At 37.3% G+C, this 136391-nt stretch overlaps 3 protein-coding genes across 4 annotated transcripts; 2 read left to right on the forward strand and 1 right to left on the reverse strand.

The window, feature by feature from the left end:
* Positions 1-715: 715 nt before the first annotated feature.
* Positions 716-46481, reverse strand: LOC121379181 (DNA-directed RNA polymerase III subunit RPC1-like). The gene is given in 38 exon segments (XM_041507680.1): positions 716-874; positions 2077-2146; positions 5292-5355; positions 7526-7594; positions 8895-9067; positions 9393-9501; positions 10634-10750; positions 11190-11255; positions 12408-12494; positions 13270-13421; positions 16916-17011; positions 17648-17740; positions 18625-18707; positions 19231-19358; positions 21320-21475; positions 23788-23945; positions 24395-24508; positions 24976-25087; positions 25385-25472; positions 27519-27603; positions 28125-28289; positions 28828-28908; positions 28911-28962; positions 29539-29666; positions 30552-30621; positions 31560-31700; positions 32530-32671; positions 33338-33489; positions 34078-34215; positions 34789-34866; positions 35430-35529; positions 36455-36576; positions 37442-37495; positions 38439-38593; positions 41735-41894; positions 42699-42848; positions 44168-44303; positions 46328-46481. Coding segments are annotated over 38 exon segments (4176 nt in total). The 5' UTR covers positions 46372-46481; the 3' UTR covers positions 716-786.
* A 594-nt stretch (positions 46482-47075) lies between these two features.
* Positions 47076-69392, forward strand: LOC121378426 (splicing factor 1-like). Of its 2 annotated transcripts, XM_041506600.1 has the most exons (13): positions 47183-47213; positions 51659-51793; positions 53492-53567; positions 59881-60033; positions 60807-60927; positions 61692-61844; positions 62359-62477; positions 62811-62915; positions 63409-63475; positions 63766-63879; positions 65184-65445; positions 66638-66742; positions 68618-69392. In XM_041506600.1, the coding sequence occupies exons 1-13, from the start codon at positions 47198-47200 to the stop codon at positions 68914-68916; spliced, it is 1725 nt and encodes a 574-aa protein (XP_041362534.1). In that variant the 5' UTR covers positions 47183-47197; the 3' UTR covers positions 68917-69392. The 2 variants fall into 2 exon arrangements, with proteins under 2 accessions (XP_041362536.1, XP_041362534.1); XM_041506602.1 differs by lacking the exon at positions 53492-53567 and having other exon boundaries at positions 47076-47213.
* An 11220-nt stretch (positions 69393-80612) lies between these two features.
* LOC121379778 lies at positions 80613-113209 on the forward strand. Its single transcript, XM_041508429.1, has 8 exons — positions 80613-80652; positions 83899-84010; positions 97214-98048; positions 100784-100878; positions 103898-104177; positions 107132-107313; positions 108457-108562; positions 109883-113209. Exons 1-8 carry the CDS (start codon positions 80639-80641, stop codon positions 110065-110067), a joined length of 1809 nt encoding a protein of 602 aa, XP_041364363.1. The 5' UTR covers positions 80613-80638; the 3' UTR covers positions 110068-113209.
* The last annotated feature ends 23182 nt before the right edge of the window (positions 113210-136391 follow it).

Raw genomic sequence — 136391 nt, forward strand, 5'->3', positions numbered from 1 at the left:
AATGGATTTGTCCATGACCTCTTAAATTTAGTCTACATCCTTCTTTTAAAGCCTAAAAATTTGTTTTGTGGAGTAGAGTGGGAAGCCATCTATGGATTTTTAAATTTTAATTTGGAAGCAAATGCTAGAAATTGATATACAGTTCTTAGATTATGATTATGATTTGCATGTATATTATTGCTCTTAAAAACGACAAATCCTGAATCCATTTGAAATATAGTACCGTCATATAATTTTGATCGACATATGTTTTGGATACTTTGTTTGTAACTGCATGTATCGCGAGATATTACATCACTATCAACCTGAATATAAACAACGAAGTGTCTTTTTTCTCTCAATATTGAAAATGCTTCAAGTCAAGCTTCCAACTTTATGTTTTAATTAAACTACCATAAAAATTGTGCATGTTTTTTTACAATAAACTAATGTGACTTGAGAAAGGTAAAGTATTATTGTATGTACGAAGTATTATTTTTATTATATTTTAAGTTTTTGCTTATCGTATAGAAAACATATAACGCCAGGTTAAGTGTCAAAAACAAGATGGAGACCAAAGCCTGCATGTGAAACTGATTATCAGAAAGCAAACTCAAAGTGTGTATTCTGAGCAATATTTGCTGCCCTCTCCATCAGTTACAATCGTTGACTCTTCTTCCTGGCAAATGATCAACGCTGGACCAGAAAATTACAAAATGAAAAACAAAAAAAGATAAGAAAAAAAAGATTTTATTGCCACGGATTGATGTCCGAGATAATAAATAAGCTGTCCATGTATCCTGTCTGCTAGGAGAGTCCTGTCTCGGGCAGATGGTGGTTCTCTGCGCTGTCAAACAGCAGTGGTCGTCTGTCCAACTCCGGTCTCTTCTCAGCTGTAATACTGTCAAGGACTGTAACAATTTCTATCTCTCATAATAATAATTTATCAGAGTTGCAATATATCCCGACAAACCACTGTAATAAAAGTTATTAAATGTTTAATTGTTTATGAATGAATGTTTGTTTAATGACACCCCAATTGTTTAATGACAAAACTAGAGTACATTAATTTATTCATTATCGACTATTGGCCGAGCCGTTTTGAGGATCCGTGGGGCCTGTACCACAAATAATGGTGGGTCCCCACCTTCCCAGGATATATATTTTGCAACTCCCTCAGGAAGAGGGGAAAATCTACCCGAGGAAAATAAATGTACACATCACCGCGGGTCCCCTGAAGCGCAGGGCCCATAGCATGTGCTACCTGTACTACTAGAATAAACCGGCTTTCGCTGTTGGATGTGATTATGACACATGGTCAGGGAATACCAACTACATTTTTCCATTAGAAGCAAAGAATGTTTTGTGTACACTTCTGCACAGACAGGACAGCACATATCACAGTCTGTGATATATACCGGTCGTTGAACACTGGTTGTAATGGGAAATAAGAGATTGGATCCACCGAGGACTCAAACGTATGGTCAAGTAAGCATGTCTGCTCATTGTAGAGAAAAATTAAGGTAATAGTAGGTAATTGTAACGATAGTATTGCTATTATCAAACTTATGGTCAAGTAAGCATGTCTGCTGATTGTAGAGAAAAATTAAGGTAATAGTAGGTAATTGTAATGATAGTATTGCTATTACCAAACTTATGGTCAAGTAAGCATGTCTTGCTATTACCAAACTTATGGTCAAGTAAGCATGTCTGCTGATTGTAGAGAAAAATTAAGGTAATAGTAGGTAATTGTAACGATAGTAATGCTATTACCAAACTTATGGTCAAGTAAGCATGTCTGCTGATTGTAGAGAAAAATTAAGGTAATAGTAGGTAATTGTAACGATAGTATTGCTATTATCAAACTTATGGTCAAGTAAGCATGTCTGCTGATTGTAGAGAAAAATTAAGGTAATAGTAGGTAATTGTAATGATAGTATTGCTATTACCAAATTATGAAAAAGGGCCCATGTCTTGTTGCATATATAGGTGAAGGTCTAATTTAATACCGCTACAATATCACAGAATATTTTATTTTTTAAAAATTAATGAACTAGGAAAACAACACAAGAAAGTCTTTCAGAAATAAAAGGATATTTGTAGAGTAGCTTAAACAATCCAGTTCCGATACTCATTGGGATTCCCATGATAATACACTCACTGACACCTGAAAATAAAGATTTATATTATTTTAGAATCCAGTCCTGTATTTACATTTACTCATTTACTGGACTCAAATTACAGATGTTTATACAGAAAAACATGCTAGGTAACCATGTCATGAATTGATTTTGTTAATGTGATTTTCTAATTGATTACAAAATATGTATCACATAGTAAAACAACTAAATTTATTGCCAACTAAACGTATCTATAGCACTGGAAGCAAATAGTTTTTACAACTTAAAAATTATGTTTAAAAATTTGCTATGGAACTTGTATTTTTGGAAGAAATACATAAAATGACTAAGGACCAAAACACACCAAAGGTGGGTCTGGCAAGTGTGACAAAGTCACCATGTTTGGTGTATGTTGACATCTGGGTTTGTAAGCTAAATGTTATGTGTTTTCAATATATACTGAACAAAAAAAGAAACTTCCAATTTGTACATATAGTATTTGTTGTGTTAAAGAATTCATTGTGTAATGAAATTATATAGGTAGTATTAGCCTTGAGCTGTATTATCAGGATTCATGAATTTTATCGATTATTTTTGCACTGTTAATCGTCGACAACGTGAAATTCAATTTGCACATGCATGCGTGGTTCGACATATCCCGTGTAGTATTCGGTCAATTTGTTTTACTTGTCTTACTGACATTGTTGTCAAGTGAATGAAAACGCTTAAAAATTTGTAAAAAAAAAAAATCGTTTTTAGTATGCCAAGAATACCCAATAATTTACGCGAACGGGCGATTGGCATGCTTGATGCTGGCATGTCGACAGAAGACTTTGCAAGGCATGTTGGGAGTTCTAGTCGAGCGATACGAAATCTTGGCATAAGATTTCGAACGACAGGAAGCACCAACGACTTGCCACGTCGTGGACGACTGTTATATCATGAACACGCATTTGCGCAATAGATTCTAAACTGCCACTGCTACTGCTGCTAACACACCTGGGCTTCATAATAACTGAATCAGTGGGCAAACTGTTCGTAATCATCTGCGGGAGAACGGTTTACATGCATGACGTCCTTACGTCGGATGCGTTTTTAACGCAACATCATCGTCTTAATTGGGCACGTGTACACACTCGTTGGATACGGCAACGGTGGAATACCGTTCTTTTTTCGGATGAATCCAGATTTTCTTTACAACATGGTGATGGCAGGGTGTGCGTTTACCATAGGAGAAATGAACGCTATGCTGACTGTTGTGTTTTTGAACGAGATCGTTTCGTGGGTGGGGATTGTGTCATGGTCTGGGCAGCCATTGCCCATGGTTATCGTTCACCACTAGTCGTCATTGATGGCAATTTAAATGCTCAACGTTACTGCAATGACATTCTCGCTCATCACGTCATTCCTTTGTTCCATAACAACGCCAACATCTCGATTTTTCAGCATGATAATGCCACCTCTCATACAGCTAGAGACACTGTAAATTTTCTTAGGACAAATAACATTGATTTCATTGATGATTGGCCCACTAAAAGTCCTGATCTCAACCCCATGGGATAGTCTGGACAGACGATTGAGGCGTCGTCCCAACCCACCTGCTAACGTCAACGAACTTCGTCAAGCGCTCATTCAGGAATGGAACAATATTCCACAGGCAGAAATCAACACTTTAGTCAATTCTATGCGCCTGCGATGCACTGCAGTGGTCAATTCAAGAGGAGGTCATACCCGTTATTAAGTGGGTTTTTTTTTTTTAACCCCTACCGCACTTGGTCAAAATTTCTCCCAGTTTCTGTTAACCTATGGCCATGATTTTTGTACCAAACGATGCATCATGGAACACTCTTTAAACACATATATAACAATTATTCCCCCGGTTTGTTTTCATCAAGTTATGTTCAAGCAAAGTTAGCGGAAGTTTCTTATTTTGTTCAGTATACATGTATATTAACTGCGTTCATATCTTTAGAAATATTTTGTTCTATAAACACCAACAATAATTATGGGAATCCTACTTTAATTCATATATATCTTTCCTGTTGTTCATCAAGACAAAAAATTAAAATCCGGCTTGCACAAGCTGCAGCTGCTAGTCTGGCAGTGTGAAAATATAGCGTATGTTGACAGATCTGTAGTTCATGCCAGCACAGATGCGGTGTGTTTTGTCAACCCTTTCCTACTTCTATTGTTTTAGTATACCGATAGTGTATGTATGAATATGTGTATGTGTATCTATGTGTGTTTGTGTATGCATGTGTATGTAAGTGTGTGGTTTTTACAGAACTTTGAAAAGCATAAAGTGTATAAGAGAAACAATTGTGCAGTTTATATATGTACTGGGTGACTAGTATCTGTAATTGTCTGTTGTGTATTACATCAGAAAGTAAATTCTAATAATCTGATTAATTTTTTTTTACTAAAATGCAACGCTGGAGTGTGGCAATCTTCCTATTTAAGAAATGCAAAACAGTATTTAAATTCATTGATGTATGCCGTTATAAATATGTGATAAGCAGAAATACAAGTTTAAAAATTTGGAGAAAACTGAGTGTTATTTCTTTTATAGATACATTACCTGTCCTCAACAAGATTTATTCCCGTCTGAGCCTCCCCACTTCTAGTTATCCGTGCGATGCGCTCAGGGAAGAAGAAGGAAGTTATAGTCACATGACCAGAATTACAGGGAGCATACAGTGGAATAATTTTAGGCCATCCCATTGGCTATTGGGATGTTCGGACCAGACCACTTGCGTGTGTGTGTGGGGGGGGGGGGGGGGGGGGGAGCGAGAGGTGTACTTGTTGAGGACAGGTAATGTTGAAAAGAAAATTTTCCTCTGCTTTTTAATTCATGCATTAATGATACATTTTATTTGTAAAAAATCAGATTAAAAGAACAGTATTTTCCATGGAAAAGGGGGGGGGGGGGGGGGGGGGGGGGGGAATGTGTCAACCGTATAAAATGTTATAGTTGCCCAACGAAAAATGTGGTCCCAATGTAGAAGTCTGTGTGTCACATTTGATTCATTGCGTTTTATTTTTCGATTGGTACCATACTCGCCAGACCCAGACTCCGACCAGTGTGTTTTAGGCTTAACAGAGAAAGCCACAGACTGATGAACAGATCTATGGACAAAAGACCTCAGATAGAAAAATATCCAATTTATAGTTCTATTTACTGTGCATACTAACCATTGATGGAGTCTCTTTGCCCATAGTATGCGGCATCAAACAGATGGTCAGCTGTCTTCTCAAACTGAAAGACATTAGTATGAAATAAATAATTTCCATCTACAAATCAAGAATATGGAATACCATATTTTGTAACAAATTAATTAAAAAGCTAACTCACTGACTGACCCCAAGTGAAAAGGCTATGTTTCATGTATCTTTCTTTTGTTTTGATAAGCCAAAATTAAAATGAGCTAATTTTCAGACATTTTTAAAAATCTTATTTTTAACAATAATATAATGGTTTTATTTTTATATTAATAAATAAGCTACGGTACTTTGTTCCATCCTGTTTCCTGTAGCAATCAGAAATAAACAGAAAGTTATGCATCAGATGAAACAAATTCAAGATAGCAATCTTATAGAAAAAAAATAATAATATACTCTTCAAAAGAAGAAACGCAAAACCACATTGTCGTAACATTTGGAGAATTGATTTAATTATTGAATGGTGAGTCCGATAATTACCAAATGTTGCAGGATTGTTCACAATTCACTCTAGTCCATTGTGAGTAAGTGATAGGACACACCACCAAGGTCACGGTCATCTGGAGTCAATACCGGGTGTGGCCTCCGCGTGTGTTGACAACTGCCTGGCACCGCCTGCCCATTGAAGCAACCAGAGTACGGATGACGTCCCGGGGGATGGTGGCCCACTCGGCCTGCAAGGCTGCTGCCAGCTCGGGCAGGGTCTGGGGCTGTGGTTGTCGCTGTCGGAGGCGTCGGTCCAACTCGTCCCATAGATGCTCAATTGGGTTCAAATCCGGTGATATCGATGGCCAAGGAAGGACATTAATGTTGTTGTTCTGTAGGAAAGCCGTTGTGAGACGTGCTGTGTGAGGCCTGGCGTTGTCATGTTGGAACACTGCGTTGGCGTTGGCCATAACTGGAACGATGTGTGGCCGGAGGATCTGGTCAATGTAGCCCTGTGCATTCAGGTTGCCCTGCACGTGGACCAGGTCAGTTCTGCCAGTGTGTGAGATGGCTGCCCACACCATGACACTACCCCCGCCGAATCTGTCCACTTCCTGCACGCAGTTTGCCGCATAACGTTCACCACGACGCCTATACACGCGACATCTTCCATCATGACGTCGGAGCAGAAATCGGGACTCGTCACTGAACCACACCTGTCTCCATCGCAGTTGAGGCCATTGTCGATGAATCTGGCACCACTGCAGTCGGAGTCGACGGTGTTGTGGTGTTAAGATGACACCTCGAACTGGACGTCTGGCACGAATTCCTACCTCACGTAGGCGGTTCCGTACGGTCTGGTCGGATATCCTGCGCAAACCTGGTATTGCTGCGGCTGTGGAGGTGGCAGTAGTCAATCGTTCCCGAAGGTGGCGTACCCGGATGTAGCTGTCCTGCCCGGGGGTAGTGACCCGTGGTCGACCGGATCTAGGGAGGTCACGTGTTCATCCATGTTGCTGGTAACGGTCCCACAGTCTGGAGATGGTGCTTGGGGACACATGGAATGCCCTGGCAACGGCCGTTCTGGATTCGCCTGCGTCTAGTCGGCCAATGGCATTGTTTCTCTGCGGTTCACTGAGACGTGGCATGTCCTGGATTGTCAACTGTCGGCCAGATACAGAGGCCAGGCAAGCGAACACCCTGCACTTTTATACTGTCGGTGTTCATGTTGCACGTGCAGACAACGCACGTGCAGTGGTGACATGGTTTGCACGTGGCTGCGTTTTTGCGAATATTCACATTTTGGAACTTTATTGTACAGCAGCTGCGTTTTATCGAATGTAACCGTGGGAATGTGTTTGGGACATGCAATGACCTTATATTCACAAAGCATGAACCGGTAGGAAACATAAAATCGGAGTTATAACCCATTTGTACCCTTTTGCGTTTCTTTTTTTGAAGAGTATACATGTGTATAATTTTAACTCTAGTCCATACATGTACAATGGAAATTAGCTAACACCACTATCAGTACAATAAACATTTTCATGGCCCATTCCTTCATGTGGTTAGGTAGCTTGCATGTCTCAATCACTTGCAGGACTTTTAACAGTTGGAGCTTCGGGGGGGAGGGGGCCACCAAGGCTGGATTGATCAAAGTGTAGAGTTTAGACTAACATGGATCACTGCTGACGACAGATAAGCTGGGTCAAATAACCTCAGCTCAATGTACATTCACTCATGAGTATTCGGAGAAGAAGTACAATGAACATTATACATACCGAGGCTAACATCAGTACACTGTCCTTCATCTTTGCCAAACCAAACCGAGTGATTCCCAGAACCTCACCCTGTTAAAAAACAAAAAAACGTGTAGCTCAGGTGAAAGAAAGAAATGTTTTATTTAACGACACACTCAACACATTTTATTTACGGTTATAAGGTGTCAGACATATCGTTAAGGATCACACAGATATTGAGAGAAGAAACCCATTGTCGCCACTTCATGGGCTACTCTTGTCAATTAGCAGCAAGGGATCTTTTATATGCACCATCCTACAGACAGGGTAGTACATACCACAGCCTTTGATAAACCAGTCATGGTGCACTGGCTGGAACGAGAAATAGCTCAACAGGCCCACCGACAGGGATCAATCCCAGACTGACCACGCATTGAGCTAGTGCTTTGCCACTGGGTTACATCCCACCCTAGCTCAGGTGAAGTATAAGTTATTTACCTACAAACATAAGATAAAGACCGTAAGCAGCATATGAAAACAGTAAAATTAAATTATCTTATGATGAAGTTATGTTTTGAGTGTTAGAAGCTATGTGGAGAATTCAGCTGAACTCTGAATATCAAAACCAACTGAAAGGAATGTCAAACAAAAACAACTGGTCTTCAATTTGGCTTCAGTGGCACAGTGGTTAAGCCATTGGACTACAGGCTGGTAGGTACAGGGTTCGCAGCCTGGTACCGGCTCCAACCCAGAGCAAGTTCTTAAGAGCTCAGAGGTGTAAGGCCACTACACCCTCTTCTCTCTCACTAACCACTAACCAACTAACAACTAACCCACTGTCCTGAACAGACAGCTCAGATAGCTGAGGTGTGTGCCCAGGACAGCATGCTTGAACCTTAATTGGACATAAGCATGAAAATAAGTTAAAATGAAAAATGGTCTTCAATTTTGTCTTCAACTTTCTGAAGCCTTTCACAGCAAGTTTGTCAGTGGGATTATTATTACATCATGCCAAACCTTGCATATACACTACCTTCTAAACAGAGACTACCTACTAAGCATGTAACTACCAACTTATGATATAGATGTAATTTAACATCTTTCTTTTTTAAATGAATGAATTATTTTTAATTTAACCGTGTATGTCATGAGATTGGCCAACAGCATGACGTGTCGTATGTCGATACTACTTACCAAATACATAGCTTATAATAACATCACACTATAGTTTGTACGTCATGAGATCGGCCAACAGCATGACGTGTCTTATATCAATACTACTTATCAAATACATAGCTTATAATAACATCACACTATACTTTGTACATCATGAGATCGGCCAAAAGCATGACGTGTCTTATATCGATACTACTTACCAATATACATAGCTTATAATAACATCACACTATACCTTGTACGTCATGAGATCGGCCAACAGCATGACGTGTCGTATGTCGATGCTCATCCCGTGGTTGACCATGGTGTAGATGATTTCATTCATGATGGTCACGCGGGCTGCCTCAATACCCAGCGTCTTCATCATCTCACACGTGTTGTTCGACGTCGTGTGCGAACCCTTCACTCCTGAAAATAGATTGGGTTTTTTTGTCACACACTGAACGACTGAACACACAGTTAAATCTTAAGATTGACTGGCTGATTGATTGTTTAATGACATCCAAGCACAAAGAATACATCGGCTATTTGGTGTTAAACAAAGTTAAATACATGAAAGAAATAATGATTAAATCTTAGGATTGTTAGAAATGTAGAACATGAATCTATGCTTTGTAAATTTTTAACTGAACATCAGATTAATGACAATTAAGCTCATTTCAGCATTTCAAGCCTCATTTTGTGTCAAATGCTTTAAAAATCCATTTGGATTCCTATAGTTTAGATTATTTACCTTGTGTGGCTATAACAGCCTGCAGATTGTCACCCTCCACCAACAACTTGTACGTGTTTCCTTTCTTCTCATCTATGTGCATCACTGCACGGGTCACTGACAGAATTCCCTGGAATTTAATGGAATTTAAAAAATCAAATGAGGGTGAAATGTGAAGAAAAAAAAAAATATCTGGATTCCATTTACAACCTCTGAAAAATTGTCAATAAAAGTTAATTTTTGTTTCGTTTAATGACAGCACAATGATTAATCAATCTTCGACTATTGGATGTCAATCATTTGGTAATTGTGACAGTCTTCAGCAACAAGGGATCTTTTATATCCAAATTTGCCAATTATTTTTAAAATTCGCTAATAGTGAATTTAATGAGTGGCATTAAATTAAGGACATCATTTGAGTGGATATTTTGTTCATGCATTAAATTCAAATGGATATTTTGTTCATGCATTAAATTAATGACATCATTTGAGTGGATATGTTGTTCATGCATTAAATTAAGGACATCATTTGAATGGATATTTTGTTCACGCATTAAATTAAGGACATCATTTGAATGGATATTTTGTTCACGCATTAAATTAAGGACATCATTTGAGTGGATATTTTGTTCAAGCATTAAATTAAGGACATCATTTGAGTGGATATTTTGTTCACACATTAAATTAAGGACATCATTTGAGTGGATATTTTGTTCATGCATTAAATTAAGGACATCATTTGAGTGGATATAACGGATTACGCTAAAAGGAAATGGGTTGGCTGAATTTATTTTTGCGTAATGAATAAATGGGTAATACAAATTTTCAATTCTCAGAGGACTGATCCATCCATATATACAAACACATGCATTAAAAACATACACAAACACACAGATACAGAAAAAAAATATCGCTAATATGAAAGAAAAAAGAAAGAAATGTTTTATTTAACAATGCACTCAACACATTGTATTTACGGTTATATGGCATCAGACATATGGTTAAGGACCACACATATATTGAAAGAGGAAACCCACTTTCGCCACTTCATGGGCTATTCTTTTCGATTAGCAGCAAGGGATCTTTTATATGCACCATCCCATAGACAGGGTAGTACATACCATGTCCTTTGATATATCAGTTGTGGTGCACTGGCTAGAACGAAAAATAGCCCAATAGGCCAAATGACGGGGACTGATTGCAGACAGACCATGTGCTTTACCACTGGGCTACATCCCGTCCCAGCTAATATGAAGACCTACCTTGATCATGACGTTAGCCAGGTGACCTTTCAGATGTTGTAGAACATAGTACATCGAACTCTTTGATGTTTCATGTGGTGCAACCGAGAGGACATCATCACTATGTATGTCGACATCCTAGTGAAAAACCAAACCATGTAACAGTATATTAAAGCCATCAATGTAGTAAATATGTGCGTTATGTCTATCTCATATTATAGAAATCAGTAAAACTATCAAAGTAAAAATGTTTGTGTTATGCCATATATACTACTAATCACCCACTACACATGTGACTTATTCTGACAGACTAAGAACAAGCATTTTGAAAGTACTGCTAAAGCAATACATGTCCTGTATCTGGCCCAACAATTTTTCATATCTCCTACATTCAAGGGCCATAATTTTGGCTAAAATGGGCAAATGAAAGCAAAACTTGGCAAAAAGTAGGCAAAATGTCAGCTCAATATCTTGAGGCATTATGAAAAAGAAAAGGTCAAAAAAATTGATATACAGACAAAGCCTATAGCCCCTTTCGGTTGGATTAGGAGGAGACTAATAAGATAAAAATACTCACTGAAAACCTGACTCTCAGTTTGGACTGACAGATGGAATTCCGGATGCTGTCGACAGAAACTTCCAACTGAAATTGTCAACAGTGATCAACTAAGAGCTACAAACTAATATAAGCTAATTCAAATAGGAAATTAAAACACACACTTAAACAGTGTTTGAGTTTAAAAAACTCACAATAGAAAACAAGAGACAAAAGAAGTTTGTTTTATTAACAATACCACTAGAGCACATTGATTTATTAATTATCAGCTATTGGATGTCAAACGTATGATCATTTTGACAGTCATAGAAGAAACCCGCTACATTTGTCCATTAGTAACAAGAGATCTTTTACATGCACCATCCTACAGACAGGATAGCACATATCATGGCTTTTGATATACCAGTCATGGTGCACTGGCTATGACGAGAAACAGCCCAATGATCCCACCTACGGGGATAGATCCCAGACTGACCACACATCAAGCGAGCACTTTACCACTGGGCTACATTCCGCCCCAAAACACAAAAGAAGCCAATTCGATCAGTCAAATGTAGTAGAAGACACCCCTTACATTGTAATAAGAGTGTTTGTTACCATAATTTACACCTACAAAATACATGTAAACTATTCCAATTATTAATAAGGTTTTGTAAATCCTCCTACAGGCACTAGAGGGCACTGTTGACTGTTCATAATGTGTTATAGTATCTATATGTCAAGATTCATGAGTTATTTTTAGTGTGCATGTTACCAAAGATTGCTTAATGGCATCAAAACACAAATCCTCCCAAATTATTGCTCACCCTTGTATACCTTCAACCACACCGAATCTGTGCCTGCATCTTTGCTTTGAAAAATTACATTTACAGTTGAAATAGTATTAACAATGGGTGAGGACTATGCATTTTAATGCAAATAATTGTAAGCCATTAAGAATTTCCTACATGAAAATAGAGGTTTTAATTTTTATATCCTCCCTGGCCACCAGGGGGTGCTGCTAACTTGGGTCCATATCTAAAAATATTTGTAATTTGAGAAAGGTATCATGCTTTTTAACCAAAAGAGCACAATTTTTGGGTTAGCCACCATACATATACAGAATACCAGCGAGATCTTCTGTTTGCACTTTCTAACAGACAGGGTGGCACATATCATGCTAGCAATAGCTGGCTTGAAGAAAATCCAATCTCGTTACATCCCACTCCTATTAAATCTTTTTTACAAACAGTTGGGTACCTTGAGAAGTTTGATTCGGTCCATATCCAGCTTGATGAGGACAAAACAAGCATCTGGTAAAAACACCTCTTCAATGTACTCAGCCACCTGCACAAGTCAAACAGAAAACGTTAAAGGGTAATAACTACAGCAGAAATAATAAAGTCTGAGGAAAAAATGAAAAAAGAGAGCATTTCTCCACATGGCTTTTTTGACATTCACCATCCAGTCAAACACTATCACAATGATTGTTACAATTTAGACCTTTCCCTCAGGCCTTTTCCATTATGTGATGTAAACATAGCTCTTATTTGACAAAATATACACTATAAATAAAATCATTGACCTCTCCCTCAGGACTTTTCCATAATGTGATGTAAACATAGCTCTTATTTGACAAAATATACACTATAAATGAACTCATTGACCTCCTCCTCAGGCCTTTTCCATTATGTGATGTAAACATAGCTCTTATTTGACAAAATATACACTATAAATGAACTCACTGACCTCTCCCTCAGGACTTTTCCATCATGTGATGTAAACAAAGCTCTTATTTGACAAGGTATACACTATAAATGAAATCATGCACCTCTCTTAGTGTAGTTTTCTCAATAAGTCCCTTGACAATGCAGACAAACTCATAGCTCTTATTTGACAAAGTATACAATATAAATGAAATCACCCACCTCTCCTAGGGTAGTTTTCTCTATACATCCCTTGATAACACGGGCGAACTCATAGCTCTTATTTGACAAAGTATACTATATAAATTAAATCACTCACCTCTCCTAGGGTAGTTTTCTCTATACATCCCTTGACAACATGGGTGAACTCATAGCTGTTATTTGACAAAGTATACACTATAACTGAAATCACCCACCTCTCCCAGGGTAGTTTTCTCTATGCGTCCCTTGACAACCCTGGCGAACTCTGGGTCATTATCCACCTCAAGCTGTGCGGTGATGATCGGTGTGCTGATCGACTTGGATGCGTTAATGATCTCTTTGATTCGCGGAACTCCAAGTGTAATGTCTGGTATATGGTTAAGGATTAAAAAACCTATCACACTACTGAAAACAAAATATAGAAAAAATTGGGATCATTTGTTTTTCTTGTCATGTTTTACTGAAAATAACATATAAAAAACTGGGATTGTAGGTTTTTTGTCATGTTTTACTGAAAACAAAATATAAAAAAATGGGTTCGGTTTTTTCCTGTCATGCTTTACTGAAAATAAAATGTAAAAAACTTGGATCATTTTCTTTTTTAATAAATACTTAACCTGACCTCTAACCAAATGCATTTCCGTCTATTTCAATAGACTGATCTGAACATCCCAACAACCAATGAAATGGCTAAAATCCATGGCTCACTGGAATATTTTAGCCATTTCAGTCCATTCCAGTGAAATAAATCGGGAAAATGTCAATGGTTAGAGGTCAAGTTAAGGATGAAAAGAAGTATTTGTTTAATGACACCTGAGCACATTATGAAGTATGGCTAGTATTTGTTTAACCGCACCTGAGCACATTATGAACTATGGCTAGTATTTGTTTAACCGCACCTGAGCACATTATGAACTATGGCTTGTATTTGTTTAACCGCACCTGAGCACATTATGAACTATGGCTAGTATTTGTTTAACCGCACGTGAGCACATTATTAACTATGGCTAGTATTTGTTTAACCGCACCTGAGCACATTATTAACTATGGCTAGTATTTGTTTAACCGCACCTGAGCACATTATTAACTATGGCTAGTATTTGTTTAACCGCACGTGAGCACATTATTAACTATGGCTAGTATTTGTTTAACCGCACCTGAGCACATTATGAAGTATGGCTAGTATTTGTTTAACCGCACCTGAGCACATTATTAACTATGGCTAGTATTTGTTTAACCGCACCTGAGCACATTATTAAATCCGCACGTGAACATTATGAAGTATGGCTAGTATTTGTTTAACCGCACGTGAGCACATTATTAACTATGGCTAGTATTTGTTTAACCGCACCTGAGCACATTATTAACTATGGCTAGTATTTGTTTAACCGCACCTGAGCACATTATGAAGTATGGCTAGTATTTGTTTAACCGCACCTGAGCACATTATTAACTATGGCTAGTATTTGTTTAACCGCACCTGAGCACATTATTAACTATGGCTAGTATTTGTTTAACCGCACCTGAGCACATTATTAACTATGGCTAGTATTTGTTTAACTGCACCTGAGCACATTATTAACTATGGCTAGTATTTGTTTAACCGCACCTTTATTAACTATGGCTAGTATTTGTTTAACCGCACCTGAGCACATTATTAACTATGGCTAGTATTTGTTTAACCACCTGAGCACATTATTAACTATGGCTAGTATTTGTTTAACCGCACCTGAGCACATTATTAAGTATTTGTTTAACCGCACCTCTATGGCTATATTTGTTTAACCGCACCTGAGCACATTATTAACTATGGCTAGTATTTGTTTAACCGCACCTGAGCTAGTATTTGTTTAACCGCACCTGAGCACATTATGAAGTATGGCTAGTATTTGTTTAACCCTGAGCACATTATGAAGTATGGCTAGTATTTGTTTAACCGCACCTGAGCACATTATTAACTACCTGGCACATTATGAAGTATGGCTAGTATTTGTTTAACCGCACCTGAGCACATTATGAAGTATGGCTAGTATTTGTTTAACCGCACCTGAGCACATTATGAACTATGGCTAGTATTTGTTTAACCGCACCTGAGCACATTATGAACTATGGCTTGTATTTGTTTAACACATGAGCACATTATGAACTATGGCACGTAGTATTTATGTTTTTGTTTAACCGCACCTGAGCACATTATTAACTATGGCTAGTATTTTGAGCACATTATTAACTATGGCCGCACAGTATGCACCTGAGCACATTATGAAGTATGGCTAGTATTTGTTTAACCGCACCTGAGCACATTATTAACTATGGCTAGTATTTGTTTAACCGCACCTGAGCACATTATTAACTATGGCTAGTATTTGTTTAATTTGCACCACATGAGCACATTATGAACTAGTATGGCTAGTATTTGTTTTTGTTTAACCGCACCTGAGCACATTATGGCTAATTTGTTTAACCGCACCTGAGCACATATGGCTAGTATTTGTTTAACCGCACCTGAGCACATTGTTTAACCGCACCTGAGCACATTATTAACTATGGCTAGTATTTGTTTAACCGCACCTGAGCACATTATGAACTATGGCTAGTATTTGTTTAACCGCACCTGAGCACATTATTAACTATGGCTAATTTGTTTAACCGCACCTATGGCTAGTATTTGTTTAACCGCACCTGAGCACATTATGAAGTATGGCTAGTATTTGTTTAACCGCACCTGAGCACATTATGAAGTATGGCTAGTATTTGTTTAACCGCACCTGAGCACATTATGAAGTATGGCTAGTATTTGTTTAACCGCACCTGAGCACATTATGAAGTATGGCTAGTATTTGTTTAACCGCACCTGAGCACATTATGAAGTATGGCTAGTATTTGTTTAACCGCACCTGAGCACATTATGAAGTATGGCTAGTATTTGTTTAACCGCACCTGAGCACATTATGAAGTATGGCTAGTATTTGTTTAACCGCACCTGAGCACATTATGAAGTATGGCTAGTATTTGTTTAACCGCACCTGAGCACATTATGAACTATGGCTAGTATTTGTTTAACCGCACCGCACCTGAGCACATTATGAAGTATGGCTATGGCTAGTATTTGTTTAACCGCACCTGAGCACATTATGAACTATGGCTAGTATTTGTTTAACCGCACCTGAGCACATTATGAAGTATGGCTAGTATTTGTTAACCGCACCTGAGCACATTATGAAGTATGGCTAGTATTTGTTTAACCGCACCTGAGCACATTATGAACTATGGCTAGTATTTGTTAACCGCACCTGAGCACATTATGAACTATGGCTAGTATTTGTTTAACCGCACCTGAGCACATTATGAAGTATGGCTAGTATTTGTTTAACCGCACCTGAGCACATTATTAACTATGGCTATTTGGCGTCTATCCTGAGACCATCAAGGGTGATCAATCCTGCGACACCTTGCTCTAGTGGTGTTGTTGTACAAGCCGCTGAAATACATCCCAACAACACCACTAGAGCACATTAATTAATTAATTGGATGTCAAACGTTAGGCAATTCTGACACGTAGTCAAGAGGAAACTACATCTTTTCCTAATGTACCAAGGGATCTTTTATATGCACTTTCCCACAGACAGAAAAGCACATACCACAGCCTTTGACCAGTTGTGGTGTACTGGTTGGAATGAGAAAAAACCCAATCAGTTGAATGGATCCACTGAGATGGTTCAATCCTGCAATGCAAGCACTTCAACCTAGCACTCAACTGACTGAGCTAAATCCTGCCCGTGTATTTAACAGAGTAAAAGAAAGCCACCTAATGCTCTTTAATCAAGTCCCAAAACATATAACTGTAGTACATAAGGATACTCATGGATGCGACACCAGCAAAGTGGAAAGTTTTTAGGGTCATCTGGGTTCCGGGCTCGCCGATAGACTGGGCACAGACAGCTCCTACTGCTGTACCTGAAACATACAAAATAAATAATGTAAAACATTTAAAATGCAAATGCACTTTGGCAGCTAAATATCTTGAGGCATTGTGACAGACAGATGGATCGATTGACGAAGACAAAACCTACAGTCCCCTCCAGCTGGACCGATAGGGGAACAAAAATGATTCTTTTGTGAAGTAAAAAAATATGAGCTGTGAGACAGATATAAAAAATAATTAAGAATCAGTAATGGAATCTAAGCTGACAAAAGTCAATAAAAAAAGCTGTATCTCATGTCTACATACGTTAATACTTTGATGGCTATGATTAGGATTTATAGGACACTAAACGATCTTTCATTTCGCATCATGTTTATGTCCCGAGTGAAATAATTTTCATTTGTCAATCTAGCAAGTGACAATGAAAATTATTTCATAAGACATGATACAAAATAGTAGCGAGTTTAATATCCTGTTTATTACCCATAATTTTAATTTAATTTCAATTTAGTCACTAAACTCGTTTGGCTGATGTTCCGGTAAGGTCACAGTGCATCAAATGTATAACATCAAAGTGTTATGACCCACTTTACATTCTAGTGAGACATAACACTTTTATATGAACCCAGATATTGTTACCCATACGGGTAATAATGAAGAGTACCCACCTGGTTCAATAAGAGCTCTCATGTACTTGTCGAGACAGCAGTCTAGAAACAGTTCCACCTGTGGCTTGGTGATCCGCTCCACCTGACTTACAACTGAAACAGACATCTCACAATAACATGACAAACACTATTATATTATACTAAAACAAATATACTAAAATAACATGTATCAACACTACATAAGACAAAGCATAATAAATGATTTTTTACATGATGTCAAGGGTTATAAAGTGTAGAAGGATTGATGAGTGTAAAACAAGACTTTACATAAGACAAAGCATAATAAATGATTTTTTACATGATGTCAAGGGTTATAAAGTGTAGAAGGATTGATGAGTGTAAAACAAGACTTTTTCATAATTGAAAGAAAAAAGAAATGTTTTATTTAACGACGCACTCAACACATTTTATTTATGGTTATATGGTGTCAGACATATGGTGAAAGGACCACACTGATATTGAGAGAGGAAATCCGCTGTCGCCACTTCATGGGCTACTCTTTTTCGATTAGCAGCAAGGGATCTTTTATATGTACCATCCCAGACAGGGTAGCATATACCACGGCCTTTGATATATGATGGGGATCGATCCCAGACCGACCGCGCATCAAACTTTACCACTGGGCTACGTCCCGCCCCCATCAATTTTATGATGCAATTTAGTTCAAATAAAGTTAAAGTTTGTTTTGTTTAACAACACCACTAGAGCACATTGATTTATTTGGTAATTTTGACACATAGTCTTAGAGAAAATCCGCTACCTTTTTTTATTAGTAGCAAGAGATCTTTCATATGCACCATCCCACAGACAGCATAGTATATACCACAGCCTTTGATATACCAGTCGTGGTGCCCTGGCTGGGATGAGAAATAGCCCAATGGGCCCACCGACATTAGTTCAAATAATAACAATGTAAATGATAAAAATGATATTGCCAAACAATTTTGCCGTTAAGACTGCTAAATAAAACAACATACCTTCTGGTAGAGGGACATTCAAATCTGTCTGGAACCTTCTCCTTTCCTTTGTGATTTTAGCACCATATGAAGCTACAAAGCCTCTACAAAACACAATCATGACTTTTAAATGGTTAACAAAGTAGTTTCAGTGCTTTAAGTAAGAAAATAACACCTACCCTTTCACCTAATTAATTTGTGTATGCATAAACTTTTTAATTGAAAATGTGAGCAAAAGCTTTGAAACCTTTACCACCTTGTCCAAAATAAATCCAGTAATCAAAAGGTTAAAAATATAAATCATTTTGAATCATTCACTGTAGAAATAAATCAACACTTACTTCCTATTGTGGTAGAAACATCATTCCTTTTTTAAACAAACTGCTCCATATTTCATAAAAAAGTTATTTCTCTGGTGAAATAAATATATTTTGTATGCACAGGCATTTGAATTGATAAAAATGTTTTAATAAAACACATGGCACCATGATTATAAAAAATGTCAAGTCTAAACCCAAGTCTTGTTCATACAAATAGAACGAAGTTAGACTTGTTAAAGTCTTGAGTTTAAACTTTTAAATTTTATAAGCACAATCTCCGAATTACCAGAATCTCTGCTATATTTACCTCATTTCATTTCTGAAGTCATTGCTTGCATTCTGCCACTTTTCTTCGTCCAGTATAAGGTCAACCAGTTCTACAAGCTGAGTTTCTGACAATGACTTCTCCCTCCGACACCTCACACAGGACATGGCCTTATGAAAGAACAATCAGTCTAATACAATACTGTTTTATTTATATTATTAATTTAATCAATGTATGATTGCACCCTAAGATGAAAACAACCAGCTTTGTTATTCATAATAATCTAAAGTGTAAAGAAACGGAACATGTGTTTAACAACACCCCAGCACATTTTTAACACCAGCTATTTGTATTAATAACTTGGTTATTTTTATACTTCGTATTAGAAGGGAAACTCACTGCTGCCACATATCATTGTTTTGGAGTCAAAACCTATTAACTGTGTGTAATTACTATTGCAGTTATAAGATTTTCACTCCCAAATGACGATATGCTTCTCCTACTGAAAAGTAAAAAGAAAGAAATAAATGTTTTATTTAATGACGCACTCAACACATTTTATTTACGGTTATATGGCATCAGACATATGATTAAGGACCACACAGATATTGAGAGAGGAAACCTGCTGTCGCCACTTCATGGGCTACTCTTTTCGATTAGCAGCAAGGGATCTTTTATATGCACCATCCCACAGACAGGGTAGCACATACCACAGCCGTTGATATGCCAGTCGTGGTGCACTGGCTGGAACTAGAAATAGCCCAATGGGCCCACTGATGGGGATCGATCCCAGACCGACCGCACGCTTTACCACTGAGCTACATCCCGCCCCTACAGAAAAGCAGACGGTGATCATTTATAAGCATTTTCTCCGAAAAGACAGTACATATCATGACTTTTGTCAAGAGGCACTGGTTGGGATATGGAAAAACCCGAGTCCATCAAGGGTGATTGATCCCATGACCCATCACACCCCAGGTGAACAATCACATACTGATAAAGATCCCGACTCAATCGCTACCACCACACATACAAGTGAACAATCACATACTGATAAAGATCCTGACTCCATCGCCACCACCACACATACAAGTGAACAATCACATACTGATAAAGATCCTGACTCCATCGCCACCACCACACATACAAGTGAACAATCATATACTGATAAAGATCCTGACTCCATCGCCACCACCACACATACAAGTGAACAATCACATACTGATAAAGATCCTGACTCATCGCTGCCACCACACATACAAGTGAACAATCACATACTGATAAAGATCCTGAATCTATCGCTACCACCACACATACAAGTGAACAATCACATACTGATAAAGATCCTGACTCCATCGCCACCACCACACATACAAGTGAACAGGAGCATTATATCTCAATTAGGGGTGACTACTGCGGTCAGTTTTACTATTGCAATTGTATTGTGATAGTTAAAATACTATTGTGATAGTATTGCAATAGTGATAGTACTATTGCAATAGTATTGTGAATTCTTAAATTGCTTGATTACAGTAATATGAATAGCTATTTCGCAAAACTATTTACCTGTGAGTGTGTATGTATGTATGTATGTATGTATGTATGTATGTATGTATGTATGTTTTGATGCATGTATGTTTTTCTGTGTGACTGCATGCGAATGTACGTATATTTGTGTTTGTATGTGTATCTGTATTTGAACGTAGTTATTTGTAATAATGTCACAAGGTAGTGAAATCATTTAATAAATTTATAAGATAAAGACCACACATTGTTGTTATGCTTTTACTATGCATACTATCGAAACTATCGATAGTTTAGCAAACAATTGCAATAGTTATCGATAGGTGAATTAACTTACAATGCATTGCTATCGAGGCACTGACTATCGCAACATATTGATAGTTTGGTGTACTGTTACACCACTAATCACAAAAGTCCCATGCTTTTTACAAGTTGGAGAATAATACAGTACTGTGTACAACTTTTAACAATGTTACTATCTCTTTAATAATAAAAATACTGTGTACAACGTTTAACAATGTCACTATCTCTTTAATAATAAAAAATACTGTGTACAACTTTTAACAATGTTACTATCTCTTTCATAACAAAAATACTGCATGTTTACCCGAGTGTGATCCAAGACTCGCTTGAATTCCATTGGTTTCTCATTTCCCTCCATAGCAGCGGGGTCGAGGCTGTCACCACCATAGATAAACTGAACAACTTCCCCCGTGGATGACCTCACCGACAGGTCATACTGCAGACACAAGTCTTCCAATGACTGAATGAACAAAAGTATTACGTTAGTAATAAACAACAGGTATTAATATAATTCTTATGTTGAATTTTTATATTGATGTTGATCATCACTTTAGATTTGCCTTTACCATAGTTTGACACCCAATAGCCAATGTATTTTTCGTGCTGGGGTGTCGTTAAACATTCATTCATTCATTAATATCAATCTTATTACCAAAATGTATTATGACCACAATATGGCAAAAATGTTTTTCACTGAAATGTGTTTATGGAATATAATAAACCATTAAAGACAAAATCATTTCTTAAATTAAAATATAGTTTACAAATTATGCCCGAAATGTTATTCATTCAATTGGCGTAGTTTCTATTTGAAATATATTTGTTACTACAAAACATTTAAAGTAAAGGATCATTTAACAGGCAATGCTGATCTCTGCTCGAGTACCTTTACAAATATTTCTACAGAAAAATCTACAAACTCAATGAAATGCAATAAATTTAAGTATTTTCTTACAAATAGTATCAAGAGAGATAAAAAGCATAAAAACTACACTGAAACTCTACTGAAAATGCAACAGTCAGATTTGTAGTGGTGAAAAGGATACGAGAAAAAACTATAATATAATTAATAGATACATGTAACTGATTTTGTACCCAGTAGGCAATAGGTATCACACCTGGACGTGCCAAACAAAAATCTGCTAGCCAAGTGGCCTACCGGGTTTAGACATCTAGTAAACCAAACAAGAAATCACTAGCCAAGTGGCCTACCGGGTTTAGACATCTAGTAAACCAAACAAGAAATCACCAGCCAAGTGGCCTACCGGGTTTAGACATCTAGTAAACCAAACAAGAAATCACTAGCTGAGTGGCCTACCGGGTTTAGACATCTAGTAAACCAAACAAGAAATCAGTAGCCAAGTGGCCTACCGGGTTTAGACATCTAGTAAACCAAACAAGAAATCAGTAGCCAAGTGGCCTACCGGGTTTAGACATCTAGTAAACTAAACAAGAAATCAGTAGCCAAGTGGCCTACCGGGTTTAGACATCTAGTAAACCAAACAAGAAATCTGCTAGCCAAGTGGCCTACCGGGTTTAGACATCTAGTAAACCAAACAAGAAATCAGTAGCCAAGTGGCCTACCGGGTTTAGACATCTAGTAAACCAAACAAGAAGTCACCAGCCAAGTGGCCTACCGGGTTTAGACATCTAGTAAACCAAACAAGAAGTCACCAGCCAAGTGGCCTACCGGGTTTAGACATCTAGTAAACCAAACAAGAAATCTGCTAGCCAAGTGGCCTACCGGGTTTAGACATCTAGTAAACCAAACAAGAAATCTGCTAGCCAAGTGGCCTACCGGGTTTAGACATCTAGTAAACCAAACAAGAAATCTGCTAGCCAAGTGGCCTACCGGGTTTAGACATCTAGTAAACCAAACAAGAAGTCACTAGCCAAATGGCCTACCGGGTTTAGACATCTAGTAAACCAAACAAGAAGTCACTAGCCAAGTGGCCTACCGGGTTTAGACATCTAGTAAACCAAACAAGAAGTCACTAGCCAAGTGGCCTACCGGGTTTAGACATCTAGTAAACCAAACAAGAAATCAGTAGCCAAGTGGCCTACCGGGTTTAGACATCTAGTAAACCAAACAAGAAATCACTAGCCAAGTGGCCTACCGGGTTTAGACATCTAGTAAACCAAACAAGAAATCAGTAGCCAAGTGGCCTACCGGGTTTAGACATCTAGTAAACCAAACAAGAAATCTGCTAGCCAAGTGGCCTACCGGGTTTAGACATCTAGTAAACCAAACAAGAAATCTGCTAGCCAAGTGGCCTACCGGGTTTAGACATCTAGTAAACCAAACAAGAAGTCACTAGCCAAGTGGCCTACCGGGTTTAGACATCTATTAAACCAAACAAGAAGTCACTAGCCAAGTGGCCTACCGGGTTTAGACATCTAGTAAACCAAACAAGAAGTCACTAGCCAAGTGGCCTACCGGGTTTAGACATCTAGTAAACCAAACAAGAAGTCACTAGCCAAGTGGCCTACCGGGTTTAGACATCTAGTAAACCAAACAAGAAATCAGTAGCCAAGTGGCCTACCGGGTTTAGATATCTAGTAAACCAAACAAGAAATCACTAGCCAAGTGGCCTACCGGGTTTAGACATCTAGTAAACCAAACAAGAAATCAGTAGCCAAAACACTCCTGGCTACCACTAAGGTTACACCCTGGGTATGTGCCATAAGTGTGTGGTATAGTTTTTTTTTAACTGTATATAAATATTTAAAAAACGCAATCCAAAACCCCAACAACATGGCATCAGAAATTACCTTGACCAGTCTTCTCTGCATGTATCCTGTTTCTGCCGTTTTGACAGCGGTGTCAACGAGACCCTCTCTCCCCGCCATCGTGTGGAAGAAGAACTCGGTCGGCGTGAGGCCGCTGTAGAAACTGTTGGAGACAAACCCTCGAGCAGCTGGGTTTTTGGCTGAAACATCAATCAACATGATAGCTCAGCTTGATTGCAAGATTGATTACAAAAAACTTGGACCATAAAAGAATGAATGAATGAATGATGTTTAACAACACCCTAGTGTTTTATATGCACCATCCCACAGACAGGATAGCACATACCATGGCTTTTAATATACTAGTCGTGGTGCACTGGCTAGAATGACAGGGATCAAATCTTGACCAACACGCATCAAGTGAGCGCTTTAGAACTGGGCTACTTCCCGCCCATTTTTTAAACAAAGACAACACATACCATATCTTTCAAAGTGGGGCAAGACAACACGTACCATGTCTTTCAAAGTGGGACAAGACAACACGTACCATGTCTTTCAAAGTGAGGCAAGACAACACGTACCATGTCTTTCAAAGTGGGGCAAGACAACACTTACCATGTCTTTCAAAGTGAGGCAAGACAACACGTACCATGTCTTTCAAAGTGGGGCAAGGCTCGATCCTCAAAGCCGTTGGGGACTCTGTGTCCACTGATCGCCTGCTGCCCAACACATGCTATCATCTGAGAAATGTTGATGAAAGAGCCTGCAAATACATTAATTTTATAACCTCTTACATTAATGTAAAAAAACCAACACTGAACAAAATGTACAAATTTTAGTTTGACTGTATCATCTAATCTGTAATTACTGTGAATGTTGGCATAAATGTTTGAACGAGTTAATTTAGTACTATTCCACATTACAGTATGTTGACAGATGTAGTGTAATACTTAACAAGAATTTTATATTTTCTGTTAAAAACTAACTACAAAATCAGCCTAAAAATAAATGTGATAATTACCAACTTACCAATTACATCATTCAAGAGGTTACTTCAACTTCTATTATTTTAGTCTGCAGAGTTCTAGTCAGAGAATTGAAATTCTAATCCATAAATTTTATGTCCAGTAAATATTTAATGCTTATGATCCACTGCACTGTCACACTACAGTTAATGAATTGTGGCATCTGTTTTTCTAACATTAGATAATATGGTACTAAGCCCTCTACCTTTGGACCCACAAATGGCCATATTAAGTGGACTGTTTGTTTTGTGTAGCTCCTGAAGACAAGCCTTGCCAGCATGGTCCCGGATAACAGACAACTCCTTCAAAATCATGGCCTGAAAAAGAAAAAAAAAAAAATATATATATATATATATTTAATTTAAAATAAACTTTTTTGTGGATCATTTTAAGAGGATGAAAACTTTACAACACCAAATAATCCTATTCACACATGGTTACACAGGGAACATTTTGTTTTCAAAATATTGATTAGCAATATTTCTAGTCAATTAAAAATTTATTGGCAACTAGATTTTGTTAAATTGTGTAGCAATCTCTGAAACTTGCGTAGCAAATCGTGATGCGATACTGAACAAAATGTTCCATGTGGTAACCATGGTAAATGGTCTTACCTCCAGCGTTTCCTCCTCTGTACATCCAGGCTGAGCCTGCAGTTTGCCCTCTTCCAGATTCTTGATGTAATTATCACAGTTCGAGTAACTGTTCAGCAAACAAAAAAATTAATGCCATCATTTAAAAATATTATCACTTATAAACCAAAATATTCAGAACACAATTTTTGTCAAATGTAAAATAACGTACAGTAAAAACCATAACAATGCCAGAAGTAACTACTGAACACTTCCTGAAAGTGGTCAGACTAAGCCCACAGCCAAAAGCTGATGGGGAATGATAGGTGTGTGGCACAGATAGCCACAAGAGACAAGCACCTGTCGCGGTTGGAGAGACAAGGACTGGGATGCAGAGGTGGACAGCGAAAGAAGTTGAAAGATATGAGGAGTTGCCAGATCGGGAAGAAATCAGATGGAATTCAAAGGAGAGAAAGGAAAGGGGACAGTGGGATTAAAAAAAAACTATAAAAAAAAACCCCATAAAAATCCATGAACCTAGATTTTCACTCCCTTTACTTGGGATGAAGCCAATATTGTGAGCTTGAGTCTGAACCATTTTAAACATGCCCCTGTACTACTAAGGTTTCAGGCATGTCCATCCCAGGTCCAGTCTCTGGCATGGCCCAAGAGTTTGAATTTCTATAATTTTTTATTTATTAAATTGCTTATATCCCATTTAGGATCAAGTCCTGTGTCCAGGTTATACACTTGTTCTGGTGGGAGGTGGGAGCCAGTACTAGGATTCAAGCTCAGTACCCGTCAGTCTTAGATTTAGGGATGTGGTGGGATCTAGCTCAGTTGGTAGTTGGTAGAGTGGTCGCCTGAGGTGCCAGGTTAAAGATCGAGCACCCTTGGTAGACCCTTTCTCTGACTGTTTTTTTCCCCATTCTAACCAGAGCCCCCATAACTGGTATATCAAAGGCTGAGGTATGTTTCAGAGATGCTAACCCTAGCTGGAGTGTTATAGGAATCCAGGCCTTCAAAAATAGGGATCCCACCCCACAAAATAGGAATGTTATCAGTGATGGCTCAGGGGCGCGTTTTCGACATTTTGGTAAAGTCAAGTTGAAGGCCGTACCCAATCGGCAAACATAGAGGCTGTTCGGAAGACCGATTGCTAGATTGATTTATTCTATATCACCACACTTGCTATGCTCGCTATTTGGAATCCATAAGTTTAAAGAACAAGGCAGGAAACCAATCTAGGATTGTTGATGGTGAAGAGGGATAAAGTTTCATTTCTCCGGTGTTAACAACATTTGTGCCTTCCAAAATACGATCCGACACCAAAAATACGCAAAATTACCATTTTTTCTTCTTCTAAAAATCGTAATTTCGAACAAGACAATCATAATAGCATAATCTATGCTTTAAATTCTTAATGATTCCGCCAAATTCATAATGGTTGGCATCTCTGTATGTGTTATCCTATCTATGGGATGGTCCATACGAAAGATTTCTTGCTATTAATGGAAAAATGTAGCAGGTTTCCTCTCTAAGACTATTAGTCAAAATTACCAAATGTTTGACTGATTGCGGCTGATTAATCAATGTGCTCAAATGATGGCGTTAAATAAGACATACCATTTCTCGAGTTAATGGCTTGCCAGTAATAATAATTCAGTATCCATAAAAATTTAGTTAGAAGATCACTGCAACATCACAAAAGACAATACTACAAAACATATCAAAGTCTACAAAGAAATTTGAGAAAACTTGAGGTGTTTTCTCTTTTAATAATACTTCATCTGGCCTCAAAACAAATGCATATTCGTCTAAGAATAGTAGTCTGGTTCAAACATCGCAACAGCCAAGACAGATTAAGATACAGTAAAAAGGAAAGACAATCGAAACCACAACAGCAAAGGTAAAAGAAGGAAGTTATAGCCACGTGACCAGAACAGGAAGGAGGACTTATTGGAAGAATTTTCGGCCATCCCATTGACTGTTAGGATGTTCAGACCTGGCGCCTAATTCACAAAGGTTTCTTAGGCTCTGCCAGACAACAAAGCATACTCTTTGCAAGTCTTTTAGCATTTGCGAGAGTTCAGTGAATTAGGCCCCTGACTGCTATCCTTAGGGGAATATGCATTTGTTTTGAGGTCAGGTGAAGTAGAAAAGAAATAAAACATACCCATCACTCAACAGCTTGTTCTTGGCTCTGATGAGTCCTTCTCCAGGAGTTACATCACCAATGCCAATAGAAAATCCACGGTGAGCTACAACATTGTGATTACAAAAACAGGGTAAAAAAACCAACACAAGATTCTAATTAAACACCATTAATAATTATTTCTTTACATTATCAGAAAGATTCTATTTAAACACTGTTATTTCTTTATTTAAAGTGTTATAATTAAATCTTTGTATACGAAAATTCTTTAGAAACATGTCCAAAGGACACAGAATCTTTCATTTCATTTTTTACACTGATAATCTGTATCTAAACATGTATGAAACATAAAATATGTATTTATTGTAGGAATGAATGTTTCACTAACCGCTAACAACTAACCAGTGTCCTGATCCCCATTCTACGAAGTGATCACGTTAGGTACATAACTACCTTATGCACTCAAGGTGATCTTAGCACTAAGACTGCTTCGTGGGAAGGTACCTTGGACTGACAGTGACCAGACAAATGAGATGTGTACCCAAGCCAGTGTGTTTGAACAGTAATTGTATATTTTAAGTTTAAAAATTGAGTATACAGAGAAGAAATAGATATGTTTTCACTCACAGAGATATGCTGGACATAGTTTGGCCAATCGTGCGAGAGCTGAAGCTGCAAATTCCTTGCCGAAATCCCTCAGGAGGATGTAGAAGATGTTGTTCTTTGACCCTGACCCCAGCGTGGCTTTGTCCATGGCACCACACAACAGGTCACTGTTTCGAATCACAACGACTGGAAATAAAAAGTTTTTAAAACAAATATTTTTTTTAAAGCAGGATATCCAGACAGGATAGCACATACAACTGCCTTTGAAGTACCAGTTGTGGTGCACTGGCAGGAGCGAGAAATGGAATTAAAGAAGTCATTCTCTTTTTCAGTGCCATATGCTAACTCATACCTCTTGTTCTCTGATCAGATACATACGATATTCCACAATGAATCACATGGGGGTGGGGGGGTGGGGGGGGGGGGGGGGGGGTACAGGAGGCTATTGCCATTATAAAATGAAATTCTATTTAAACCAAGTACCTAAGAGGAAATACAGCAGACCCACCAAGCATAAAAATAATAATTATGAAGGAAGGAAATGTTGTATTTAACAACACACTCAACACATTTTATTTACGGTTATATGGGCTACTCTTTTTCAATTAGCAGCAAGCGATCTTTTATATGCACCATCTAATAATTATCACTCCATCACCCCCACCCACACCATATGAGATAAGCTCTAATGAACAAACCACAGATCTGAGATCTGTCTATGTACATGAGTCATTGACACACAAGTCCTCGCCACTGGTGTAGTTCTTGCCCTTGGTTCGCAGGTTGGCTTGCACGGGACTGGATTATTGGGACGGAGAATCAAACTGAAGATCTGCTTGCCGGTCCACAGTTTACATGGCTGGAATGAATGAATGAATGAATGAATGAATGAATGAATGAATGAATGAAATAAGGAAATGAATCAACACTCCAATACTAATATATCGTGCAAGTTTATGACTCTAAATATTAAAAGCAATTGGCTTTTTCTCTCATTCCATATAGGAAATATTTTATTTAACGACGCACTCAACACATTTTATTTATGGTTATATGGTATCAGACATATAGTTTAGGACCTCACAGATATTGAGAGAGGAAACCTGCTGTCGCCACTTCATGGGATACTCTTTTCAATTAGCAGCAAGGGATCTTTTATATGCACCATCCCACAGACAGGATGGTACATACCACGGCCTTTGATATACCAGTTGTGATGCACTGGCTGGAATGAGAAATAACCCAAAGAGCCCACCGATGGGGATCGATCCCAGACCACGCACTGAGCAGGCACTTTACCACTGGGCTATGTCCTGCCCCCATTCCCTATAGGATCACCAATGTGTTTTTCATCAATCACAAGAGATAACTATGTGCTATAATCAAGTAAAGATTTCTAAATCCAAGGTTTCTAATACTGCTTTGACTAACTCACCTTCCAGATGACAGGGGGAGGCAGATCAATACGTATGTTTGCATCCCTGTCTGTCAAAATGGCAGCAGCCAACTGACACGCTCTACTGCGGTCAAAGAAAACATCTTTCTGGGTAATCAAGTAGGCACCTAAAATGCAAGCCAATGATTATTAAGCATTTTTCATCATGTGGCTGAATTAATGTTTTAATAAAGGACTGTTCTGAGTTTGCAGTCACTGTAAGATGTTTCTGACTAAAAGAATGTTTTGGCATCTAAAATTACATATTAAATACATTATTGTTTAAATACAGTGTCTGTATATTCAATGTATTTGCGGTCATGTGCTAATGTTTGTACTAGTCATTCTTCATTTTATTTCGTAATGTGTATTTTTCGTACAGGTCTGCAAAATTATTGGAAAGTATAAATCTTGTTTGGGCTACTACTACAAGCATCTAAAATTACATATTAAATACATTATTGTTAAAATACAGTGTCTGTATATTCAATGTATTTGCGGTCATGTGTTAATGTTTGTACTAGTCATTCATTTTATTTCATAATGCATTTTTTTTCGGACCTGCAAAATTATTGGAAAGTAAAATCTTGTTTGGGCTATTACTACAAATATTAGAGGGACAACAAACACCTTGTTTAGGCCCTATACAGACACTGATATTCTAAACAAGACAAATTCTTCAATATGTAATATTAGTAATAAAAAAGGCTCCATATGTCGTAAAAATATAAGCAAACTCAGGATATTCCCTTTAAATAAACAATAATTATGGCAAAAATGGTCATAGTATTTTGAGTCCATCTCGAAATATATTGTTCTGCGAGTTATATCCCAAAATTTAAGGCTCTCCAGAATAGTTATATAGTCTACTACTAACCCTAACTATCCTGTTTGAATTGAAGAAATAATCAAGACCCAGCATTTTGGCTGTAATGAAATTACACTAGCTGAAATATTTTATGCCTGGAACATAACATATTGACTATACAATACATTAAGAAACGCCAGCTGACCTGTAATAAAATCTTGGATGGCTGCAATTAGTGGTTCCCCATTCCTTGGTGTGACAATGTTTGACGTCGACTGCAAATAGCAAAAATGTATTATAATTAATTCAGAAAAAATATTCAGCTGATGTTTTATGGTCTTGTGATGTTATCTTAATCTAAGGAACAGGCTGGTAGGTACTGGGTTCGGATCCCAGTCGAGGCATGGGATTTTTAATCCAGTTACCGAGTGAGTGCTCTGCAAGGCTCAATGGGTAGGTGTAAACCACTTGCACCGACCAGTGATCCATAACTGTTCAACAAAGGCCATGGTTTGCGCTATCCTGCCTGTGGGAAGCGCAAATAAAAGATCCCTTGCTGCCTGTCGTAAAAGAGTAGCCTATGTGGCGATAGAGAGTTTCCTCTAAAAAAAACTGTGTCAGAATGACCATATGTTTGACGTCCAATAGCCGATGATAAGATAAAAAATCAATGTGCTCTAGTGGCGTCGTAAAATAAAACAAACTTTACTGAATCTAAGGAAGAACAAAAAATTTAATGAGTATACTTAAAGCAACTTAAAGCAAACATATAGCTTGAACAGTTGGACTCGATGAGGGTTCATTCCATGATTGGGCATAACAAACAGTCTAAAGTTATGTCCAGCAATCTTGCTGTCAATCACCACTTAATAAATCAATTAATTAATAATCATGTTAAATATTTGGTAATTCTGACATGGTAGTCTTCAGAGCGATTGTTTGTATGCACTTTCCCACACAGGACAGCACATACCATGGACTTTAATATACCAGTAGTAGGGCACTGGCCAATTAAAGAATGGGTCTATCAAGCAGGGTCAATTCAATTACCCAAGCACCTTAGACAAGCTCTCTATCGACTGAGCTAGATCTCGCCATCTAACAGAATAAAATAAAAATCACAAATTTCACACTTCGGCATGTTCATAAATGTCTAGACAAAAACTATGCTAATTGTGTTAATTAAAAAAATTATGAAACTGATAATACTAACTCCCATCAGCACCATGGCTTCCGCTTTGGCTTCCTCTGTTTGTGGAAGATGTAGATTCATCTCGTCGCCATCAAAATCAGCATTGAACGGACCACAACAGCACTCGTTGAATCTAAATGTTCGGTTCGGCATAACTTTTGCCTGCAACATAAAAAACAAACAATACAAGAACTCAGTGAAGTAAAAAAATTTTTTTTAAAAAGCCTATGGACCACGAGAGTGATCAATCATCTGACCAATTGCAATCTAAGCATTCGACCACTGAGCAATGTCTTCCCTTCCTATACAGAATGTAAACAAGCATTCTGAGAATACTGCTAAAGCAATACATATTCCCTACCATGCCCCACAAATCTTATAAGTTCAAGGGCCATAACTCTGTCAAACATGTATAAATTCTTCTCTTTTTTTTACAGTTATGATGCTAGTTTAAATTCCCATTAAAATCAAACTTGATCTTGACATAACTCTGTCAAAAATGAGTAAATCCCCATGAAAGTCAAACTTGATCTTGACATAACTGTCAAAAATGAGTAAATCCCCATGAAAGCCAAACTTGATCTTGACATAAATCTGTCAAAAATGAGTAAATCCCCATGAAAGTCAAACTTGATCTTGACATAACTCTGTCAAAAATGAGTAAATCCCCATGAAAGTCAACCTTGATCTGTAACTCTACATGATAAACCTATACACAATAAAGTATATGTGGGACAGACAGACAGACAGACAGACAGATGGAGATGAATCCTATATAGTCCCCTTACATTTGAACCAGTAGGGGACTAATAAGGTGGTTTTACTTCAACAAAACATTGCATGAATAATACAAATTAGAAAAAATATTGGACTGCTATTTTAGTGTCTATTTATAATAGTTAATAAACAAACATAGTGATTTCATTCCCGACAAAAAACATTAATCACTAGTATACAGAAATCAGTAGATTAAATTTAATTTAATACCCACATGGAAAGCCTGAATACTGAGTTTGTGTAAAGATGGTTGTCTGTTGAACAGAATGACATCACCATCCATTAGATGACGCTCCACAATATCACCAAACTTGAGAGAACTGGCCGTCTTCTGACGATTGCCATACTTCAGAAACCTGAAACAATAATTACATTACTAGTGACATACACAGTTATTATCAGATAAAACAGGCACTCATCCTAAGATGGAATAATGTTTGTTTTCTTTAACGAAGGAAGGAAATGTTTTATTCAACGACGCACTCAACACATTTTATTTACGGTTATATGGCATCAGACATATGGTTAAGGACCACACAGATGATAGAGGAAACCTGCTGTTGCCACTTCATAGGCTACTCTTTTCGATTAGCAACAAGGGATCTTTTATATGCACCATCCCACAGGTGGCCTTTGTTATACCAGTTGTGGAGCACTGGCTGGAACGAAAAATAGCCCAATGGGTCCACCGATGGGGATCGATCCTAGACCAACTGCGCATCAAGCGAACGCTTTACGACTGGGCTACGTTCTGCCCCGTTTTCTTTAACAATTTCATTAGAGCACATTGAGATGTCTACATTGATTTTTCTAAAAGTTCACCCACTACCACAACAAGTGTCTTGTATATTTATGCACTATTCAACAACAAAAAAACACATTCTGTAGCTTTTTATGCTCCAATCATGGAACATAGATGGAACTGAAAATAACACCACAGGTCCTCTAAGAGGGGCAAATTTTCAACGTAATCAATCACTAAGGCACAACTTTTTAAAAAAGCTGGAATAATAATTCAGAACCTTTTTATGTTGTTATTGCGCTGCTGAATGAAGTTGGCTCCAGGGTGCACATCACATCCGTTGAGAATCAGCTGTTTCATCAGCCTGATGTTCGACTTATTCACACGTTCAGGATAGGTCAATATTTTAGCCACATGCAAAGGGACGGCAACCTGTGAAATAAAACCCCACATTAATTAAAACTGGGGCATACCAGGGGCCTAGCTTCCATATACGCAGCTGCGTACCACCTGAGATTACAAACATGTTTTTTAAAAATTAAAATATATGCTGTAAATGCGTGTATGCTCTATGCCAATAGCGTTTTATTCCATCGCCGAAAAAGTCTGCGTACCACCTGAAAATGCCAGTCTAGGCCCCGGTATACTAAAGGAATGAATGAATGCTTTATTAACGACGCACTGAACACATTTTAATCATGGTTATATGGTTTCAGACCACACATATAATGATAGAATACCCACTGCCACCACACAATGGGCTACTCGTTTCTGATTAGCAGCAACATCCCACAGACATGACAGTACACACCACTACTGTTGTGGAACACTGGCTCGAAATAGAAATAGCCCAGTAGGCCCACCGACGGGGATCGATCCTAGACCGGCGCCATGCAACAGGCAAGCACTTTACTAGGCCATATTAAGGCATTCTTAAAACCAGTTTTTCATCTCATCAAAATTCTATGGTGCTTGCAAAAAAAAGAAAAAGATTTAATAATCCGTAGGTGTTTTTCTTACCTGGTCAATCCTCATGTTGGGATCAGGTGAAATCACAGTCCGACTAGAGTAGTCTACCCTTTTGCCTGACAGATTACCACGGAAACGTCCCTGTTTGCCTTTCAGTCTTTGAACAAACCCTCGCATTGCTTTTTTGGGCTAAAAACAACACATAATAAATTTCAATTATAAAGTACACATTAAGATAAAAAATTATGTTAAGAATTAATCTACCTTTAGTAATTTGAAATTAATGATTGAGAAAACTGGTTGTTCGGGCTTCCAGATTACACTATTATTATGTAAGAATCCACCATTACCATCATTACTGAAAAACTGTTGCCGATAGATTCCAATGACATGCAACTGAAAAAGTGTGACCAATAAACTTTGAAATCCCCAGGCCTGTGGTTCCTATGGACTTATGCTTGCAATTATTAACACACATTACACGAATGAAAATCAATTTGAAAAGCAATGTAGATTTTGTCCGATCCATTTTAATTTGTTATGCTGTTGAACCTAAAAACACTAGCTAATCCTTTTGCAGTTTTATAAATTTCCTGGTAAAACATTTTCTACCAACCACAACTTCAAGATGAGCTCATACTGAAATATCACAAACTGATGCCACCAGAAAGTGCAGTATATATATATATATATAGACGTGTGTGCTATATAATACCAAGATGTACAAAAACTATTTAAATCTTTACTTAATTTAATGTCTACCTGCATATGGAGAGGAATGCCAGATGTTTCACTGTTGTATAACAGCGCAACCTGTAACTGGAGAAAATCCCAGTCTTCCTGAAAAACAAATACTAAGAAAATCACTAAGAAAGAAATATTTGTCTAAGGACACTGCATCATATTTTTCAACTTTCGAACACTGTAACATTGACAGTCATCAAAATAAGCAGCATAGTATTTAGTAACACCAGGGCCCACATTTCAAAGCAATCTCAGCACTACAAAATCATAAAACCATTGTAGACTTATGACGTCACTAATGATGTGATGGCCTACAATGGTTTTAAGATTTCACAGCGCTAAGATCGCTTAAAAAATATGGGCCCAGGTTTTTATTTCAAAAATTTGTCTTGACGCCCACAAGAATTTTAGCCTCATTTTACAAAAATATATAAATTTTCTGTTTTATTTCAAAAAAACCTTATTAAGCTAAGTTAGAATTTAAAACAGTAATACCATACATACATACACTTGTATTTATTCAAATTAATAGATCTATTTTGCATTTTGAAATGTTATGGTTGAAGGAAGGGGTGTTTGTCAAGTGTTACATATCGTCTTCATAATGGCCACCATAAATCCCTGTCTGAAATAGTTAACATTGTGAATATGAGACTGACCATGATCATCTGCATCTTGGCACCGGTGGCTCTGTGTTTCTGAATGACGTCATTGAGAAAGATAATCTCTGTCAGCTTCATTGTTATGTCATCTTCATTACTGAAAAATAATAACAGAATTACACATTTTCACTAATATTGTAGAAGTAAATTAACATTGGGTCAACCGTAACTAGTTTGAAAACAATTGTTTAGTTTTTTTGTTTAACAACACCACTAGAGCACATTCATTTATTAATCATCGGCTATTGGATGTCAAATATTTGGTCATTTTTACATATAGTCTTAGAAAGTAAAAAGAAAGAAAGAAATGTTTTATTTAACGACGTACTCAGCACATTTTATTTATGGTCATATAGCGTAGGACATATGGTTAAGGACCACACAGATATTGAGGGAGGAAACCTGCTATCGCCACTTCATGGGCTACTCTCTTCGATTAGCAGAAAGAGATCTTTTATATGCACCAGCCCATAGACAGGATAGCACATACCACAGCCTTTGATGTACCAGTCGTGGTGCACTGGCTGGAGCGTGAAATTGCCCAATGGGCCCACCGACAGGGATCGATCCCAAACGGACCGCACATCAAGCGAGCGCTTTACCACTGGGCTACATATTGCCCCTCTTAGAAAGGAAACCGCTACATTTTTTCATTAGTAACAATGATTTTTCCACAAACAGGATAACACATATACCAGTCGTTGTGTATAGCCTAATGTGCACAGCAACAGAGATTGATCCCAAACTGACCATGCATCAAGTGGGTACTTTAACACTGGGCTACGTCCCGTCCGAGTTTGACAACAAATATTTTGAAAAAATTAAAGTCTAGACACCCTCATCGTCTACTAATTGTGATTTTATTCAATTAACCTTTAAATTAAATTTCACAAAATCTTATTTGTATTATATACTGTTTTTATTATACATAGCTATATCCAGGGTGATAGATAAGATACAGTTTTAGAACCTGTTTTAAATATGTATCACAAACAAACATAAAAAGCAATTATTTTACTTACGTTCCTGATTTGAGATCGGACACGACAGAGGGCCGAATACAGATTGGAGGAACCATGATTCTTGTTAAGAGCAGATCTTCAGGACGACCCACATCCGGAGTCATCAACAGCAGAGGAATGTCCTGTAAAACAAGATATTAAGAAATGTTGGTTCAATGACACTTCTGTGTTTGTTTAATAAGATTTCTTTCTTTATTTCATTTCAACTTATTTTCGTGCTTATATCCAATTAAGGTTCAAGCACATTGTCCTGGACACACACCTCAGCTATCTGGGCGTCTGTCCAGGACAGTGGGTTAGTTGTTAGTTGGTTAGTGAGAAAAAAGAGGGTGTAGTGGCCTTATACCTACCTACTGAGCCCTTAAGAACTCACTCTGGGCTGGAACTGGTTTTATCGGGCTGTGAACCTTGTACCTACCAGCCTGTAGGTCGATGGCTTAACCACTGTGCCACCAAGGCCGATACATTCTTTAGCATTTGGTCCAGACTGTCAACACACTGCCACCAAAGTTTCTCATACCAATTAGCAGCAATGAATCTTTTTTTATGCACGTTCCCACAGACTGGTTAGCTTAGGTCTTTAATACCAGCTCAGGCACGTGTGCAGGAATTTTAGCAGAGAGGGGTCTAACCTGTGGCAAGCAAAATTTATAAGGGGGAGTCTAAACATGCTCCTGAGGAAAATATATTCAGAAAAAAGAAATTGTGCTTTAGCAGAGAGGGGTTTTGACCCCTGAACCCCACCCCCTGCAGCTATACAGGGCAGCATAAATCATCATCATTGATATCCCAGTCATGAATTAGAAAGAATCCAACAGTTACATCCAGTGAGTGGGTTTGATGTCAAGATCCACTGCATGTCAGGCAAAAGCATTAAAACAACTAAGCTACATTGTGCTCCTTTAACTGCCGAGAATACCCATTGTCCAAGTTTTAACAATATTACACTGAACCTACTATCCTTAGTTCTTTAAAAATATAGCATACCTCATCACTGATTCTCTCGAACAGATTTTTTACTGTTAGTGGATTCAAGATTTCCTGAAAAACAATAATTGTTGTTTATATTATTTTGAACAACTTGGATATACATATACTAAATTTTATTAGTTTTTTTCCCCACCATCAAAGGTTTCAATTTTTTTTTAACAACAATAAATATTGCTTAAATAAAAAAAGATACTTGGAGATATAAATATAGAAAATGACACTCATTTTCGCTAGATACCATTTTTACAAAGCGATGTCAGATATGGGACGTTCACAAGTTTCGTAAAAATGTTATCCAGCAAAAAACAGTGTGCTATTTTACTTATTACACCCCATTAAATAATGTAAAATCTAACAATAAGCAAGGAAATGTTTTATTTAACGACGCACTCAACACATTTTATTGACAGTTATATGGCGTCGGACATGTGGTTAACTACCACATAGATATTGAGAGAGGAAACCCGCTGTCGCCACTACATGGGCTACTCTTCCGATTAGCAGCAAGGGATCTTTTATTTGCACTTCCCAGACAGGATAGTACATACCACAGCCTTTGTTACACCAGTTGTGGAGCACTGGCTGGAACGAGAAATCTAACTATAATTACTTCCAACCTTACTCAATGAAATATATTTAGACCAGAAAAGATAACATCACCTATTACCGAAATGAAGTCATTTATCAACTAATACACATCACTAGGTGCGTAAGAAATTTATATAACACACTCACACGTTCATCATGTTGTTAATAATAACCAAAACAAAACATAATCTGCTGATATCAGGGACTAGAACATATTTTGACAATAATGACTGAATCAGTAATAAAAATGATATTGTATACAAATTCTGAAAAACTTTGCAATCTAGGAAACTAGAGAGCTACGAGCTTTTTAGAAAAGAACAGGGATATAAACAGATTTTAGGTTGCGCTCAAGATCTGGAATTAACGGGGAAAAAACAAAAAACATTTCATCTGTGCAGAATACCTGTGTTTTTGTAAGCAAACCGTCGAGTTCTTTATTGTGCTCAGTGGCATTGCCAAATGTGGAAACAAAATCCTGATACACTGATTCTCCACCCCGACGGTTCTGTTTGTATTTGTCGTGAATAATCTTCAACATACCGCACTTCTTGACCATTCCTGAAAAACAGTTTAAAATTATCTTTAGCAAACCGCACTTCTCGACCATTCCTGAAAAACAGTTTAAAATTATCTTTAGCATACCGCACTTCTCGACCATTCCTGAAAAACAGTTTAAAATTATCTTTAGCATACAGCACTTCTTGACCATTCCTGAAAAACAGTTTAAAATTATCTTTAGCAAACCACACTTCTTAATAATTCCTAAAAAACAGTTTTATTATAAGTAATCTTTACCACACATCAACCATTTCTAACAAAAAGTTTAAAATTATCTTTAGCAAACAACACTTCTTAATCATTCCTAAAAACAGTTTTGCTATAAGTAATCTTTACCACACATTAATCATTCCTTAAAAAAAAAAAAAATCTGCATATGATACCAAATATTTGCAACACGTAATAAAACTAATTTGTAAATGTATGTCAGATAGCAAATACAAGTATTTTAAAATGAACTGAGGTGTCATTATAAACATTAACCTCCTTACTTGCTAACTTATATCTCAGATAATTTGCATAGTAAACTCATGATAATAGATGATTTAAGTTATGGGATTCTGTTAAAGATACTATAGACAACGCTATATAGATATAGAGGATTTTTGTTTTTTTAATATGGAAAATATTAACCAAGTCTATGTTATTTGTTAAGGCTCTGCTGAGACAAATGCTGATTAACTAGATGAGGTTGATATTTTACATATTATAAAACATGAGTAGCGAATTCTATTTATCCTATACCACTTCTAAAATAACATTTTCATTCAATATTTAGTAAATTACAGTACTAAAGTCGCCTCCATCGGTAATATGATTCCATCAGATTAGCGCATATTACTTGACGTCACAAACTTTAACTAAATCTTATGAACATGTTACGCTAAGGTATACAGGTCTTGATGGCTTGTAAACGATCCATTCACAGCAACACACTATTACCGAGAAACTTTAAAAGTTTGCATATACCTTTAAATTTACATACCATTATTAACTGAGTTAATATAGTAAATTATCCAATGGGTTTTATGACAGGGATATCATGGGTAAGTTATAGGATAAATGGTGATATTAATGTTACATTTATGTTTTGGATTAGAGCAAATCAGCACTTTTTCTGAAAGAATATCCAAGCTATATCATATATACAGTGAAAGCCCTCAACACCGGACCCTAAGTAAAGTAGAATTTTCTCAAACGGGTTTCACAGTCCCTTTTTAAATATCAGTAAATAATCTCTCTAAACTGGGTACCCCTTAAAATTGTAATTTTTACTTGGTATCCAGTATAGGTAGTACTTAACCAAAAATAACTTCCGGCCGAGTCAAAGTTCGAGGTGCACCAAACTTTTGATAGAGCAGTTAATACCACAAGTCCTGTGATTGGTGATAATTGTACATTGGTTGTAAAAACAAATTAATTTCATCTTGGCAAAAAATTTATGAAATTTTATTTGTGTCAAGTAGCCTTGTACAAACATTTTGTATGGAACTAGGGTAGTGGTAGACGCTACCCATTATCATTGAAAGGAGCAGCTTGACCCTCCCACAATTTTTTTCCGATTCACTTTAAGGGTGAGGGGTGGTAGTATTTATATCTGTGGTGTTTATTGGATAGCCACATGTTACTGTTGTTGTCTATGAGATTTGAATTGATAGTATACACAATTTAGAAAAAGGAAGGAAATGTTTTATTTAACAATGCACTCAACACATTTTATTTATGGTTATATGGCATCTGACCAGGGGTGGGGAAAAAATAAAATTGTCAATCAGTCCCACTTGATGTCATCACTACCGGGGGGGGGGGGGGGGGGGATTTAAAAAAAAAAAACATTTCAAAAACGATATTTGCCAAATAGTTTTTTTTTAAATCATAGTGATATTTGTATAGTTTTATCTTAAATCATGAACGTGAAACGATAAACATGAAAACAAATTAAAAAATTAATCACATATGAGCAGTGAAAAACCCCACAAATTGTATATATTTTACATAATAGAATAAATAATATAAAAAAGGAATAAGTTATGAATTTTAATTCCCATATATGTATAAAAAGTACGAGTATTCAGTACTGTATCCTGAAAATTAATAAAAGATGGCACCGTTGAAGCATTTGACAGCCTGAGCTAGCACATGTTTAGACTAAGAGAGTAATAACGTCATCACTGATTGGATGAAATTTGACCTCTACTAGCTCTTGAGATAACAGTACATGTAGCTGTTCTGCTTACTCTCACTTGTTAAAAAAAAGGTGGAAACCTTTTGTTAATTTTAAAATCCTTTATAATTATTGGATACACTACATTGAACAGTCAACATTAAATACATTTATAGATTATTTCATTATATTTTATGCTATTTTAAGCAGTTTGTATTGCACAAAAGCCTCTTGCTTCAGACTAGGACATTCGACCCGACATAGCTCCGTACATAGGTGTTGACAGGTGTTGATTGTAACCAGTTGCAAATTCTGGGTCCTTTGTTTTAATTTGGGTGTAATACCTTGATGGCTCTCTAAACCAAGAATGGTGCTATCGTTAATGTTTGTGTAATCTCTTGACCGTCTCAGCGACTTTGACAAATGTCTAGCCTAGTGGCAGTCGATTGACACTACTGTAGGTCCGACTTCAGTGACTGGCGATATACTTGGGCAGACTTTAAAATCACAAATGTCTGAAACACCAGCCATATTGACCACTATTTATTTATTATTTTAAATCATGCACGAGATACCGATGTCTGGGGCTGGCCGGTCCACTTGACCGATAGGAATTTGTTTCAAAAATAGAAATGGACAGGTGCTTCGGACCGACAAGAATGACAAAAGTGGGACCGGCAAACACACGTTTTAAAAAAATAATTTCGGTCTCAGAGATCGAAAATCGGTCCCAGACCGGGAAAAAAAGGGTTTTTTCCCCACCCCTGCATCTGACATATCGTTAAGTACCACACAGATATTGAGGAAGGAAACCTGATGTCATCACTTCATGGGCTACTCTATTTGATTAGCACCAAGGGATCTTTTATATGCACCATCCCATAGACAGGATAGCACATACCATGACCTTTGATGTACCAGTTGTACACCCTTTAGAGGTGTTTCACTGTATATTAAATAGGTTTCAGCACAGTCACCATTGTAAGCTCCACAAGCTGGGCACATGGGGACCTTCCTGGCTTTCTCGTAGATCTTCTTGCGTAGTGCTTTCCTCTGCAGGTATGTTATTCCAGGACGACGCAGGATCTCGGTGAAAACTCGTCTGTCAGTGTCGTGGAGCAGCAAGTGACTACACATCTGAAATGATGTCCAAATACCACATTTAAAATATTTAAAACTGTCGTGACACATATATTTTATTGTTCAGAAAAGAGATTAGTAAAGAAAAAAGATATTTTAAAATTTAAAATAGAAATACAATGAAACCCTTCTACACAAGATTCAGGCAATACTGAATTAAAAAATATGAAGATTAATTCATTTATGAGACCAGATTTACACAAATATCCTGTCAACAAATCTGATTTAAGACAAAGCAGTTGAGACATAACGAAAATAGCTACTGTACAAAATTAATATTAGATACACAAAAAAATATATATATTAAAGTATACATATAAACAAACAGTAACATAAGTGTCGGATGTGGGAGGGTACTGGGGGAGGGGAGATGTAAACTTCTTCCCAACTCTGAAGGTCAAATAGTTATATTATATGCTGAACCCCACAGCTGAAAAGTGAAAACTAATAAATGTCTCACCCACCTTATTTTGCTGGCATCTTCTGATATCAGGGTTTCTGCCAGAGGGTAAAACGGGTATGGCGCCACACACAAATGTTTTTGCTGATTTTTTTTAACCTTCTGACAAAATTAATTATTCTTATCATTACAGTATGATTTAACCCTAACCCTAATTGTAACCCATTTTCTTTTTGGGAGGACCACCAGATCCCTATTGACTGTGGTTGCATTCAGTTCCATAGATCCATACTCAAACATTTCTTTCCTGCAGAAACACAGGATATATATGATAAAACACCACTTCTCTAAACTATGACAAGGAATAATACAAATAGTTACAGTAACCAATGAACATATACCTTACAAATCATCTGCAGAACAGTGATGGTTGTTCTGAAGTGACCAATATGGAAGACCGGTACCTCCAAGTCGATGAAGCCAAAGTGGCCAGTGCAGTCGGCCAGATTTTTACCACACGTCTCACAGTTGTTATCCTTCTCACTCGTACCCTGGAAACACAGGGGACAATATTTCAAAATCTTAGGTAACCGGAAGTCAGTTCACATGAGTTTTACTTAGGTAACCGATTGTTCAGTTAAGTGAATATAGTTCTCATGACCGATGAGTTAGGCCTACCTAATCCTAAAACACTTGAATTACGGTTATGTGTTACATTGGTGGTTCAAATGTATTTAAAAACAAACTGATTTTCACTTTCATTACTGATATATGGTATTTTTTATTTTATAATGTAATTGTTCACCATGTAACTGATTGGTGGTTCTTGTGATTTTAAAGTTGTGTAACTGAGACACTAACAGAACAATGTTTCTTGTTAAAGATTGTGCCCCGAAACACAACAGATTTACTAACACAAGACGAAAATGGTTTAGCTAGTCCATGAAATATACCACAGGATGTTCAAAATCTGATGTCATCAATAATGTATAACAAGTTAAAATTGACATTAAAGTTGTTTCTAATCATCCTAATGTCTATGGTAACTCAAACTTCATTTCTTTTTGTATAATATATATATATATTATTTTTTATTAGTAAGTATGGATTTTTATCCTATAACTTACCCATAATATCCATATGCAAATTTAAAGGTATATGCAAATCTGCAAAGTCTTTCAGGTATAATGTGTTGCTGTCAATGGAACATTTGTTTACAAGCCAACAAGACCTGTATACCTGAGCATAATGTTTTCACAAGATCTAGTTTAAATGAGTGGTGTGAAGCTAATTTCACTACTCATGTTTTTAAAATGTAAAATGTCAACATCGTCTAGTTAATCGGTATTTGTCTTGGCAGAGCTTCGACAAATACCAATTAACGTATAGACTCGGTTGATATTTTCCATATTAGAAAACACTCATGACGAATCCTCTGTGTAGTTTTCATTGTTAAAATGGTTTTATTACTATTACAATGACAGCAAACTTGGGTCAGTCTCTTTAATAAAGTGTTTTTTGTCAAATATATTCAATATACTCATACATCAGACCTTGCTGTCTAAGGAGAGCTATCAATGGCTTCCCTTTTAGATCTCCTTTACCTGTTTATTTTTGAAAAATACAATTCTCAATATCTTAAATGGTTCCCCATTATCTAAATTAGGGGAACAGTTATTCACTCACCTCAATTTTTTTATGTCAACCGTCAAGATAAGTACATAATGGGCTGAATTTACAAAGCCTGTTTATGTCTTACATCATACATACATGTAACTACATACATTTAGAATGTGCCTAAACACCTGCATTTAAGAAAAACAGGCGCGATAAATGCGACCCAATATTTTTATACACAGAATTAGCATACCATCCGGTGGTCAAGAACACCATGGATAATGGGTTTCCTGGAACCATCTTGACTGTACAGATTCTTGCTTATCACCTGGAGATGGGCGGCCTTCTGCATCTGCTGCGCGCTCATCATGCCAAAAGTGACATGACTTCTGCAAATAAAGTTCAGAAACAAATTAGTGATTACCAGTATTAACAAACAACTGAAATACTTGTATCAAAGAAAGAAATGTTTTACTTAACGACACTCAACACATTTTATTTATGGAAGGAAGGAAGGAAATATTTTATTTAACGACGCTCTCAACACATTTTATTTACGGTTATAACTTATATGGCGTCAGACATGGTTATGGACCACACAGATATTGAGAGAGAAAACCCGCTGTCGCCACTTCATGAGCTACTCTTTTCGATTAGCAGCAACGATTCTTTTACATGCACCATCCCACAGACAGGGTAGTACATACCACCGCCTTTGATATACCAGTTGTGGTGCACTGGCTGGAATGAGAAATAGCCCAATGGGTACACTGACAGGGATCGATCTCAGACCGACAATGCATTGAGCGAGTGCTTTACCACGGGGCTACATCCCGCCCCTACTTATATCAAAGCTGCAGTTAGTTCATGAAAAATAAACCTTGACTGTGCATTCACCATGTTAAACAGTCTTTATGGTTTGATGCGTACATGTGCAAAACTATATGGAACCACATGGACTAAAACCTGATTGCCTCGTTACATGCCAATATCACTCATATATTTACTCACAATCAGAGTTTCTGCCAGAGGTTAAAACGGGCATCATACTCTATATACTATGGCGCCAAACCCAGATTTTTTTTAGATTTTTTTTTTTTTTTAAGTTAACTTCTTGACAAAATTAATTACTCTTATCATTACTAACCCTAAACTTAACCCATTTTTTTTCTGGGGGAGGCCCCCCCATGCCCCGTTGACTGTGGTTGCATTCAATTCCTTAGTGCCATACCCAAAATTTTCTTTCTGGCAGAAAAACTGACAATCACTGTAAATATGTACACTGAGAGCAGTTCTGCTCTCCCACATAATGATAGGAGTGAACTGATTTTCAAACCATGAAGTTAAATGTTTATTTTGTTTAACAACACAACCAGAGCACATTGATTTATCAATCATCTGCTATTTTATGTCAAACATTTGGTAATTTTGACATGCTGTCTTAGAGATGAAACCTGTACATTTTTCCATCAGTAGTGCTCAAGGGATCTTCTATGCACCACGCTACAGATCCTAGACCAACGACTCATCAAGTAAGCACTTTACCACTTGTGACTTGGCTACATCACAAAGCCAGAATCCAGAGCTCTCAAGTTGGAACTTTCGCAAGGAGTGAGATTTTGTCAGGTCGGAGTCCGACATCGTGAATCCGAATAAACCGGCATGGGAAATAATTGTTCACGGTTCGAGATTCTGACCAATAAACAACGTGAACACCTATTATATGATTTTAATGCCTTACGATGCTTAACCGGGCCGACCAGCAGTCACAGGCTTGTTTGTCAGTCATCAAGATCGAATGAACAACAAAAAATATATATACCGGTATATAATTATTTTTTTTGCTATAATGTGTGAGAAAATCATGTACCGGCGTGAAAGCATGACACATCGTTCAAATGCGTGTCTCACACCGAATGCGTGAGACTTGACAGTACTGAGAGTCACCTGAAATGGTTGGTTAACATTTTATGTGGTTAATGTTTGCGCATTTTAATGGAATAAACAGAACATATTTTAAAAGTCCTGAATAAACCCACCTGTACAGTGGCATAGGAAGGTGCCAAAAAGTGGGGGGGGGGGGGGGGGGGCACCTTTTACACTATTATAACGCAAATATAAAACAAAATATCTGTAAAGTGTGTGTGTGTGTGTGTGTGGGGGGGGGGGGGCCATGCGATGTCCTCCTATGACAGTGCTGTAGTTTGGTACTAGATATATTCTGGTGTACTTAGGATACTAAAGTTAAAAACAATGCCAAGATTTTTTTTATTATTATTCTAATCAAACTCTGAAGGGGTGGGGGGATGGGGGGGATTGCTGGGCTTGGGAAGAAATGGCATTTTGAAATGCTGTGTTGTTTTTTAACAGAAAATATTAAAATATCAAATGACAAATCCCAATCTGCACTTACATCTTTTTGGCAACATCAGATTCCCTAAACTGTTCTTTAACCATATTTATTGTAAGTGTCTCTTTGTCCACCGCCTGTTTAATCAGTTTAAAAAACTGGAGTAAAATGTATTTGCTTTGCACATGCTTTCATCAGGAAACAACCTGGGGTAAGTTCAGTCAACCGCTTGTCGTTAACGTCCGCTAGACTGGTTTATGCGCTTCATGTTAAACCAAATGGCCACGTCGGGAACCAATCAAATAGTTCGCGGACGTTAGCGAAACATTTGTTGGCTGAACTGAGGGCTGAACAATTTATTGTTTGTAAATTCTACTTCTTGTCAAGGAGCACCATTCTAGTAAAAACATTTCAAATTTAACCCAGCTAGTTCTCCAAGATGACAGCTGAGTTATTTTTCATTTGGTCATGTTTAATAAGTGCCATATTATGAAATCATTAAGTTTATTAAATTAATTTTACTTGGTATAAAGAATTCATTTTAATATGACACAAAACCGTACAGTTAACAGCTAGTACTAGTTTCTTGTTCTTTATTTTTTTTAATTTTTTTTTACTCTCCGCACATCAAGACTAGCATATTTTTATTATAAAAATAAAAATATGTTGCATATAGCGGTAATATTTAAAAACTATATTTACAAATAAAAAAATCTGAAAAATAATTTAGCTGTCCTTAAAACAGTCGTAATTTTCAAACATTTCATATTGGACATTTGTAATGACCTATTTTTCGAGATCGAGGCTGTACTCCATTTCCGTGCGGACATTTTTGTTCAACAAAGAATATTTACATGACTGGTTTTAATCTGAAATTTAATTTATCTCTAGAGGATTTTCATTATGTTGTCTCAGAATTCAAATAAGAGAATCATGGACTTCGGAGAGTGTAAGATTTAACTTCAATATCTGATGAGCACAGTGCGAAATGACGCGAGTTACTTGCGTATTTTGATATTTTCGACGTAATCACGCAAATCCCCGAGGCATGTTAAGGAAGGCGAGCGGTCGTTTACAAAGATTGGTTTTTGAGTCTTAGTGTTAAAATTAAAATGAAAGTGATGTTATAGAACACGATGGTATAAATCCAACCGATCATGAGTTCTCGGTCTCCTGAGCGATTCCGGGTCATTTCGCCCTTATTCCTATTCGACCCCGAGTCGTTTCGACCTCCATTAGTAGTCATTTCCCCCTATGTATTGGGGTGGTTTTAGTATGCAAAATTTGGTATATAAAAATAATTTTACCCATAATTTTGTCATAATAGTCACCTAACAGGCAACAAGGTTGTAGACTTAAACGTAAAGTCCGAAACAAAATGTGGATAACTACAATAAATTGCTCCTACCTTTAATGGCTTTGTTTTTCGTTAGATTTTACCCACATTTTGTCCAGACATAAATCTTCAAAAAACAATTACAATGGCATAGATTCCACGAAGTAGGGCGAGATCGCCATAAATTCCATATACTGCTGGGCGAAATCGCCGTACTATATATATATCTAACTAAAGAGGAATTTTATTATTTAAAATGTTTATATTACTATCATTTACTGCATGAAATGATACGAACAATGTTCAAATCAAATGTGATGTGTCCTTTTTTTCTGTCTTTGCCTGTTAAAGTGTTAGCTAGTGTTTGTATTCTGCCGATCGAAGCTGGGCGAAATCGCTGTATATCGCCGTACGGCCCCTGCTGGTTGAAGCTGGGCGAAATCGCCGTAGTCTTGTCCGGACTTAGGCTTCTCTGGGGTGTATGTACATAGTGTATGTAAATTGAAGGGACTGTCGCTATTTCTGCTTAATAAATGTTCTAAACAATTAAGCTTGGTGGTTCAACAAGTGAGTCTTCTATGACATCTGCAGGACGGGGTGGTCGTAGAAATACGTCAACCGGATCTTTCACTACGTATGTCGCCTGTAACACATGGGAATACGTTAATTATATAATTAGTTTTAACAATGAACACTCATAATTAACGAGATGGGATTAATCAATTAACTAACACAATAATCTGTGATTATTTATCAGTATTAGTACAATGAATATATCAAATAAGGTGTATTTATTGTAAAGATTGTAGATTGATATCAAAGTTGGTGGAAGTGTGTTAATCATTAAAAACGTAAATAATAAAGCATGCATATATATACATGCGAATATAAAAGCATAACGAATAATATAAACTTATGCAAGCAAATATAATTTCCCTGGAAACTTGTATAGCCTAATTATACAGAAATTTTCAGTAGCCTAAAGTGTTAAAGGTGTTCGTTTTGTAATTAACTAGTATATAGAAAATTGTATGACTAATCAGAGGCGCGTTTTCGGGGTAATTTAGTATTGTATTGTATTGTATTGTATGTGGATGATTAATTTAATTTAATAATCTGTTTAAATCTACAATGCTGTATTAATTGGAACAACAAACGATGTCAGTGTTTCTTGTGAGTATAGTTTTCTCGCAGTGACCACTGTGCATACCGTTTTAAAGACGATTAACACTAATAATAGTGAACTCTAATCAACATATAGACATAAACTGTTATATTGAATTATAATCATCTGTAATACAGTATTAACTATTAAAATACAGAAACAATTTCCCTGTAATGAAACTGAAATCGTGAAATGCTAATAAGCAATATATCTTTATATCTGTCCTTGTATCTTATCTCGTTAGTTTTCTGTTACTGGTAATTTAATGTGATCAGTTCTATAAAACCGTAGATGTAAAGAACATATCGAAAAAAGAAAACATACTCAAGCTTTTAGTTTGACATTTTATTAATTTGTAACATTAACGTGTTCTCAAATATATAAGTGTACTATAAAATGGAACACACAAACATGTCGGCGACCACGCCCAACTTTTTGAGAAACCAATATCAAAGCCAAAACATGCACTGAATAATAATAAGCTTAAAGTAGTCAGTCGGGCCAACTTTGTTGTAAACAGTATGGAAGACAGAAAACAGACAGATGGAGTTTCAGTTTGAATTTTATTAATTTGTTACATTAATATGTTCTCAAACAATAAGTAAGTGTACAATGAAATGGTACACAAAACGTCGTCGATCTCACCCAACCTTGCTGATATGGAGTAAACTGAACAAAAGTAATGACAGAAAAAACAAAAGCTTGGGAATAAAGAACAGTATCAAACCCAAAACATTAATTAAATATCATTATAATAACCAATTTATTATAATAAACAATGACATTAACGTCTGCTTATATGTATATAGAGTACGGCAATTTCGCCCAGCAGTATATGGAATTTACGGCTATCTCGCCCGTGACGAGATCACTCGGGCGGGATCGACCGGTGGCGAAATCGCCGGACTCCGATTCCACATACTAGATGATAACCATGTCACCTGTATCGACTTCGCTGAGATCGCATAGGGCAAAAAGCATTTAATTTTGTGCCGGCTGCCATTTTGACTTTTTATGGAATATTCTACAAGAGGGGTGAAAGGATATGACTTAATATAACAACCGTTGAATGTAATAACATGTTATGATATAAATGCAAATGTGATGACGTCATATTATTTTATTATTATTAATATTATTTGATTGTTTAAAGATACCACTAGAGATCATTGATTTTATATTAATATTTTAGTCTTTCACCCCTGTTGAAGAGTATTCCATAAAAAAACAAAATGGCAGAACCAGAAAACTGCATGTATTTAAATGTAAACTGAAGCAAATGGACCTTTTAATATTTCATCATAAATCTTCTTCAGCATAGATGTAAACATGACACGTCAATGGATAATACAGAGGCCAATTTCGCAAATTTGCAAAAAAGCGAAAAATATTGCACATAATATAACATACATATAAATGGTGTTTATGGTTGCTGAAGGGTTACACATTGATAACCTATATCTGATTTGCAACACGTAAACAAATTTATTCATCATTCATAAACATGAGGGCGAAACGACCCTGTATAGAGGGCGAAACGACACGGGGCGATCGGGAATAAGGGCGAAACGACCTGATGCCCTCCTGAGCACGTAACATCGTAATTAAATCCTGTCTGACTATGGATTTGGCATGATATGAAAAACCGTGAATGGGGCCACCCCATATAATTATTGCCATATAGACATAGTGGTCTATTTACGTTTGACTTGTTTTAAGAAATCTGCATATGATTAAAGAAAGGACTTTCCTTTGGCACCTGACGCCATACAACCGTAATTAAAATGTGTGGAGTGTGTCGTTAAATAAATCATTTCCTTCCTTTGGCACTGTCACTAACCCTAACTATTTATGACAAGTATTTATAATGTTCTTTATACGTGACAATGCCAAAGGAAACTGCTACCTGATTAAACCCTGACATCAAAATATATTAGATGAATTAAGAAAACCTTCCCAAAAATAAGTACACAAATGACGAAAAGACCACTAGACATTCAAAATAGTTTTATACACAGGGAAATGTATACACTACTGCCATTTTGTGACTGTGCACTATATTAAATGGCGTGTAATGTTAAACAACCCTAAATAAACAAAAGTTTTACACTGCTGTCATTGTTAGATGCGTCTGCTTTGCAGATTCATTGTATAAACGTTTAGGTGTAACTCTTGAAAACAATGGGCTGGTTACAGGAGTAGCTGAAGAAGGTCAACATTAGACTATGACATGCATTTAATCTCTTCACAACAGAAAATGGCATGGATATTAACAATTGTTGGTTGATTTTGACAATAAAGTGAACACGGTAAAACATTTCATCAAATTGATCGTGCATTACAATGCGAGTGTGCAGAAACCATTTCCCATTAATAGGCCGGTTTACAGTTACTCGAAGATACCATCGATATCTCAAACTGCATTTCAACTAACAACAAAAACATCAATACAATATTTACAGAAATACTATTCTACATTTTTCAGTTACGATATGTGAAACAAAATAGATTGCAATCAGTTAACGTAATAACAAATCAACAATGTGGACGTAAAACAAATCCTATTCTAGTAAACAAAAATGAACAACCCTTTAGTAAGCAGGAAAAGTTCAACATTTCTAACTGCATTCAGGCACATTCGTTTGCAAAAAGTATCATACTGTGCATTTGCAGTTCGTCCTGTCCATTGCCAAAGTAGACATTTGCTCATTTTTATACAAAGTGGCTACAAATAGAATAAAAAAGGAATTTGTGAAATAGTGTAATGGCTAAAAAAGGATTTTGTAAAATATTAGAATGAAAAAGGCGAAAATCTGAAATGGAAAATCAATGCCTCTGTATACCGAAGGTGATCTTGACTTATGTCGACTTGCACAATACTTTTTGTTTTTAGCCTGGGGTAGCGCAGAAAAAAAGAAGAAGAAAAAAAGCCGCTGGAATACTGAAGTTGATGATAAAACCATGATACCAGGAATGCCGACAGTTTTACCATGCAATTTGGATGCAAACCAGGAGAAACAATATATTGGTAGGTCTTCTGTTTACAACATGTTAATGTATTATATCTATCATAGATCTGAGCTTTGATAATCAGAAACCAAATTATTGAGAAAGAACCCCAGTTTTCAATTTTTAGTCATACATGCCTGTGTATATGCTATCATAATTTACATGTATATCGATGTGGTGATATTTTCTCTCACAAACTTGCTATATTTAATGAAGAGTTTTGTGTTTCAGTCAAATCTAATTACATTTTGTTTCTATAATAACTTTTTATTGTAGGATTTGCCAATGGCTGCAATTAATTTAATGTTTGTAATTAACATATATTCTTTGTTGTATTCTTACTATCAATCATGTGTTTTGTTGTCAGAGTATGTCTTTGACTATATATATCTTGGTGTACATACAATTTTCCAGCATAATTATGTCATAAAATAAGACATTAATTTGAGGTTAAATAAAAAATATTTAGATACTGGGATCCACAAAATTGTCGATAGCTGTTTATTCACTTTATCAGTATGACCTCTTACTGATCTGGTTCCCATTCCACAAAGCGATCTTAGCGCTAAGATCACCTTAAGTGCATATCTCAGCTGTGCAGTTAAGGTGACTTTAGGGTTAAGATCCAGTGTTCTCGCTGGGTGAAAATTAAAGGAGGGCGGCCGCTTGCCACCACACCCTTCAAAAAACCAACAACCAATAAACGAAAAGCAAAAAAAAAAAAAGGGGGGGGAGGGGGGGGAGTAGTTTGGTTACCATATTGTTGTGTGTTGGTAGACTTTGTGAAAAGACATACTCCTTATTTTGCCTACAAAAAAGTGCAAAAAGGTTTATAAATACAAAATACAAGCAAACTCGTCTTTTAATTGAACCAAAGATGATATCGATCTGACATTCACGGGCAGTTTCGGTTTTGCTGGTTTTAATATTATTATTTTTAATAAAGATTTCAAAATATATGAAAAACAATAAAGATATTTGTAAAGTGATCTTCTAATGTCGGATACATTTTTGTTATTTCCATCTTCCATCGAATAAATCGATCGCTGTGATAAAATATTATCGCCTGCTGATAGTAGTTTCGTTTTTGTAAAGGCGGTGTATATATTATTTGGCACTCAAGATAAATGATTTTAATGATATACACTACCACTTCCATTGTTTTTATAAGCGTTCATATCCCCCCGCTTAAATGGAGCAGCGAGAACACTGATATCGTTTCATGGAACGTGGCCCTGGATATTAGTGTTCACTGAATATTTTAATCTTTGCATATTCCACCATGTTTGCCCCCAAAGTCATGAAATATTACAGCATATTTATTTTAAAATATTAATCTTGCTGAAATTATACTCTAATGACATTTCCAACAAATAATATTGAATTGCATAATTCTTTATCAGTATTTCTATATTATATTTGCTGACACATGATATTATAACTTTTTCGTTATTGGATTATTGGGATTTGCACTTTTGAATTTAGAAATGTAAAATTTTATATTTACCTTGATTTATGAAGTGAATAATTTTCTTATTTCTATTTAATTAAATACATGCTTTGTTATCATATAGTATGATGTATATTTATAGAAATGTTTTAATTTGTGAGATTACTGCCCCCTCCTCCCCCCCCCCCCCCCCCCCCAATTTGCTGGTTTGTATTGCTTTAGTTTTTTGTCCTGAACATGCTGTTACTCTAACCACTTGTGTTACAGCTCATCTGCAAATTGAAGAGATTAGTCGAAAGCTGAGAACGGGTGACCTAGGAATTCCACTCAATCCAGAAGACAGGTTTGACACGGACGAAGCAGTTTAACCATAACTATCTACTTTTACCAGCAGCTTCAAGCAAATGAACCAGTTTGATTTGATGTTTCTGTATAATTTTAATCTTTTTCATTATATCAATCATTATAATTCATCTTGATTCACAGGTTAATGCAATAATTTTATGTATTTCAGGTGATATTTTTTTAGACCTAGAATTTGATTATCATTGTTGTGACAAATGTTTAATTAAAATTTAATAAGCTAATTCTTATTTTTCTAATAATTTAAAATTTTTTTTTTAATTTTGTGTTATTATTTAGGTTCAAAATGTTTTATTTGGTTTTTAAAATCTAATCCGGCAGATGAATTAGTATCTAGCATTGATTTGGTATACTTCTAGTTGACAGATTGATTCCTCCCAGATCAGTTCTCTCTAGACCCTGTATATCTTATTGATAGTAACTATCAACTTTGATTTCCTAGTCCTTGTGTTAAAGACATTTTGCAACTGGCTCACCACTGCACAAATTAGTAGGGGTGCAACGATACGGTCAAAACCGTATTGCGATATATTGCGATATAAAAAACCGTATTGCAATATGTATTGCAATATAGTTGATATTATTTAAATTTAATATTTATGGGTTGGGTCTTTTTTTTAATGAAAACAGAAGGCATAACTTTTTAATGATTTTTATTAGTTTCAGCTGTCAGGCTAAATGTTTTAGGCCATATTTTTATTTTATAACACAATACTTGTCTACTAGAACACCGGTGTAACGGTGTCAAACTATTTATAAATTGTCACATTCGGAAATCCTTACTATCGGGCTTTTCCGTTGCTGCTCGCTTAACACGGAAATGTACGTATTGAGTCGCTATGTTTCGGCAGATCGACCAAACCAGAGCCGAGGTTATTAGCCGAGGTATTTTGAACATCGGCTGAAGTATTCCGAGTTCAGTGAAAAACAGCGAAGTGTGATTCTCACTTGTTGGTTTATTTCTTTGAAGATGATAGCCGTAGCCGTATTCCAACGTAAATGAACAATGAATGATAATGTGTAAGTAACAAAACATTTATTTGTAATTATCGTTAACTGGTTATTTTCAATGGACATTAAACACGTTTTGTTTAGAAGTCAGAACCAAATATAACCGACCTATCTCTTCGTATGCCAACAAGTAAGCCGACTACGCTTAACGTGATAGTTACACTTCCTGTCACCACCAATTAATAAAATGATGTGGTTTTTGTTTGTTTATTTGCCTATTTCAAGTCAAATAAAATACAAGGAAAAAAAATAGCGTATAAAAATCGCGATACGCAAAACTGTACCGCGGTTCGTATCGAGCTGATCAATTATCGCGGTATACCGGTTTATCGTTGCAGCACTACAAATTAGTTCTGACCAAAGGTGTTTGATACATTACTTGATATGCAAGGTTTCAGGAAAACGTTCAAATCATTCAACCTTTTTGTGATGGAACTTGGTGGGAAAACGTTTACTGTCCTCATTATATATTAATTAATACCCATCAATTGGTTTTCCTGACTACTGTAATCGTTTTTATCATTTTAAACTTAGCATAGCAGTTGCCAGAATTAGTAACCTATATTAATATTTTGTCTCCAATCAAGTTGTAGAAATAATACTGATTATTAATTTATAAGCATTTACTTTGAAGTGCTGTGGTTTTAGTTGTTTTCCTTGATTTTTAATATTATTTGAGAGCTGGGGAGTGGAAGGTTTTGTTGTGAATGTTTTTTGGGGATTTTTTTTGGATGTTATTGCTGCTGTACCAAATAGTTTTTTTGTTCGTGAAGCTAGGTATGACTCCATTCCATATAAGACTTCTTTATGCTAGCAGTGTGCCAGAGTGTGTTTTAAGATTGTTTTTTTCTTTCGTCAGTTTATATCTGCTGACTTAAATATTGGAGATATTTTAATTTTTTAAGACCTTTTTTTTTTTTAAACTTTCAGAAAAGACCTTGTATTCTGGGAATTTGTCCATACTGTTTAGCAATTTTTTTTTTTATCAACGTACCTGTTTTTAACACCTGTTTATTTTATAAATGTTTTGCACTTAATTCATTTTGCTTTGACATGTTGCCATTGTTGATTTTTAACACTCAATCATTAATTTGACACCCATTGGGCATTTTTGTGTTCGGTCTTTCTAAATAGTTTTTCATTTTCCTGCTACCCAATTTTTCTGTCTTCGCTTATCCATTGTTAGGGCTTTAGATTCCACTCATATGGGCGCAACAGGTTTTTTATCTGTTCCGAGCACGCCAAGGTCTATTTAGTGCAGAAATGTTAATTAATAATTGTAAACTGACTCCGAGTATGTTCTGTATTGTGATTGGTTAATTACATTCTTTTTCCGGGATCAAATAGACAATAACACCCGGAAAGCTAATGGCATCATTAGAAAATGACGTCATTAGCAATTGGAAGAGGCGAAGTTGACGATTCAAGGGTCTACAGTTAGACTGTAGCCAGGTATTTTTTCAAGAGATACCAAATATACAGTTAGTTCCGTAGGAAAACAATTCAGTTTACACTGGGCATAACCATATGGATTTTTTAGATTTGCGGGTTTTATTGTCTATTTGATGCCCGCCAAATGTTTAATTTTTGACCTCGGGCTAACGCCTTCGGTCAAAAATGACATTTACGGGATCAAATAGACCATAACACCCGCAAATCTAAAAACTCCATATGGTTATCTCCTAATAGTTGTACATATGCATTTCAAGTTATTTTAATCTAATTACATTTTAACATTCCATTGATTTTGAGGTTAGCATGTTTGTGCTTAATGTGGGCTTGTTTATTTTGGGAATACTTATTTTGGTTATCACCTCAAGCTTAGGTGCAATTTAAAGCCCTGCTTATTGTCTCAAGATTTTAACATAAAATTGGGGAAGAGGAAAACTAACCCCCGTTACAATATTAATATATTTATCTGGAATGACTATGCATGTTTTTCAACTTGAATCATGATCTGAACCCACTGGAGGTTACCAAGCAGCACAATAACATTGAGATTACATTTTTTATTTTTATTTTTATTTTTTTAATTGCTTATTAACTTTATATTCCACTTGTGTGCGTCTTTGGTCAGCTAGTAATGTTTGTAATGATTGATTGAGCCTAATGCTGCCCTCTTTTGCATGTCATTTGACTTAAATATATGTATACAATATTTTGTTTTACATCTTATGATGATTAGCACCCACAACCATGTCTCCAATTGTACTTTATATCCTATGAATGCTAGATCTATACACCTTCCTGGCATTTTGTTTCCGTGTCTCTCTCTCTGTGAATTATGATTCACCCGCTGTCTCTTGAATTAAACATTTAAAATCTGGCACTAATCTTAACTGTTCAAAATGACGCTTCTGTTTAGCCAACAGTGACCAAGTTAACAGTAGTCAGAAATTAAAATCGCCGTAATATTTTGGACCTAATCTGACTGTTTTGAAAACCAAATTATGCTAACAACACCAGTTTGTTTAGTGTTAGTAGCTCCCTGGTTTTGCTTTGGTGCAAGACTACATCTGTGCTTACCACACCATTTTCAGCTGACCAGTCAGTTGTGCAGTTGTCAGCTGGATTACATTACAGTAATGCCAAAAAGTACCAATTATTACTTTTATTTTAAAATAACGGTTAATAATACTGTTATATTTTTAATTCAGTTGTCTTGCTGAAATTTTATTACTGAAAGTAATAATAATAATAATAATAATAGTATTTAATAACAAAATATGACGGTTTCGAACCAAGTGTAAAATTTGGGATGTTTTCGAATGAACGTGGAAGGGAGTAGTCATTTCTCCTACTAAAATCCTAGATTAGTGCCTGAAAACCTGTAGTAATCTTGTACAATTGTTTCACTCCCAAACACAACTGTTAAAAATTAAGGGAAGGTCCATATTTTGATTATGTTTTCTTTTTGATATTCCCAACATTATTTTTCAAGTGTCCTTTGGAAAAGGGTTTATCTGCCACTAGTCATAACGTGGATGGGGTCTAATAGACAGATATTGATTTTATAGGCAAAAATATCATGCAAATAACATCATAGCAAAACTTTTCTAATACTGATTTGTCCAGTGTCCATCCACTGGTCAACATTTCCTTTGAAGTCTGTTTCCCCCCTAGATTTTTGATTGGATCATTCTGAAACGTAGTATATGGAATCTCTCAGGCAGTGTCTACAAACTAATAATACTTTAAATTCTTATTAATTAAAAAAAAAAAGTAAAATTGCAGTACATGTTGTAGAGTTTAAATTAATTAGTTAGAAACAATATATGAGGCAACTTCTACAAACTACCGGTAATAGAGATTTATAAATTTGTAAGTTTTCATTAAATTTAAATTATTAAATTGAAGTTTAACATTCATTGTTTATCCCTGCCTAACATTTTACTGGGACAGTTGTGAAACTTTGATGCAAGAACTCTGGGGGTAGTATTCACACATACAGATATGTCAAACTTTTTATTTTTTATTTAACTTTTTTTAAAATGCACAAGCTCAGCACAATAGTGTTGATGACTGAATATATATTCCCTAACAAAAAGCAGGAAATTTTAGCTTTCTTGTGGTGTGGAACAGGGGTTGATTTTCATCTGTTTTTAGTGCAGTATCTTTAAGATTATATTTTTGGAATTAATATACATTTTCCCCCAATAAATAGAAATCCATTCTGTGCAATTGCCCTCCACCCTCAACCCATCCCCTCCAAAGTAATGCATTAATCCGTTCCTATGACATTGCACTAAACTGGTCTAACTTGATTATTTTTTAAGAATCTACAGCTGTGAATGATGTAATCTGCACTTTTTGTGTGTTCATTTCGGGGCTTGGAACCCACAACTACCTGAACTCAGAAATCATAAAGAGATGCAGTGTTTTAGCACATTTGTTTTAGCCCAAAAGTCTACACCTCTGTATTAGCCCATACGGCCACATATCTGTATAGCCCAAGAAGCCACACATCTGTATTAACCCACGAGGCCAGTCATCTGTATAGCCCATGAGGCCACACATCTGTATTGTCAAATGAGCATATAATTTAAGTCTTATAAACCTGATACTAGTAATAGTAATGTATTCAGGCAAAATACAACAAAGATTGTGGAATACTAAATCAGAAATACTAGATTAAACATTCAGCACATGTAATATGCTTAATGCCAGCCATCTGCTGCTGAGAAATTACTGACTAAATCGTCGCGGAAAATGTCCAAAAAATCCTGCCAATTTGGGTTATTAGTTTTGTAAATATTCCTTGGAATTTTAACCAGTTTTTTAAAATTAAAAATATATAATAATTTGACAATCACATTTAAAATGAAAAATATATTAAATTGAAGAATGCACTTCAAAGTGTAGATTCCTGCTAAAATAATTAACTTGCCTTGTGTGGCTCATGAATAATTTATCACATATCCATACTTACTATAAAATACTTTTATTTTCGCAGTGGAATTTATTTACGATTTTGAATATAATTTGTAAAAATAAATCACATAAGAAAATAAAAGGTGACAGAAATTGGACATTAAAACAAACTGAATATGCTCCTCATTCCATTAAACCTGAGACTGTGTTAGTTTCCACTGTACAGGGCTAGTAGTAACAATGCAACACTTAAAACTTTATATCAAGAAAACAATTTATAAGTACAGAAAATATATTACATGATAATACTAACACAAAAAGGTTTTGGTGTGGTTTTCTTTCATAAGTGCTGTCGGTGAAAGCAACACGGTTAAATGACAAAAGTAAACATCACAGTATGTTAAAATTTGGAAATGCAAAACAGTCTGGCGTGAGCTTTTTGGCTAATCACAAACTGTACTGAATGAGTATTTTGATGGGAATAAATAGTTTTAAATGAAACTTGAGCTGGCATTGCACCTTCAATTTTTTAATTTTTTTCCTGGTTTGGTTTTTATAACAAGTTTGAGGATTATGAAAAAGCGCATGGGGTAGGAACCTTTTGTAAACAATAAACATCAAAATTATTGATAACAGTATACCGGTGCTTCATTTTTTTTATTAAAGAGGAGGGATAGAGTTTTCGAAAATAAATGCTTGTGAACTGACTCATTTTCATTAAGTCACGAACATTTTATCTCGCAAAAATAAAGTATTTTACATTGTCCACTGCATAATGGTAAAAATGGCCTGCTGTGTGTGTTCCTGCAATGGCTTAACTACTCTTAACCAGCTGGTACCGTGTTTCACCAATGCATTCTCTATACAATTTAATTGTTTCGTCTTGGTATTAATTGTGTGTGTGTGATTAGGTCGCCATCTCCTGAGCCGATCTACAACAACGAGGGGAAGCGACTGAACACGCGTGAATACCGCACCCGGAAGAAGCTGGAGGAGGAACGTCACCGTCTAGTCCAGGAAGCCATGTCACTGAATGCAGAGTACAAACCTCCTCCAGACTACAAGTGAGTCCTTGCCAATATGTCATCTTACATATAGGCTGTAGTCTACCATATGTAGATCCATACGTTTTTTTTAGTTTAACGACACCACTAGAGCACATTGATTTGTTAATCGTCGTCTGTTGGATGTCAAACATATGGTAATTTTGACAGTCTTTGAGAGAAAACGCAGTACATTTTTTCCATTAGGAAGGTATCTTTTTTATGCACCATCCCAAAGACAGGATAGCACATACCAAGGCCTCTGATATATCAGTTGTGGTGCACTGGCAGGAACGAGATATAGCCCAGTGAGTTCTCTGATGGGGATCGATCCTATACCGACCGTGTATCAGACTAGCGCTTTACCAATGGGCTTCGTCATGTGCCCATGTAAATCTGTAAATCTATAACAGCAGTAATTTTACTTGTGATAATAATTATTGTCATCATTATTTTTCACCTTCTTTATCTTTTGCCTAAGAAACTAATTAAAAATTAAAATACCACATGGGTTTCTCGTTAGCTGTATTGTGTCAATTAAAGTAACTATTCTATTGTTATTTTATTTATAACAAAAGTTGTTCATGTGATATACATATATTCAATTCCAAACTATTGCTAAAATAACTAAGTTTTAAAAAGCCCAATTTTATGTGTTATTAGGAATTGTTTAATGTAAAATAGTAATTCACACATCTTAAAGGTGATGCTGTTTTGTTAAATATTTACATAAATGTGTTGTTTTTCCAATAATTAACATACTTATTTTAAATATAATATTTTAATTGTTACAGACCACCAGTGATACGTGTGAATGACAAAGTCATGATTCCCCAAGAAGAACATCCTGACATCAACTTCGTTGGGCTTCTTATTGGACCAAGAGGAAACACATTGAAAAATTTAGAGAAAGAGGTATGTGTAACCTGGACTTCATTCTGACTCCAAACCCCGAGTGAGTGCTCCGCAAGGCTCAATGGGTAGGTGTAAACCACTTGCACCAACCAGTGATCCATAACTGGTTCAACAAAGGCCATGGTTTGTGCTATCCTGCTTGTGGGAAGCGCAAATAAAAGATCCCTTGCTGCTAATCGGAAGAGTAGCCCATGTAGTGGCGATAGCGGGTTTCCTCTCAAAATTTGTGTGGTCCTTAGCCATATGTCTGACGCCATATAACCGTAAATAAAATGTGTTGAGTGCGTCGTTAAATAAAACATTTATTTCTTTCATTCTGTTCGTTAAAGTGTACTTGTAAGCTTAAGATATGACTTAGACTCAATCCACAATTTATTAATAGAATAGCCAAGTGAACATATTTTTAAAGGAAAATTTAATACAGATTTTAAAAAATAAATCATATTTGGTTCACATTATTTTATTCATATTTTGTTTCAGGGCTTTGCTTGGTATGTACATTGTTTTTCTGTGAGCACCTGCAAACTACTAGTATTAGACTGGTTCCATTCCTTTGACATTCCTTTAACATTTCTTTAACATTAAATGCCAAAAAAAGCTAATGAGCATTTAGTAATACTACAGAAAACTCGCATAAGTTCAACACTCTGCATGTGAACCTTACTGGACATTTCAGGCTGGTTTATCTTAAAGCAACATAGTTAAAATGTCATTAATCACAAAGTTAATTCTTGGTTTTTGGGGTGGGTTTTTTTCAAATTCAGACTGGAGCGAAGATAATTATTCGTGGTAAAGGGTCTGTGAAAGAAGGCAAGATTGGTCGGAAGGACGGCCAGCCACTTCCTGGCGAGGACGAGCCGCTACATGCGTATGTGACGGCAAACAATCCGGAGAATGTCAACAAGGCAGTAGAGAAGGTGAATTTATAGACTCTTTTTTTTATTGTTTAGAAAGTAAAGCATTTAACTGTTTTAGAAAATAATTTAAAAGTTGATTAACACATGAACATGAATAAAATATTGTTAAGAGAAAATGTGAGAGAAAAAAAAATCATTACATTTTGCGAGCATGACCCAGATGGAAGAATATTTATTAGTCCATTCAGATGGGACTATAGGTGTTTTCTCCATCTGTTTCTGCAGCTGTGAATCTATTTGATGTCCAACATATAGTTTTTCAGATTTTTTTTGATTTTTTTTTGCAATGGATCAAGATATTGAGCTGAAATTGTGTGTGTAGCTTTATTGTGTACAGTTATAGATCAAGTTTGTCTTTCAAGGTAATTTACCCATATTTTACATAGTTATAGCACTTGAGCTTAGGAGATGAGAAAAATGTGTTGTCTTCTGTTGGGGACACCTATTGCTTTAGCAGTACTCTTAAAATGCTGGTCACTTTATTTTATTATAATTTTTATTTTATGCTTTCTAGATAAAAGAGATAATCCGTCAAGGTATTGAGGTTCCAGAAGGTCAGAATGATCTGAGACGTCAGCAACTACGAGAACTGGCTCTACTTAATGGAACATTACGGGAAAATGATGGATTGGCGTAAGAACTTATTTTGCCTTGCTAATTAAAATATTTTTTAACTTGTAGTAATAGATTGCTTTGTTTGCACTCAGGTATACTACATAATACTTATTCTAAGAGTTCTATAATTTAATAACAAATATGGTTTTAAAAGTTAAGTTGAATTTTTTTTTATCAAAATGTTTAGGTTTCTTTAAAAAATATAACAAATTAGCATTATTTTTCAGGGTTTTTTAATCTTTAAAAGCTCCACCTAATTCTGTTTTTTTTACAGTTGGAACATTTTAATGTTTAGTTTCTTTAAGATACCAAATTAGCAGTCACTAACATTTAAACATTTTTATTTTTCAGGAAGCTGAAACAGCTACAACAAGCTCAAACCATCGTGACCAACACAATCATCTGCTCTGTGTGTGGTGGTGCTGGTCATATAGCACAGGACTGCAAGGAGAAAAAGTGAGAATTTGTTACACACCTCTAGAATATAATTATCTGTAGAATATATTGGTGAAAATTGCAATACAATAGTGTGAATTTAATTGTCTGTAGCATATAGTTATGAGAATTGCAATACAGTAATAATATAAAGAGAATTTAATTATCTGTAGAATATAGTAGTGAGAATTGTAATATAGTATTGATAATTTAATTATCTGTGGAATATAGTTATGAGAATTACGATACAGTAAGGAGAATTTAATTAGCTGTAGAATATATTTGTGAAAATTGCAATACAGTAGCAGGAATTTAATTATCTGTAGAATATAATGTTGAGAATTGCAATATAGTAGTGAGAATAATATATAATGTAATGTAATGTAATCCTTCGTAAAACAACCAAATTTTTTGATAATGGTCGCCTACTTTCTTTTATTTTACTTTATTGTTGCATTTCTTGCTAACATTAAAACAAGCACGTATTCACAGTTCTGATTATTGATATTTTTAGACCTGGAGATACATTTAGATTTCAACAGGCCCAAACACCAGTTGATAAAGCTAAAATGGACAGTGAGGTAAGATTCCATCACATTTGTTAATAAAGAAAACTTAATCATCTATTTCTTTCACCTTTAAAATTTATTTTCTGCTGGCGCCAACGGCTTCATCTTTTGCATTAAATTTTAACATTAAAGTTTTGTGTTTAGTTCAGTTTCTCACAAACTATAAGTCCTAGATCATTGAAACTTGCTTTATAGTTCCACTTACATATTCAACACAGGGCACCAAAACATTTATGGTAGGTGATGCATTAATTTCCGAGGAATGCTTGTTTAAACACTTGTGTTTGTTTTTGTTTTGCCAGTACATGTCTCTGATGGCTGAGCTGGGTGAGGGACCGCCTCCACAGAAAAACGACCGACCAATGAACTCATTTTCACGGCCACCCATGAGTTTTCATCATCCTCCAAACCCCATGGTAAGAAAAAAACCCTCCAAGATCATTTGTTTTCAGGAAGTCTCAGTTTGCTTAGTTATTTTGCAATCATCCTGTATGGGGCTGTTGTCATTTGTAAAGGAGCATCTTTGCTTTTCAGTGGACAAGATGTAGCTCAGTGGTACAACACTTGGCTTATATGCGATCGATCTAGGAATCGTCCTCGATTACATTCAGTGGGCCCATTGGGCTATTTCTTGTTTCAGCCAGTGTTCCACAACTGGTATAACAAAGACTGTGGTATGTACTATTCTTTCTGTGGGATGGTGCATATAAAAGAACCCTTGCTGCTAATCGAAAAGAGTAGCTCATGAAGTGGCGACAGCAGGTTTCCTCTCAATATCTGTGTGGTCCGTAACTATATATCCAATGCCATATACCCGTAAATAAAATGTGTTGAGTGCATCCTAAAATAAAACATTCCTTCCTTCTCTTTTCATGATTTGTTATGGTGAATGGGAAAGAAATGTTTTATTTAACGACGCACTCAAAACATTTTATTTACGGTTATATGGCGTTAGACATATGGTTAAGGACCACACAGATTCTAAGAGGAACCCGCTGTCACCACTACATGGGCTACTCTTCCGATTAGCAGCAAGGGATCTTTTATTTGCTCTTCCCACAGGCAGAATAGCACAAACCATGGCCTTTGTTGAACCAGTTATGGATCACTGGTCGGTGCAAGTGGTTTACACCTACCCATTGAGCCTTGCGGAGCACTCACTCAGGGTTTAGAGTCGGCATCTGGATTAAAAATCCCATGCCTCGACTGGGATCCGAACCCAGTACCTACCAGCCTGTAGAGCGATGGCCTGCCATGACGCCACCGAGGCCGGTATGGTGAATGGTGACACATACAAAACAAGAGGTTTAATAAACAAAATGTCAAACATTTAAAATCTTTTATTAGTCCACTTGTTTTTTTTACAGAGGTGGTAAAATCTCAAAACAGAGTGAATTCTTTTAACTTGTATGGTTTCTATTATGTCATGTGAACTTGTTTTATTTTAGCATCTGATTCTGTTGGCAAAAAAAAAAATTGTTTTGTATAAATGGATATTTGTTTTTCAATATACATTGTACTATTATACTTTTTCTTTCTTTTTTTTACCTATTCTTATGTAGCCATAAAATATAATATATAATACTAAATTATCAATCTGATTTGAATGCATTTTTTTTTCTTATTATTAATAAACATTGATTTTAATTGTCAAATAAACATCAGAGATGAACAAAGTATGTAAAATATCTTATTTTATATTTAATTTCTGTCTTTTCAGTCTATAAATCCTCCCTGGTCACAGCACAATGCTCCTAAGAGACTACAGATAGAGAGTCCACCTGTATTCCAAAACCCCCAGCTTGGAATGCCTCCGCAGGTGACTTCAAGTCACAACCCCGTAATGTCGGCCCACAGGCACCAAAACATAGGGCCCCCTGGCGTGGTGACCATTCCACCCACCAGCAACGTGGGTATGCCTCCCTGGCAGCAGATGACCAGCTCCAATCAAACTGGGGTCACCTCCACAACCACAGCAGTTGGTGAGTTATCTTCTCTTATTTACAGCTGAAGAGTGTTTTATGAAACAGGCCTCGGTGGCATCATGGTTAAGCCATCGGACTACAGGCTGGTAGGTACAGGGTTCGCAGCCCGGTACCGGCTCCAACCCTAAGGGCTTGATGGGTAGCTGTAAGGCCACTGCATCCTCTTCTTTCTTAATAACCACTAACCAACTAACAACTAACGCACTGTTCTGGACAGACAGCCCAGATAGCTGAGGTGTGTGCCCAGGTCAGTGTGCTTGAACCTTAATTAAGCAAGAAATTAAGTAGAAATGTAAGTTTTATGAAATGTAAGTCCACAATTGGGGAAAATTGGAGATAACTACATGAGTTGCTTGTTTGTTGTACTGTGCCAAGCTACATGCACTGTTGTTATCCAAAATGCAGGGCTCACCCTGTCCATTGCAAGATTAGCCAATTTGTAAATTTTTATACAAAGTCGCTACAACATATAGTATTTGGCTAAAAAAAATTAATTAATTAGCCACTTTTGAATAATTTTTAAACAAATAATATATAAATATTAGAAAATTGGCTAAAACTACATTCTCTTCAGTGTGAGCCCTGAAATGGATTATATCACCTTGTATGGTTGATAAAAACCAGTGGTATATATATATAACATTATAATTGTTTAAAACAAACCATAATATTTTCGTAAATTGATGTCTCGTGAACATAACCAGTTTTGTGATAAGTATGTAATTGATTTTCTGGTAATTGAAGTTTTAACATTTGTTTTTTTTAACATTTTGTTTAATAAACAGTCATTGCTACCAGCTCATCTACTATCAGGTGAAAATATTGGGCTCATAAATCTTACGCTATTAATGTGCAATTTTTCAAATCTTAACAGGGTACTAGCCAAATTCGTCGATTGCAAATTTTGAAAGCAGTTGGTGAATTTTATTTTAATTTGGCGAAAAAATTTCATGTAATAATGGACATTTTAAAGAAAATAATTGTTGATTTGTGCAATTTTTCAAGTTTAATAGACAATTTGGCGAACTATTTTGCTCACCTAGAGCAAGCCATGCTTAATTGAGTATTTATTTCAAATGATTTATGAAGCTGCAAATAATATTTAAAGGTTTATAAAATCACTTAAAAGAATCGTATATCAAATGTTAACTTGAGAACATTTAAAACAAATGTTGATTTTCTTTACTAGGTTTGCGACCTCCACTGCCGACTCTACTGACGGCACCACCTCCCCCACCCCCAGCATGTCAGCCTCTTAATGCTGGTGGGATGCCCTGGTTGCAGCACACACAAGGTAACTAGTCAATTATTAACTTGTCACATTAGATGGGGGGCACCACCTCCCCCACCCCCAGCATGTCAGCCTCTTAATGCTGGTGGGATGCCCTGGTTGCAGCACACACAGTAACTAGTCAATTATTAACTTGTCACATTAGATGGGGGGTACCACCTCCCCCACCCCCAGCATGTCAGCCTCTTAATGCTGGTGGGATGCCCTGGTTGCAGCACACACAAGGTAACTAGTCAATTATTAACTTGTCACATTAGATGGGGGGCACCACCTCCCCCACCCCCAGCATGTCAGCCTCTTAATGCTGGTGGGATGCCCTGGTTGCAGCACACACAAGGTAACTAGTCAATTATTAACTTGTCACATTAGATGGGGGTCACCACGTCCCCCACCCCCAGCATGTCAGCCTCTTAATGCTGGTGGGATGCCCTGGTTGCAGCACACACAAGGTAACTAGCCAATTATTAACTTGTCACATTAGATGGGGGGCACCAACTCCCCCACCCCCAGCATGTCAGCCTCTTAATGCTGGTGGGATGCCCTGGTTGCAGCACACACAAGGTAACTAGTCAATTATTAACTTGTCACATTAGATGGGGGGCACCACCTCCCCCACCCCCAGCATGTCAGCCTCTTAATGCTGGTGGGATGCCCTGGTTGCAGCACACACAAGGTAACTAGCCAATTATTAACTTGTCACATTAGATGGGGGGCACCAACTCCCCCACCCCCAGCATGTCAGCCTCTTAATGCTGGTGGGATGCCCTGGTTGCAGCACACACAAGGTAACTAGTCAATTTAACTTGTCACATTAGATGGGGGGCACCAACTCCCCCACCCCCAGCATGTCAGCCTCTTAATGCTGGTGGGATGCCCTGGTTGCAGCACACACAAGGTAACTAGTCAATTATTAACTTGTCACATTAGATGGGGGGCACCAACTCCCCCACCCCCAGCATGTCAGCCTCTTAATGCTGGTGGGATGCCCTGGTTGCAGCACACACAAGGTAACTAGCCAATTATTAACTTGTCACATTAGATGGGGGGCACCAACTCCCCCACCCCCAGCATGTCAGCCTCTTAATGCTGGTGGGATGCCCTGGTTGCAGCACACACACGGTAACTAGTCAATTATTAACTTGTCACATTAGATGGGGGGAAGGGGTGGGACATAGCCCAGTGATAAAGCGTTTGCTTGATGCATGATCGGTCTATGGTCGATCCCAGTCAGTGGGCCCATTTGGTTATTTCTCGTTCCAGGCAATGCACCACAACTGCATGACACAAAATAGGAAGTAAAATAACAGGGCAAAAGAAATATGGCTTGCTAAGAAAAAGCATGTCCTGCTACAAATAAGATAAGACAGCATGTGGTGAAGGAAGGGTTTGGGATAGTGTGTGGAGAAGTGGATCTCCGAAATGTATTTTAGATCAGTATGGAATAAAAATATAACAGAATTACAAGCTAAATAGCAGATGATATATTGAAAAAGTTACCTGTGATTTTTTGGTACTTTTAGCAGGTGAATATTTATTTCACCTGCTAGGTCTAAAAAATTTAACTGCTTTTCACAGGTCACTATTTTGAGCCCTGCAACTGGTACGTCATAGGTCGTGGTATGTGCTATCCTGTTTGTGGGATGGTGCATATAAAAGATCCATTGCTACAAATGGAAAAATGAAGTGGGTTTCCTCTCTAAGACTATATATCAAAATTACCAAATGTTTGTCAACCATTAGCTGATGATGAATAAATCAGTGGGCTCTAGTGGTGTTGGTAAACAAAACAAACTTTATTTTCAATACTCGGCAAATTTTCCAGATGTTTTGTCCACTTTTCTTTTAATATAAAACGTCTTTTTTTTTCTTTTTTTCCAGTTGCTCCTGTGCCTCCTCCACCTCCTGTTACTTCATCTCCATGGCAGCCAGCATCCATGTCGGCACCGCCACCACCTCCGTCAAACTTACCTCCGTGGCAGCAGCAGCAGCAGACACCACCACCCTCTGGTCAAGCAACGATGGCCAGCCCTGTCGCGCCTCCCCCTCCTTCTCAAGGAAATATCTATAATCCTGTTGGTGCTCCCCCTCCCCCACCCCCTGGTCGATTTGAAATGAATGCTGTTGGTAGGATAAACCCACATCTTGTACCTCCACCCCCACCTCCACCGCCCAGTTAACTTCCAGCGTATGTTAAAGGGACTATCCTGAGTTTTGTAGCCATTTTAAAAGGTTATCGGCAAATAAAATATTTTTATATTATTAAAATGACAAATTACTTATATTTTCTTTCTTTCAATATGTATAAAATACTTTCGTACATGTATACAATTTAAAAAAAAAAAATTAACAGCCAAATGAAATTTGAAATAATTCGGCCGAAGGTTATTCCAGATGTATTTATCCATATAATCCTTTTTATTTAAAACATATTGAGGTAAGGTAGTTTTCTTTTCTGAGGGCGGCAGGACCGTAGCTCAGTGGTACAGCACTCCCTGATGTGTGATCGATCTAAGATCAATTCCTGTCTGCGGGCCCATTGGGCTTCTTTTCGTTCTAGCCTTGCTCCACAACTGGTGTAACGAAGGCCGTCGTATGTACCATCCTGTCTGGGATGGTGCATATAACAGATCCCTTGCTGCTAATCGCCCATGAAGTGGCGACAGCAGGTTTCCTCTCTCAATATCTGTTTGGTCCTTAACCATATGTCCGACGCTATATAACTAAATACAATGTGTCGAGTGCGTCATTAAATATAACATTTCCTTCCTTCCTACTTAACCTGACCTCATACAATGGCATATTCCCCTATGTTAGTAGTCAGGTTAAGTATACTTAAAAGGGGGCGGGACAAGGTCCAGTGGTAAAGCGCACACCTGATGGATCGTTGGTCTAGGATCGATCTCAGTCGGAGGGCCCATGGGCTATTTCTCGTTTTAGACCGTGCACCACGACTGGTATATATTAACTAAAATATCAAGCCGATGATCTACAAATCAGTGTACTCTGGTGGTGTCATTAAACAAAAGAAACAAACTTTATACTTAAAAGAGAAAATTATCCAAGTTTTCTCCTGTTTTAACAGGAAAAAACGTGTTGGGGGGGGGGGGGGGGGGGGGGGGGGGATAAACGGAAGTCTTGCTGGAGCTAAACACTCGGGATAGTCCCTTTAAAGTATAACATTTCCCCATTTGATGTCCGTTATTCTTTTTTTCTTATTGAAATTTTTATTTGATGTTCTTTTATGTGCTATGGTGTATTTGATTTATTTTTGTTAAATGGATAGCATATCAGGTATGTTATAATAATCAAAGTGTCAAGTATGAGCTAGTTTTTAAGAATATTTACTTCCATTAAGTATCTTTATAGCAAAGTCATCAAATTGCTGTTTCTGAGCATGGTCATTTATTTTATTTTATTGTGATTCATCATGCTTATAAATATAATTGCATTATCTTGTTCTATGGTGGTGATATGCTAAAGTTGCTGGGTTTTTTGTTTACATAAACCAGATCATTGTGGGTGTAATCTTTGAATAAATTTGAGATTGGTTCATCTTTTTTGTTTAGAAATTAATAGTAAATTTCTTAGTTCATTCTCATCTTTCTGTTTTATATTTCTGTGTTATATATGTTGGATTAATCTGTCTGGAGGTCATTAATACTACTATTTCATCAGATAAGACTCTGTACTTGGAACGTTTTCTATTTGTTTCCGAGTTTACAGAGAACAAATTATGATTTTCCAAAAAATCAGGAGTTTGACACTCCCTGAAAACTGTTCCTGTCTTTGCTTTTTGATGACAAATGCACAGTAATTTGTTACTTTTCAAAATGTTTGAGTGTGTTCTAGATTCCTTTTGTCTATTGCTATTTATCAACCCCAAGTGCATAATTCATATTCTAAATGTGTGTATTACTGAGCTATGATTACAATTGCTGATTTGACTATTCTGGGTGGACACTAAAAAACACTTAGTATAGTCTGGGTTATCTGTAAGAATCGGATAAAAATAATTTCATACCTGACACAAAAGGTGCTGCTCGGGGTTTTTTTTTCTTTTCTTTTGTTTTTCTCTCTTTCTCTCTCTCTCTTTTTTTTTTTTGACAGTAAATTTAAAAGCATTGAGAGTGTGCTTCATGGTGATGGGTTAGTAACAGAGTTACAGACATTTACTAATTGTGGGCATTAATTAAATAAATTAGTTCAAATGTCTACATTTTATGAATAGTTTTGATTGCTCTCTCTTACATTAACTTCTTTTTGATCTTTTTGGTATTTTGTTTGTTAGTGTTTTTTATACTCTCAGCATTTATTACAATAAAGGTGCTTAATTGTTGACCAGTTTAGTTGAATTGGTTCCATCTGATCTACTGGATTGGTTCCATCTGATCTACTGGATTGGTTCCATCTGATCTACTGGATTGGGTGGGTGGAGAGGGGTATCTTGATTCTTTTAATTATCTACCCTTATTTCTACTTGTTTTCGGGCGGGACGTAGCCCACACCTGATGCACAGTCGGTCTAGGATCGATCCCCGTTGGTGGGCCCAATTGACTATTTCTCATTCCAGCTAGTGCACTACGACTGGTATATCAAAGCTTGTGGTATGTGTTATCCTGTCTGAAAAGATCCCTTACTACTGATGGAAAAAATGTAGCGGTTTCCTCTCTAAGACTATAAGTTAAAATTACCAAATGTTTCCTCTCTAAGACTATAAGTTAAAATTACCAGATGTTTCCTTTTATGACTATAAGTTAAAATTACCAGATGTTTCCTCTCTATGACTATAAGTTAAAATTACCAAATGTTTCCTCTCTATGACTATAAATTAAAATTACCAAATGTTTCCTCTCTATGACTGTGAAAATGACAATATGTTTGATATCCAATAGCTGACTATTAATAAATCAGTGTGCTCTAGTGGTGTTGTTAAACAAGACAACTTTTTTTGTACATTTTTTATTTGCATTACTGTTTTGTGATGAGCCCCCCTCTCCTCCCCCCCCCCCCCCCCCCCAATTCACTGATTATATAATCAGTCAGTGCAGTTATTACTTACATATAGGTAGGGATACAGTATTTTGGTAGTGAGGGTGGGTAACAGGGCAAGTTATAAATCAGAATATTGGTTTGACATCAGGAAAATAATTTAAGTGTAATTACATGTAGTACATTTTCAAACATATAATAACAACTTTACCAAAGTTAATGTATTGTTGATCAGGAACATCAAATTGGTATCTGCTCTTTTCAGAGAATTTCATTAGTAATATATATTAATGGAAGAAGTAATGGTTTGAATTACACCACTACACGTAATAGTATATTGTAGATCAAGTTTGTGATTTTACTTCCTGTTTCAATAGAACACTCGGAAGTGTAACCATATCTTTTTGTGTTGCAAAACATTATATTTGTCTGATTGATGTTTGATTATGATTCTGGGTAAATAACTAATGATATCTATTTGTTTCATGGCAAAGTGCCTCTATCCTGTGACAAGGAAAGATAATACAAATATTGATTTAGTTCCATGATAATCGTTATTACAATAATTTATTCATTTTTAGAGTCTAGTCTCCATATACGGTTTTTTTTTGGGGTGTGTGGGTTTTTTTTTAAATATTGGCAATTGGGTTTTTCACAATGCTGAAATTACCTTTCTCATAAATATCCAAATGAAATGAACGTATGTGTATAAAATAAGGTGAATGATACATTAAATTTTTTTAAAGTGGGGTTTTTTCTGGAAGGTAGAGGTGGAGGTTGCTTTACTAAGTGGCATTCTAAGTCTATATTTTTTTTGTATATTAGTAAAAAGTGTTTGCATTTAACATTGTATATACGTGACGTACATGAATGTATTTAGTGTGGAAGCGTGATAACATCGAAAATATTTCATTGATACACATTTGCATATAAAGTAGTAGATGTCCAGATTACTAGTATATACATACATACATCAGTATTCATATCAATAACTCTATGGATATTATTGTTTTGTTTGTTTTTTGGGGGGGGGGGGGTAGTTTTAATTAAATATAACACTGCAAAAGTGCTATTCTAGAAATAATGATATGGTTGATCGGTGAAAAGTTAAAACAAATTGATTTTCCATCCGCCGTTATGAATAATGAATAATGCCTGAATTATATTTCGTTACTGTTGATTTATTTTTGTGGGTATGAGTAAATATCTCATGTGATCTCCAGTTGATAATGAGGACCAATGATAACATTAAACACAATATGAATATTTCAGTCATCAATCAGATATATAAAATTACTATGTGATTAATGTTGTGTTAGAAACTGTGCCATACGATGATGAATCATTTTGCTGTAAAGAATTCTATTTCAGCTGTAGTAGATGGAAGTTAATACTGGCAAACTGAATTTTGCAATCAATTCCATGTTAATTGAAATAAAACAGTAAAATGTTTAAGATTTTGGATGTTTGTGATTTCTTTTTTTATTATTAAATATTCATGACTTGAAACTTTGTGATATCCATTGATTATATTAGTTTGCTTTATACCATTGTCTAATTCTTTGCCTAATAGTAATACCCAAGTCAGCCACACACACAGCTATCTCGGCTGTTTGTCCAGGACAATGAGTTAGTTGTTAGTGAGAATGAAAGAAGGAAATGTTTTATTTAACGACGCACTCAACACAGTTTATTTACTGTTATATGGTTAAGGACCACACATACTGAGAGAGGAAACCTGCTGTCGCCACTTCATGGACTACTCTTTTCGATCAGCAGGAAGGGATCTTTTATATGCACCATTCTACAGAGAGGATAGATAACACATGCTATGGTCTTTGATCTACCAGTTGTGGTGCACTGGCTGGAGCAAGAAATATAGTGAGAATGAAGAGGGTGTAGTAATCGTACATTAAAACTCGCTCTGGGTGGGAGCCGGTACCAGGCTGCAAACCCAGTACCTACCAGCCTTATGTCAGATGGCTTAACCATCGAAGCCAGTAATCTGATTAAAATCGGCTCCACTGGCCTATACTATTCTGGTAAGTTAAAGACCCAGTGGAGCAGATTTTAATCAGATTGCAAAAACTTATAAAGGAAACCACGAGTATGGAAGGACAAAATGCCCTCTCCACCCCACAAAAAAACGACAACCAGCGGGCATACACAACTTTGAAGCTGAAGTGGCTAAAAATGTGTGTACCCTTCAATGGGATGTATTCAGCATTGGTGGTAGTAGAGGGGGTGGGGGCAGGGACAACATGTTTTGTATGAGAGAGGTTTGGGGGGGGGGGGATCTTGAGACGGCCCACTTTCTCCGACATGCTACAACTTCATAGGCGTAGAAAGCAGGGGGGTATTTGTCCATGGTGTTTTTCTGACTTCTGAAGGCTGCACAGAGTAGCAATGATTTGCGACAATGTCAGGCCTTTTGTATGGCATTGGGGGGGTGGGGGGGTTGAGTGTCAACCCCAAAACCCATATCTTTGCACATGCACCTGCAAGTGTTTTGTCTAAATTACACATACGTTGCTTCATAAATCTGACAGTGCATATTGGAGTTAATTTATAACAGTAAATTTAGCTGTTGTACAACCGTTAATACAAGAAATCAAATTAATTTGTTCGAGATCAAAGGGGCGCATCCTCTCTGCAAACACCGCACCCAAATGCGAAATAATCCCTAACTCTGCATTCGTATACATGAACATCCAAATGAATATATATATTTATCCTATAACTTGAATACCCATGATATCCATGTCATAAACCCATGTGATAATTTACTTTATTAACCCGGTTAATAATGGTATGCAAATTTGCACGGTCTCTAGGTAATGTGTTGCTGTGAATGGGTCATTTGCTTACAAGCCAACAAGACCCGTGTACCTGAGCGTAACGTTTTCAAAGATTTGTTTATAATGCGTGACGTCAAACTAATCTGTGCTAATCGTGATGACGTCATATTAGCGATGGCGGCGACTTTAGTACTGTGATTTACAAACTTTTTAAATTAGAATGTTATTTTAGAAGTGTTATAGGATAAATATAATTCGCTACTCGTGTTTTTTAATATGTAATATATCAACCTCGTCTAGTTAATCGGTATTTCTCTCGGCAGAGCCTCGACATATACCAATTAACATAGACTCGGTTGATATTTTACATATTAAAAAATCCTCGTATATTGCCCTCAGTGACGGTCAATAATTGATAAATATGAAAATATATCTGTATTCTTATTGGTCAAAAACCAGTCACATGACATTCCGTAAATAGTGATATTGCCCTGAGGTCTCACTACACAGATGTCATCTGCCATTGAAACCCATGTTAAACTGCCCAACTTCAATTGAAGATTGCCCATAGAACGGGTTCTTGTTGGCACTAACAACATACACCATTGCGAACATACATTATATAAGCATTTATATTCATTCCAAAATTGTGAACATTTCCGTCTCTGTTTTTTTCTATATGACCGCATCCGGCTGTAGTACCGGTCCGAACAGGTGGTTCATAAACCGATTCACTCCGGCTGTCACTTGCACTATATACCCATGTCCCAAAAGGTCGATGCACAATATTACAAAATAACATGGGCAAAATACAGCCAGAAGGCTTACCATTAAACATACATATTGTTTTAATTCTTCACCATTTCCTAGAAGTGAATATGTGAACCATAACATGTGCCACAATTAGGAACTATAGTGGAACGTGATGAATGAACTCTCACCCGGAAGTCATCTGTGTAGTGAGACCTGAGACGGTCCCACCGGTCCATCAAAAGTGATATTTCCCTGACCAATGAAAATAAAGATGAGACAAAATTCTATCCAATTAATGAGTAGGTAACGTAATGCAGCGTCAACTGCTAAATCTAATGTAAACAAGCGCAAACTTCAATCTAATTAAAATTAGCTCCACAATTACATGATCTAACAGCAGCCCGTTGGAGCTCATGTCCAGTTGACCATTCATTCGACCAATCAAAACCTTACTTGCAAAATCATGCCAGTGCTTTGAAAAGAATGTGAAAACATTCGGGATTATGCCGAGGGTATACGAAATAATTCGGGTGAATTACGAAGTATGCCGGAAACTAATTGCATTCCCTGTCTGGAGCTCCACGCGGTAAGACGTGTTTGTTTCGCTTGTGCACACTGCACGTGCTTTCGTGTGCTCGACTTGGGGGTCCTTCATTTCGTTGTTTTTGTTAGCGAAATGAAGTTTACTACTGGGATGTATGCGGCCATTGGAACTGATTGAACGCTGGAACGCTTCTCGTTTCGACAGTTTGCACCACCTGGATGGATTCTTTTTTAGCGAGATTCCTTGCCTCCACGTCATTTTTCCGTCTGACTGTCGACTTGGGGTTTTTCGTGACTTGTATGACGGCCATTCTGCAGAACGCCACGGTTGTTCGCGTTTAGTCTCTACATGTCCGAGCCTGTCCTAGCAGCACTGGAAGATTGACCGCCCCACTCTAAGAAGAAATAGGAAGCGGTGTCGGCCCCTACTACTCTTTTTGTAGACTTTACCTTGCTTTATAGTGATACCATCTCGTATCCTCCGGAGTCGGGCCCGTCCGCACCACTATACCAACCCATGACGACTGGACTATACCCTAGTCTGATACTCTCTCGTTCAGACGGATCCGGCTTCTCAAGATCTATTCAGCACAGCACTAAACCTTCAACGTCTATCGACTGTCAATCTAGGGGTTTTTTTTCACGGTATGCAACCCATCTCGTCCCTTTAAGCTGTGCACCCAAACGGCCTTAACGAGGCCACTCGCGTGGACATATCGATCGGACTTTAAACTTTTAGATCTGCGTTCAAAATTTTATGTCGAAATTACTTTTTTTTTTTTAAATATTATTAAATAGTCCGATCCTCTCTTCTTTCTCTTATTTAGTTTTGGGCTGTCCTTCTAAAATGCTCCAAATTATGTAAATATTCGGCCGAGCAGTCAATTCTTTTTATTTTTGGCTTGTAACCTTTTTATTTTTTTTATTTATTCTATTAAATTTTTTACTAATTGCTATTTTCAAAATTCTGCCCATTCTCCCTCCCCCCCCCCCCCCCCCCCCCTCCATCCCGAGTCAGGCTATCGATCTTATCGGAGGTCGGACTCGGGATGGGCGTGTTCGAAACCCTAGTGGTATATGGGCACGTTAAACTAGTTGTCATCATCAGCAATATAAAATTCGTTTCAAGACGAAACAATAAACCGTGATGGTATAGCCATAAAATCTCTTTATACTAGTATACAATCCAAAGTTTATTACTGCACTTTTCCCCCTGTTTTTTTAATGTTGAAATAGACCCAACAAATTCGCCTATTTGCATAAATAGTCTCTCCCGATATTTTTAGAATTTGTATGCTCCTGAATAACGCTATAAAAGGCGAAGTGTAATTGGTCGATATTTAAAGGGACATACCCTAGTTTTAACTTGTGAAAATTAGTAGTTAATCTACAAACCTGCAACACATTTGGATAAAGTTACAATTGAGTGAAACATGAGTCTGTGACTTTGAAATGGTGAAATACCCTCTAAAAATAGACTAAAATTCTACTCCATAACTGTTACTTCTCATACACTGATAGAGGCACTGATTTTCCGTTTCAGATTTTTCCCTTTTCCGTTTCATAATTTAAAAATTCAGTTTTTTTCCGTTTCAATATTAAACAAATTCTGTTTTTGTTTCTCTCACACACACACACACACACACACACACACACACACCGCAATTATTTGCTGGTATAAAATAAATAAATATGCAATGAGGCAAAACATGTCAGTAGTTTGTATTTATTTTTGGTTTAAATTTAAACACTAATACGCCACGACACAGACTTAGAACATTTTCGGTTTTCTTTACATATGATCGGGAAAATAATTACAAACGATCACACTATAAACCACTTCCCTTGTATAATTTATTTTGAACAAAGCCTGGCGTACAATATGCAATTACTGCATTCCTTTGTGACATCGGAAATATGGCAATGCCGCAAATGTTAAAAATTAATAAGCAAACATAACATAATATATCTTTCACTTGAGTAAATATCGGAAATTTTTAGTTCACAATATTCGGTTTTTCCCGTTAAATCGCCGGGAATAAGCGAAGAAAACACGACTCGTAAAACGTCTAGATACTCTACATTAAACATTTGGCGTAACATACAAAGGTACTAGTGTCGTAGCGTAGCACAGGCAGATGTCGGTGTCCATAGTTTCTAGTTCGAAAAATAAATTTTAATTAATCAAATGGTTTATTTAAAGTTAAATAATGTTTTGGAAAAAAATCGGGAATTCCGTTTCAGATAGGTATTTCCGCGATTCCGCGATCGCGGAAAATCAGTGCCTCTAGACACACGTGCATTTTTTAAAATGTGACAAATGCATTTCATGATTTTGTGATATTAAAAACTCCAGGATGACCAAAAACACTTTGAATGTACGAAATTGATAATTTAAACAATAAAATCTATGTAAAGTATGATTTAAGTTATCAAAAACGGTTATAATGGTCAAAAATATGCTTTAGTGTTTAAAAACTAGGGTATGTTCCTTTAAATTGTTATTTATAGATGAAATGTCACTTGGACATGGGAGTACACGCAAGGCTGTTAGATCTACTGGCTAGACCCAGTAGAGCTAATTTTAATCAGATTGGCGCAAACAGCAAACAGATAACATCTTTAGTCATACTGAGTTTAATTCCGCAAATACGACAAAACAAGGTCAGTAATCGTCAAATTGTGTATGGAATATCTCGCAGATTTAGAAACGTACATGATACATAAAAATGCAGTTGGAATCGACACTCATGATTTTATGTTACAAATAAAAAACATTAATTTGGAGGTAATCGGTAACTGTTCAGTGTATATGTATGTTCAGATTTATCACATTTTGTGTGTTATTTTGCTATTAATATTTTTACAATCTTGCTGGTTATATTGTCTCGAATTTGATTTTTGTCTTGTTTCAACTGTTTATTTTCGCATTCCTCTGCGTGTCATACAACGTCATATGATTACGTGACGTCACTAAATCCCATCAGTTTTAACGCATAAGCGTTGGCGTATTTCGATTCTGATAAACAAAGCAGGAATGTATGAGTCTTATGGATGACATGTAAGAAAACAATTATTGACCACATTTTGGGCAATATCCTCATCCATTATCATTCTTTTCATTTGCGATAGTTGTAAACAATGTCAGTAATGTGGGTTGAATGTCAGCGGTAGACTCGTTAACTAGCAGAACGGCAGTGGCGTGACGTTACTAATGGTAGGTTTAGCGCTGAAACAAACACGGTGACGTAACAAAACATTGTCTTGTGATTAAAATTTGACCAATCAAGATTATAAGAAGCGATATCTCCGCAGGAGATATTACAAGTTATAGTGCCAGCGATATCTCCTACAAAAGCCTTTAATGGATGATAAATAGAGGTTATTACCAGTGTTTTTCGGTATCGTCAATATCATATATTAGGAATACAAATTGTATTATGTGAGCCTCTGGCGAGCATAATACATTATTTGACGATACTGAAATACACGAGGGTAATAATCTCTTTATCATATAAGCTCAAGCTTAATACAACGTGTTTTTGTAAACTGTACACGCAACTTTAATTCCAGTCCGCCATTACTATATTCAAATGACGTAAGAATATGTGGCGCGGTGCATTTTTGAATGGAAATGACGTCAAACTTGAATGACGTCATTTTGGATGTCCTTAAAAGTTATTCCTAACGTGTTTTGTTTTCTGAACGCTGGACAGCTTTCAGTGTCAAATTGCCATTGAAATGTTTTTATTTGATGACTGAATGCATACGTCAATCATGGAGTGTCACCCAAGTACGTTTGCTTAAATGTCAATAAACCTAGTGCCGAGACCTCGACTAATTTACATCTAATTTGCAAAGTTATCAAATTCTTAAAGTATGTGATCTGAAAAATATCACATACTTTGATTGCACTGAAAATGTAAGATATTATATGATAAATAGAGGATAATAAACGAGTTACCAGTTATTATCAAATTTATGTCCCGAGTGAAATAATTTTCAGTTGTCACGAGCTTTAGGCCTAGCGAGTGACAAATGAAAATTATTTCACGAGCGACATAAATTTGATAATAACTGGAACCGAGTTTGTTATTCTATTTATTACCTCAGCTATTTTTTCTCTATAAACCTTTATTTTCCACGCACATGCACGAAGGCCAACCTGTATAGAAACGATGTAAACCACTTTACGCACTGTTCTGAGAATTACTATAACGTTGTAATTTAATCACGTTCATAGATAATTTAAAACCCCCACAAGTTCTCTTTATTCTGCTTCAAAATCTATAATGAATTGCATTAAAATGACATTTTGTTATTAATTTAACACCAAAACCATAGACCCGTAAAGGCAAATCGTGATGACGTCATATTTAGTACCGACAGTCATTGGTTTGTAAGGTCAAATTGTCCAATAGTATTGTTCGTTAAACCAATGCAGAATATTTCTCACTGAGAAAATATTGAAAATATTTTGAAAATATTTTCCGTTATGAATGACTGCTGGGGAAATAAAACATGATACTGCCCTCAGTGACGGTCAATAATTGATAAATATATAGTCAATAATATAATATATCAACTCAAAGTTCGGCCAGCAATATATGTTTCGCCACCCCACCACCTCATACAATACAAACTGGTTACACAATAAAAATAATAATAGCAAGTTACTGACATAAGTAACCGAAAAAACTACAACATAATACTTGATAAATAAATTGTGTAGTTGCTGTCACGTGGTATATACGCGGTATGTGTATCACGTGAGAGAAGAAAGTAAAGTTGTTCGAAACATTAGGCCCGGTGAAAAATGGATTACGAACGGTTTGTTTTTATCAGGTGTTTCTTAATCAATAAAAGAAATTGAATTGACTGGACTGAAGTGACCAGTAGTATAGTCAGGAGGGACGTAGAAAGTCACAGTGTGGTTAATTCTAAAATATTGACTAAGTCACTAAGTTAATGTCACACCAGAAGCAGTGCAGTAGACCGTGAATAACCTGTTCTATTTCCGCCTTTATGTGCGTGTCGTGCATACAGGTTATGTTAGGGACGGTCCATAAATATCGATGTGCTTCACAATCCGAACAATGTTCGGAAGTGGGGGAGGGGGTAAAAGCCATGTTCGGATTGCTTTTCAGGTAAAACATCGGTCCATCGAAGGTCAATGTTTCTTACAATTCGAAACAAGGGGGAGGGAGTAAACGCCATGTTCTGATTGCTTTTCAGGGCATAACATCGGTATTTTGGGGGCTAGTTTTTGCGGCGGCGCTCTCTACAATTGTCATCGACTACATCAATAAAAGTCATCTTGTAGTACACATTATATCAATGTTTTTATGTTAGGATTAGGGGAGGGAAGGGGGGGGGGGGGGGAGGGTCAAACCCAATCCTAACATTGTTAGGATTATGAAAACCATTGACATTTATGGACTGTCCCTTAGATACCATTAACTAACTAAGGTTGTACCCACCTTTCAATGGTTAGTGGGAAAGACTTCCAAAAGTTCCAGCATGCTTGTTAATACTACATGTGTATCACTAAACCTAAACCTAACTAAAGCCTGAATGAACTGAATGCTGGAACGATAGGAAGTCTTTATAGCCTTTGATATAGAATGGTACGGGTTTAACTCTTTTCAATGTTCGTCTTGGGGTCAGGATTAAAAAAACCAATCATTGTGGCAAATTAGTGTGGACTGAGAAATTTGGGTCCGAAGACACGCGTTTTGGGGTGAAAACTAAGAAGACGTTTTGGCTCTCTGCTGCTCCACTAATAGCACCACTAATAGCACAAATGTCTATATATCAGGGCAAGCGCATACCAGGGGTGGGATTTAGCTCAGTCGGTTGAGTGCTAGTTTCAGGTGCTTGCATCACAGGATCGAATCACCTCAGTGGATCCATTCAACCGAGTTGGGTTTTTCCTCTCATTCCAACCAGTGCACCACAACATATCAAAGTCCATGGTATACATGTGCTATCCTGTCTGTGGGAAAGTGCATATAAAAGAACCCTTGCTGTTAATGGAAAAATGTAGCAGGTTTCCTCTGATGACTACAAGTCATAATTACCAAATGTTTGACATCCAATAACCGATGATTAAAGGGATATATACCCTAGTTTTTAAACACTAACACACATTTTTTACTATAATAACCGTGTTTGATAACTTAAATCATACTTTACTTGGATTTTATTGTTTAGATTATCAATTTCCGTACATTAGAAGTTTTCCTGGTGTTTTTAATATCACAAAATTTATTTCTCATATTTTTAAAAACGCACATGCGTCTAAGAAGTAACAGTTATGGAGTCGAATTTTAGTCTATTTTTGGAGGGTATTTTGTCATTTCAAATCACAGACTCATGTTTCACTCAATTGTAACTTTATGCAAATGTGTTACCTACAGGTTTGTAGATTAACTAAACTTGTACCACGCTTTGGTGTCGGTCCCTTTGAATTTACCCGTGGTGTATCCCATAGTTAGACCACGGGCGTGTCTGACCTAAATTTTAGCGATTGCTGAATGGCTGAAGAAAGTTACGCCTACAGGTCACATATAGTTCAGCAGGAAGTAAATTAGAACATTGTTTTAAAAAGTAACAATTTCACTAACATTAGTAATAAAGTTACAATATAAATCTGTAAATATAAAATAATTATTTTCTTTAAAAAACACCAACCCAAACAAACAAAAATTAAATATTAAATAGTTTCAATTTCTTTACCATTACATTACTTTATCAGTTGCAACATTTAAAAAGACACCTGTATTGAGGGAGCTAGCAGCGTTAAAACAACGCCTATAGCAGGGGGTCATGGCACACAACTTTTCTCAGAGAAGCATGCCCGGGCCCACAAATACATGTATTTTGATCCACAGACATTCACCCCACCCCACTCCCATTTTCAAATACACTCCGGGGGCCCTGTGTAAGTCATGAAAAGCACACACACACATGCACACTACCTGTTAAATATATATTCGTCTGTTATAATTATATACATGACTTAAAGACAGTGTGGATGCCCTCCCCAGGTATGGGCATCTCTCAATATAAAATCATGGCCATGCTCGTGCCAAAATTCACCAACATATATGTTATCTACATGGTAATTATCAAGCTAGCAATATATTACATTCTCCACTAAAAAACAAACAATAAATGCATTGCATTCACCTGCTAAACATTTAATTTTTATCCGGGGCACTTCAACTTTCGAGGAGGGGTTACACAGCATTCTCTACTTGTATGCCTATCCGCGCCTGTAATGTCAGATGAATTAGTATTCCCCATATAGGCTAATCGAAGCAAGTAGTACAAGGCAGACCCAATAAATTGCAAAAACTCACACATTTGCTACGTCCGATTCGGACTACGAAGCAAGGTGAAATGTACCCGCTAAAATTAAATTGTAAAACTTCTTTGCGACCATGGTGACGTCGTGAATGCGTGGTACAAGCTAGTTACCTCATCCATCACTCGTGATTCGTCTGGTTAGACCACGGTTATTACGGCCGTTGAGTGACTGGTGTAATAGATCTCGGGCTGGTTATTACGGCCGTTGAGTGACGGGTGTAATAGATCTCGGGCTGGTTATTACGGCCGTTGAGTGACGGGTGTAATAGATCTCGGGCTGGTTATTACGGCCGTTGAGTGACGGGTGTAATAGATCTCGGGCTACGCCCTCGATCATTATACCTGTCACTCAATGGCTGCAAAAACCGTGGTCTAACTAGACGAATCTATCCGAAAAGGATGATGTAACTATAACTTAGTGGTAATTTTCACGGGTTGAAACTAGGGTATGTCCCTCTAACTAATAATGATACATTGTTAAACTTTCTTGACACCACAGTCTTAAATTAATTGATACAATGTTCAGTTCTCTTGACACCACAGTCTTAAATTAATTGATATAATGTTCAGTTCTCTTGACAACACAGTTTTAACAGTTGTACTTAACTGATACAATGTTCCATCAGCTTTTCCCCCCACAACACTTGTACCACCTGTTGAACTCCTTCATGAATACAAGTATTGATGAGAGTTATTTTTTTCCAGGCCACGTTTAAGGTGGTATACACACCTTGCTGACTTTGCTAATACACTGAAGGCTTTCATAGGATCAAACTACCTGACAATTGCTTTTGCCTTCAAACAAAGTGGACTTGTGGTAAGTTTTTCTTTTCTTAGGAAATTAGAAGATCTTTGAATACTGTTAAACATACTGAAGGCATTCATAGGATCCAACTACCTGATATTTGCATTTGTATTCAAACAAAGTAGACTTGTATTAATTTTGGTTTTGTCTTTCTAGTAAAATTAGCACATGACATTGTATATCTTTGAATGTTGTTTTTACTGTAGTTTTATGCCATGACTGACATAGTTAAAGAAACTGTTCCGAGTTTGATGCTATTGTAACATCATAATTCAGGCCCATAGCCAGCATTTCGAGTGGGAGGGTTCGACTAGGTATTTGCTGGGGCCTTTTGGATATGAAGTTGCCTGAAGGTGTGAAGCCCCTAGTGTTGGATAAAACCATAAATTTGGGGAAACATGAAGATATTCGGGCAAAATGTGAGAACTTTTTACCATTTGTAACCATTCCACCTGCAAAATTAGTTGTCATCCATCATACACATGCACAGTGATTCCTTTGTAACCCTGTATAGCTGTTTGGTAGTAAAGGTAATATGAATAAAATTAACCAGATTCGGGCATTTTTGTTTAATTCGAGCAATAACCAGTCTGCCCCACCCCTACAAAAATGGCAGCCCGTACGCCTATGCCTCAGAACTACATGTATGATCAGTTCCTTTAACAATGAAGATGTTTATGAAAAACAAAACACATTACTTTCTTAAAAATTGTACCATCATGAATCACCGCCAACATATGCATCCCCTGTTAAGAGTACAGGTGTAGTAGTCCTTAAATGTTTTCAGCAAAAGGTACCAGTTGTACAAGGTAAATTGCATCCCATTTCATTTTTGTCACTGATGAGTCATATCATCACAATGGCATCTACATGTTGGCCATAAAACATTAATGATATATTATAAATAGTCTTATTCAACTTACTGTGCTAGCACAACAAATATGCTATTCAACCTGTCATACCTACACACTGCAGAATTCTCTCCCTTGCCGGATATGCGCAATGCTATCCTTGCACGGGCTACCTGTAACTTCATTTTCAATTCTGCAGTCCACCTGTTAACACCTGTTTAAGCTTTGGCAAAAAGTTTTCTTTACTTGTAATTTTGTGTTTGTTTTTCGGTTGAACTTGACATACAGTTGGTAGTTGGGAATTCTGTGTTGAATTTACCATGTCCGACGTGAGTTCGTTGACAGCTAGCGCACGTAAAGTTTGTGCGTGAGATGGTTGTGTCCGGACTGTCGGTCTTGTTCTCAAGATCATCAGTGTGAGATCTGCGCTATGTGGTCTCCTGACCAGTGGGTTCGGTTCGGTTCGCAGACTCAGGTTTCGGGTACCAGCAAAATCTTGTCGGCTGCTTCGGCAGTAGTTGGCAAGTCGGACGTAGTGGGTAGGTCCCATAAGACTGTGGACACTTCGGAAAGGGGGGAAACATAAGTTTGTTTCTTCATAAGTTCGTGTTACGAGTACAGTTACCGATACAGTTCGGGAGCACGCGCCCGCCCCCCCGGGCTCCGATTGTGACTGTGGTAAGTGAGCCGTCTTCGTTAGTGACGGCGCCTTCTTCTGTTTGTGTGGCTTTGTCTCGGGGGGAGGGGGGGGGGTCGCCATCATCGTTACGGTTACCTTTACAAACAGAAGGGGGTTACCGAGCACATGCACTCCGTTGTGCATAGGTCCACTGCTTCGTCCGCAGAGCAGGTGGCCCAGACTTTGCCTTCGATTGCTGACAGTCGCTTCGGCACCTCAGCATTCTCAAGGCCCGAGGAGAGTTCTGCCAATTTGCTTCGAACTGAGCCAGTTGTTCAATGCCGGGATCTGTCTCTGATAGCATCCCGACCGATGTTTACCGTTTGGTGGAGGACTCATCCCGTTTGGGTCCTCCGTTTGCATATCTTTACCCCAAGGGTTCGGTGATTTTGGTAGCAACGGACATCTCACAGTTTGCACCATCTTTGGTCCCTACCTCTTCGACTTTACTCGATAGAGGATGAGGTTCGCGCAGATACCCCTCGGCTGGAGGTACTCTGTGGCCGCAAACTCTGACCGTTCCGCACTTGGCACAGAAACGACCGTCGGAGTTTTGTGGAATTTTTTAACGCTTCGCCTCAGTTGGGATCATTGCTTTCGCAGACGGGACCGTCGGATGCAGCTCCCATTCCTCCCTCCCCCTGGTTTTCCGCCAAAACCATCAGAAACTGCGTCTCGACAGCAGTTTAACGATGCAGTTAGGGATTATCGTTCGGTTCCTATTGTTTCCGTCTCGGGAGACGCTGCCCCAGGGGCATCTCGATTAGGGGGAGGAGTCCATGTAGATCTTTGGGATCCAATGGACAGTGACCTGGCTTCAGAGGAAGCGTCGGTTGGACCGGATTCTGTCACTGACCCAGCTCTCTCTCACTTCGGTTCGGAGGTAGAGGAGGAGTGCGATTATCCGGCGGTTCTGGCTTTTGTCAGGGACCAGGTCCGACAGGTATGTGGGGATGCTATACCTCAGGTTGAGGCCCAGCCTACATTCAAGGGTGTCTCCTTCGGGAACCGTTCCTTGAATTTGGTCACTCCTCGTGAGGAGTCGGGTTTACCACTTGCACAGGAGGTGCACAGTTCACTTTGTGACATTGATGCGTTGATCACTGGCATTGATCGTATCCTGGGAGTGGATGTTGATAAGTACCCAACGGCACTGCCTAAGGGAAAATTTTTAACAGGAGCGTGCATTTTTCGTGCCGACTCCTATGAGACGTTGGGGGCGGATTTTCTCGAACACTAGTGTGCGAGCCGCTTGTTCCCCATCACCGCATGTGTCATTGCCAATCGCAGATCTGGAATCGTTTGAACGGCTGGCTAAGTCGATGTTCCAGGTTAATAACCATTTAGGTACGTTCCTATTTGGCTTGGATAAGGCTGTCGAGAGACTTCCCGCGATGGCGAAAGGCTGTTTGGAGGCTGCGTCAAAAGCCTCTAAGCATATCGCTCAGTTATCTGGCCGATTGTTTGCGAACAGTCTTTTGTTATGGCGTGACCATTACCTGGCGGGTTTGAGTGCATCAAACGTAAAGACGTTCTTTCGTACACGTTCGGTACGGAAAAATTTACTTTTCAGTCCCGATTTTAATATTGTCTTAGACAAGGATTTGTCGCGACCAGTCCCGAACACTCAACCCTCAACCTCTGGTAAATGTCGGTCCACGTTTTCGGGGTTCAAGCCGCCTCCTGTGAAAAAGGCTGCTGTTTTACAGTCGGCTCAGATCCCTAGGGTTCCTCACACTAGGAGGCAACCAGGTAACAACCCGTCTTCCGCTAAGCGAGGACGCAAACATCGTACTGCGTTCCGTTCTCAGTCCACCAAAGGCGTTGCGCCTACGGGTGGTAAGCGGTTGGGGTGAGGGTACGTGAACGATCAGCAGTTGCTTTCGGAGGTACCGTTAGCAACCATACGCATAGGGGGCAGGCTCCGCCATTTCCTTCGAAATTGGTGCAAGCTGCCGGGTCTCGACTCCTGGGTTCTGTCGGTCGTTCGACACGGTTACAAAATACCCTTTTCTTCGAGCCCCCATCTTCCACTCCGAGTATGCCACCGTTACCGTCCGCGTATCGGCGCGTTTAAGTGGATAGTATGATTGCCGAGTTTTTCAACAAAGGGGCCATCCAGAGAGTCAGTCTGGACACTCCGGGATTTTATTCTCATCTTTTCTTCGTCCAGAAGAAAAATGGAGAATGGAGACCAATCCTAAATTTGAAGCCACTGAACGTCTACGTCGACGTTCCTTCCATGAAAATGGAAACGGTTCATTCGGTCCGGAACCTGCTTCAAATTGGGGAGTGGGCTGCGTTGATCGATCTGAAAGACGCATACCTCCATGTCCCGGTGCACAAGGCGTTTTGGAAGTTTCTGCGCTTCCTTTTCGACGGGAAAGCGTACGAGTTTCGTGTGCTCCCGTTCGGGTTGGCGATGAGTCCCCATGCTTTTACATGTGTGATAAAAGCGGTGGTAGGTCATGTTCATTCGTTAGGGGTTCGAATGCATACCTATCTGGACGATTGGTTGATCCCAGCTTTGTCGCAACAGGAGTGTCGGACCAATGTTGGGTTGGTTTTGGACACGATCCTCCAATTGGGTTTTATTCCCAATTGGGTGAAATCGGAGTTAACGCCGGCTCAGATTTTCACATATCTCAGAGTGGTCTTCGATCTTGTGGTAGCGTCGGTTCGTCCCACCGATGCGTGTATCCACAATTTTCAAACGTCAGCGCGACGTTTATGGGGTAGCAAAGTACTACGGTACGATCTCTCCACATGGTGTTGGGCCACCTCGAATCTCTGGCCTCATTGATCGTGCAGTTCAGACGATTCAAACGACCACACCAGTGGCATTTGTCCCCATAGTGGGACGGTCACAATTGGGACACGATAGTGCCTCTGGGCCCATGGTTTTCTCATCCGATACAGGAGTGCCTGTCGGACAAGTGCATGTCCCTATCGGTTCCGTTGCACCCCCCTGCTCCGGATCTGATCCTTTTCACGGGAACGGGTACGGGGCACATCTGTTGGATCAACACATTTCAGGGGTATGGAATCTCTGCGAGAGGAAGCTTCATATCAACTGTTTGGAGATGGAGGCAGTGCATCGTGCCTGTCTTCATTTCCAGTGTGTTCTTCTACACCGTCAAATTCTGTTGAGATGCGACAATACGTTGGTAGTGGCATATCTCAATCGTTGGGGTGGAACCAAATTGGAGACTTTGGGTCGCAAAGCTCTTGCTATTTTGGAATTCTGCGACCAACTAGGGACGACTCTGTGGGCGAAACACATTCCTTCTTCCGATGCCGATGCCCTCAGTCGACATACCCCTGTTCAGACGGAGTGGATGTTGAACAAAGGGGTGGTCGCAGCGGTTCTCCGTGTTTGGGGCAGTCCACAGGTGGACATGTTTGCCACATGGTTGAACAATCAATTGCCGGTGTTCGTGTCCCCGGTACCGGACACATTGGCGTTGGAGTACGACGTGTTGAGTATGGATTGGACGGGACTGGATTTTTATGCCTTCCCTCCTCCTGTCTTACTCGGCAAGGTGTTGACCAAAGTGGTCCAGGAACCTTGTCATGTGACGTTGATAGCTCCTCTGTGGGTGGCGCAGCCCTGGTTTCCACAGCTCCTGTCACTGTTAGTGGCAGTCCCGTTCCGGATACCAGTGTTGTCCGATCTACTCAGCCAGCGACTGAGTCAGACGGTGTGGCATCCGAAGCCGGAGGTCTTCCTGCTTCGCCAGTGATGTGAGATTTCCGAGTTTTCGTGGAATTCCGCGTTTTCATGACCCAAATTCCGCATTTTTATATTTTTTTCCGCGAATAAATAAAAATATAAATTTAACGGTTTTGTCCGACTTTTAACCTTTTTACCGGTATTTCCGTCTTTTAATCAACATGGAAGTCATTCGACTTATCTCTCTTCCCGCACCGAACAGTAACAAGGTTTGCCGAGGTTTTCTGTTGTTGGGCGACATTTCATTGGTTCGTTTTCGCCAACCGTGTATAGCGTTAGACAATTAGCCCGCATTTTGTGAAGCGGCAATGGCAACACGGCGCAAAGATATCGTGAAGAAATCAGATAAATTAAAACTTGACGTAAACATAAAAAATCCCTGGCAATGGGGACGGCGTTGCCCCCCTGATATCTCTCTGATAGTCACAGAGCTGCGAGTTTCACTTTTCTTAAACAGTGTGGATGTCGTGACTTTTCTACGAACTTGGTGTTGCATGATTTACTTAAATCATTGCAATCCACGGTTGAACAACCTTCCATTATTCCGAAATGGAATGTCTTTCTTGTGTTACATGCTCTTAAGGGTGCGCCTTATGAGCCGTTGAGGTTTGCTAGTCTTCGTGCCTTGACGTGGAAGACTCTGTTTCTGGTTTCACTGGCGGCTTGTCGTCAGATCAGTGAGATACATGCTTTTTTGCATGACTTGGTTGATTACAATTTGGACGGGTCTGTCACTTTACGTACCGACCCTATCTTTGTTGCTAAAAACCAGTCTCTGGGGGAAGAGTTTCCACCTACTGTCATTCACAGTTTATCTCGTACACTGTCATCTGACAACTCGGATAGACTTCTTTGCCTGGTGAGAGCATTGAAGTATTATTTGGAGTGTACAAAAAACCGGCGGCAGGGTAAAAAGAGATTGTTTATTTCTTATACCATTAGGCCTGGTGATGTCACAAAAAATGCTTTGTCTCGATGGATAGCAGCTACCATCAAGCTAGCATATCAGATGGCGGGTGATCATGTGTTACGGAATTTCTCTGTTAAACCACATGAAATCCAAGCCATTTCTGCTTCCCTGAATTTGGGGTTTGGAAAGGACGGCACACTTTTGACCGTTTCTATTTTCGGGATATGGCGGTTGGTCCTGACGGTACGCGTAGGATCCAGACAGTCATTGCGGCTCAATACGTCGCAACGGAAAGGGGTCGACCTCTTTTCCATCCGACTGCCATCGATTCACGCTTTTCTGAGGGATGGGTTTTTTTGTAGTGTTGTCTACCGTTTCCTCTCCCTGGGGAGATATTTTTCCTCCCTTTCATGGGGATGAGTTTTTCTTTTGGGAAGCCCCTTTTTATTCCCAAACGTTTTTTGACTCCTTAAATTGTTACCGTATGTCGTGGTTCGTCCTGTCTACATGTCCTTCTTTTTGGGTGCGGGTAAGTCCTCTATTGTCTTACCTCCTCCCATTAATGTTGAATTCACGTGCTCTAATGGTGTCATTGCACGTCCGTTATAGCATATTTGTTGTGCTAGCACAGTAAGTTGAATAAGACTATTAGAAAATTTGTTTCTAATTTTCATTATTTTCATACTTACCTAGTGCTAGCACAACAAACTATACCTCCCACCCACCCCTATGAGGCTTTCCCTCGGTGGGTTTGGGTGGACTTTGAACCGAGAATGAAGTTACAGGTAGCCCATGCAAGGATAGCATTGCACATATCCGGCAAGGGAGAGAATTCTGCAGTGTGTAGGTATGACTCAGGTTGAATAGCATATTTGGTCTGCTAGCACTAGGTAAGTATGAATAATAATGAAAATTAGAAACAAATTTTCTAATAGTCTTATTTTCTAAATAACCGGCATTATAAAGCAAAATGTGCCAAAATGACTGACAAATATTGCATGATATATCTGGAAGTCAGTGTTGATTTGAATCTCTATATAAAGATCAAGGCCTGAACAGGATTCCTTTCTGTTGTTAACCTTTCATTTATAACTTTGGTTGATAAATCAATGGAAGATGAACTGCTGGTATTGTCATGCAATATTACCGAAGTCTATGAGGTCATCAATATAGCAGAAATCACAATGAAACAATTTTGCTTCATGCAAGTTCCTTTGTTTTGAGTTTGCCAGATTAGGCGTATCATAAAATATTGTTTATTTCCGGTTACCCGACCGACCCTAATTTGAACCTGCCGACCCTAAAACTTTTTTGGTATATCCAAAAATGTTTTTTTAATACAACAACGATTTCCACGAAAACATTCCAAAACTATCACAAGCACTAATTTGGTGTCATTTAGGGGATAACCCTACTGTGTTTTCCAATTTGCGGACGTATATCTGTGGTTTTACTGTCGCAAATTTAGTTTTATTGGCGACCCATTAGCCACGAAATGTTTTCTTCTAACAATTGATTGATGGAGTGAGTTGCTTCCCTTAAAATTGAAGTTCGGTAACTTTCGTGAGATATCGGGCGAACAGTCGGAAAATTGTTTTCACGAATATATGCGATCTTTTCCGATTTACTCTACATCTAGCGTAGCGAGGTGTTCCGATTAATAATAATAATAATAACTATATTTAATGATTTACTCCAGCGACAAACTGGCCTTGTAGAAATTTAGTGACCTTCTGATAAACTAGAGGAGGGAATGTTTACCGATACTGATGGAGTTTACTGCCAAATCAAATGATTAAATATGTCAGTAAGATCTCGATGTGTTTCGTTATTTTTTGTAAGTGGTCACTGGGAACTTCGCGGGTTTCCTCTAAAAACAGTGTCAGAATGACCATGTGTTTGACGTCCAATAGCCGATGATATTAAAGATAAAAATCAATGTGCTCTAGTAGCGTCGTTAAATGAAACAAACTTTACTTTTCAACATTCGTTTGAGCATCCTGAGCATTTGTACTGCATTTCTATTCATTGGACCAATTGATTGCTTCAAACCAAGTGTGTACTTTAATACTGGATGCATACAGAATAAAACTAACATTGCAAATTATAAAATTGGTAAGTCTACCATTTCTTAGATACACTAGGAAAGATAATATTCATAAAAAATTTTTTAAATGTTATTGTTGGACAGATAACTATAGAACCCTTCTTTTCAGTTTTCATTAAAAGAAATTGTTATAACTTATTTACTGGTTTCTATCCAATTAAGGTTCAACCAAGTCTGTCCTGGACCAGTACAGAAGTTACGTGTTAGTATGAGAGTAAACCTTCTGCCTATTGTTAAACAGCAAGGGGTCTTTTGTATGTACTCTCCCACAGATAGGTTAGCACCATGTTGCCCTCAAAATCAAAATGCCTTGCCTTTTATAAATGTTTAAGTTGCCCATGTAAAAAGACACACCTATGTGGATAGTACTACATATTTCCTTTTTTTAATTAAGTTATGAAATAGATATAGAAAATAAAATGGCCATACGGTTTTTGTCCTTTTGAAAATTGTATAATGTGAAAAAAATCCCTTATATTTAAAACTGCACATAAAATATGCCCCCAAAACGTCACTTTACCATGCCTTACTGCATTTCTAGGGAAAACACTGTGATGAATGGTATTGTTGGTTTGCATAATGCATTTCTATACATGCAGAGGTTATTTTGGATACCGGTAGTCAACACCTTTATTTAATATCCATAAATAAAATTATTTTCCAAAATAAACTGTTTTTCCTACCTACCTACCCTATATTTTTCCAGCATGTAATAGGAAACAAGTAATTTATTTTTTTCGGCCTTAATTAAAAATTCTGAATCATGTACACTACAGCTTTGTTAAGGGGGAATGCTAAATGACGAAGACAAGCAAATATTGTTTTATGGGAGAGTTGCAAAAGTTACAATCAAGTATTTAAAAAAAAAAAAAACCCCAAACAAAACAAGTATTAGGCAACACAAAAAAATAGGTGTGTTTCCGATTGCATCCCCCCAAAAATTAGGGTAAGGTAGGTAGGTTTTTTTTTTTGTTTTTTTTTTTAAATTGAATACTATCATAATAATAATAATTATTATTATTATTATTATTATTATTTATCATCATTATCATTATTGTTGTTGTCGTTGTCGTTGTTGTTGTAGTAGTAGTATTGGTATGCACTGTTTGTGTATTTCCTTAAATTAATGGGACATTTGTATTAATTTCGTTGTTCTTAATTTAAATACTTTATGCAAACATTTGAGATGCATTAATAATAAGACCTGTTGATTTAAGTGAAGACGAGAATTAAGCTGAATTGATACGATTATATTTAATCGAAATAACCTGTACCAAGGCTATATTCGTATATTCGGTTACTTCCGTGACCGACCAAGCTGTTCGGTGGTAGCTAATCAGGGGAAGGAACTCTATTACAAAAGCTTTTCCATAATTTCTCGTAATAGTACGTAAACAATGTGCAAGGAAGGAAATACTCGTTTGGTGATGTTGTCTTCTTTTTTTTTTTCTTTTTCTTTTTTCAGTTTAAGAGAGAGAAAAAATTAGGGTCGGGGGGTAAAACTAGGGACGGTCGGTCGACCGGAAACACCTTTTTTTTTTTTTTTTTGCCGTAGTGCAATATTTGCAGAACCCCCCCCCCCCCCCCCCCCTTTAAATACGGGCCTGTAATTAATAGACAGAACTTTTACTCGTAACACTGTAAACTAATGTCAAGGGGAATTAAAAAATGTCCACAGGTAAAAAAAACATGTCATTGGAAAAAAACCTTGCATATAGTTCAAGGCAAACAAGTGCCATGGAGAATTAAAAACTCCACAGTATTGCCGATTACCACGGGTAATTGCAGGGGTTGAATATGGGCTCTGATTATAAGTTAGTTCTAGCTAGTGCACCACGACTGGTATATCAAACGGTTTCTGCCAGAGGGTAAAATGGGTATGGTGCCAAATTAAAAAAAAAAAAAATTATGTTAAAATTTTGACAAAATTAATGACTCATCATTAGTGTACGATTTTCTTAACCGTAACCCTAAACGTAATCCATTTTCTTTCTGGGGGAGGCCCCCCATACCTCCTGTTGACTGTGGTTGCATTCAATTTCATATCGCCATACCCAAAAATTTCTTTCTGGCAGAAACACTGTCAAAGGCCATGGTATGTGCTATCCTGTCTGGGATGGTGCATATAAAAGGTCCCTTGCTATTATTGGAAAAATGTAGCGGGTTTCCTCTCTTAAGACTGTATGCCAAAATGACCAAATGTTTGAGATCCAATAGCCGATGGGGACGAGACGTAGCTCAGTGGTAAAGCACTCACTTGATGCGCAGTCTGTTTGGGATCGATCCCTGTCAGTGGGCCCATTGGGCTATTTTCTCGTTCCAGCCAGTGCACCGCGACTGGTACATCAAAGGCCGTGATATTTAGCTATTCTGTCTATGGCAGTGCTCTACAATGCGAGTAAAATACTCACCATGGCGACAAAAAACATTCCTTGGCGTCTAAAAAATAAAATCACATTCACCAGTTGGCGACTGTCCAATAATTTTACTTTAATCTGTAAACAAAACTGGACATCGGAAAACACAGTGGACCAGTAGCAATTTATCTTCCATAAAATGTGTTTTCTATCGGTAGTTTGTTGGAAAAATAAAAGTTAATCGGACTGAATAACGGTGACATTAAGGGAGGTAATACTTCGTTATGTTATCTCCCTTAACTTGAATTTCAAGCATTTGGAAATAATTCGGCCCCAGTTAAGTTTTGGACCAAGTCAGTCCTGTCCCATTTAGAGCCAGGTTTTATTTATGTATTAAAATGAGATTGTTGATTCACTGTGTCTTTACTTGTCTGTTTCAAACTCAAACGTTAATTATTTTAAATGTCGACTTGTATATGTGTTATGCTGCGCTCCAATTGTCTCATGCTTATCGTGATAACAGGTCCCTCCTCGATAACGACGTCTCCAGTCATGCATGTTGTTTTAATCACGTCAGAAGTCATGTTCACCAGTGGAGGATGAAAACATGTTTATATTTTTATGACTCGACTTTAGATGGCTTTAAAGACACAACTATTTACAAAACCGTATTTAAAGATTTACAAGGCAGTATGTGACGAAAATAAATATTATTTAAACCAAAACTAAGGTAGCCGATTGGTATCTACTAGTAACACATTGAAGCCTGGTAATTATTATCACAGTGCTTTTATTTAACTTTTAATGACTGCAATTTAAATGCATATGTTAGCACTGCCATTAAAATAGTAATTTGCTTAATTTCGTTTAATAAAATTATTGGGTACAGATTTTGATAATGATAGTTAATAGTCCTTCACTGTTTTGGTGGAACCGGACACAAACAGTAACTTGTAATTACTATTTAACAACTAGGAATTACCCCTTCACGAGCTCATTCGATTGCGGTCCTAATAACAATTACAGCATTATAGTAATGTGCCGTAAAATGGCAGATGAATCAATATAATGACAAGTATATATTAGCTGGCAACTAAATATAAGTGGCTGGTGACTAAAATATTATACTTTATTGGCCAGGGATGCTGCATATAAAAGATCCCATGCTGCTAATCGAAAAGAGTAGCCCATGAAGTGGCGACAGCGGGTTTTCTCCCTCAGTATCTGTGTGGTCCTTAAAGGTAGACTAAACTCCAAGAAGAGCTTTATGTGTTGGAAAGATGCATACTCGAACCAGCAACATGTACTGACACTTTAACAAATGAAAAACATGTAATTTTAGAATTAATAAAAAAAAATGGATTATTCCTGTTAACTGGGGGCAGCCATTTTGTTTAATTTTTGTGATATCTGGTGGTATAGCTTGGGGCGAAGTGACATCAGCTCAGGTCCAACTTCTCTGTTATGCACAGTGTAAACAAATGCTCTAATTTACGACAAGGCGCTTCGCTTTCATCAACCTGACTTGTAAAACAACATAAATGACTTGATAGTATAATAAACTATTTAACTAAATATATTTCAATTTGCATCAATATAACGAAATGGAGTTATAGTATTTTTTTTCTTTTAAAAAATCCAAAGAAAAAATGCATATTATTAGGCCTATTGGTAGGATACATTCGAGCAAAAACGACCACTCATGATACCCAAGTGATAAAAAAAAATTCTCTGGGACTACGTAATTGGTCAGTTTTGTGATTTTTGGATGGGAAAGTCTACTTAATCAAGGGTTTTACAGAATTATTTACAGTAATAAAGCTGGTAAAGTCCATTACGATTTGAGGTTATCACACAATACCCTGTGGTCTTAATAAAAGAGGCACGTCTTTTTAATGTGTCTAGGGACCATCTAAATATACACCTGCCAATCAAAAACCACAGGTACAGGACATGGAAAGAAAAGACCAATTAAGCAAGAAAACACTCCGACTATTATTTAAGTATGTGGGTTAATTTATATACAAAATATAATACAGTTATTTCAACACTTTGACAATGGTGGTTTATTTTGTATTGAAAAATAAACCACATATACACGCTGCTGTGTTACTGGGATAGATATTATTACAGAACATTGTGATGCATCTGCAAAAATCAGGTATGTTTTGTTTCTTCAGTTCGAAGACTAATTCCTGACTTGACACGTTAGGTATTACGTAACCACCAGCTCGCCAGAGGGCGTATTCACTGGGATGGTACAAAATAGCTGCGCCCGTTATATATAATAGTCGTCACATTTAACCATTTTATTAATTAATTATACGATTATACTTGTTGATATTAAGCAATAATGTGCATTATGTATCATTGAATATGCACACCAGTCCAAAAGCCTTGTTTTAGCATTCCTTTAACCATATATCCGACGCCATTACATATATCTGTAAATAAAATGTGTTGAGTGCGTCGTTAAATAAACCATTTCCTTCCATCCTTCCAATAGCCGATGATTAGTAGATCAATATGCTCTGGTGGTGTGGTTTAAACAAAACAAACTTACTGATTATTATTTCAGATGGGTGTGATTGGATTGCTGTTCATTGCGACACTGACCGATCACTGCTGCCATCTGCTGGTGAAATCCAAGTACTTTGCCATTAAGACAGCCATCTCCAGATCTGAGGCTCAGGACGAATCCTCCTCCTCTCCTTCTCAATCTGAAGATCAGTCTGATGACACGCCATTACTAATAGAAAACGAGACATTCCACAGTCTGACGTATGGAGACATAGCAAACATTGCCTTCGGCAAAATCGGACTATACGTCGTGAATGCCTGCATATTTTTTACTCAATATGGTTTTTGTGTTGCTTATTTCATCTTCATAGGCAATACGCTTTTTAATTTGTTTCCATATAAAACGTGTCATGTGACTTTTTCAAATGCAAGTGTATCACAAGAATGTATTCTCAATGATTTCTCTTTAAATGTGCATCCTGTGATGGCTGTGGTTAACCATTCATATGCATATAACAATTTGCCATATAATACGAAAGACAGTACACAGTTACCGTATAAATATGTTTCAAGTTCAGGATCATCCAACTCTGAACTGGTCTCAATCATCATGTCTGAATCATTGCTCAATAATTCAACTACCTTGCCCACAACAGCAACAACAGCGACAACAGCCCTGACATCCACAGTTGCAGCAGTTAACTGGACTCACTTCAACAACACAGTTTTGATGACCACAGCACCATCGAAGAAGTACCTTGTTTTGGTTCCTTTGCCGATCTTCATTTTATTTGCATATATACGACACATGCGTCATCTTGGCATTGTCAGTGCCACAGCCAACATATCAATTCTGATTGGATGTGTGTCTGTGCTCATCTATCTCTTTGTTGGTAAGTTTGATAATGATAATAATACATTTTTAATTTTCATAAATCTCAAGTTGGTTTTCATCCACAACATAAATCAGGCCCATAGCATGGTGGACATTATTGGGGGGGGGGGTGGCAATTGAATGAGCGCAAGTTATTTAGGGGGTTCGGGGACATCATTCAAAGGGTATTTGCCCATTACTGTAACTCTAGTCGTTAATCTCGATGCGTTAGTCTCGCTACAACTTTTACATTCAGTCAAGATGTAAAGGTTATAAAAAAAACAACCCAAAACAGCTGAAATTATTGGGGGGGCCCAGGCCCCCCTGGCCACCTCCCCTGCTACGGGCCTGTGAATTGCGGAGGATATTAAATTGGGTACTATCTGCCCATCCATCGGTGAATGCGTCCGTTTGTTTGATCGTGTTTACAAAACCCAGGGCTAGCTCTGAGAGAGCAGAACATTTTGTCAAAACATTTATTTAAACTGGGTTCGTAAGTGGCAAATTTGGCGAGTGCCAGAGCTAGCCCTTTTCATGCTGTGGTGTCGTAAAACATTCATTCATTCATTCATTCAGAGCTAGCCCTGGAACCAGTCAAATATAGCACGGTGGTAAAGAGCGAGATCGGTCTGGGATCGATCCCCATCAGAAATAGCCCAGGATTTATTACGATGACAAAATTCCGAGAACTCATCTGATACGCTGTTACTTAGCCTCATGTGTAGTGTTTTTGTTAGTACTTATGTTAATTCCACGTATTCCATTATATTTAAACGTCGATATAAATAATTTTCACAAAAATTACCAACTTCAAATGAAAATGATGTTATTGTTACTATTTTGTGCCATTGTAACTTTTAACACTTTGTATGCAGCAATGAACGTGCACCCACCCACCCCAAGTAAGGTCCGGTCACTGATCAATCGCAGCAGTCACCACCATGTGTCTTGTGGACTGCTCTTCTAGTTTGTGTTCTCAAAAGGGTACAAGCAGGTTCATCAGAAATAATTATATTACAATCTGAAGTACCTTATTTTTTGTTTAAAAAGACAAAATGAAAATTACTTGATATTTATTGCAATTTTAAAGAACATTAACTGCTTTAAAATATCGCACAATTTTGAAAAACTTATTAAAATAATACTTACACTTTAGTAAATGCATATTATTTTATTTATTTATAAAAACTTTAAGTGAAAATATGTTAGCAACAGTTATAAACTTGTAGACCTACCCCATCAACGTGGATTTTGTACAAAATTAAACCAGGCAAATTCCTTGAAATACTTCAATATGAGGTTGAAACACTGCTCACAAAAGTAAAGTCCAATCATATCCGTGTCTTGCAACAGAAATTAACAGTCAACGAAAATATTTGTTTCAGTGTATCCTGTATTACAATAAATCATGTTCAAAACACAGACTACAATACCAATAAATTTGCCTTTGGTTCACTCCTAAGTCAGTGACGTCATGTAAAGAGAACGGAAAAAAATATTACATCATACTTTTACTTACTACAAGCGTTTTCATTGAATATCGTAAGTAAGGAGAATAGATAATTAGATTTTTAAAAAGTGTGGGATTTCTTTAATAAAACCACAATAAAATTGCTTACAGATACTCCTAATAGGTGTAGTATTAGAATAGGGATAATATCACTGTGTTTCGTTGTTAACAATAAGGATTTATCACAAAATGTTTGGATTAAATCCAAATTTTGTGATAAATCCTTTAGTTACCAACGAAACACTACATATCCCCTAATTATTTTTTATCCATAAACAATAACACTCAATAAGACAATTTGCCCATTATTGGACCGGTAGCAATTTATCTTCTAAAAAATTTGTTTTCTATCGGTAATTTGTTTGAAAAATAAAAGTTTGAGACAAGTTATATCGGACTATGAATAACAATTTTCCAGTATTCAAGAGTAAACATGTTAAGGGAGGTAATGCTTCATTATGATGTTATCTCCCTTAACTTCAATTTCAAGCATTTGGAAATAATTTGGCCCCACTTCAGTTTTGGTCCAAGTCGGTCCTGTCCCATTTAGAGCCCGATTTTATTTATGTATTAAAATGAGATTGTTGAGTTACTGTGTGTCTTTACTTGTCTGTTTGAAACTCAAACGTTAATTATTTTAAATGTTCGACTTATGCTACGCTCCAATCGTCTCCAGTCGTGAATATTGTTTTAATCACGTCGGAAGTCATGTTCACCAGTGGAGGATGAAAACATGTTTCTATTTTCATGACTCTACTTTAGACGGCTTTAAAGACAATTATTTTCAAAACCATATTTAGGATTTACAAGGCAGTATATGACGAAAAATAAATATTTAAACCAAAAGTAAGGTAGCCGATTGGTAACTGCTAGTAACACATTGAAGCCTGGTAATTATTACCACAATGCTTTTATTTAACTTTTAATGAGTACTGCAATTTAAATGCATATCTTACCAGTGCCATTAAAATATCGATTCACTTAATTTCGTTTAATAAAATTATTGGGTACGGAATTTGCTAATGATAGTCAATAGTCGTTCACTGTTTTAGTGGAACTGGACACAAACAGTTGTAATTACTACAAATGTATTTAACAACTAGGAATTAACCCTTCACGAGTTCATTCGAATGCAGTCCTAATAACAATTACAGCATTAGTAATGTGCCGTAAAATGGCACTAAAAGCACGTGTTTTATATATTTTGAGCAGAAAATAATGAAGATTTTGTTTTTGTACTTCAGATTTTTCAGTGAGTAGCCATTATGAGCTGTTTGACTTGAGACATAGTCTCATTTTCTTCGGCCTGGTAAGCTCATCGTTTGAAGGAATCGGATGTGTAAGTAAACTTGTTGCATGGTTGTGTAGTTTTTTGTATTATTATCAATATGGTTCAACATAACCAAGTTAAGTTGTGATAATAAGTGTAATGACGTAATTTTGGGAAGCGACATCATAAAATGACGTTGCTTCTCCAGTCCTAATTGAAATATGAAGTCATTTCGTCGTCTCCTCCTAATTGTGGCTGAAACATTTTGAGTTGGGTCTTGTTATTCATAAAGAAAACAACAATAATAATATGGATAATAAAGAAATTATTACACTCGTGTTGGAGTCGTACTGATTTTAAAACTTGTATCAGGATTCATCTATTACCCTCGCTCTCGCTCTGACAATACAAAAATCCTGACACTTGTTTTGTAAAATCATTACGACACACAAGCTCATATAGTAATCTCTATTTACATGTATGTACCATGTGCAATGAAGCCCGATACCCTTGCAGGGGCTTAGGATTGCAATAACTTTCAGATTTCAGAAGTTATTTGATTACCAAGTAATCCATTTATGACCTTAAAGCAGGAAGTGTCAGCAATGATTAGAACATTGTTTGTTTTACAAACCTGAATGAAATTCAACACAATATTGTTTTACAAACCTGAATGAAATTCAACACAAGTGCAGTGAAGTTTGAAACACTGTATTACAAGCATTAATCAAAAGGGAAGATTCCTAAAACTAAAAAAAGTATAGCAAAGAGAAAAGAAAAGACCCCCCCCCCCCCAACTAAAACATTAAATCGTAACCACTCTTTAAAAAAAAAAAAAAAAAAATCACTTTAGGAAAAAATGACTGGTCAGTCCTGTCCAGTGTATACTGAATGTGCAGGGCCGTAGCTAGGATTTTTTGTTTTGGGGTGGGGGGGGGCAACTGAGTTGTTAATAGTCTAAAACTCCTTTTCTTTAAGTTTCTATAATGCTTTCCGAATTTTTTCTGGGGGGACAACTGCCCCCCTTCCCCCCCTGCTAGCTACGGCCCTGATGTGCAATTAGAGAAATACGCTTCATTAGTGAGGAGGGCGCGACGTAGCCCAGTGGTAAAGCGTTTGCTCAGTGTTTCTCTACCTCTGCAGGGGCGGCACAGTGTAAAAAATAGTGATGCGGCTCGTGGTCGCCTTTCAAACTACTTGTAAGGACATTTTCACAGATGTAACAAATATAACCACACACACAAAAGTGGTACGGCCATGCCGTACCGTCTGCACCGCCCCTGCTCTGGGTTTTCTTTCTTATACTTTCTGACACCTTTCTTTGATAGATGACTGGTACGTCCCATAATGGCTTGTTTGTCCTCTCCTGCCATGTACAGTTGCGTAGCACACGTTTTCTCCCAGGAATGATTGCAAAAGTTATCACTGAGGCCAGCACGTTCACACAACACTTTCAAGATACTTTGCAACTTGTTAACACCCAAGACCGGCTTTCCATATATTGAATAGGATGCCGGTAGAAGGAACACTTTCCATCCAGTAGTGATAAGTATTGGCCAAACAGTGATGGATCCAGAAAATCCATAAGGCGGCATGCCAATGGAACTTTGGGGGAGGTTTGGAGGGGATCGTAAAAAATATATAAAATTAAATTATAATAAAATTATAACTGTCACAAAATTTATGGGGCCCCCCTTTAGACCCGGCTCTGCCAAAGTAATCTGCAATGCAGCGGTCTCCTGTAAAATATGTATGATTTAATATGGGGCAATTTGTTAGGTTTTTTTTGCATTTAGGGAAATATTTTATTAATATCTCTGTTAACACACACACACACACACACACACACACACACACACACACACACACACACACACACACACACACACCCACACCCCAACCAACCAACCAACCAACCAACCAAAACGTGTTTTGAACCCTTGAAATACTTAAAATCCGCACTTTAACATTGTTATAATGGAACAAAATATAGTCCGTGTATATTATCAAAGAAATATGCATTACCTTTTAAATGAACTTTGTGCAAAGCTGCATTTTTGGTTTTATTTACTGCAATTGGAGGTTTGTGTGTAAATTTACAAATTATTTCATAAACACCTTCAAAATGGAGGGGACTTATTTAAAGACATAGGCCAATTTCCAGTCAAATATGGTATATTAAAATAATTAATTTGCAGGCATCAAAATAAGGGCTGGTGCTTTTAAATGGAATAAAGGCAACAGTTTTAGAGCTCGTATTGCTGAATATTTAACCACCGAGGATTTAATTGATGTATATAATATATTGATGTATATTGAATAGACCACAAACATCTGTGAGCACCGACCTGAATTGAATGTGATACATGTTTGACTATATCAACCTTTTTCTCACATTATCAACTCATACTTTGTATGTTAATTTCTTTTCAATATCACCTGTCCTCAACAAATGCTTATTCCCCTAAGGATAGTAGCCTGGTTCGAACATCCCAGCAGCCAATGGAATGGCCTATTGTGGTCAATGTGTTTGTTATAATGCTTCATTGAGTCATTTAATACCAGTACATCAACTGACTGTGACCCTATGCCTTTTAAAAGATATAATTGTAAATTTAAATTTTATATCCATAACATGGCTCAACTATTAATTTGTTGTAATACTTTTCTGAGTCATTTAATATTGGTACATCAACTGACTCTGAACCTATGCTTTTTAAAAGATATAATTGGAGATTTAAATTTTATATCCATAACATGCAAAGGCGTAACGCCCATTATGCACAGTACGCATGTGCGTAATGCAAAAAAAATCCGAGAACAGGTCGAGGCTGTTTGTAATTGTTCTATCGAATATCCTCTTAAAATTGACTCAAAAAACTATTTTAAAAAATGCCTCAGAAAAGGCTCAGAATGCATCTATAGGTGTCCCGAGTTTCAACATTTTCACCGGGGGGGGTGGTGGCACCCAAATTTCCCCGCTCAGGCATGCCTTTGGCATGCGTAATGCAAAAAAAATTCTGGCTACACCCCTATACATGTATCTAAATTATTAATATTCATGTCACTATTTCTCTTTCATCAACAGGTAATACCAATCGAATCCAGCATGAAGGGAAACCGCCATAACTTTCCTCTTTTTTTACACGGAGCTGTCATTTTTCTGTCATTTATGCTTTTGGTGTTTGGAATTCTGGGATACCTGCGCTTTGGTCAGCACGTTGCTCAGATGATCAACATAAACATTCCCCCGGGATCCTTGGTTTCTCTCGTGGTAAACATCTGTCTGTGTGTTGGTGTTGTCCTCACGTTCCCGCTACAGCTTTTCCCCGTTATTCAAATGGCCGAGCTTTATATATTCGGAGATGGTGAGTTTGTGCTGATTTTCATGGATTTTTTCTTCAGGTCAAATGGGTGTAGCTTGATCTGCACCTTGGGGGGGGGGCTTAACTTCCACATGCAGAGCAAGCTGTTGTAGCACACGCCTGCCATGGGTGCAGCTGTCGACTTACGTCGGTTCCTCCGTCCAGGACAAGAACATTTTTCTTCTTTATTTTTAACTTTATATTCAGGGGTCGAATTTTACACTATTCTGCAAATAGTAAATTTCGAAATGGAATAGTAAAACAATTCTTCCAATATTCTTCAGCTACATTTTTCTGCAGAACAAATCCTTGTGCTACTAAGACCTTTCTCATGCACTTACCAGTACAAAATAAACGTCTTTTTGGTCGAGACTAATGTTTGGAGTGAGTTCGTTTGTAATTCCAGCTAGTACGCAGTAATGCATAGACTGGTATATAAACAATTGTTCGTTACGCAATGTTATACAGGGTGACATAGCACAGTCAGGAAAACTAGTGGTACATTAATAATTGAAGGGATAGGACATTTTTAGACGGAATAGTGTTTTTTTGAAATTCACTATTCCTTTGGGATAGTTGTAAAAAAAAAAAAATCTCAACCCCTGATATTGGTTTGTCTGGATCAAAACCTAACCAGACCTTGCCCATTTCAGGGGAGCTCTTGCTCCTCATCACTCTTCCGAGACTAGTTCAGGGAGAGTAATTTTTAGCTCCCCTTAATGTGAATTAAAAACATATATAGCACTAAAAGAAGGAAATGTGTTATTTAATGATGCACTCAACACATTTTATTTACAGTTATATGGGTCAGACATATGGTTAAGGACCACACAGATATTGAGAGAGGAAACCCGCTGTCGCCACTTCATGGGCTACTCTTTTTGATTAGCAGCAAGAGTTCTTTTATATGCACCATCCCACAGACAGGGTAGTACATACCACAGCCTTTGATGTACCAGACGTGCACTGGCTGGAGCAAGAACTAGCCAAATGGGTCGATCCAAAACCGACTGTGCATCAAGCAAAAACTTTACCACTGGGCTGCGTCTTGCCCCTGGTTAAATATTAATGCTCAATACGGTAATATCGTAATGGAAAGAAAGAAGTGTTTTATTTAACGACACACTCAACACATTTTATTTACGGTTATATGGCGTCAGACATATGGTTAAGGACCACACAGATTTTTAGAGGAAACCCGCTGTCGCCACTACATGGGTTACTCTGCCGATTAGCAGCAAGGGATCTTTTATTTGCGCTTCCCACAGGCAGGATAGCACAAAACATGGCCTTTGTTGAACCAGTTATGGATCACTGGTTGGTGCAAGTGGTTTACACCTACCCATTGAGCCTTGCGGAGCACTCACTCAGGGTTTGGAGTAGGTATCTGGATTAAAAATCCCATGCCTCGACTGGGATCCGAACCCAGTACCTACCAGCCTGTAGACCGATGGCCTGCCACGACGCCACCGAGGCCGGTATATATCGTAATGGCTCTCCATTATCTAAGTTTGAGGAGCAATTAATCATTTGCCTCAAAAAAAGACTTTCACAGAGAGGTCAGCTGTCGGACCTTTTATATTGATTTTTAGTTTGATTAACAGTCAATAGAATAAAAATGGGTGGCTTGACTAAAATTCCTTGCACTGAAAAAGAGAGAGGGGAGAAACTTCACTTATTATCATGTATATTTCAGTTTTCTTTCCAAATGATAATTTAAAAAGAAAAAAGAAAAAAATTCAAATTTTTCTACATTTTATTCTAAAGTCTCCGTGATATGTACTGTTTTGTCTGTGGGGAACGTTCTTATATAGAAGATTGCTGACTACTTTACTGGTATGAGTAGCCTACGTGGTAGCAACATAGCAACAGGTTTCAGGGTTAGGGTTAGGAACGTTCTTATATAGAAGATTGCTGACTACTGGTATGAGTAGCCTACGTGGTAGCAACATAGCAACAGGTTTCAGGGTTAGGGTTAGGAACGTTCTTATATAGAAGATTGCTGACTACTTTACTGGTATGAGTAGCCTACGTGGTAGCAACATAGCAACAGGTTTCAGGGTTAGGGTTAGGAACGTTCTTATATAGAAGATTGCTGACTACTTTACTGGTATGAGTAGCCTACGTGGTAGCAACATAGCAACAGGTTTCAGGGTTAGGGTTAGGAACGTTCTTATATAGAAGATTGCTGACTACTTTACTGGTATGAGTAGCCTACGTGGTAGCAACAGGTTTCAGGGTTAGGGTTAGGAACGTTCTTATATAGAAGATTGCTGACTACTTTACTGGTATGAGTAGCCTACGTGGTAGCAACATAGCAACAGGTTTCCTCTTTCTCTCTCTGGGGACGGGACATAGCCCAGTGGTAAAGCACTCGCTTGGGATTAATCCCCGTCGGTGGGCCCATTGGGCTATTTCTCGTTCCAGCCAGTGCACCACGACTGGTATATCAAAGGCCGTGGTATGTACTACCCTGTCTGGGATGGTGCATATAAAAGATCCCTTGCTGCGAATCAGAAAGAGTAGCCCATGAAGTGGTGACAGCGGGTTTCCTTCCTCAATATCTGTGTGGTCCTTAACCATATGTCCAACGCCATATTACCGTAAATAAAATGTGTCGAGTGCATCATTAAATAAAACATTTCCTTCCTTCCTTCTTTCTCTCTCTTGACAAATTATCAAAATAACAAATTTTTTAGACAGCAGTTATATTTTAAAATATGCTGAGATATCGTTAAACAAATTTTATTCAATGATATTGCTTTCATGTAATCAGAACAGAAAGCCCATATCTCAATGGAAAATTATCATCATTTCATTGGCTGTTAAGATGTCTAATGGAATATTGGGGGGGAGGGGGGAAGAGATGCCATTAGTTAGAGGTCAGGTTAAGTATTCACACAAAAAAAGAGAGACAAATTATATAAAGTTTCTTTTTTCACTTTTGTTTTATGTAGGTCGACTCTGTGGTCCAAAGAAACGAATGCTGCAGCAAAGCAACAGACATTACGAAGCTACAGACAGTGACGCAGAACAAACTGACGGCCAGATAAACGGGACGGCGGAGGATTACCAGGTGTTAATACCAAACGGTTCCACGGACGCAGCAAACAGCACTCCTGGCACCATCTCGGACAAGGTTAGTGACACTTTCCATTCCATTGGCGGGGGGTGGGGGTTTGGGCAGGATATAGCCCAGTGGTAAAGCGGTCGGTCTGGGATCGATCCCATTGGGCTATTTCTCGTTCTAACCAGTGCACCACGACTGGCATATCAAAGGCTGTGGTATCTACTACCCTGTCTGTGGGATGGTGTATATAAAAATCCCTTGCTGCTAACTGAAAAGAGTAGCCCATGAAGTGGCGACAGTGGGTTTCATCTCTCAATATCTGTGTGATCCTTAACCACATGTTTGACGCCATATAACCATAAATAAAATGTTTTGAGTGCATCGTTAAATAAACCATTTCCTTCCTTCCTTCCATTGGCGGGATTTAGCTTGGTTGGTTGAGTGCACACCTGAGGTGCTTTCATCGCAGGATCAGATCACCTCAATGGATCCTTGAAGTGAATGAGTTTTTTCTCGTTCCAACCCGTGCATCACAACTGGTCAAAGGCCGTGGTATGTGTTTTCCTGTCTGTGGGAAAGTGCATATAAAAGATCCCTTGCTGCATGAGGATAAATGTTGCAGGTTTTCTCTGATGATGACTAATTACCAAATGTTTGATATCCAGTAGCCGATAATTAATTACTCAATGTGCTCCAGTGGTGTCGTTATACAAAACAAACTTAAACTTTCCATTCCATTTTTGTCTTGCCTTTATAAAGTGAAAAGTCAAGATAGAGGAATTACTTTTCTGACAGAAGTGGCAAAAACTTTTGCATTAAGGTTTCTCATTTAGATCATTTTCTGACAAAGTATATGTCCAGGGTTAATGAAACTTGGTTTATAGTTGCACCTCATCGCACTTCTACTAAAAGGTTTACGGTAGGCAAGACATTGAAAATGCTAAATCGTACATCACAAAGTTATTAAACTATATATTTTGTTAAATTATGCTGGTAACATTAATTATAAGAATTGACAGCAAGTATATTTTCCGATTTAAAAATATGAATTGAAAAGAACATTGTGCTCACTTTTTGCATGAACATCTATGCAAAGTTGTACTGTGTGACACAGTCAATCACCTGATCAGAGGTCATGACCTCTCAGAAAGCAAATTCCACAATGTGAAGAGATGATAAATATCACATGGCTATTTCTTCCGTCTTTTTCAGGTTGCAGCATGGAAAAGAAATATTTTACGCACATTTATTGTGCTGTCAGCGGCTGGGTTTGCTGTTTTGTTTAGAAACAGTTTTGCCTATCTTAATGGATTTGTTGGTGAGTATTCATTTGTAATATCCTTTTGCTACATAATATTAAACATTTATAAGCTAACATAGTTTATATGGGCCGTTGAAATCCTGGCCTATGACCTCTGGTTAATGACATAAGATATACATCACAGTGATAAAAATATGCAGAATGTTTTACTAGTCCACCGGACAAATACATCTAGAAATCTACGTGTCCGCCAATATTTTCACTTGTCAAAATAAATGGTTTATTTTATTTAAGTATCAGGATGAAGTTTGTGATTGCTAAAAATGAAACTACACTGAAAATGTTTACTTGTCCACTGGACAACCACAGAGTCACATTTTGCTTGTCCGAATAGATTTTCACTTGTTGGGACAAACTGACAAGTGCTCATTTCGAACACTGCATCACTCGTGACGTCACATTCATACCGTATTGTTTCTGTTTGTAGCGCCCCCTCTAATATAAGCGCCCCCTATGATCACGAGAAATGTATCATGAAACGGTACCCGTAAAATAGTAAAACTGGCTTACCTGACTTGCAATGATTATAATCGGTAAACAAATAAAATCCAAACAGGTGAAGCACTACGACACTAGTATGGGCGAACAGTATGTCACACATGTCGTTTATCAAATGTATGTCGCTGTTATCTCCACGCAGAATGAACGCACGACACTCCGTTAATGCTGTTCAAAACCGGAAGTACAAACATACCGGTAGGTATTTACACCGACACCGTAACACCGCTTAAAAAACGGGTAAATGATAACTTTAACTAAACTGCAAACTGGAGTCAAATGACAATAATTTGTGTACACAGTGACAATCGAAACGTGTCAGTTACAAACTACCGGCCAGAGCTATCAAATACACTCCGCAGGCCCTATATGCCTACGTGCACAGTACCATGTATTTCGATAAATCAGCTGACGATGTACGGTACGCTATGTCATTTCAACAAGAAAACATCACTGGTGGAGTGACTCGGCGGCAAAGCTTTTGATGTCTCAGCGAGCCAGACGCATTGACAGTTTGATACGAGGATTTTTCACACATATTACGAAACGTGTTCTAGTACTCTAATTAGCGCGCCCCCTTTGTGTTTTGCATCGCGCCCGGGCGCTACAAATAGGAACAATACGGTAGCTACATTACAAAATCGCTAATTTGACCTATGACCTCTAGTTACTGACGTAGGATTATCGGCTTTATCCTGTTCAGGCCTGGATGAAAAATTCCGCTCAGCAAGCCTCATGGAATTTCCCATTCTTACCTTCACAGAATAAAGCCGATATTCTACATTTCATTAACTAGTTATTCTGTATTTAATATTACAGGTTCTATAGGCAGTACGACACTGGCCTACATTATGCCGTCCCTGATTCACACCAAACTTGGAGGTACTGACTTGAAGAGACCCATCCGGCTGAAGAACTACATGATAGTAGTGGTAGGAGTTGTGTGTGGTGTGGCCAGCTTGTGTGCCACTATTATCGAGTTGGTTAACAATACGTCCGTATGAACACACACACACACATTTTAATGTTAGGGCATAATATTATACTACGAGTTGTGTGTGGCGTGGCCAGCTTGTGTGCCACAATTATTGAGTTGGTTAACAATATGTCCGTTTGAACACATACATTTTAATGTTAGGGCATAATATTATAATTATACTAGGAGTTGTGTGTGGCATGGCTAGCTTGTGTGCCACGATTATCGAGTTGGTTAACAATACGTCCATTTGAACACACACACATTTTAAGGTTGGGGCATAATATTTTAATGTTACGGCATAATATTTTATGTGAACCATCTTTTTGTTCATGTGCTGATCAGTTATACAACTTTAAATTGTTGCGAACTGCTAATAGGTGTTGTGGTGAACCATTAAATTCTAAAATTAAAAGTTGTAGGGCTGAATTTATGAAGCCTGTTTTTGTTAAATGCAGGTTTTAAATCACAAATGCAGGTGTTTTATCATTGTAAATATATGTAGTTACATGCATGGAAGTCAAAAACGGACTTTGTAACTTCAGCCCTTAGTATTCAGGGTTACCAACACTTAATGTATTCCAAAAATCCATATATTGGAGAGATAAAAAAAAAATTCTCAAGTGATTTTTAGACACAGTATGCAAAAAATAGTTTGTTATTAATTTGTCAAGCCAGTGTAGTAATTTACGTATTGCGAAGCCAGGTTAGGTAACTCACGATTTGTGTAAAAATAATTTGTATAATCAAACAATTGGATACCTAGGTAGAAATCATGTTACAGTTCCCAAAGATTCTGAAATATTGGTCCATGCATGACATCCAGGCCCATCGGAGCAGTTTTTTTAAGTGTGTGGAGGGGTGGGGTGGGGAGGAATGAACAGCACCCAAGATGAATTGAATGGCATTAAATGCCTTTTCTTGGCATCTGAATCGCAACATTAGCCATTTTGAAAAAAACTATTTAAAAACTATTTTAAGGATTATTTTGTATAGTAATATAACCAAAGAATAATTTTATTTAGATGGCCGTAAATGCACCAGATCTCAGACGGGGGGTGGGAGGAAGCATTAATCACGATCCAAGACATTGGGGGATATGTCCCTTCCCTGTGAAAATTTAAAAATTGAATGGCTTTAACTGTTGTCCATCCAGCTTTACAACTATAAAACATCATCACTGACCCAAGTGTCCAACATAAAATATGTACTTTTAAACCTACATTTTCCAAATTGTAAGAAAACAACTAATGTAAAACTATTCGTGTGCAATATTTTAGGAGAGATCTTAGTGAATCTAATTATACAAATAAAATTTACAGATTCTGAAGAACTTAATTAATATTTTAAAAATATTCTTTTAAAATCCTACGATCGTGATCCATGACATCATTGTTTGACGCTTTCACGAAATTTATGGAGTTATTACCGTTTTATTGGGACCCCCTGCAAGCAAGCAATTTTGCCTCTTACCTGTTTGTGTCAGTCCGTCCGTTTGTTTGCGGATATCTCTGATTGTGATATCAGGAGATTCCTGTTCTTCCATGCTCCCTGTGGTCGATTGTTGTGCACCATTTTAATTTTTCATCTCTTCTATTGATGACCACAGTAACTTGTATTGCCCTAGAGGCAACCCGATCTCTTTAACGTCTCTGTCATCTAATAGTATGAGCACTTCTCTAGAGTTCAGTTCTTCACTGTGCAAAACTTATGCTGTTTTTCTAGTTAGTCCCAGCTCTTTCGCCCATGTGTCAAATTTAAGTTTTCACTTTTCTCTGCTTCACTGTCCACTATCTCAGGTTGTGGTGTAAAAACCTCTCCTGTTGCAGCCATTTTTCACATAAATCTTAGTTGTTGTTACACAATGTGTATTATCATCATATTAGTTATAAATTTGCAATTTTTATTTTTATTTGGATTTTTTTTGCGCAAAGCGAAAGAAAACTTGACCGCTGTTCTGGTCTGCAAGCTAGCAAGTGACTTTCCCAGAAGCTGTGAACTCTCTTTCACCATATCAGGGCAGTTGTTTATAAACAAGTGCGGGGCCTGGTCTTTCTCTCTCTAAACTAAATTAAAGTTTTATTTCCACATAAGTGAAAGACACTTGTGGTGTCCCTGTTGGTTTCATATTTATCAAGCCATGTCCTAGGCTTTTCTGTTGCTGAGTCTTTAAAACTATTTGGGGTTTTAAAACATGGACAACTTGCTAATGGTTTGCTTGTACCGATTTCATTTTCGTGTCCATATCATTTGCCTTTTTTCCAGTGACATGTTGGGTTTGTATGCTAGGGTTATCAAAATGGCTGTTGTAAGTCGAGTTTCGATGCCTCGGCGGGAAGGTATTGGCTTACCTTCATTTAGTTTTACCATCTTGATGACAAAGTAATAGGGGTCGTATTATGCATCTCCACCATATGTTGTGGGATTGTCCTTTTTTTTCACAAATCTCAACCCAGATTGGGGAATTAGTAAAGATTTTTATTCTTCTAAAATGCTGACAACGTTCACCTCAGGGCACCTGTTGCAACAGAGTTACTTGTTTTTCAGTATAAATGTAACAAAAACTACTTGCCACACAACTATATCATCAAACATAAGTTTAACAACAACATCAAGGGCTCAATATTTATTTTACTTCTGTCAATAACTTTGCTATTAATTTATTTTACAAATGATAGTCTTAACTGCTTTCTTTAAAAGCTTTTCGATTACTCCATTGTAAACACTGTTAGCTTGTGAGTCATCATCATACCACACATGACGTATTCTGTGTTCCACGATCATGCCATCAAAGAAATCTCCTCTTTAATCTGGTTGCATCATTCAGGTTTGTTTTGTTGTTGGTTCCTCCACAATGAAATGGCCAGTTTGACTAACATATATCTTTTTCATTTGTATGTTGTCAAGGTAGTTGATGACTTACTTTTGTGCCCTTCATTCTGGAGGAGAGAGGTAGCACATGGTAGCATTTGGAGCATATTTATTAGCAGCATCAGACATTCTCACCATTTCTACAGCATCGGTATTGTGGCAGTGCTGACTCTGTCTCCTTCCCATTGGGCTATTTCTTGTTCCAGCCAGTGCACCACAACTGGTATATCAAATGCCGTGGTATGTGCTATTCTGTCTGTGGGATGATACATATAAAAGATTCCTTGCTACTAACAGGAAAATGTAGCATGTTTCCTCTCTAAGACTGTATGTAAAAATTACCAAATGTTAACATCCAATAGCCAATGATTAATAAATCAATGTGCTTTAGTGGTGCCATTAAGTAAAGCAAACTTCTTTAATCTGGTTGCATCGTTCACCTTTGTTTTGTCATTGTTTCCTCCCAGTAAAATGGCCAGTTTGACCAACTTATCTCTTTTTTTCATATGTAGGTAGTCGAGGTATTTTTTTGTGTGCACTTGATTCTGGAGGAGAGGTAGCACACATAGCATTTGGTTCATATTCCTTAGCAGCACCAAACGTTCCCATGATTTCTTCAGCATCAATATTGTGGCAGTGTGCCTACTCTGTCTCCTTCTTGAGTTCATCAGTAATATCAATGCCGAAGTGTGGGTACTGCCTATCCACAACTTCAACCACTTCAAAAGGCATGCTCTCACCATGGAGGCAGACATAGGCTCATCCATGTGTGTTTTGTTACAGCATGAACAGAGTTTCGTCATTGGCAGATAGTTGATTTCCGAAAACGTCAATTTTTGTTGAACCTCTGTCCTTCAGCTTCTCGATGATTTTTTTTTTTACAGTGCTTAACATTTTACCACTTTCAACAGGCATCCTCAGAAATCCTCATCACATCATTGAGAGTAGCATTGTTATTTCACATTGTGAATTTTGATTTGATACGGTTTTGTGTGGGGAAAAAAACCTTTCACACTGTACTGTTGAAATGGGCACCACAACATTTCAGCAGAATGAGAATGTTTGGCAACACTTCTCTGTACTTGGTTCAAATGTGACTTAAAACACTCAATCAGTGATGAGCCACTGTAACTATTGGCTGCCAATCTTTTGAACTGTTTGTATTTGGACACACATTGAATGGTGTTAATCAGGGGTGGGAATTCTCCTCGGATCAGCTGTTTTCCTCATGGAACAATGCGTTTCCTCACATTTTAATCATCCTTAAAATGGCAGAGTTTAAAATAAAATAAAAATACAAGCGTGATTTTTTTCAATTTAGGTGTGCATTATTTCACGCCCATCAGATTGAGTTGACGGGGGTTCACAGGCGTGATGGCGCTCGCCACCGTCACAAAAGTCTGCTTACAAATAATTTAATATATCAAAGATAAATAAGTTGTCAAGTTCCAGTTCAAAACTATAAAATTATTGTTTAATAGTCCAAATTAATTGAATGGCAACATCCTGTTTGTTTTACTACTTGCATTATGTGCAGCTATAAACCAAATAAAGCACACTAATGCAATCAACAAAACAAACTACCACTCAGTAATGCAATAAGAATGTGAAGGTTAATTAAAACAAACCTGCTCAGTCTTTTCTTATATGACTTTAACTGGCACATATTGACCCTGCTTTTGAGATGTTTCCCATCCTTTGAAAGGGTCACGGTGCCCTTTGGGTGAATGGCTTCAATGGTATATGGTTTCAACCAGTCTGTTTCCAGGCGGCTACCTTTACGTCCTAGTTTGACCATATTCCGTCTCAGCTCCTCATTTCCAACCACAAACTCCCTTTATGGCCTATTTTGACCATATTCCATCTCAGCACCTCGTTTCCAACCACAAACTCCCTTTATGGCCTAGTTTGACCATATTCCATCTCAGCACCTCGTTTCCAACCACAAACTCCCTTTATGGCCTAGTTTGACCATATTCCATCTCAGCACCTCGTTTCCAACCACAAACTCCCTTTATGGCCTAGTTTGACCATATTCCATCTCAGCACCTCGTTTTCAACCACAAACTCCCTTTATGGCCTAGTTTGACCATATTCCATCTCAGCACCTCGTTTTCAACCACAAACTCCCTTTATGGCCTATTTTGACCATATTCCATCTCAGCACCTCGTTTTCAACCACAAACTCCCTTTATGGCCTAGTTTGACCATATTCCGTCTCAGCACCTCGTTTCCAACCACAAACTCCCTTTATGGCCTAGTTTGACCATATTCCGTCTCAGCACCTCGTTTCCAACCACAAACTCCCTTTATGGCCTAGTTTGACCATATTCCGTCTCAGCACCTCGTTTCCAACCACAAACTCCCTTTATGGCCTAGTTTGACCATATTCCGTCTCAGCACCTCGTTTCCAACCACAAACTCCCTTTATGGCCTAGTTTGACCATATTCCATCTCAGCACCTCGTTTCCAACCACAAACTCCCTTTATGGCCTAGTTTGACCATATTCCATCTCAGCACCTCGTTTCCAACCACAAACTCCCTTTATGGCCTAGTTTGACCATATTCCATCTCAGCACCTCGTTTCCAACCACAAACTCCCTTTATGGCCTAGTTTGACCATATTCCATCTCAGCACCTCGTTTCCAACCACAAACTCCCTTTATGGCCTAGTTTGACCATATTCCATCTCAGCACCTCGTTTCCAACCACAAACTCCCTTTATGGCCTAGTTTGACCATATTCCATCTCAGCACCTCGTTTCCAACCACAAACTCCCTTTATGGCCTAGTTTGACCATATTCCGTCTCAGCACCTCGTTTCCAACCACAAACTCCCTTTATGGCCTAGTTTGACCATATTCCGTCTCAGCACCTCGTTTCCAACCACAAACTCCCTTTATGGCCTAGTTTGACCATATTCCGTCTCAGCACCTCGTTTCCAACCACAAACTCCCTTTATGGCCTAGTTTGACCATATTCCGTCTCAGCACCTCGTTTCCAACCACAAACTCCCTTTATGGCCTAGTTTGACCATATTCCGTCTCAGCACCTCGTTTCCAACCACAAACTCCCTTTATGGCCTAGTTTGACCATATTCCATCTCAGCACCTCGTTTCCAACCACAAACTCCCTTTATGGCCTAGTTTGACCATATTCCATCTCAGCACCTCGTTTCCAACCACAAACTCCCTTTATGGCCTAGTTTGACCATATTCCATCTCAGCACCTCGTTTCCAACCACAAACTCCCTTTATGGCCTAGTTTGACCATATTCCATCTCAGCTCCTCTTTCCAACCACAAACTCCCTTTATGGCCTAGTTTGACCATATTCCATCTCAGCACCTCGTTTCCAACCACAAACTCCCTTTATGGCCTAGTTTGACCATATTCCATCTCAGCTCCTCATTTCCAACCACAAACTCCCTTTATGGCCTAGCTTGACCATATTCCATCTCGGCACCTCATTTTCAACCACAAACTCAAATTATTTCACTCCCTTGCTCGTTTTTAGCCTCATACTGCTTTTTCTGTTTATTTTGTGCCATCTGGATCATGGCTTTCACCTACAACACAGACAAGACATAAAATTACAAAAAGCACTGAAATCATTACATGCTTGTATGATGTGCAGTCAGTCTAGGATTGATCCCCCGTTTATGGGCTCATTTGGGCTATTTTTCATTCCAGCCAGTGCACCACAACTGGTATATCAAATTCCATGGTGTGTGCAAGACTCTCTGTTATTGTGCATATAAAAGATCCCTTCCTACTAATGGAAAATGTAATAAGTTTGCTCTCTAAGACTATGTCCAAATTACCAAATGTTTGGCATTCAGTTGCCAATGATTAATAAATCAATGTGCTCTAGTGGTGTTATTAGACAAAAGAAACTTTAACTTTCTTCTAAGTTTATCCTGGGTTTTTTTTTTTTTGCCAAGTCACCAACTATTAGTTCTTTCTACCATGCTTAATGAATCAGGCATTTCCTTTGGTATATTGTCACCTTTACTCTTAAGGGAAGAATTTTTCTCAACTTTGGTCTGCAAAATAGATGCATATCAGTTTCAAGAAAAGTTACACATTTGGTACATTTGTGAATTCATGGAGTAGAGGTAACAAAATAGTGAACAAGTATACTTTTGGATTATTTTGGTATATTGAATGTGTGTCCAATTTACTCAGTATCCCCCCATTAGTCATACCCTTATTTGTCATACAGTTTATAACTACACAGGTCAAGGTTTGGTGCACACTTAATCATCTGCCCGTTACCCAGATAAAAATGGTATGATCCCACATAGTTGTATATTGTATGACTAATGAAAAAAAGGCTTATAATTATTTAATCATTTTATTGATAAAAAAAATGAAAATGTCAATATTGTATCCAGAGAACAAAGCACGTTTATGCAGTTTGCACTTATTGTCTCTTGATCACTTAAGCAAGTTTCAGTAGAAAGCCGACAGCATCTAAGAACTGAAGTGGCGTCTTGACTCTCTGCTGCAATTGATCCTTGAGTCTAACTAGTCTGTTTTCAATCTCTCTGTACACACGCTTGCGGGATGGAGGAGCGGCGCCGAAGTCAATCTGGGAAATCTTGGCTCTGTCTGCAAACTCGATCTTCTTAATAATGTCCACAAAACGATAGATGTTCGGGTGGTAGTGGGGCATTGCTTTGTTGAGACGGTTGTGGAATCCTTCCAGATTGTTGTTGTGCATGGCCCATTGGTCTCATGGTGGTTCCAGAGTGGCAGGGGGAAGCGAGCATCATCAATCCAGTTGACGATCATGTAGTCATTGAACTCTTGGGCACGAGGAACATTTGGTGTCGAGTCCATGGCTTCAATCCACGCATCCTGAACTTTGTTTTGTGGTAGTAGAGCTAATCCGGCAGCCCTGCGGATCCACTGTTGGACGGGAGGATCTTCCTTGTACTGCACTGCAAGTCCCAGGTTCTGCACCTTCCTCCACAATGCCTGACAGTAATGGAAGTAACAACCCTTGACCTCGGCGTTAGGAAACTCCCTCTCAACAGCACGAATGGCAGCCAACTCAAAGTCTGTCTGGACTGTAGCAGGGTCAAGAGTTAGGTTGAGTCGTGTCTGAACTTTGGTCTGCAGTAGGTGTCTATTTGTCTGTCGTGCAGCAAGACATATACAAGTGCGTATGTGGTTGACCCGCTCCTGGCATGAAGAATGTAGACTTGATCCCAGAGTTCAGGACATGAAGAAAAGGTGCCGTCCATGTAGATCGTGTCGGCCGACTACAAAGCACGAAGCTGTTGATCAGTGGAGAAGATCAGTATCTTATCTGCATCACCATCAGCGGTCAAGAGGAAAGGGCGGCCATCAGCAGTCTCTGTCCATACTCCATTAAGGTCCACATCGGATCTTGTCAGGGGAAGTGCAGGGATCTGCTTCCATCAATGTCTGTACAGTGCGCTGCTCATGCTGGGGAATGCTGGCAATACTCAGACTTGACCTGGATGTGTTTGACTATCTCTTCATTGTAAACAGCACTCAACAGTGTTGTTTCTTCTCTGGCCCGCTTTCGCATAGTGCTGAGGAACCTCAGACGCTCTGAATCTTGTGGTGGGTGGGTGTGGTCAGTGGTGTTCCTGACGTGATCTCCAATGGTAGTACATCTTCCATTACAAGTCTTGATGACACATTTCCAATGAGTACAAGTCTGTCGAACAGCATTCTTGTTGTAGAGGTGACCATCTAAGAAGACTTGGGGCGTACCCCTCTGCGACAATAAATACTCCACTCTCCGAAGTCTAGCCATGGTGCAAGTATGCCATGATTTGGTATTCCACAGTTATATATACCCAAATGTCTCAAAAGCTACTAATTAAATAAACTTGTTATAATTGGAGAACAGTACTTCACAATTAGAATTCTGTCAAAACATTTATACTTAAAAGATAGATGGGATGGGATGGGAACTCTATTTACGTGCCCATATCCACAAGGGTTCAGGCACGCCCACCTCGGATTTGGCCTCTGACTTCGCCAGTGACCAACTCCGGGGCGGGAAGGGGGTAGGGGAGTGGGAGGTGTGGAAGTATGAAGGGGACAATTTTTAAACTGTGGTAAGACCACTTAAAAAAGGAAAAATAAATAGGGTGTTAAACTTATATTATTATTACTTTAAAATAGTAATTTGGAGCACCAATTGAATTTAAATTAACCAGGTTATTAAATTAAATTATCAGTTAGTAGGTGCAAAGAGTATTTTCAATCGGGCTGATCAAAAAACCTAATATAATAAATATAATTAATAATAAAATATCAATTTATATTAATAAAGATAGATGTGATTTCAGCAGCTTGGAGATTATTTTATATCTCATTGCTACATCAAAACATGTCTCCTTCATGTTTCCTTCTCCTAAGAGCAACTCCTTATAACTGGAGAAACCATGAAAACAATTACTTCTGTGTGTTCATTATTATAAAAACATTTCTACTTCAAAGCTGCTGCCCACAGGAGTTATGATTACAACAGTGACTAGTTAGCAGTGAGACACAGCCAATACCAGTTGGTCATTCAAGCCGAGATAATCCTCTGAGACCATTCTCATTCCCCACACAGGTGTGCTCAGTTTACTTACTGCTTGACTGCTTTCCTAATTGTATTACTATTGACCATATGACTAATGGGAGGTAACCATTTACTCAGGTGACCCTTTAGGCCCATGACCTCTTGTTAAACAAAGAGTTTGCATCCTTCTTAGAAAATCATCTAATCATTATTTGAGATCTACTTTACTGGCTTCATACAACTGTTTAGATATCTACTTAAATACTGGCTTCATACAACTGTTTAGATATCTACTTAAATACTGGCTTCATACAACTGTTTAGATATCTACTTATAGGGTGTATACTACCAAATCAAATCCCATAGACGACAATAGTAACATATGTGGCTAAAACTCCTACCTGCAGAATATCAATCAACATAAACGCCACGGATATAAATACTACCACCCCTCACACTTAAAGTGAATCAGAAAAAATTGGGGGTCAAGCTGCTTGTTTTTGAGATAACAGGTAGCATCTATGACTACCCTAGTTCCGCACAAAATTTGAGTACTTTTTTTTACAGGTATCCCATACATGTTTCAAGCACAAGGCTACTTGACACATTGGTACTAGATGAAATAAAATTGCATATTTGTTTTACCCAGATGAAATTATAATTTTTTTACAATCAACACACTCACATTTATAACCAATCACAGGACTTGTGGTGTTCACTTCTCTATCAAAAGTTTGGTGCACCTCGAACTTTGACCCAGCCGGAAGTTATTTGGTTTAGTACTACCTAAATACTGGCTTCATACAACTGTTTAGATATCTACTTAAATACTGGCTTCATACAACTGTTTAGATATCTACTTAAATACTGGCTTCATACAACTGTTTAGATATCTACTTAAATACTGGCTTCATACAACTGTTTCGCGATCTACTTTACTGGCTTTACACAACTTTTTCGGGATCTACTTTACTGGCTTCATACAACTGTTTCGAGATATACTTTACTGGCTTCATACAACTGCTTCGATGTCTACTTTACTGGCTTTATACAACTGCTTCTTACCAATTGTAAATTTTCACAGTAATTTATGACAACAGTAAGCTACATCGCGTTGTGGAGTAGGCTGGCAATTGTAGAAAAAAGTTACAATCACATTGGTAAATATTAATAATAGTAGTACTAAAATTGCTTCGTGGAACGAGGTCCAGTGTTTATTTCATGTTGTTATTATTAATGTGTGGTTATGATATTTTATATTCGGTGAAAAAAACTAAAGGTTGGTGATTAAGATATGTTTATACATTAAATAGTTTATTTTATTATTGATTGTGCAGATATTATACAAATTTCCTGTAAAACTCTTTCTTTATACATTAAATAATTAATTTTATTATTAATTGTGCAGATATTGTACAAATTTCCTGTAAAACTCTTTCTTTATGATTTAATAATTTATATTATTGTTGATTGTGCAGAAATTATATATTTCAAGATTTTTAAATTATAGTTTTTTTTTATTTTCAATTTATTTTCATGCTTTTATCCAATTGAGGTTCAAGTACACTGTCCTGGGCACACCTCGGCTATCTGGGCTGTGTGTCCAGGACAGGGGGTTAGTTGTTAGTTGGTTAGTGGTAAGTGAGAGAGAAGAGGGTGTAGTGGCCTTACACCTACCCACTGAGCCCTTAAGAACTCTCTCTGTAGTCTGATGGCTTAACCACTGCACCACCGAGGCCGGTCAAATTCTTGTATGGTTGAATAAGTGGGTTTTTTCTTTTTTACAAGAAACAACAAAACACTTTACATGTAATGTAGCCCAAGTGCTTTCAGTCTGGGTTTTTTAAGTTCAAATACAGTTTTAAAAATGTTATGCAAGTATAATCAACATGACATCAACAATAACGTCACCAGGGTTGTTGAAATGTAGGGCTGAATTTACAAAGCCTGTGTATGTCTTATACACATGTAACTGCACATACATTTACAATGCTTAAACACCTGTGTATGTCTTAGACACGTGTAACTACACATACATTTACAATGCTGAAACACCTGTGTATGTCTTACACACGTGTAACTACACATACATTTACAATGCTCAAACACCTGTGTATGTCTTAGACACGTGTAACTACACATACATTTACAATGCTCAAACACCTGTGTATGTCTTACACACGTGTAACTACACATACATTTACAATGCTTAAACACCTGTGTTTGTCTTACACACGTGTAACTACACATACATTTACAATGCTTAAACACCTGTGTTTGTCTTACACACGTGTAACTACACATACATTTACAATGCTCAAACACCTGTTTATGTCTTACACACCTGTAACTACACATACATTTACAATGCTTAAACACCTGTGTTTAAAGAAACACAGGCTTTGAAAATTTGGACACCGGCCTCGGTGGCGTCGTGGTTAGGCCATCGGTCTACAGGCTGGTAGGTACTGGGTTCGGATCCCAGTCGAGGCATGGGATTTTTAATCCAGATACCGACTCCAAACCCTGAGTGAGTGCTCCGCAAGGCTCAATGGGTAGGTGTAAACCACTTGCACCGACCAGTGATCCATAACTGGTTCAACAAAGGCCATGGTTTGTGCTATCTTGCCTGTGGGAAGCGCAAATAAAAGATCCCTTGCTGCCTGTCGTAAAAGAGTAGCCTATGTGTGGCGACAGCGGGTTTCCTCTAAAAAAAACAGTGTCAGAATGACCATATGTTTGACGTCCAATAGCTGATGATAAGATAAAAAATCAGTGTGCTCTAATGGCGTCGTTAAATAAACCAAACTACTTTTTTTTTTTTAATTTGGCCCGTAATGTTTGTTAGTATTTAGAGTAGAATTGAATAAATTAATTAAACATTTCTCAGTCTCCTCTACATTATGTTGCAAAACAAACCAAAACTACCTGGAGGAAACATTAAAAATTAATTTTGTGAACAAGAATAAAAATGTTTGTTAACATTCAAGAAGTGTAATTAGGTTGTTTTGTTAGTTATCTATATAGTTATATATTACCACCCAATAGCCGATGTGTACATATATGCTAAGATGTTATAAATTTAATTTTTTTAATTTACAATTCATAATTTGTTTAGCTGCATGTTTATCCAGTTTTTATATGTAAATGACTGGACTTCGTGGATAATTTTGCAAATAGCATAGTGTCCAGTTCTGCATTTTGAAACTTTTTAAAATCATGTTCGTTAAAATCAAATTTAGATGTGCATAAAAATGTAATGTCTTGTTAGATTTTTTGCTTGCCTTTTACAATATATAATTTTATGTTTTGTGATATCATATACCTTTTTTATAATTCCAAGGCTCTAACTTAAGAATAGGTTTTCCACAGCAATTTAAAAAAGAATTGCCATGGGTGAAACTGCCCACCAACAGTAATTTTGAGCCTGCCTATGGCAGTTTTTTAAAAAGTGACATTTGCAGCAAATAAAAATGACTGAAAGGTTATTTTGTTATATGTAGACATTTTTAATTGTACAAATGTTAAATATTGGCAGATAATGTACACCAGGTGTAGACATTTTGCCATTGTTGAGGAGCTTTATCGACGGCACAAAAATGCCATCAGTGATGCTATCTATCTACAGCAATTTATATCTCAACAACGGCAATTGCCGCCAGTGCCATTGTTAAATTCAAGCCCTGAATTTAATAGTTTTGTTTAAATATTGAGCCCATTTGTTCTGCTTTTAACATTCCATGTTTGATTAAAATTTCTGTGTGTGTGAGAGAGAGAGAGAGAGAGAGAGAGAGAGAGAGAGAGAGAGAGAGAGAGAGAGAGAGAGAGAGAGAGAGAGAGAGAGAGAGTGAGTGAGTGAGTGAGTGAGTGAGTGAGTGAGTGAGTGAGTGAGTGAGTGAGTGAGTGTGTGAGTGTGTGAGTGAGTGAGTGAGTGAATATGTGTGTGAGTGTGTGTGTGTGAGTATTTTGCTCAGTTTAAAATGTGAATCAGGGTATCAGTCTTTCATCCCATGTACATAAGAACTAGAATCTGTGAAAAACCTGGGAGTGTTCTTTTTATACTATCATCTATGATGGGTTGTATTATGGTATGGCATTGTACATCCGTCTGTTCACTTTTTCTTGACCATATCTTGCTTACAGATGCATACAGGACCATCAAACCTCAAATGTAGTCAAAGGATATATACATGTATAAGAAATAGAACTTTCGAAACAATTTATAAGGTACATGATATGGCCACTCATGTAGTATTCTTTTCTCCACTGTATTCGATAAGATTGTTGTAATTAATGTGAATTGGCATATTTTTCACCACCATAAGAGATTTTTTTCTTCTTCATATATTGTTTACTTTTTAGACATACACATATGCGTACCCGAGCTACGGTCCCTATAGAACTGTTAGATGCTACCTTGCAGTTTTATATATATTTATTACCCCAGCGGAATACAAATATTAATTTCACACTTCATGCATGGCTGTAACATACAGTACTATTGGACGATTTGATGCTTACAAACCAATGACTTTGTCACTACTGAATATGACATTTTCACAATTTGGTGCCCATACAAGTGATGTCAGGTAGTTTGCATTTATGCCTCTGTTTTCATTGTTCGATTTTCTAATAAGATGTTAAATATAATGCATCACAAGGGACATTTTGTTTAGTATTGCATCGTGATTTGCTACGCTAGTTTCAGAAATAGCTACACAAATTTCAAACATTAAACAGTAGTTGCTAATTGATTTTCAATTGACTAGAAATATTTCTACTCGATATTTTAAAAGCAAAATGTTCCCTGCATTATAGATTTCTTGGATAAAATAAATAGAACTTTGGATTTTAGAAATTATCTGTGGATCTAATTTAAATGCAAAGTTACATGTATAGCATATATTACATATGCATGTTACATATGCAGAACAGTGTAACATCATTTCTGTATGCATGTATGTGTATGGCAGTGTTCGAGATTAACGGTATCCCGATATCCTACGGATACCAGAATTTAATTTGGGATACCAGACTTCAAGAACCCAGTATCCCACCGGGATGCCATATAATACTAAATTCTGAGGTGGGATACCAGATTTTGAAATGTTAGTATCCAAATGGGATACTGGCCAAAATATTTAATCTCGAACACTGTATGGATCTTGAAAATAAAAGACCTTTACCCCCCAAAAAAACATAGCTGAGGTAATAAATAGAATAACAAAATGGGTACCAGTGACAGATATATTATGTCTCTCATAAAATCATTTCACTCAGGACACACATAATAAATTTATGGTGACACGTATATTCTGCTGGGTTATTTGGTAATGCTAAGCTTTTCTTATTTTGCTTGGTTTATAGATTTTACACCATTGCCTAAATAAATAAGTAGTATTGTGTTCTCCACTGTATTCGATATGATTGTTGTAATGTGAATTGGCATATTTTTCACCACCATAAGAGATTCTCCTTCTTTTTTTTTCATATATTGTTTACTTTTTAAATATACAGATATGCTACAGGGTTACTATAGAATTGTTAGATGCTACCTTGCAGAGGGCACTTATAACCAGCAGAATAAAAATATTAATTTCACGCTTCATGCATGGGCCGTATATATATTCTGCTGGATTATCTGGTAATGCTAAGCCTTTCTTATTTTACCAGAATGTTACATATTGCTTGGTTTATAGATTTTACACCATTGCCTAAATAAATAATTTCTTACATCTTTTGAGTTTTTATTTGTTACACAAGATAGCCTTGAAACTTGAAATTATTGACGTATGCATTTTACCAGCTGACAGGGGGTGCCCCAGTAGTAAAGCACGGTTGGTTTAGAATCGATTGCCGTCGGTGGGCCCACTGGGCTATTTCTCGTTCCATCCAGTGCACTATGACTGGTGTATCAAAGGTCATGGTATGTGCTATTCTGTGAGAAGGTGCATATAAAAGATCCCTTGCTACTAATGGAAAAATGTAGCAGGTTTTCTCTCTAAAGACTCCTCATTACCAAATGTTTGACATCCAATAGCCAATGATTATCATATCAATGTACTCTAGTGGCATCGTTAAACAAAACCAACAAACTTTACTAGGTGACATTTAAAAAATGTTTTACTCAAAATCTTGTAAATGTAATGCAAGCAAAATATTGTTTATGGCAATTTCTTGTTGATGATCCAAATTTTAATCCATATCTGTGAAGATGTTTTTGTTTAATGACACCACTAGAGCACATTAATTAATCATTGACTATTGGATGTTAAACATTTGGTAATTCATTAAGTCATCAGAAGAAACCCACTACATTTTTCCTAATGCAGCAAAGGATCTTTTATATGCATATTCCTACACACAGGAAAGCATGTACCAGTTGTGGTGAACCGGTTTGGAACGAGAAAACCCCCCAAGGTGGTTTGATCCTGCAGTACAAGCACCTGAAGCTAGTACTCTACCGAATGAGCTAAATCCTGCCCCCATACCTGTGATGTCACACTATTGTTCTAAATCCTGCCCCCATACCTGTGATGTCACACTATTGTTTTAAATCCTGCCCCCATACCTGTGATGTCACACTATTGTTCTAAATCCTGCCCCCCATACCTGTGATGTCACACTATTGTTCTAATTGCAGATTATTTTTGAAGAATCTACAACTGTAAAACAATGCAGTTTGAATGTTTTGTGCATTCGAGTCAGAGATTCGAACCCACATTCATGAAAAGTAGGGCTCATTCATTATTTTTCATGCATCTACATCACCTCATACATTCTCCACTACATACAAAATTGATTACAATAGGTGATCTCTTGCATGGCTAGTTAAGAAATATACAGAACTTCACATATGTTGTTTTTGCTTCCTATAAATTTGTGCAAGTATGTTCTTGCGCAAAATAAATGATTATGAGTGTAATAAATAGGAAGCGAAAACAAAGTTTGTGAAGTTCTGTATTTATTACATACCCTCTTTTATGTAAAACAGATTTTAATTTAACATCATAACTACACTTTCTCAAATCTATTAATCAATCCTCCTTTCACGTTGAGAATCGTACTTGTGTAACGTTTGAGATACAATGTGATATAATTTGTAAATCTGACATGACATCAGAAATAAAAAGGTGCTAACTCAAAATAAAAAGGGAATTCCCCATTTACAGGTTCCGGTCCAGATCACACATATGTGTGATACAAAATAAATTTATCACACATATTGAACATTTCTATCACTATAGTAAGATTGAATAGGTATGTAATAAAATATTTTATAGCACTGGTTTAACACAATAAGGAAAAAAGGAAATGTTTTATTTATCGACACACTCAATACATTAACACAATAAGTGCAATGTCTTCCCAAAGAGACGCGTCCCATACCACAGAAAGAAAGCTATGTTTTATTTAACGATGCGCTCAACACAACTTATTTACAGTTATATGGCATCACACATGGTTAAAGACCACACATATACTCTGTCAAAAAAGAAACGCATACATGTAGGTGATGTGGAAAGAAGAAAAGTGTTTGAGATATTGGGGTAGTGATGGGTATTTAAAGCTGCAATGCTCGCAATGATGCCTCATTTCCATTTCGACGTAGACAAGTTTCAAGATGCCAAGACTAAGCCTGCCAACTCTAAACATTGCGATAGGCCGGCTCTAGTTAGGTGAATCGCAGTCAGCAGTCGCACACCACATGAACATCCATCAGAGCACCAGTTCATGTCTCTATTACAGGTACCAGCAGTTTCAATCAGCTGAAGACCGGCCCAGAAGTGGAAGACCTCACATAACAGCTGCAGCACAAGATCGCTACATCAGGGTTCTGCACTTGCACCACCGAACTGCCACAGCAACGAACACTGCTGGACGCATACCTGGTTTGAGAAGGGTGTCTGCACAAACCATTGGGAACTGACTTTGAGAAGCTGGTTTACGGGCTAGGAGACCATATGTTGGCCCCGTCCTGCGACGTCAACATCAACATTTACATGTTCGCTGGTGCATGAATGTACAGTGGTCGAACTTGGGGAAACTGGTGGCGACTATGGTTTAGCGACGAGTCATGTTTCCTTCTACAGCGACGTGATGGACAACATGTTTACAGACGCCGCAATGAACATTTTGCCAGCTACTGCGTCGTCCAAATTGACAGATTCGGTGAAGGGAGTGTCATGATGTGGGGAGCCATCTCATACACCGGCAGGAGTTAACTTGTATTTCTACAAGGCAACCTGATAGCTGTACGCTACCTGGATGAAAGTTTTCGCCGTCACATGCTTCCCATTTTGGATCGACAGAGAACTCTTTCAGCAGGACAATGCCAGGCCGCATATGGCACGTGTAACAATGGATTTCCTACAGAATGAGAACATTAATGTGCTTCCATGGCCAACAAGGTCGCCAGATCTCAACCCCATTGAACATCTATGGGACGAACTGGACAGACGTGTACGCCAGCGAGACCCGGAGCCTCAAACACTTCCGCAACTGTCACATGCACTGCAGGAAGAATGGGCTAGGATTCCACGTGCCCGGATTCAGAGACTCATTCAGTCTATGCCAAGGAGATGTCGCCCAGTGATTGCTGCTGCTGGTGGCCATATAAGGCCCTCGTGCGACGCTGTTTGGTGACGAAAACTCATGTCAAATGTGACTGTGATACGTTAATAAATAACGAAATTATGCCACTTTGTATTAAAGAGATAATTCCATGAATATTTTGCATATGCATTTCTTTTTTGACAGAGTATATATTGAGAGGAAACCCACTGTCGCCACTTCATGGGCTAGTCTTTTCGATTAGCAGCAAGGGATCTTTTATATGCATCATCCCACAGACAGGGTATTACATTCCATGGCATTTGATATACCAGTTGTGGTGCACTGGTTGGAATGAGAAATAACCCATTGGGCCCACCGATGGGGATCGATCCCACACTTGACTGCGCATCAAGCAAGTGCCTATACAACAGATGCCTCAACATAAGACATTCTTGAGCATATTTCTAATCACCTGCCTTCACCTTTAATAATACATGTAGAAATTAATGAAATGATTTAATATGACGAATCACAGAATTCAGAATATAGCAGCTACCTGTATTAAGTAGCTACCTGTGTCAAGAGGACACATTTTTATTCTTCCAAGTCATTTAATATAGTATAAACCGACATATTATACAGCCACCCGTCTTAAATGTCCACTTTTTGATACTTCCTTTGGTGGCTGCTTAACAGTTTTGACTGTACATGTTTTATTTCAACTGACGAGTCAGTGTCTATATTAATTCCCCATCAAAGACTACTTAAACAGGACAGCGTCGGCACTGCTTTGGATTGGGAAACATCCTCAGACAATCACACCTCATGTGAGACGGTTTCCACAGAGTTGCCTCCCTTCCCCACAAAATGACAAAACCATTAAGTTTGCCTTGTTTAACACATTGATTTATTAATAATCAGCCATTGGATGTGACAGTGTGCTCTAGTGGTTTCAAACAAAACAAACTTTTAACTATTGGACATGAAATATTTGGTAACTTTGACAGTCTTAGACACACTATTTTTTCATTTTATTTGCACCATCTCACAGACATGATAGCACATACCACAGCCTTTGACATACCAGTCATCATGTACTGGCTGGAACTAGAAATAGCCCAGTGGGTCCACCGACGGGGATTAATCCCCGGCCGAATGTGCATCAGGCGAGTGCTTTACCACTGGGCTACATCCAGCCCCCTGGATAGTACATACCAGTCTTTTTAACGCCAGCTGTGGCTGGAACAAACAAAATAGCCAAAAATAACAGAAAAGGAGATGCACTCATCACATTTTATTTATGGATATATGGCATCAGACATATGGTTAAGGACCACACAGATATTGAGAGAGGAAACCCGCTGTCGCCACTTCATGGACTATTCTTTTTCGATTAGCAGCAAGGGATCTTTTATATATACACCATCCCACAGATAGGATAGCACATACCATGGCCTTTGTTACACAAGTTGTGGAGCACTGGCTGGAATGAGAAATAGCCCAATAGGTCCACCGACGGGGATCGATCCTATACCGATCGCAGTATCAGGTGAGTGCTTTACCACGGGGCCACTTCTAGCCCCCTGGACAGTACACACCATGACCTTTATAACACCAGTTATTGCTGGAACGAGAAATAGCCAAAAATAACACAAAGACATTGGATGAAATGAACATGTATTTTATTACATGAACGAATACATGTATTAACTACATAGTGTTCATGACAGTGCTATTGTCAATGCTTCATGTTGTTTTTACAGTGTAGTAGTATATATATTGCACATAAGACTTCTGGAATGAAAACACTAGGAAAGAGAAGGGTAAGAATATGCCAAATAAAAGCCTGGCAAAAAAACAAAAAAACAATGGCAAAACTGCACCTAAAATATCATAATGGAATCAAGGGGGGGGAAAAGATGAGCATTTGAGAAATGGTGCCGACAAGCAAACTAAAGTAGAAGTGAAGAGTGTTTTATAAAATTCATCAAGTCCATAAGATGTTAGTTTAAGTTTTAAAACAATTTAGTGAATTCAATAAGCTTTTGTTCAACTCCACATTTTAATGGGGGTTTTTTAACACACTTTCTGAATGTGTGTAACAACAAACCAGCTACACTTTGTGCAGGTAAAGGTGTTGTCATAATATACAGATTACGGTTACACTTCTTTTTTTTAAAGGTGAGTTTTTTCTGTAAAAGTTGGTACTGTAGAGTTAGGCCTTATTATATACTGAATTCACGGACTGAATTATAACTTCTTGTGTATAAACTTTATTTTGTTTAACATCACCACTAGAGCACATTCATTTATTAATCATCGGCTATTGGATGTCAAACATTTGGTAATTTCGACATTTAGTCTTAGAGAGGAAACCTGCTATATTTTTCCATTAGCAGCAAGGGATCTTTTACATGAAAAAGCCCAATGGCCCACTGATGGGGATCGATCCCAATCTGACCACACATCAAGTGAGCACTTTACCACTGGGCTACATCCCGCCCCTCTTATGTATATCACCAGTAACCAAACAAATTTAACATTTAAATATCATTTTGGAATAACTGTGTATCAAAAAAACTATTTATCTGGTTATCTCCATTCCTTAATTTTGGACTTAACAAGTTTATGTTAAAACACACTTAACTAGTTTCAGAGCTTTCAACACCAACCTATAATATGAAGCATGAACGACATTCAAATAATCTGGTATATTATTACACATTAAAAAACACAAAATAACAATACTGATAAAATACATATATACCCCTCACCAAAAATGACATACAGACTGAAAATTGATCTGTTATCCCAATATTAAAAATGAATCCCATTTCATTAGTATCATATTATCGTTGTATATCCATTTCATAAATGCTAGTTACAACTTCCATAACAAACAGTCATATAGCAAGGAAATTTGTTTTTGTTCTTCTTAATTAAAATGACAAAAAAAAACAAAAAAACCCAATCTTATGCAGTAGAAATGCATGAAATACACAAATGATTTTTTAATGTAAGAGTTGCATTATGAGTATTTTGGTTTACTATGATCATATTTAATATGTTCTGTTTTTACCAGTAATAATTAAAGTTGGCTTGAATTTTTTTTTTTTAAACCTAATTTTGTATACATGTAGTGTCAAGTTTAACATTGGAAATTGATATTTTTTTCGGCTTACCCAATTTTCAGATATGGAGTATTTCCTTAAAACTATATAAAAAAAAGTTCTTAATGAATATTTCATTAGCCAAACGCTAAATGTTTTAGCCAATATGTAAAAAAAATGAGCAACTGGCCGATTTGACATGGACAGGTTGAGCCCTTCGTTCTACCACAGATCTGCCACTATATAGTCCGTCCCATCATTCTATAAAAACTTTTTTGTAAATAATTTCAGTTTGGTTTAACATAAGAAGAAAAGTAAAAGTGTTTGGGAAATAACAAAAAAATACTATTTTAAAATACCATTTACAAATCAATCGCCTCAGAAATAAATTTCATAATATGAAAAAAGGGAATTCCCTGTGGGACGGACTACAGGTTGAAATATTAAAATCTGCAATAAGCAATGAAACGGAGAAGTCAGCAACTCCATGTATACAAAACTACTCTAACCAACATTGTTTTAGAGGCCTTTAACATATACAATTAATGAAACCTAATGCATGAACATGGGTAAATCATACTAACATGCTTTTAAAGAAATTGAAACACAAACCATAAATAAACATAAATATGAAAAATGACAACATATTATACACAGAAGAAGCCATGTTCCATGTAAGTGACAAATGGCCATTTTTGTTGTGTTTCTTCTTGTACACTCATACGTAGTATTCTTTAACTTAGACATTTTTATATTCTTGGTCACAAAATGTAATTACAATAGTGATATATATAACAACAATAACTACGGAATACTGTAAAACTAAAGAATGTTTAGAAAATATTTTCTCCATCATAATGAATTATAAATATTTGTTTTCTTTTGAGATATTTTATTGATAAAAAAAACAGTCAAAAGGACTGCACAACAGGCAGAGCCTACATGTATGTAAGTGCTCTCCTAATTACATATATAAATATGAATATAAATCTAGATGAATTTTAATTAAAGATCAGTTTCATTCTGTATAGTTTTTCTATATATTTTTATATCACTACAAAAGTACTCATTTTGAAACGTATTCTAATTATTTACATTCAATCGAGGTTTAAGCACGCTGTCCTGGGCACATGTCTCAGTTATCTATTATATCTGTCTGTGACACGGGTGAATGTTTAGTTGGTGGTGGTCAGTGAGAGGGCTATTAAAACTCACTATGGGTGGAACCCCTGTCAAATTATCAAACTGCAAATTTTAAAAATAATTTGGATATTTTATTTTAATCTGGCAAAATAATTTAATGTAATAATTGATATTTTGTTGCAAAATATCTGTCGATTTCTGTCATTTTTGAAGTATAATAGAAAATTTGTAGAAATAGTTTGCTTACCATGAACCTCCAGTATCGGGATGTGAACCCACCACCTAACAGTCTTCAGGCCAATAGCTTAACCACTGCGTCACCAAGGCCAGTATTGAAAACTATATTGCCATAATGGTCCATGTAAAAGAGCTGTTTCTAGCCCATAAACCATTTTAGCAAGGAAAATCTGATTTCATAAATTATTTTCGTAATTTAAATTAAAAAATCTTAATTATTTTTGTTTAGCATCTTTATAAATATTATTTCTATAATTAACCATAACTTTCTTGTCAGTGTTTAAGAAAACTGATTGCATGAACTCAAAATGTTTTAAAGTTACAATCTGAAAGAAGAACAACAGTGACCATTTCATTTAAATAATAAGCATCTTGAAAAGTATCACTTATTGAAGGCACGTTTTAGTAATCTACAAAGGATATACAAAGCACTGAATTTTGTATAAGTCATTCTAAAATATTTCACACAAAACGTATTTAAAGACAAATATTACTGGTTAACTTATGACCAGTAATGTTTTAAAACTTTATTTTAAACAAATGCCTCATATAATACATGGAGCCCCCTCTTTTCGCAAAGAAACTGACAAAACCCAAGGAAATTAATTTCTTAAAATAATATCTAGCCTTTTAAACAACATTTCAAGCAGTTTTCATTGCTTAACAAATGAGAACTTAAATGATTTTAAAATATGAAAATGTTTTTAACAAGCATTAAAAAATATTAAGGATCATTTATAATTTTTTAGCCACTACAATTATATTGATTGTAACTTTGGTTTCAGCAGATCCATCTGTAGAACAGACTAAAATCTGAAATACATTCTTAAAACGATTCTTAACCACAGACTAATTTTATCTGTACAAGAGAGGAAAATCTAAAAGACATTCTTATAAACATTTTAAACCACAGACGAATTACCTTTCACAATGAATTGTTATGGAATGTGCAAGCATACAAAAGTACTTTTACCATCTTGATCCACATGACATGGACAAAAATTGCAATTTACACAAATCTGAATAATATATATTTTTGTATTATGAACCCATCTAAAACCAATTTATATAAATATCTGGATTAGTCATGTACTAATTTACACAATAAAAGTTAACAGTATGACAAAAATAAACTTCTGGAAAGTCAGAAACCCCAAACATGTATTTCGTTCTTGAAAACAGAATGTTCTGAATGTAAATAAGCCAAAAGTATATAATATCAAATGTACAGTTTGTTCTTAGAAGCTGTAAAGCAGAACATATAACTAACATAGCACATTGTAAAATCAAAGTTAAATTATATTAAAACAAAACAAACAAAAGCATCATAGTGCATGCTATCTCATGGAAAAAATGGTAAAGCCAAGACATTGTCTTTTTAAAAACAAAATGTCTGACTGTTAACAGTGTTCGAGACTGAAAATGTTTGAGCAGTATCCCAGTTGGATACTAACATTTCAAAATCTGGTCTCCCACCTGAGAATTTAGTATCCCACTTTTGGATACGTTTACCTAACATTCAAATATTAAGCAATCCAATTTTAATTTTAATAAATAAAAAAGGCTGTATTGGTTGAAAATATTTTATAATGGCTCCTTTTTTTTTTCCAGTGTTTTTATCGTCTTTGGAATTACTAGGCCTAATTAAGGACTGGAAGGAAACATCCTAAAAAAACAATAGCGACTTAGCATTTCCCAGTATTTTTATTACGCCACTATTGCTCCAGTGTAGCATTAGACTGCGTATGAGTTGAGTGAAATATTATTATGACGAGCTCAAAAATACTGTTACTTAACTTCATCCGTAAATGATGACTTTCATTATTTCAACGAAAAATAAAAACTCAGGATTGAAAAAACAAACAAACAACATTATATGGTATCCCAGTGGGATACTGGGTTCTTGAAGGCAGGTATCCAAAATTAAAATATGATATCCCCGGGATATTGGGATACTGTTAATCTCGAACACTGGTTAACCAAAACAGAAAATGATAACCAACATAATAAAAATAAAATAATGAAAAATGCAAGAAGTATAATGGCAAGTAAGCAAAAAAAACAACAACAAAAATTAAAAAAAAATATATATATAATTATTACTTTATTTGGTTATGTACAGCTAATTTATATTAAACTATACAGTAGTTGAACATGAGTAAAGTTTAGTTAATTTCATCCTGCAATCACTATACATACTGGCAAGACATAATGACTAGAAAAATGTCTATGTTTTGTAGTCACTGATCAAAAGAACAGATGGTCTCATAACGCAAGTCTGATTCAACTTGTTTAATACAAACTAGATTTTCAGTTAAAAAAAATTCATTGTTTAAATAAAGCATTTAAAAATAAGGTGTTGTGTTATGCAAAAAAAATAAAAAATAAATCAAAAGACATACATGTACATGTATATTAATAAGTGAATTAGAAATAGTTTTTGTGCTGTGCGACTAAATGTCGAATTTTATGTTATACTGCATAAATATTTGCTTGCTTACTTTCAGGGCAAAATATGTGCTTGCCACATTACATCTATATGATGTGGCATACTAAAATAAGTGAGAGAAAGATATTTATACTTGTTAAAAAAAACCACAATTGCTGTGACAAAATTCACCTTACAAAGTACGACATCAAACTGCAGAATATTTCCTTTCTTACTTTCAGTGCAAAATGTCTGCGTGCTTAGATACAGAAAAATGTCTGCTTTTTTGGTTTGATCACACATAATTCGCTCAGCAAAACTTAGGAAGATATATGATTTTTTTTAATTTACTCTTCTTTTTTTTTCTTGCAGGATAAATTCAACAAATTATTTCTGTTTCGGGTTGAATGGCAAAGCCTTGCAGAATTCACCATTTTAACCTCTTCACAGGATAAAGATGATATTCTTTCTTTTACAACAGAGGGTTGTCTGTCTAGAACAGTGAGTTAATAGTTAGGTGTTAGTGAGAGAGAAGTCGGAGTAGTGACCTTACATCTCACCAGTGAGCAGTCAGAACAATATTCTCAGCATGAGCCAGTACAGGGATATGAACCCAGCACCTAACAATCTTAGGTCCGATGGCTTAGCCAGTATGCCAGCTAGGCTGGTAGACTTAACAAGTCTGATTGATGATGTGTATGGGTTTCATGTGATCAGATGACGGAGACAATAAATGTCTTAATGAGACCTAAACAGTCCAGTTATGTGAAATATCATGCTGTAAATAACAAAACAGACCTATGTCATGTTATACAGAAAATCACAAAACAGACCCACGTCATGTTATGTAGTTAATCACAAAACAGATCCACGTCATGTTATGTAGTTAATCACAAAACAGACCCACGTCATGTTATGTAGTTAATCACAAAACAGACCCATGTCATGTTATGTAGTTAATCACAAAACAGACCCACATCATGTTATGTAGTTAATCACAAAACAGACCCACATCATGTTATGTAGTTAATCACAAAACAGACCAACATCATGTTATAGAATTACCATAAATGATGACAATGACTAATAACTGTTTGACTTGTATGATATCCAATGGAAGTTAACAAACACTGTCAAGAGCATACAACTTTGTTGCCTGCCAAGGACAGATGTTAGCTTAATGTGAGGGGAAACTAGCTTCCACAGCAAAACTACTCTTGTTATCGGTTACAAACAATATGTATGCATTTTGCAGCACATACCATGACTAATGATATACATATACCAGTCATGGACCTAAATATACAGCAAATTTGAGTGATAATATTTCAAACTGTAGATGGTAATATTTATGGAGTAAATAACTAAACACTGTCATTCTATTTTAATTAACATTTGGATGCTTGGCTATGTAATATCAAATAAATAATGGTGAATAAATTAATGTTTAACGACA

The sequence above is a fragment of the Gigantopelta aegis genome, chromosome 8 (assembly GCF_016097555.1).
Source record: "Gigantopelta aegis isolate Gae_Host chromosome 8, Gae_host_genome, whole genome shotgun sequence".
NCBI classification, from domain to species: Eukaryota; Metazoa; Mollusca; class Gastropoda; order Neomphalida; family Peltospiridae; genus Gigantopelta; species Gigantopelta aegis.

Excerpts from the sequence above, each read along its gene's own strand:
- LOC121379778 (XM_041508429.1), top strand. Across the intron at positions 98,049-100,783 it reads GCTCATCTATCTCTTTGTTG|ATTTTTCAGTGAGTAGCCAT; the intron begins GTAAGTTTGATA and ends TTTGTACTTCAG. Across the intron at positions 104,178-107,131 it reads GCTTTATATATTCGGAGATG|GTCGACTCTGTGGTCCAAAG; the intron begins GTGAGTTTGTGC and ends TGTTTTATGTAG.
- LOC121378426 (XM_041506600.1), top strand. Across the intron at positions 51,794-53,491 it reads CCAGGAGAAACAATATATTG|CTCATCTGCAAATTGAAGAG; the intron begins GTAGGTCTTCTG and ends CTTGTGTTACAG. Across the intron at positions 65,446-66,637 it reads CTCCACAACCACAGCAGTTG|GTTTGCGACCTCCACTGCCG; the intron begins GTGAGTTATCTT and ends TTTCTTTACTAG.